The sequence below is a fragment of the Onychomys torridus genome, chromosome 19, assembly GCF_903995425.1.
Source record: "Onychomys torridus chromosome 19, mOncTor1.1, whole genome shotgun sequence".
Lineage (NCBI taxonomy): Eukaryota > Metazoa > Chordata > Mammalia > Rodentia > Cricetidae > Onychomys > Onychomys torridus.
Window position 1 is genome coordinate 50658792 of NC_050461.1, and position 144179 is coordinate 50802970.

The 144179-nt window shown below is 40.3% G+C and overlaps 1 protein-coding gene across 1 annotated transcript; it reads right to left on the bottom strand.

The window, feature by feature from the left end:
• Nucleotides 1-5058: 5058 nt before the first annotated feature.
• On the bottom strand, nt 5059-63136 carry Nox3 (NADPH oxidase 3). Its single transcript, XM_036169281.1, has 13 exons — nt 63043-63136; nt 62369-62464; nt 62144-62254; nt 60776-60860; nt 52485-52630; nt 49898-50079; nt 47550-47679; nt 42181-42273; nt 39855-40108; nt 33672-33834; nt 19647-19793; nt 16200-16324; nt 5059-5185 (listed from the first exon to the last, which is right to left on the bottom strand). Exons 1-13 carry the CDS (start codon nt 63088-63090, stop codon nt 5059-5061), a joined length of 1707 nt encoding a protein of 568 aa, XP_036025174.1. The 5' UTR covers nt 63091-63136.
• Between the last annotated feature and the right edge of the window lie 81043 nt (nt 63137-144179).

Sequence of the window (144179 nt, forward strand, 5' to 3'; positions counted from 1 at the left end):
CCCATTGTCATAAACCAAGGCTGAAAGTGACATCTTTATAAACTGATGTTAACATCTGCCAACTGTAAAGACAAGATGGGTATCACTGAAGGATGAATTACAAGTCCAAATCTGAAATTCCCAAATGTAAGAAACGATGAAAACAGAGGTTATGTTTGTCAGTTTATTTTCTTTTTGTGGCATAGTGTGTCCTGAACAGAGAGGAGCTTATTTATAATTTTTGTTTATTCAACTGAACTTGGTTACTAAGACTTATGGTTTTCATTGAAAAAACAAAAACAAAAACAAAAAACCAGCTTTGAATACTGCCCAAATTCTACTGGTAATGTTATATAGCCCACCATATATTTATTTGTTGTTTTCTAAAACAGGAACCAGTTTGAGTTCCAACAGTAATAATTTGGGCCAGTAAAAATTTGGAGGCAGTGATGTAAATAAAAGATACAAAGAGATTATAACCATTAGAATAATTAACAGAATGGAAAAGGATCCATTATTAAAATAATTGATGGTTCTAAAAGGAGGAAACAAAGGATATACAAATACATTCAAAGATTTAATATAAGAGAACGTCCTCAAGGTGAAGGAACTCCCCCCCCAAAAACACACACACACACACACACACACACACAGCATAGTATAGCAAAAAACAATTATGTGAAATGTCTCAAAGATAAAAGAATTATTTAACCATCCAGGTCAAAAAATAAAATAGTAACTTATAAAGTGGAGAGAAAGGAGTTAGCTCCATACTTCACCATAGCAGTCTGATGACAGAAAATGCCAGAGTGATGTCTACAGCAACCTGATGGGGACTGACTATGGTCCAAGGACAGTTGAGCCTGTGAAGGTCAGTTGAGTGGAAATGGAACAGACTGACAGTTTCACATGCAAATTAAATCAGAGACACAACTCACCTGAAAGCAGCCTCATACATTGCGGTTGATATATTGTGCACCCCAATAAACTTATCTGGGGGTCGGAGAACAGAACAGCCACTATATTAAACATAGAGGTTAGGCAGTGGTAGCACATGCCTTTAATCCTAGCACTCCAGAGGCAGAGATCTGTTTGGATCTCTGTGAGTTCAAAGCCACACTGGAAACAGCCAGGCATGGTAACAAGAGCCTTTAAGCCCAGGAAGTGATGGCAGAAAGCAGAAAGGTATATGAGGCGTGAAAACCAGGAACTAGAGACTGTTTAAGCTTTCAGGCTTTTGAGCAGCAGTTCAGCTGAGATCCATTTGGATGAAGACACAGAAGCTTCCAGTCTGAGGAAACAGGATCAGCTGAGGAACTGGTGAGGTGAGGAAGCTGTGGCTTGTTCTCTAATTTTCCAGCATTCACCCCAATACCTGGCTCTATATTTGTTTTTTAAGATTTGTCCTACATCTGGTGAATTTGTTTTTATTAATAAGAACTTTTAAAATTCGCCCTACAACACTTTTCTTGATCATCCCAGAAATTAATTAAAAGCTTAGGTTCAACCAAAACTCACAGATAGAGCCACTGTCGTGTGTGCAATGGGCCATTTCAGGTCACCTCGTCTACTTATAGAACTTAACAAAGGCTACACACAGTAGTTCTGCCTTTCCAAACAATGAAAAGACCATGGAATGCTGGATTCCAGTGTCGTCCTACCTTACAAGTGGATGATATCTAGTATTTCACATTTATATTTTAAAAATATTCTTTCAGGGGTTGGGGAGATGGCTCAGCCAGTAAACAGCTTGCTGTTAATTGGATTCCTTTGGCATCCACATGAGAAAGCTAGGCATTGGGGTGTGTGATTTTAACTCCAATCCTAGGGAAGGAAGGACAGAGAGGACCCCCAAAGCTTGCCAGGCAGCCAGCCTGGCTGAATTACCAGTTTCAGGCTCAGTCTCAAAAAATATGATGGGGAGCTTCCACACATCTCTTCCCTACCCTACTCCCACACAATGATTCATGACTAATCTTTTATTGTACTTGGCAGTCACTATGTAGAGATTTTATATATATATATATTAGTTTTTCCTTGGCTCATCTTTGCACATTGTGTCTTGGTATATTGAACTTCCTCCCTCCTGAAGTTAAGCACATCCTTAGGCAGTTACTCTAGAGAGGGGAGGGCATGTCCTATTTGGTTCTGTTTGGAAAGTCTGTATTGTGCTTTCATTTTGGGAAGTTAATTTCATGGGGCCCACAGTATCAGTACCTTAATACATTTAAAACAGGTTTTTCTTCTTCTTCTCCTTCTTCTCCTTCTTCTTCTGTAGTGGATAGCCATCCCAGCATTGGCCGGGAAGTTCCAACCCCCATTGAGGCTTCTGTAATGGTCACGCCCACAAGGCAGGGCAGGGAAGGAAACGGAAGACGGAGGATGGAGAGGAGGTTGCACACTTGGTTCTGGGACCCTGGATGCTGGAGGGAGACGGAGCAGAGTTCTCCAGAGAACACCGCAGGACTGCACTATACCTTTGCCAGACCCTGCAACCTACCCCTTCATTTGTAAGTTACCCCACAAAATAAACCTCCCTTTTAACTATGTGGAGTGGCCTAAATAATTTCACCAATATTCTTCTTCTTCTCCTTCTTCTTCTTCCTCTTCTTCGTTTTGGTTTTTCGAGACAAGGTTTCTCTGTGTGGCTTTGAGCCTTTCCTGGAACTCACTTTGGAGACCAGGCTGGCCTCGAACTCACAGAGATCCGCCTGCCTGTGCCTCCCCAGTGCTGGGATTAAAGGCATGCGCCACCACTGCCTGGCTAAAACAGGATTTTCTTAGTGTGGGGTCTTGGGGGAAGTTGTTGAGGAGGCTCTGCCCACACTTTGTTGTTCACCTGAAGGTAACGCCAATTTCCTCTTTGGGTGCTTTAGGGGATTCCCCTTTCAGGATGATTTCTTCTATACACCGGAAGTTTCTTCCCTTCCCCTTCTCTTGTCTGCTCTCCCCCTCCTGTAACTTCCCCTCCCCCTCCTCCCCTCCCTCTGTCTTGTCCTCTCTCTCTTTCCTTATCCTTTCCAGTTTTCGTCTTTCTTCCCCACACCAGCCTTTTGCTTTTCTATTTTCCTATACGGCCCTAAATGAACTTTAGAGTATATACTATTTAAAATCAAAATCAAGGAAATTTTAATTTAATTAGAGTTTCATTTAGCATAGAAATTAATTTTGAGTAAATTGATATCTTTAGAATGTTTAATATTCAAATTCAGTTAATACTACTTGTACCCATTTGCACATGTCTTCCCATTTATGTTTATTGATGTACCTAATTTACCTTAAATAATTTTTCTGGAATGTTTCTATTTTGAATAAATTATTTCCCTTTTAATTTCGTTATTGCAACATTACAAAAATCATATTTTTATATTTTTCTGTTTGGATAGGTGAGAATATCTCTTTATATATATATGTATTAAAAAATGAACAGTATCTACAGAAATAATAAGCAATTGGATTTCTTACATTCTACTAGAAAAAGTTTTATTTTATTAGACATAATTGCATGACCAAACAGTACATTTTATTTTTAAAGTAGTAACTGAATATGAGTAAGAGAAAAAAATTAATGTATTTAATTTTCTGCCTAAAAGCTAGATTTGACTATAGAAATTTCTTGCAATAATTATTGAATCAAGTTTAAATGGAAAAATAATTGCATAGTATTCCTCAATGTGTTCAATTAGATTTCAAATGATTATCTATCTATCTATCTATCTATCCATCCATCCATCCATCCATCCATCAATCCATCTATCTGATACTTTCAGATACTGAAAACTTTCCAAGCAGAGGAAGTAGAAATCATGTATGAGATATTATCAAATATACCCAATTGTATGAGTACACTCAAACTAATGTGAGTGAAATCATACTCAAAATAAAAAAAATAATAATTTGATAATAGAAAGTAAACAATTTGTATTTTAGAAATACATGAAAACGCTTAAGAACTTGCTAGGTTTTGTAAAATCAAAGCATATCAGACCAATTTACTTCTTTTATGATAGTGCACAATGATAAGAAACATTTGAAAAGCACAGTCTATTCTAATTTCAGCAAATGCTTTTGTTTTATTGCATATAATGTATTATCTATAAGGTAAGAAAATATGGTGTTGTATACAGTTCCCAATGGCTGCTTATTAAACATTTTCAGCTGGACACTTATATTAACAGGCATAGGAATATCAAAGGAGTATTCTGAAGTCAATACATTGATATAAAGCCTGAATAAAAGATTTATTATGCCACTAATGCACCTACTTGCTGCTGTCTGGGGCTCAATAATTTTCAAATCAGTCTTGATATACTTGATGAAATGATTATAAAACATTAACACTGGTGGAGAAGACTGTAAGATGTGAGTAACACTTTGCAACCAGCAACAGGGCATGGAAAGACCAAATTGGTGACATTTAAAAAACATTCCCAGCTGTTTTATGGGATGGACAGTGAGTTGAGCTATAACTATTTGTTAAAAGAGAGGGGGAAGGAAGGAAGGAAGGAAGGAAGGAAGGAAGGAAGGAAGGAAGGAAGGGAGGAAGGAAGGGAGGAAGGAGAGAGGAAAGGCAAACACGAAATTTAGTTCTTATGTATACGTCATGCAAGGTAGAAAAATGTCAGTGGTTCTACCCAGTTCTAACCATGTTGTCGATTAACATCATATCAACATTTCACAGGATAAATCTGGCCCTCGTCCTAAGTTTAAATACCCATGATTTCTACATTTTAGTTAAGTGTTCAACCATTCACCTATATGCCCAACCCCGACTTTTACATTTTTAAATGATCAAAAATACAGATTTCATGACAGAAGAGATTGTATGAGATTCACCTTCAGTGGCCATAATCAGTTCTTAGGATAACAGAGACCCAGCTAGCCCGTTTCGATGTCTTCTCATTTGTGGCTACTTCAACATCTTAGAACCACAGTGTTTGAGTCGATTAGGCTAAAACCATACTATTCATGAAGTCTAAAAGGATTGCTGTTTGGCCCTTTTGGGGGAAAAAAATTTCCTGACTCTTGACCTCTCTGATTGCAGCCACTTACACAGTACATTCAGTTTACCTCCAGCATCTAGAAGTTTTCCTTGTTGTAATAGAAATGAACACCCCTGGGGTCCGCTGATGAGTACAAACGGCACATCTTTTGCAGAGTCTTTGACATGGCTTTGGGTCCACAGAAGAACACACCAATGCTGCTGCTGCAGGGGCGGTAAGTAAAGGAGAGAGTGTTACTTGGGCAAGGATAGCAGGAAGCCATGACAGGCCTAGGCAATTAGGAAGCAGCATGTTGGCAAGGTTATTTATTTATTTTCTTGTCTGTGCCCACTTCCTTTTTTCTTGACATCCTTCCTGCTTCCAGTACATTGCCCACACCAAGATTTCCAGAGCCTCCTGGTTCCCAGAATCACAGGAGCCCACTCAAGAAGCCAGAGGCTGAAGGGGGCTGTGAGAAAAGTACAGGAGTTTGTGATACAGTGGGTTTTGGTCAGGTGAGCTTGATCAACATCTTCTTGGATCTGTGGATAGAATATACATTCCAGGATCAGGACTTTTGACCAGTGTCCTTATCCTAGGACCTGGCTTAAGTAGACAAAGACTATACCTTTGCTGAAGGAATGAATAAATGGTCATGTTGATTATTGCCTGCATGGTCTTGGGCAGGGCTGGAGGCCTTGTATAGATAATCTAAAGAGAACAATTATATTGTGTGTTTTAATGAAAGCAAAAAAAGACAGTGTATTCAAAACGTTTTTAAAAGGGCTTGTTATGACTAACGTCTTGCTCAACCTTGTCATTTTTATAGATAATAAAATTTATATTAAAGCCATAACAACTTAATTTATTTATCCTACTAAAATTCAATTTGCAAAGAAGGCTTAAGCGAAGAGAATGGAAGGGACAGAGCATTGCTGAAGATGCAGTTTCCCAGACGTTGTCATCTCTGACCTTTGCACTTCAGAAAATAGTAGAGAGGACATAGCTTTGCATCACATCATAAGAGTGCTCCTGTCCCTTGGGACTCTGCTCCTGTGTCAACAGGGCACTGATTCAGGGGTTCATATTGTCTCCTGAAGTCAGGACACACCGACCTCTATTGGAAAGTACAAAGGCCACAGCTCTCCCCTTGTATTCAATATTATTGTGCCCTGTGGCATCTTCTCTTCCTAGTCTCCAGTATATGCTGAAGTAGTTACTCAAGTCCAGATCAGAAGTACCTGTATTACTGTGTATAAAATTGTTAGGCAGACTGTTAAATTGCAGATTCTTTGGCTGGGATCCATGAAGAGTATGTTTGGTGTGAAGCCAGGTAATATGGAGGCAGATGGCTCTGTAAGCTGTACTGCCTCAGAGAAATTCTTCAGATCCAGGGCCAGCCCACACTACTGCCTCTGTTCCTTCCACCTGGCTTTTGTTAGTGTTTGTATAGGCCTGCTCCACTTCGATTATACAGTGGCATGATTCTCTACCATATATCTGAGCCCTGTTTTAACAACATGGTTCAGGAACCATGACACCCATGGTAGAAGGGGATGGTTTAATCACATTTCAAGTTATCCTTAAAGGAATTCACCAAATGGTTTCATTTACAAATAAGAATATTTCCAAAATGTCTAAGTGCCACTTTCAAAGATATCCTTTCCATGACTTAATTTGTGAAAATGTTTTTTTTTTTTTTCAAAAGATGTTTTGTACCAAATAATTTGACTTGAGGCAATTTTCAGGTGTTTATGGAACTAGAAGGTGAATGGTTTAAGGAGGTTGATGCTGTGGGATGTCTTTCTGTATGCTGTGATTATGTGTTATTCCCACTGGCTAATAAATAAAGCTGCATTGGCCTGTGGCAGAGCAGGATGGAGGCAGGGGGGAATATCCAAGAAAGACAGGGAAAGGAAAAAGGAGAATGGGGAGAGACACCACCCTGCCACCCAAGGGGCAACAAGATGCCAGCAGACTGGTAATGCCATGGCCATGTGGCAACATATAGATTAATAGAAATGGGTTAAGTTATAAGAGCTAGCAAGAAGCCTGAGGTCATACAGTTTATAAGTCATATAAGCCTCTGTGTGTTTACTGGGACCAAATGGCTGCAGGATGTGGGTGGGAGAGACTTGTCCTCCCTGAGGGCCAGCAGGACCAGAGAAACTTCCGGCTACAGGTTGATGTCTCCATCATTTGGTTACTGCAAGTGCTAGGTACACTGATTATCTCCCCAAAGCCCTGTTGCTTCATGTATATAATCAGGAGCATTTGAGACCTTTCCTCTCAGGATCTCCTCTGCACCTCAGCTTCTCTCTGAGGATGAAAGGAGGCATGTCAAGCCTGCCTTGGCCCTGTTCTTGGTCCATGGTGGTCTCTGTGGCTGTTAGTTCTCAGATATCAGTATCACGTATGTCCACAGGGCTTCTTCTGCTCTGCAGAGTTGAACAGAAGATGGAAAGTGGGGTGTGAATGAAGGGGATTGGTCTTTTGAGCTCTGGACAGAAACATCTGAGTGAAAAAGGTCAGGCAAGGCCCTTCCTGATGAGGAGTCATAGCTTTGCTTTGGGCGTGATGTGCAGAGGTATCCTTGCATTCATTTTCAAAGGTGCTGTTATGGGTGGTGATATTTTTCCCATTAGCGTGAATGTCACCAAAGAGGTTGCCACTGGCCTGTTCCCAATGGGTTGTGACTGCCCTTTCATTTGTAGCCACGGTCACTGTTTGAGAAGCTGGTGGTGTGCTTTGATACCCTGCCTTTAAGACCCCATTTCAAAGCATCCCAATTGTGGGCTGCCAGGTGTACCACTGGTATCTCCAGTGCCTCACAGCTCTCCTGACTCTTTGAAGCTGTGGTTATTGCACTGCACAGCTAAGTACAAATGTTTCTGTCCTCAGGGTCCATAGCTGTCATGGTTATGCAATCACCAGAAAGTTCCACAAAGGCCATTCATTATCCGCCCTTGACTGTGACCTAGAGGTCAGCCCTTCTCCATCTCTCCTCACATTGCTGTCTCCAGGTAAGGCATAGTTCTCACCTGGATTTTTACCAACCAAACCTCTGGGGTTTCCTGGTCATGAATGCATCCCATAAACCACAATGCTGAGAGAATCTGCACAAAATGGTGAAGGCACAGATGTGGTAGTTCCCCCCACCCCCCTTTTATGAGGCAATGGACAAGAACAGCAGAGCCTTAATGGGATTGCTAAAGAAAAAAAATTCTTCTATAAAAATTTAATTATCCACAATTGCTTAGAGTTAAAAAAGAAGATTCTGTGCAAAAGAAATAAAAAACACTAGACACTTTATCCTCTGGTTTACAGCCTGCAAGCCGCAGAGCTTGTACACGCACATGGGGCTGGATCAAGGAGAACGTTAACGGCAATGGCCAGTCTGAGGGGCTGACTTTGATGAGAAAAGGACAGATTTCACAGAGGCTAAAAAAATGGTTAACGTTCAAGTAATTATTCTTTGCTCTGATAAACAGCAAAGAAGGTTTTTTTTTTTTTTTTTTTTTTCCTGGCTACCTGCCCCTTGTACTTGTTAAATAACCACTATGCTCTTCTCTGTGGGATTTATGTGGTTTTTTTTTTTTTTTTCTCTCAAAACAGTTGAGTAACGCCATGCATGAAAGGCATCCAAAATATCACCCACCAGGAGATTGTAGCCTAGCAGATAGATAGGAGTGTGGGTGTGTGCCTGGGAGTAATCCCACCACCTCCCCAGATTCGTGCATTCTGCTGGCATGAGCCCTTTTCTCTTTAAATTGTATGTTTGTTTTTATGTGTTGGCTTTTATGCTTGGTAAGTTATAACCCTGTTGGGGCAGACCCTAAACCCTGTTTTAAAAAAAATCAAATTACTTTATACCCTGAGTGTGTTCTGCAAATAAAATCGATAAACAGAAGCTTCCTCCGGATTTATGAAGGCTTAGGACGCGGGCACTGAGAGCTGCAAACTGTTTCAGACAGTGGACACACAAGTTCTGGTTAATCTTTCCCAGTGAATGTTTTTCATTAGAAATGCCTCCAAATGATTTATCACATAATTACACTTTATACAACACCATCTTTTTCATAACTACAGATGATAGTCCTGCCGGCCAGCTCTCTCCCTTTGTAACCCATGTCTCAGTCAATGCCCAGCAGCAACTGCACTGATTCTCTCTGAGTGTACAGTGGTCAATCTTGACTGTCAACTTGATTTAGAATCCCACCCTAGGGGGACGTCTAAGGGTATTTTCAGAGAAAGTTAGCTGAGGAGGAGGGAAGACTCCCTGAAGGGGCCTGGCTTTCACTCTGAACACAAAGGAGGAAGCTAGCTGAGCAGAGACAACCATCTTCTGCTTTCTGACCATGGCTGCAATGTGAGCAACCACCTCCTGCTTCTGCCACCATGATGAACCGCTTCTGCGGCCATGATGAACTGCATCCGCAAACTACCAACCCCAATAAACCCTCTCTCTCTGAGTCGCTTCCTGCCAGGTGTTTATTTGGTCCTGGCAATAAGAAAAGTGACTAATGCAGTGTTCCCATGACTGAGTTGTTGTTCATTTGGATCTGCAGATACCGCTAACAAAACGCCTGTGTACCTCTTCTCTGTCCCACTTTCCAACAACTGTCTCTTGACACACAGGGCTGTGTCCTTAGGATTCTTGACCCTTTTTCCTTTGCCTCATCATCCTTTGCTTGTTCATGCTTACCAGTAGATATGAGAGAATAAAGCTGCTTCCCTTAGTGGGGTGGGGATGGGAAGGAAGTAGAAGAGAAGGAGAGGGGTAGTTGAGTCATAGTATTGGATTCCAGAGAATGGGGGAACCATTTTGCTTTGTTTTGTCTTTTCCTTTACCCTCCTGTTCCACTAAGACATGTAAAGTTATAAACAACCAAAAAATATGTTTCCATAACTGTTAGTTTGCTGGAATAAAGTCATCAAAGTAAGTTTGCAGAGTAATAAATCTATCCACTATTTACTTATATCCTTAGTCTCCCTACAACAAACAATTCTAGTAATTTTCATTGAGTTTTTACTAGGATGTAACCAGTGAGCTAGATGCCCTCTGGTGGAAAAGGTACCATTTAGATATGAGGCAATTTTCCCTCATCCATGATGGTGGCTTTATTTTTCTTACAAAGCTATAATTTATTGTGTGCTAGATTTACATTTAAATTTATTTCTTTGAGTGTTCTGAACATTTTAGTCATATAATGAATGTTTAGGATACCCTGTTAGATAAAGGATCTTGTATGCTATAATCAGAATGCTAATTTCCTAAAAATATCACTTAACAACATTTTTGCACATATGCATGTACAAATGAGAATTGAAGGGTGTGCACACAAGCAAATGTGATTCCAGATGGACACATTTACTCAATTTAGTAAAAAGGTATTTTTTTTACACTTCTGAAAACAATGGGTGTCTAAAATACATGTCAGATGGATTAGAAGCCCCCACTCATTGACACCACCATGTCTGGGTTGGGTTCCTCTGTCCTAATAAGTGATGACATTCTTCTTTGTTTTTTTTTTCCCCCCTTCATTATTAAAGAAACACTCCTATTGAAGTTTTGAAAACTGGGAAAATCTTGGAAGTTTTTGTGGTAATTAATTACATAAAGTTCACACCTATAAGGCATGGTGAAGATATTAACAGATAAGTCAAAAGCAGCAAACTATAAATATTTTCCCAAGTATAAGATCAAAAACTGAAGCCCCATGGAAAAAAACCTCTTAGTCAATTAACTAACAACAGCTGAGCCACAAGGGTGAGTAGATGTACAATGTGTGTTTGTCAAAAAATAGCTAAATATGACAAAGCTATATTTATTTTCACTCTGCCTGTCTTCTTGAAAATGATTTCCTGATTTCTGAACACTTGTGTAAAGGTTGGCAGCATATTGAGAATGCTTACCGAAAATGAAACACAGCTTCCATTTCTGCACAAAACACATTTCTATAGATTAGTAAGTCCCAGGTGTCAATGCATGCATTAATTAGCTCACTGTACTTTAATGGGAGGGTGACTTGCCTTGTGTGCTTGGAATACTTTTCTGCACTTGTATAATTGAAGTCATTGGCAATTGTCACATGTCTGAGAGTTTGGTCACAGCCAGAAATGACCTCTTTAAATATGTGCTCATTTGCTAGTTGTTGATTGTCTTTAGAACTATACTCATGTTTTTGTAAATCAACTGGTATAATTACCAAAATTAATTACAGATAAAAACAGCAGAACATACTTTCCTGTTTGCTTCTTGCAGCCTTTGATCTATTTAAAAATTGTCTTTCCTGTTCCTCATTTGTATTCATTTTGATACCATCAATTTGTTTCTCTATTACTGTTATTTTTGCAATTTTCTGGCTCCCTTAGAACTTGCTCAATCCGCTTTGATCTGCTTCCCTTCAAGCTTTATTTTTGGTGCTGTTTTTCATGTTCTGTAACTTTTTTTTGTGCACTCCTCTCCCCTCAGCTCCTTTTATTCAACTCTTTCTTAGGATGGGGAACAAACTCCAGCTTTGAGCGAACAGGTAAATGTGATTACAGGGGTTTGCGCTAAGAATGCCTAGCTTTGTGCCGGTGGTGAATAGCAATGGCTGAGAGCCTACTTCAAAGGCTCTCGAGAACAAAGAATCTTTTCTGAGGCCACTAACAAATCCAGCAATTCTTCCTGACCCATCTTTGCCAAGAGATACCAGCTAATGGCAGGACAAGCCTGTCTTGTGAGAGTAGCCAAGTGGGATTGGGAACAAACATCTCCATGACTTACTTACTAAGGGGAGAACATACTGTTTATCTCTCTAATAACCATCCTGAAGAAAATTAATGTTACTTTGTCCTTTGTGCAGAGCGGTGATTGGATTGTGTGTTTCATTTCTATCTGGACAAAGGCCAGCGTATTGCAATACTTCTCAATATTAGATTTTCTTGTTTAAAAATTAGATTTTATTGGCATTCTCCTTCTGTGATTTCTTCATTAAAAGCTTCATTAAGCATAAATCTCCTTTTACACAGAAGAAAAACAAAAAATTATTTTAAAGAGGTCATTTTAAAAGTCTCCCAGAAGGGCGATGCTAAGCTTCACACTGGAGATCTGCCGTGTTCCAGGGACCTGGCATTCCAGAGATGAAATAATGATTGATTTTGCATGGATTTATCTAATATTAATTATATTGATGCTTGAAGCTATTTAATAAGCTGATGTGTTCCAGAGTCTCAAGCTTTACAAATCTGATATTAAATCTTTTTTTTTTTCCAGGTAGGAAGTAGGCAGTAATGTCTTGGTTCTGAAGTGACTTAACTCTAGGGGTCTCTTCTCCCCTGACAGATATGAAGTCATGCACCTGAGTAAGAGAGTTTATACAGCTGCCATGCTGAGAAATGCAACTAGCCAGTAAGGACAACTGTGTCCTCTGATGGTGGGTTCTGGTACGGGGTGAACTTGTCCCCGACAACAGTGACAGGGAAAAGCAACACAGTTTTCCCAACTTAGAACTGTCCTCGACTCGCAGGGTCTATAGAACAGCGTTATCTGAGCCGGGGATTGCACAAGGCTGCTTTTGCCTTTGACTTCCTGACATTCTGTGTTTCTGGCTCGCACCCTCCAAGTGAAGAGAGGTAATTAAATGATCTGATTTGAAAGGCCTTCTCTATGGGGCTGCAAACTTTATAGTGTGACAAAGATAAACAACTCAGTATCAATGCAGGACAATCGTACTAAAGACTGAGCTATCGACATGGATTTAAAGATGTACGTTTCAAAAGCTTGCAATTTGAGGTGAGGCTAGGGAGCTATCTCATTGACAAATGCTTGCTAGAGCCCAAAAGAAAAAAGTCAGGCTTGGTGGCATGTGCTTGTTATCCCAGTTGCTGGGAAAGTGAAGACAGATGAATCTTTGAAGCCCACTGACCAGCTAGCCAGCCTAATGTACTTGGAAAATGCAGTTTTAGTAAGGAGAGACCCTGTTCAAAAAACTAGGGGTGTGAGCCTAAGGAATGTCACCCATGGTTGTCCTCTGGCCTCCACACATATGTGTGCATGTCATTCCCCCTCATTTCTCTCTCACACACATGGGGCCAGGAAGTGGAAAATTCATTTTGTGATCAATGAAAATTAAAGGTACAGATTTGTCCAAAGCTATACTTTTCTCCAAAATGAGAAAATAGGAACAAAACCACCTAGGCTTTCTGTATGAGCATATAACATGATAATTTCTACATTTAAGCTTTTTAAGGGAATTGCATATGAAATTATTCCATTTTCTCTGGACAAGACCAGATAGGTAGGTGTCAGGTGAGGGGGTACTTCTCTCAGGCCTTAGAGAGGCTTTGAGAGGTTGAGACCCAGCAGCCATGGTTGAGTGTGGGCTGAGAGGACCTGAGTTCTGAGATTCCTGGGGGCAGGTTGTTGGGATAGAGGCATGTGTTTGGAGACAAAGTGGGGCTCCAGAATTCCAAGCAGGGTACCAACAAGAGCCAACACAAGAAGCACAGTAAACAAGTGAGGTGCCAGGATGTGATGGCAGGAAAGAGTTTCCAAGGCCATCTGCCCTGGGTTGGCGACTCTGACAAGGCACCTGAAGCTGAGTCCATGGAGGAGAAGCTCCATCGTGCAATGGATCCCTCCACCTCCCCTTGACTTTTCAGTTAGAAGTTAAACTGTCACTGACTTTCTTGTTAGAAATCTGCCCCTCTTAGATGGATGCAAGTTTCTGCTCACTTCTCCCCTCCACTATATGCTCAGTAGTCTTGAACCACTCACAGAACATCCTTGTATTGGGTGCAAGGCTTCTCCGGCAGGCCAAGAGCATAAGCTGTACTCTGGGTTTGCTGAGGTCTGTCTCACAGCACATGGGGCAGTGGAAGCAAGGGGACTTCACATACTGTGATGGATGCTCATGAACCTTGACAGCTACCTGATGACTCCTTCCTCACTTCCCCTCCTCACCCAACACCTGTCAGAATAGCTGGCTCTATAAAGCTAGACAGACACTGAGGCAGCCAATAAAAAGAGAATGGCATAGTTCTGGTACAAAGAAAATATAGGGAAAAATGTGAAGAGGAGCTGAATTGACCAAAAGATGGATTTATACTTACCATAAAAGAATTCTAAGAATAAGGCACTAGGAAACTATAAAGAGCTTGAAGAAGCATGGCTTCTATGAAGGAAGACCAGTGAGAAAATGTACGGACAGTCATGAAGAACGGAGACATGGTCAGAAACACAGGAGTAGATTTTTAATTTACACATAAAGGGAAGAGATAAAAACACAGAACCCCTAAGTGGCATGATTGCTAAGGTAGATAAGAGTAATGCATATTAAACTTTGTAATGTACACAGAGAGATTATGGTTCCTCACTCCCTGGATATAATGTATCTTGGGACCCTTGCCATTCTCTTCTGATCATTTATTCTATGAAGTTCAGAGTCCAATTTTTATTTACTTTTATTTTATGTACATTGGTGTTTTGCTATGGGTGTCAAGTCCTCTGGAACTGGAGTCACAGACAGCTGTGAGCTGCCATGTGGATGCTGGGAATTGAACCTGGATCCTCTGGAATAGCAGTCAGTGTTCTTAACCAATGAGCCATCTCTCTAGCCCCTGATCACTTATTCTAATATTGTGCTTCCACACACAGTTTACATGTTGATACCTTCAACTGAAGTTCTCACCTGAAGTCCTGCTTCATGTATCTCTTACTGGACATTTTAATGTTTAAGAAGTCTCTTACATGAAACGTCAAAAATGAAGCTTCCCCTATCCCTTGTCTACTGCACAGCAATTCTCACGGTCATGTCCATGTTAATAATTCTAACTTGGGCCATGCCTCAGTCCATCATCAAGTCATGCCTTCAGAAAACGTTCAGAATCAAACTGCTCCAGTGCCCCCTGCCTACCAAACTGCCACCACTGCCTGCTCCTCACTGACCTCCCTACCTCCATCCCAGGCCCAATACAGTTTGTTTCCTTATAGCAACAAGGGTGATCCCATGTCAGTCTTGGACTTATACCTCTAAGTGGTTCTTCTCTGGGAATCCTATCCAAAGTCTTATGATGACTTGCAGAAGTCCCCTGACACCTGACCTAAATGCCATCTCTTGGGATTCTTCCTCTTATCTCCTCTGTTCCACTCACTGCCCCCCTCCCCGCCCCAGTCATGACAGGAACCATGTCCCTGGCCTCAGGACCCTGGATCTCGCTTGATTCTAGTTGCCCACACGGCACATTTCTTTCCCTCTCTGTAGTCTTTTCTCAAATATGAAGCCAGTGTCAGTGCATGGTTATAGACGATGAAGGTCAGGACAAAGGATGACCTAGGAGTGAGGATGGATAACTCTCTGTCTCAGTGACTTACACTTTACTAAGCTCTTCCACACTGCCTGTGTGTTAACTTATGAAAACAACCCTGAGCTTGAATTTATCACCCAAGCCTTACATTTTTGCTAGAAAGAAAGATAAATTAGGCTTCCTTGTCCAAGGTCATGTAGATAGAAGCTTCTAGAATCAGGAGTCACGGGTTGTACTGCAGTCTTCTGGCCCCAAGGCAAGGCCCTCCATGCATTACAGTTTGTTCTAGAGTTATGAGAACAGTAGTAGCAGTTGAAGTCACAAAAACAGCAGCAGCTGCAGCAGCAGCAGCAGCAGCAGGGAAAGGTTCCTCTCATTTGTTTTTGTGGAAGCCTGGGAGGCAAGCACTTTTATTGACAGTTTTTAGAGGAGGAGACGGAATTAGCACAGGGTAGTTAGAGGACCCGGCTCTACCAGCAGGAATGGTAGAGCCAGGACAGGCACTTAAATAGCCCAGCTCTAGATCTGGGTCCTTTAGCACCCTGCAGAATCCCCGCTTTGTCTGAGAAAACTTTTGCTTTTTGCTTTTCTGCTAGACGTGCTAGACACGCTGTAGCGCTGGATAGAATTGAATTCTCTAGTTGGGTAATTAGAGACTAACTGTGCTCCAAAGATTTTTTTGAAGGCATATGCTGTTTAAGAAATACCATCTTTAAATTGAGGTTAAGTGTGAAGATTTTCAATGTAATCGATAATCGTCTGAGTCTGTCAGGCAGTTAAACAGAGGTTTGTGGTTCAGACAGCCATGGCCATATTTTCTAAGGTAGATATTTTATCTCAGATTCTCAATTCTGACTGCAGACGAACTTTTCTTCCCAGTGACAGCTTGTCTAGACTTCAGGGGGGATCCTGGCAGGCTAGGGGAAGGGAGCGGGCCTTGCTCACCTGGGGTGATTGTAGGCAATCTGCTTGAATTCATCATTCCAGTTGGGTCTCCCATAGAAGGTCTTCTGCTTTAAGCCTGTAATCACATCCAGGCTTTCATCCCAGTGTAAAGCTATGTGAATAGCCTAAGTTAAAAATTGTAGTATCAGTTGATATTAAAGAACAACCATAAGAACCATCTATAAATAAAAGATGAACTCACTATCATCATTTGTATATTTAAAATATTTTTTAACAGGGCTCGAAATGGTTTATTAGCAGATGCCTCCAATGTACTTTAGGGCAAGTATCATGTCTCATCTGTCTTTGTATTTATTCTTGTTGGCACAAAATGCTTCCCTGCATATAGTAAATATGCAAAGACATAGCCTGGAAAGGATGGTTTTCTTTGAAAGGATGAGAGTGATACTGTAAATGTGGTTAAGGGAAAACACTGAACAAGTTAGTTTTCTTTCTGCCAAACTTCTCAAAAATCCATCTCTCCCTGCTGTCCCCATTCGTTTAATATTAAATCTAGGGGACTTGAGAGGGGCATTTCCAGATTAAAGTGCCATGAAATGCTCAGGAGGAAGCTAGGTCTTACTATGGGATTTGCCTACTGAGTTGACATGGTTGATGGACAGTCATTCCCAGATATTAGGACTGCCCCCTCCCCCAGATACCAAAGTCTGTAGAGGCTCAAGAGTATTTGTGTGTAACCTACCCACATCCTTTCATATATTTTAAATCATCTTTCTGATCTATAAAGCCTTACTACCATACAACTATTCGGTAAAGAGTTGTTGTCCCATATTGTTTAGGGAATAATGTGAAGAAATTAAGAAGGATTTATATTTTCAGTGCAGATATATTTTTAAAGATATTTTCAGTCCTTGGTTTGTTGAATTTACATATGGAACTCAAAGATATGGTGATCCAACTGTATATTATTAGGTTTCAACTTGATGAAGGTGTGATAGGACACTGGAGCTCTGTGAGTGACTGACTTCAAATCCAGTGAATTCACCCAGCCCTTGTATAATTAGGGGCCTGTAAATAAGATCCTGGGGAATAATAATCCTTATAACCACATACTAAAATAGGACCATTGGCTTCAGCCCCTGTGGATTCTAGAAGCTACCTTGTTCTTCCCAATTTGGGTATATGTACCTTGCACCACCCTGAGAACCATCCCCAACCCAGGAGCTCACACACCAATTTTCACCTCACCCTCTAACTCTTGATAGTTCTAGCAGTTTGAATGACAACCCTCAACTTCTGCAGCGGCTTCCTTCTTTGAAGGTGACTTGCCTGAATGGTTCTTTTCCTCGTCAAAGAAGGCAGCCACTGCCAGAGGTTCATATCCATGTCACAGTGGCTGTCCACACACCAGTGGACAGAGGCAGACTGGCCTTTGGAATGCCAGGCTCCAGGGAATTGCTGTCCAGCCAGTCTGACCTTAGGTAACAGTGCTCATATTGCCAGAGTTTGGAAACAGGACTCCATGCAGCGTGAAGATGGGGAAATGGAAGAGGATGTGGACCGGCATATTAGAGAGAGGAACCACTAGGAGCAAAAGACTTGAAAGCCTGAACGCACACAGCAGGATGCACCAGCATCCATCAGTCGACAGCTCTGGGGCAATAGGAAAATAGTGAGGCTCTTCTAGAAAGAGGTCAGGCTAAGGAGGTCCCCAAAGTACTTGTTAAGACATTACAATTTTATCTCATGGGGGAAGAAAGGCCTTCCATACTTATGTCTGTGGGCATGCCCAATCTCTGGTGTTCAAACATTTGGAATTCTATTTGTTCCATATTTCTCAGCCCACTGTTCAATTAGTCTCAAACTCTTTTGAGTTGCCCTTCATAGTACCTCTCCCATCTGTCCCCTCTGTTCTTGTCAAGTTGCCACTTCGGACGTTGTTGGATTCAGCTTCAGGACCGGCTATTTCTAAAACAGCCTCTCAGTGCCTGAGTTACTGACAGAAAGCACCAACGATTTCTTTTCCTTAAATGTTGAGATTAGTGATTTCCTGCTCGAAATCTGGAAATGTGAAGAATTTCTGACATGCCATGGGAAAACTTAAGAAGCTACCAACTTTAATTTACTTTCATTTAGGAAAAAAAAAAAGTATATTTTATATCTTAGTCTTGAAAGGGGCAAAGATAGGGCAGGGCAGGGTTCTGTTGTCATACAATCCACTTAGGAGTTCTGTTTAGAGAATCTGAGTCTCATAAATCCCAAACAACAGGGAGTGGCTAAGTGGATGCTTGGGACCAATGTGCCTTAGAAGTGGTAGAGCCACCCATGGGCTGGGAAGTTAAAGACAAAAACCGTGGCTGTGTTCACCAAAGGGATCATCAGTCAACAATCCCATTGGGATAGGGAAAATGTTTGTTTGGAAAGCATAATTAACACTATATAATTCATTAAGGTCTATCAAGCCTAGTTCCCAAGAAACCTGCAATTCAAATTATCCCAGAGGGTTAAATATCTAAGGAGGACTAGAATTTTACACTTTACACTTTAGAATTTCCACCAGGGTCTTCTCATTTACAGAAGCACAGAGCCAAGGTACAATGAAGTTGAGGGGGGCGGGCATTCACAAAATAGCTAGAGCAATCATTTGTAAATTTGGTGATTGGTGCAAAGCTCTTTGGCTTAAACATATTTCCCTTAAAAGTATATCAATGATACCATCTATGTATTCTCTACAGAAAACACTGTTTAAAACACAAATTTTATAACCTAGTATAATGGCTTTGTTAACTCCCATGTTTGTGGAGTCCAATTGGATTCTGATACACTAGTCATCATTGACATACTGACCGTGATAGTTTTTTTTTTCTTAAATCAGTATTAGAATAGTGAGTTGATACATAATTTTTGCCAGACTCAATCTTTATACTCCATGACTATAGTGGCTTGCAGAACACCTTCCCAAGCAGAAGGTCATCTCAGCTTCAGATGAGAAGATACACTGAACCCGCTTTCTGTGAACCCCCTAAGAGAGAGAACTCTCTATGCAAGTCCTGTGTCCATACTAATTTTCTGGGCCACATGCTTTTCAATATGAAAGGCCGGATAAAAGCCACAGGGAATCTTCTCTGTTTTACTCTGAGCAGCATAGAATCAGAACCAATTAGGAATTCAACAGATGACACAGCCAATTAGTGACAGTCACCCATGCCACTCTTGAAAACGACAAATTCAAACTTTAAGATTCCTAATATCTGGGTTGTTGTTTATTACCCAACATGTTTATCTTTCTTATTCCACAGTAAGATAGAGAGAGGTCTTTTTACTGCTATATCTTAACTAGTTGTTTCCAGTCTAGTTTGGTTCTGTTCTTCTCTCCCTTTTTAAGAATTTTAGAATAATTATTCAGTGTTGCCTGATAAGCCCATTATCAAAATGTGTTCTTTTAAGAAGGGATGCAGCATTAGAGATCCTGGGTTTTACAGGTACCTGGTTTTCATCCCAGCCAGTGAGAAATAGATGGTAACTCAGCAAGTGAGCCTTCCCTTGCTCACTCATCCGTGTTTCCAGTGAAAGTAACAGATCGGCAAACCACTCAAATGCCCTGGCATCTCGGCAGATCCAGTAGAAGTATACCTGTCAGGAGAGAAGGTGGGAGGCTTATCAGTCCTTCTTTCCACAGTGTGCTGATAATCACAGGCTACTTTATGTCCATTAAATAATTTGAGCCCAAATGGGCAGTTCTGTAAAACCACACGTTTTTCTCTACCAGTGAACCTTTAAAGCATCATAACATGATTCTCCCCCCACACCCCCACACATGGTTTCTCTGTGTAGCTTTGCGTATTTCCTGGAACTCACTTGGTAGCTCAGGCTGGCCTCAAACTCACAGAGATCTACCTGGCTCTGCCTCCCAAGTGCTGGGATTAAAAGGCGTGTGCCACCACCGCCCAGCATACTGTGATTTTTTTTTTGAAAAGAGAGAGAGAGAGAGAGAGAGAGAGAGAGAGAGAGAGAGAGAGAAGAGAAAAATCCCATTGTGTTTGAAAAGGCCCAGCCTGAATTCAAGGAGTCAGGGTTTCCGTGGGCTGTGCCAGCCTCTTTGGATGAGGATCAACTTTCCACATTTCTGGTCGGCCTTCTTCTGAACAAGATTAATAATCATAACTCACGGTGCCTTTTATTGCTCCCCAAAGGGGATACGCTGCTAGACCAGCCCCCTTCATCTTTACTTATGACCTATGCTCAAGATTTCAACTCTCTTCTCCAGAGACCCCTCCCCCGCAAAGGGTCGGGCACCAATCCACTTCACCAGCCACAGCCTCTGGAGAATGGAGATTATGGTACTTGCAGAACGAAGTCTCACAAGACAGAAATTTCCTTTCAGTGAGACATATCAGTGTCCTCGAAAGCCAGTGAGTGGAGGCTGTGCCTGTGTGTGGACTGATGTAATAAAACTGTTTCTGGGAAGGGTCCTGTTTTCATTTACTTTTTTTTTGAAACATTTCTCTCCCGGTTGAGCAAATGGCAGGTGACAAGAAGCAATTTGGGTTTGCTAAATGAAAGGCTTAGCTTTGTGCTTTGAGTTTCAAATAATTGTATCTAGAAAAAAAAAAATACAGGAGACAAATTTGTTCATTCTCTGGATTCCACTCCCATGTGTCTACTACCCCTGATGTCTATCCAAAGGGACACCTGTGGGGCTCAACAGTGTCTGTGGGGCCTTGTCCCCACTCCAGGCACTGTCTGGTGTGTTACCACCTGACACATGCCCTCCAATGGCCTGTGTTTGCTTCTCCCTCTCTCCTACTCTCTTCCCCTCCCCCCATCAGCTTGCAGGCTCACCGTCATACAATCAGATTTATAAATGAGATTTAATTAGTATCACAAGGAAAAGAAAAATTGCAGAACGTATTTCATGGCTGAATATCCTGCCTGTTCCCAAATTTATTCAGGTCTTTGCAAAGTCAGCAGTCAGGAAGAGCAGGAGGTGAGAACCTAAGACCTCCTTCTCAAAATCAGAGGTTGCATATTTTTCTGGATGGCTTCTGCTCAGGTGAAACTCAAAGTATTAATCCATGGAGACATGATCCCTTAGATGAGTGGGTCTCAACTTGTGGGTTGTGATCCCTTTGTGTGTGTGTGTGTGTGTGTGTGTGTGTGTGTGTATGGTTGCATATCACATATCCTGCCTATCAGATATTTATAATTCATAACAGTAGCACAATTACAGTTATGAAGTAGCGTTTTAACCACAACATGAGGAACTGTATTAAAAGGGTTGCAGCATTAGGAAGGTTGAGAACCTCTGCCTTACACCTTAGACACAATTACCACCTCTAAAAGACTTCTCTCATCTTCCTAGCTGTCATCATTCCCTGGAGTGTATAGTCCACAGTCCCTCCAGGTAGCTTCAAAGAGTCCTCATGAACAGAAGGCAGTGCCTATCTACTCACTCACTGGTTCACAAATGCTTATGCAATAATTACTATGGGTAGTGACTAGTTTACATTCTGGAATTATGACAGTGAACAAGACAGACAGGCAGACAGATAGCCATATGTGTAAAATGCCCATTCTCGGAATTGTTGTCTTGGAGAAGGAGGGTGATGTGTACATACTTCCAGTATAGAATATGTCAGATGGTAATCAGTGCAGTATAGAGACAAAGCAATCTGAGAAAGGTCATGATGATGACTCCAATGGCAAAGGGACCTCACTGAGGAGACACTTGAGCACAGCCATGGAGGCGAAGAAGGTGTCGGATGGTGTTCTAGATTCCTTCTGTTGCTGTGATAAAAAACACTTGAATCAAAAGAAACATGATGAAGAAAAGGTTTATCTGGCTTCAGGTCACGGTCTCTCATTGATGTAAGTCAAGACCGTAACTCATGGAGGATCGTGGAGCAGAAACCATGGAGGAATACTACTGGCTGGCTTGCTCTCTGGCTCTCTTACTGGCTCATGCTTACGTAGCCATTTTTATAAAGTCCAGGACCATCTGCCCATGGTGGCCTGGGCCATCTTGCATCAATTAATCATCAAGATAATTCCTCACAGATACAGTCACAGACCAGCCTGATCTAGGCAGTTCCTCAATTGAGGCTTCTCTCATCTGACTTAGGCTGTGTCGAGTTGACAGTTAAGCCTAACCAAGACACTATGCCCCTTGTGGACACAAACATATCACTGTTAAACCATAACCTTTTCTTTATTATCCCAAAGATCTCATGTTAATATCATAATGTAAAACACGGTCTGCAGTTAAAAGTTCCATAGGATTTAAAAATTCCAGTGCTTTAAAAGTTTAATGTCTCCTTAAAAGTCTAAAATCTCTTAATGGTGGGCTTTTATAAAAATATAAACAAATTATATATGCTGTTATTGAAAGGGGGAAGAACTGGGAATAAAAATAACCAGATCAGTATATGGAACAAGAGGAACATTCATTCATTGCTGGTGGGACTGTAAACTTGTATAGCCACTATGGAAATCAGTGTGGAGGTTTCCTAGGAAGATGGGAATTCATCTACCTCAAGATCCATCTAGACCACTCTTGGACATATACTCAAAGGATCCTATATCCTACCACAAGACACTCACTCAACCATGTTCCTTGCTGCTTTATTAATAATATCCAGAAATTAGAAACAACCTAGATGTCCCTCAACAGAAGAATGGATAAAGAAAATGTGGTACATTTATACAATGTAGTATGACTCAGCCATTAAAAAAATGAAGTCATTTATTTGCAGGCAAATAGATGGAACTAGGAAAAACTTATCCTGAGTGAGGCATCTCAGCCTCAGAAAGATAAATATGGTATGTATTCATTTATATGTGCATATTAGCTGTTAAGTCAATGATAATCAAACTACATTCCATAGAACCAAAGAAGGCAGGCCTAGAGTAAGGAACTGGAGGGTACAGATAGATTTCATTAGGAAAGAGAGATAGAATACATAATTATGGATTGATGAGTGACTGGAGATGGAGGATCAAGTGGAGAAGGGGATGAGGAGGAGATTGATGGAGGGAACATACAGAGACAGCTAAAATTAAGGGCCATTTGAAGGACAGTATGGAAACATAATGCAGTAGAAAGTTCCTAAAATATACACAAAGACTCAAAGCCAGACAACACTCACATACGCACACACACATAAACATACACTTCATGACTCCTCAATCTTGCACCTCTTAGGCCTTCAAAATCAGTACTAGGGTACTAGGTGGGTGATCCTTTTACACTGCCATGTTCAGCTGCTATCTTTGGATGCAACCTTGACCCTCTGAACCACAGCTAGTATGGGCTGACCCTGAGGAAACACTTCCCAGAAGATTTCAAGAATGATACGGACTTCTTATTAGTTGTAGCCAACTCTTTAGCCCCTGATGATCAGTATCCACTGTCCTAGTGAAGCCCAGAGTTGACCTCAGTGGAATCACACCTTTTTACAATCACAGCTGCTGCTTCTTCAACTCCACATGACCAGCAATCACAATTCTTAGCCAAAATACAACACGAATGGCCCATAGTCCAGTTATTAATTACATCCTTGCTATCTTCTGAAACCTCATGTGCAACACCTCCACAACCCACATCTCCCTCTGCGTTAGCTTCCAAGATCCCATAAGAGTTCATTAAGCTCTGAGTACTCAATGGCTCTTCTAGACAAGTGCTCCAAAAATAATTAAAAAAAATCAAACCAAAGTGGACAATAAAAAATTCCAGTTTCAGAGCCTGATCCAACCTTTCTTACCTGAAAAAAAAAATGCCCACATCTTAGCTTTCTCCACACTCTAATCTTGGTCTTTTCAAATAGGAATTGTCAGTGTCCCCGCTTCCTCATGGTATAGCAGTGTGCCAGTGTGCTTAGAGCTGGAGAGCCTTTCATGCTTCTCCTCCCTTGCTATTGCCTTGTGAGTTTTCCCCTCCGTAATTGACTTATGGGGACACTGGCCTTTTTGGTGTAAGAGACAATGGAAGGAGAGTGCATTGGCCTTGTAGACGTGCTTCAGGCAGACAAAAGAAAGAGGAGACTTTGAACAGAAGAAAGGGGGTATTTACTTTGAGTCCCTTTCATGTTTCTAATGGTGGGGACACTTACTGTGAAGAGACATCAGAGTTCCACCCCTGCATTTGGCCCAGGAGAAAGGACGTGGTCAGTGGAAGAACAAGTGTCCTAAACAATGGATGGCGGCTCTGTGATCTGTGCCTTCCCTTCCTTAGTCTCCAAAAATAAAACAAACCTGAAATCAGCTCCCTGTGCAAAGCATGGCTTTGAGAATTCCACAGTGGATACTAGAGGTCTAAAATACCCGAGGTTAAAGGATTCTATTAAGCAGAAAGTCAGTAAAATAACGTTCTGAACTTTCATGGCAACAAAAGCTACCCTACATTCTCGTAGAGACACTGTAGGCTCAGGCGTTTTAGGAATTCATTTTGGGATCATGAGATTCTCTGTGCACATGGTCTGATACAGGCTTTCACTGTCCCATCCTTTGGGGGCACTAGAGGCCTGACCTAACTCAGCTATGTCCATCATGGAAGTCTAGGTCTGAGCTATATCCATAATAGTGTACTTTGTCATATCTCAACACATTTTCATGTTCCAAAGCCCAGCTCCTCTGTAAAGGTCAGTAGCTCATGTGTAATGGATCAGAATGATCTATGGTCAGTAGGAGACAGAGGTTTGCAACAATTTTATATGAGCAATTCCTGAAAATAAAAAAGCTAGAGCTGCTAATTAATTTTTTTACTTGCCCTCTTGGATTCTCCAAGCAGAGAGTACTGTTTTCAGGCTATACCACCTCAGAAGTCCACACAATGGCTCTGTTACATATATAACATGCGAGGCCAAAATTTGTTTCCCAAGAATGAATGGAAAAAGCATTTATTTCTAGCCCACTGCAAAGAAGGGAATTTTCCAGGCAGACACAGATGTAGAAATGAGAAGAACACAGCCACTAAATACAATGGACCCATGGGTTCTGTGACCTGCCCTAAAATCCTGACTTTTCCATGGAGGCACTATGGAATTGGGGCAGGTTATTTAGTTCAAGCTCCTCTTACCATGTGGATAAAACATCCATACACACAGCGCCACTCATGAGGTTTCTGTGAGAATAAGAAATACGCCGCTTTGACGTGGCTGGTCGATGTCTGAGGGATACATACCATAGTGCTAAGATGCTTGCTACCATTTGGAGTCATGAGCAGAATGGGTACAACGTACTTACACCACAGAGCAAACAGGGACACTGGCCTCCCTTGGTCTTTTTCTCACTGTCTACTGAAGAATTTTAGAGACGGCCATTGAGAAGACGTAAAGCCTTGATTTTGAGGACCGGTCTTAAAGTTGAAACTTCAGTATGGATCAAATGACCTAGTTTTACAAGATGATTCCCTTCACTGTGGGAAGTACACCCCAGGCTCTGTATGGGCTTAACCCGTGTAGCAGCAGTCTACGGTTGTCTGTGGGCAGAGGGGGTGGGGGTGGGCTTGATCTTGCTACCTTGACATTGCCGCTACCCAAGCAGCAGGGCAGAGGGTAGCAGTGTGATGTGCTGCTTCTATCCAAGCAGCACACCCCTGTCTCCACACTGTACAGTAGACACAGTAAAGGGAAGCTCCATGCCAGCTCTGGGATGGAGACTCTGCATAGTGACAATTGTGAAAAATAGGAATGCTTATCCCTGGTGAATGCCACTTAGAAAATGTACTATCTCCCCAGGAAATAGCCGCTATTATTTCCCAGGTTCTATTTTGCTGTTGTTATTTTCGAAGTAATCCTGAATGAATATAACAGTGTAGAAGAGACCAAAAAAAAAAAAAAAAAAAAAAAGTAAAAGAATGAGTCTCTTCTTCCATATGGAACTCTCCAATATTTAAAATGTACAGCTTCAAAGCAATACAATTATAAAATTATTTTTCTGGAATACTATTAATAAGACTAGATCAGCCATTGTAAAATGCTTTTCATCTATAAGATTCTTTTTCTTAAAGCCATTATTCTGCCTGTTAACTACCTCAGGACTTTATTACTATTCTGTCATCTGGTCCATGACGGGACATCTTTGTGACTGCTCTAATTATAGTCAGAAATCCTTACTGACACATTCTACCAGTGGCAGAGTGATTATCTGGATGGTAGTCTAGGGACTACTCAAAGGCATCCAAATCAAATGAGAAACAGCCGGGTGTGCTGACACACACCTTTAATCCCGGCCCTTGGCAGGCAGAGGCAGGTTGATCTCTGGAAGTGTGAGGCCAGCCTGGTCTACAGAGTGAAACCCTGTCTCAAAGCAAAAATAAAAACAAAAACAAAAACAAAATGAACTAGAGTATTAGATAGTGACACCCCCAGAGCTTCAAACCATATTCCAATGGAGGCTCACACCAAAACAACGGTACAGCTCCCTCTGTCTCCTTGGTCCACACGTGTACATTAGGTAAAAACAGCCACTCCATCCATGTACAAGTCAACTATGTAAAGACATTGAAAAATCAATGCAATGAGGCATGCATTATGAAGACTCCTTGGGGACTTACAGGTCTATGTCTAATTTCAGAAGTGGTATCAATAACGGGAGATTTTTTAATTATATATTTTATTGAAATCTCTTCTTATACGAGGAGAGTCATCACCAAAGCTTGTGTGGTTAATCCATCAAGGCACTGCAAGCCCTAGGGTTACCACCTTCCCGTAGGGCAAGGGTAAGGCCTAATGGGGTACTGGCGTCTTCTGAGGCCACCTAATGAAAGTGGGGCGCCTATGTGTGCTTGGGAGAGGTGACTGTGGCCTGAGCCACCCTGCACAATTGATTGCTGATTTCTGGGCCTGGGAGAGGTGATCGATTCCAGGAGTAGCCAGAGCTCCAGCGTGAGGAGAAGTGCAAGTAAATAATTTCTCAAAGTAAACGGATTAAATTAAATGCATTTTTCATTCATTAGGAAAGGGAGCAGGCCCCTCTTTGTTTTATTAATATCTTTAAGTAGAGTATGGATTTTTGTCTTTCTTGGCCTCTTTCCCTTGTTCCCACTGGCCTGCACTGTCTTTTTATTTGAATTATCTGTTTATTATATTAGGTTAGGAACCCAAAGGCCATTTTTTATGGGACACACTATAAATACCCATTATCACTGTTATCTATTATTGAGCTGATGAAGAGAGACAATTATGAAGGAATTAGATTATCTCAGCTTTTCTATAATCTATTTTATTGTATCCTGAAGATTACATATGCAGTTAAGAAAATGAACCAAATCTCCCAGTTGGCTCTTCCCTGGGAGCCGTCTCCACGGCTGTGATATTAAGGAGAACTAAAATGTGTAAGCCAATATATTTATGTCAGCAGTCTTCCCCCTCCTTCCCCATTCACACACACCCATTTCATTCATCATTTTGACAGTTTGCACAAGCAAACTGTCCCAACTTTTTCCAAGAGTTCTTTTCACAAATTGAGTGTGATGTAGAATTAATCATCGCTGTTAGGCAGGAGTTAGAGGACTTTTATCACCACGGGGCATTTACACTCTCAGCACATGGCTTCCTTATTTTGCACCAGAGACTTGTCCCCCACCCTCCATCTCTTCCCTCACCCATGGGTCCCTGCTCTCATCTCCATTCATCTTAGTGACATTTGCACTTACTTCTGTGCAGAAAAATCTCTCTTTCAGGCAACACAACTTTTACTTCCACTTTCTTCAATCAATCTAGCCTTATGCGTGGGGTTAATTTTCCTCCTTGGGTAATCTTTCCCTCCCCCTTTTCCCCTCCATGTATTTTATTTTAAATAATTATTATTGTGAATGATGTGCATGTGCACATGTGTATGAAGGTGCACGTGTGTGTGTGTGTGTGTGTGTGTGTGTGTGTGTGTGTGTGTGCTTGAATTCAGATCCATGGGTATGTGTGTGCTTGAGTGCAGATCCATGGGTGTGTGTGGAGTTCAGAGAATGACCTTAGGTCTGTGTCTTCACCTTCCACTTTTTTGGACATCAGGGCCTCTTATTTGTCACTACATATACCAGGCTAGCTGGCCCTCGAAGTTCCAAGGATTCTCCCATCTCTGCCTCCCACCTCACAGCAGGAACAATGAGGCCACAGACACGCATTTCCAGGCTTGGATTTCTGGGGCTTCTGGGGACTCAGACTCAAGTCCTCACATTTGTGTGGCAAGCGCTTTATCCACTGAATCATCTCCCCAACCCGCTTTACATCTTTAAACATAAAGACAGAAACAAAGACTTTTTAAAATGGATGCTTCAAATAGACAGCACTCCTTTATCCTGCCAAGAACCAACATGTACCTTACTGGCTATGGGAGTGCCGTACAATTACATGGCACAGAATTCCGTGGCAAAGGGGAAGGGCGAAGAAGCTACCATGTAGCTCGACGTAGCGACCTACGCCTGTAGTCTTTGTGTGTTAGAGAAAGAAGCAAGAGGATTGCTAAGTGTTTGAGGCCAGCCTGGGTCATATAGTTCCAGGCCAACCTGGACTACAGTGAAAAGCCCTTTCTCAAAAAGCCAATGGAAGAAGGGCGAGAAGGAGGAACAGGAAGATGAGGATATAGAGAAGGAACGGCAGGAGGAGAGCTTGTGTACAATGGTAACAATGGAGGAAAGTTGCAGCAATTTCTTTTTGCTATGGAGTTACAACTCGAGGCTTGAACACAGAAATGTGTACCTTTATGCCAAGGGGTATTTTGCATCTAGATGAGAAAAAAAATCCTACCTAATTGCAGTTAACAGTTTACACTGAAAACTTCAGCTCTGCATTTCCAATGCTCCAGTTACAAAAGAGAACATTCTGAAAGCTGTAGTCTGAACCTGAAATTGTGAAGATGCTGTTAGATAAATGCACACCACTTTGCTCCGCTGCACTTTCAAAATTACATAGATGCTGACAGTTCAGTGGAAGAAGTAGTATTTATATCTCAAAAGCATGTAGGCGGCTCTGACAAATATTAGTTACATAAGCCTGGTGATAGCACACACACACACACACACACACACACACACACACACACCCCACAAACACACACCTGCTTCAAAGGACAGAAACTTCCTAATCCTGTGACTAGGCAGGCTAACTCTTAGGAGTCAGGTCATAAGCATAATTTTCAGCCTAAACTTTGAATAGCCTGGGAATGCTGCCTCTTCTAACAGGTAGCCATGACGTGGACACTAGAATCACACAGTCTGGTGCTGACTCAGTGGCTCACCACTGTATACACATTCTACATATTCACTAATGAAGAGAAAAGAACAGGATTAAGGAGCTCACAGTGTGTTCAGACCAATGAGATGCTTTAAGAATGTCAATATAAGGAAGGGAGCAGGGTAATACAGTAGGCTAGCAGAGAGGCAAGGGAGGTGGAAAGAAGAGAGGTTGTTTAAAGTCAGATGTGAGCTGGGTCCCTATGGCAGATTTGAGAGACTTGCATGTCAGTACGAGAGTCTGACTTATAGTAGGTGCTGAGTATACGTTGCTTGAGTGAGCAAGTGAAGGAGAGATTCACAGGCTCTACCTTCTCTGTGTGAAGCATCATGTGACTCAGGTGTCATGGGAATTGTGAAGCAACAAGCCACCTATACCAGTGGGTTTTACTTGGTAGACTGCAGGATGAAGATGAAGAAGGCCTCACTCACTCTGAGATCCAAACCTACAGAATAGTTGCTGTTTTGCTTGCTTTGCTAAACTGACTGTGAAGGAAAGACAGTTTTGGGGCCATCATGATGGTTCAATGGGTAAGAGTGCTTGGGGTGTGAGCCTGATTATCTGTGTCTTATCCCTGGGATCTGTGGTGGATACAGATAACCAACTCTCTACAGTTGTCCTCTGACTTCCACAGGCATGGTGTGGCACCCACCCCCAACATATATCCTATAATAATAAATGACAATTTAAAAAGAAACTGGGTTGTTTGGGTACCAGAAGGACCTAAAGGACCTAAATTCGAATCCTAGTTTTACTGTTCATTTCTTCTCCATGCTTTGTGTCCTTCATCGGTAAAGTGAGGGTATTAGTTATTTTAATTAAGTCACTACAATAAGACAATTGTATCATTCTTTCTTTGCTTTGGCATTGGTGTGTGTTTTCTCTTCCGTAAAATGGAAATAAATAGCAATTACTTACAAGAGATTGTGTGATATCAAATATGTAAAATGCACAACTCTGTACTGGCTGGGTAGAAAATGCTTGATAAATCTAGGTTGGTTCTGGTAGCACTAGCAATCTGTTTATATCATTGTGGATGCAATTCATATTTATATTGTTTTATGCACATGTGCACAGTAGTTCTGTATTTCACATTATTTGCCTTTTAAAAATACTCCGTTTGATAAGAATTTTGTTTCTTCATTGGATGGAATAGGAATCCTAGTCCAAAGATATGAAAAGAAGCACTGTAGGTCATGTTTCTTTAGTGATAGCTGAATCAGGCAGAGCCTGGAGAGCAGGGTTCAGGTACAGAGATTCCCTGATCAGAAACAGTGGAGATGAAGAGATGGCTTTGTTAGTCAAGTGCTTGCCTTGCAGGTATGAGAACCTGAGGCCAGATACCCAGAATCCACGTAAAAACCCAGTCATGACAGTGTGCACCTGTGATCCCAGTAAGACAAACAGATCCCTAGAAGCTCCCAGGCCAACAGCCTGCTAAGAAGCAATCCTGTCTCAAACAAAAGGTACAGATGCCTGAGGACTGGTATTTGGGTCTTTATTCTGACTCTGGTACACATGTTGTGTACACAGGTATCTGTGCTTGAAACTTGAATCTACAGGTGCACTTACATGTGTGTGTGTGTGCACGCATGCATGCACTCACAGAGAGACAGAGAGAGAGAGATATAGATAGATAGATAGATAGATAGATAGATAGACAGATAGATAGATGGACAGACAGACATACAGACAGAGATCCTGTAGTAGTGTGCATGTGGATTGCAGAGACATGTCTACTATGAGTTGACTGTGTCATAGGAAGAACTGGATGGACCTGGATCTGGATTCTCCCTTTGATTGTCTGTGCATTGTTTCGCAAGGTCACTTTACATCTAAACATCAATTTCTGTATCCTGGAAAAGGAACTTAAACTGTTCTACTGTGCTACTGTTCTTGAGTGTGAAATGTTACTCACAGGATCATGCATTCAAACACTTGATGCCCAGCTGTAAGATCCAATGAAAAACATACATCCAGCCCCTGTCACTTTGGACCTCATGAATCAGCCAATTTTACTCTTCTTTCTTAGTGGGGAAAGACACCAATTTTCAAGCTTTTCAATCACATTTTCCTCAGCGTATCACAGAACACAATTCCCGAGTAGGCAGCAGATGAAGGGAGTTCTGTGGCTAAATGGGGTTTGGAAGAATGGGTGGAACAAGACTTCCTGAGATTCTTTTCTGCAGACCCTGTCTGAAAGGGTAGCAGATAATGTGAATCTTCTAGAATGGGATGGTGAAGAAGCATCTCTTAGGGTTTATATGGCCACAAAATTCTTTTCAGCAGATCATGCTTACAACTAAGGTTCCATAGAACACCTACTGTGCTGCAATGTGAGTGTAAAATGCTCACCACATGCTCATGTACTTGAACACTTGGTCCTTAGCTGTTTTAAGAGGTTGTGTCATCTTTTGGAGGTGGGACCTACTTATAGGAATTGGATTGGGGGGAGGAGCTTAAGGTTTATTGCCGTGTCCTGCTTCCTGTACAGTCTGGGCTTCTTGGCCCGTTAGATAGGAGCAAACGGCTCTTGCATGCTCCTGCTGCCACAGAGCTCTCCACGACTATAGCTTCCTTACCACAATGGGCTAAATACTCAAATCATGATCCCAAACAAGTCCCCATCCCTGGTTTCTTGTCAGGTATTTGATCAGAGCAATAAGAAAAGACAATGACTTGATGCTGGGGTTCACTTAATGACTTCAGTTTCTTCCTTTGGTCCAGTGGGAAACCATTACCAAAGGCTTCCCAGAGCAGACATGGGCAGGACGGGGTCAGGTCTAAACTTGCCAAATGTCCTCCTCTCTCATGTATTTCAGTACCTCGTGTTAACACGGTGTGCTGGCTAGTTTTATGTCAATGCGCGATGCAAGCTAGGGTTAATTTAGAAGAAGACATCTCAATTGAGAAAGTGTTCCAACTAGACTGGCCCATGGGCCAGTTTGTTGTATATTGTCTTAATTAGTGATAGACATGGGAGAACCCAGTGCAGGTGGTCCTGGGTGTATAAAACAGCAGGTAGAGCAAGCCAGTAAGCAGCACTGCATGACTTCTGCTTCAGTTCCTGACTCCAGGTTCCCTTGAGTCCCTGCCCTGGCTTCCTTATATGATGGACTATGATGTGGAACTGTAAGATGAAACAAACCTTTTCCCCCAAGTTGTCAGTTGAAGCATTTTATCACAGCAACAGAAACCCCAGCTAAGACACATGGCCATCTTTCCACTGCTTTTGTAGGACCTGATGCTGGTCCCAAGAGGGCTTGGGCTCAGACAATGAAAGTCTAGAGTGTGACACATTAGCATGATGAGTTCTATGAGCTGAGGAGAACCAAGGTCTCCCCGACCTTCATCAACTGTCTCACTTTTTCCCTCCTAAGGGGAGGGAAGGGTCTGTCTCTGTAACTCCCCTGTGGACCTAGAGGCTGGATTCTCCAAAACACAGTCTCATGGAGAACACCAAGTGGACACCATAGGCAGAGCACGGGTGAGTTTTGTTCCAACTAATTGTTGTTCAGGCTCCTTCACCTCCCCTAAAAATAATTTACTATAAAATTGCCTGTAGCCCACAACAAAAAGGCTACTGATGCTTCAACCATCTGGCCTCTCTTTGAGCATTGTACTTTGTGAGTCCCATCATGTTACATACCAATAAATTTGTGTATCTTTTCTCCTGTTCATCTGTCTGCTGTTGTTTGCCTAATAAACTCCATTATCAAACCTTCAGGGAATGTCCAAGAAGGCTCCTTTTACCTTGACAGGGCCAAAACATGAGATGATGTCTCATACTAGATAGGACAAAAGAAGGAAGAAACATTGTCTAAGAAGCCACAAAGGGAGATTTGGTGCTGGGTAGCAAGACCATTATGGAAGGACTGACAGGACCTACTAACAGAGGCCATCTAAGGAATATGGAATTAGATATTTGCAACCAGAGTGGATCTAAAGAGATGAGGGGAAGCCTGCCTGTTAATATGACTAACTGCATCCCAGTCACATAGCCATTTGCAGCCTGTCCACATTTTATTGAGATGAGCAATTACATGTCCTGTAATGGCAATGAAGCAATAAAATTTATGTCTTGTCATCTTTAACAAGATTAGACATAACCCTGCTCATAAATGTAATCCTGAATGGAGATTTTTAAGAACATAAGTATAGTTAAGGATCCTTAAGTTTATCCCTCATAGTTAATTAAAATCCTCCCCAGGAATCGGCCGATGATAGATAGAAGGGCGTTGAACCTTTCACTCCATGGAAGGGTGAACTAATGATTTTTCCATACCTTGCTCAGCTCAGGCAGGCTCTGTGTCTCACAACACTTATACCATATGGACTTCAGAAGAGAGGCGAAGGGTGTGACTCCAATTCCTGTAGCAATGCACACACTCACAGGGTAGTGAAACACATCTGTCAGGGAGCCTCCAAAGGGCCCATCCACCGCCAGCCTGGAATCATAGAATGCAGTTTGTTTGACCTTTAGAATGTCTTGACTTAAATGCAAAGCCATCCCAAGCTGGTGTTTTTTGTAGGATGGGTCATCAAATGCAGGCTGAAAGGTTGGTGGGGTGTATCAGGATTCTCTATTTGGGGAGGGGAGATGGATAAATTGGTTGGATCAGTGCTTGCTACATGAACATGAAGACCTCAGTTTATTCAATTCCCAGGACTTATATAAAAAGCTGAGTGTGGTAGCAAGTTTGTAGTCCCAGTGTTGGGGAAGCAGGGACGGGCAGGTCCTTGGAGCTCCCTGGCCAGTTAGTCTATCCTAATGGCAACTTTCAGATAAATTAAACTGTCTAAAAAAGCCGGGCAGTGGTGGCGCATGCCTTTAATCGCAGCACTTGGGAGGCAGAGCCAGGCGGATCTTTGTGAGTTCGAGGCCAGCATGGGCTACCAAGTGAATTCCAGGAAAGGTGCAAAGCTACACAGGGAAACCCTGTCTCAAAAAACAAAACAAAACAAGACTATCTAAAAAAAATACGGAAGAGAAGCAAAAGTCAGAGAAGCAGCCTGACATTGATTTCTAGTTTTCCCATGAGCATGCACACTCATGGACACATGCACATTCACACATGAGTGCACACACACACACACACACACACACACACACACACACACACACACACACACTGCTCTATTTGGAGAGCTTGGAATAAGCTTTAGAACTTGGGAACCCACTCTACTGGAAGAACACTACCTGGACATCCTGGCTAGGTGCTATTCATGGAAGGCAAAGCGTGCCTTCCCCTGCTGTGGCTCACCTCATCAATGTGGCTTGCTCTTTTTAGAGTTCTGACACCTTTGTTAGCTGCCTCCCTGACTTTCTTCCTTCAGCTGCCATCTGAAAGCAAAGGAGACACTCCACAGCGGCTTAGAAGATTTGCGTTTCCTTTTCAGGGTTAAATCCCGTATTTTTATCTGTTTGGTCATATTTTCATACATTTATATCATTTTAGTCACATAGAGGTGATTTTCTTGGAATAAATATAATTTTGAAATGATTTGTCAGTTATGTACAGCTTGTAAAACTCACTATTTTAGATTATATTTGCTAAAATACAGTCTTATAGTTTCTTTATGATCATCACCCCAGGGCCAGTAAAAATGTCTTGCCTTTGCTTAGCATTTTTCTTTATAATGGTAAAATGTATTCTTTGAATAAATAAGACATTTTTACATGGAGAGGCCATAGGATTCTTCCTTCCTCATGTCTCCATGTTGGCATTTCTTCTGTTTCCTAAATGCATAGTGGTATTGTCTTCTGCCGTATAGCATATCTCATGGACATCTCAGAGCTGCGTTTATTCTCTCTCTTCACTTGCTTAAATGGTACCCTTCCTATAGGGCCTGTCTAAACACTGTCTCTCTAGGGAAGTCCTTCTGGACCCCTTTGGCTGGGTGAAATCCCCTCAACTCTCCTTCCTCCTTGTTGTTTTAATATTACCATCTGTAGCAGGAATCTTAAAAGGTCTTATTAGTAAAAACAAACCTGAGGCCAGGTATTGGGGTGAACACTAAAAGATCAGAGAGACAGAACAAGCCACAGCTAACCTCACCTTGCCAATTCCTTAGCTGATCCTGTTTCCGCAGACTGGAAGCTTCTGAGTCCTCATTCAAAATGAGTCTCAGCTGAACTGCTGCTCAAAAGCCTGAAAGCTTAACCAACCTAGTTCTTGGTCCTCACGCCTTATATACCTTTCTGCTTTCTGCCCTCACTTCCTGGGATTAAAGGTGTGAGTCACCATTCCTGGCTATTTCCAGTGTGGCTTTGAACTCACAGAGATCCATCTGGATCTCTGCCTTCCAAGAGATAGGACTAAAGGCGTGTGTGCCACCATTTTCTGGTCTCTATATCTAGTGGCTGTTCTGTTCTCTCACCCCAGATAACTTTATTAGGGTGCACAATATTTTGGGGAACACAATATCACCACAACCATTTATACTGTGTGTGTGCTCATGATTTAGTTATGTCCATCTTGACCCATAAGCTTCTACATCTACGGATGTGGGAAGCAGGTCTGTCTTTACTCATTGCTTATCTGATGTCTTGCTGACTACCCAGCCTGGAGTTGTTTAATAACAATTTGTTGAATCAATTGTAAAGGGAATATTTAGAGCATTTCAGTACGCAGAATGTTTTAAATTACTCCAACTATTCCAAAAGTACACATTTACATATGAACAAAGATATGCTAATTAAAAGGTTTCTAAGTCATTCATAACCATTCCCCGAGGAGAGCCTGTCACCTACATGGTGGGGATGGGGGTTAACCCATTTGGGCTTTAAATATGTGTTCATGAAAGTTCAAATGGATTTATTTAAAAATATTCTACATCCCAGACTTCCTAATAATTCAAATGAACTTTCCTTGAGTTAATCTTAATTACTAAGGCTTAATTACATATTGATATATGGAAATAGAAGAATAAAAATAAAAGGCCATTAACCAGAAAGTGCTAGTATCTTATCCCACTGTAAGTTATTTTATAAATAATTAGATAGATGATATGTAGATAGATAGATAATAGATAGATGATAGATAAATGTAGAGAGATATATGATAGGTTGATATAAAGATAATAGACAGATGATAGATAGATGATAGATAAATGATAGAGAGATAGATAGATGATAGATAGATAGATGATAGGTAGATAGATAAATAGATGATAGATAGATAGAGACCTTACCCAAGGATTGAGATGTCATATTGTTGATTATTTTTATAATTAGTGATCAGTGATTCATTTGACACTAATATAAAAAAGATATCAATTAAATTCAGAGGACATCTGTGTCCCAAGGCCCACAGAAATGCATACATACATATATATGTATATACACACATATATAGAAATATGTGTGTGTGTGTATGTGTGTGTGCATGTGTATATGTGTGTGTGTGTGTGTGTGTGTGTGTGTGTGTGTGTGTGTGTGTGTGTCTTTCTAATTCTTTAGAATTGGGAGCCCTTACTTGTCCTGTCTGAGAACTGACCATACTCTGACATCAACCTGCAAGTTTGATATACTGGGGACAGGTCTAAGTTTGAGATAATTCCTTTTCATGTCTTACTGAAATCTGTAAGGCTCTCACCTTTTGCCTGCTTTAGAGTATATTTCCTGTCTTTCTCCTTTCCTATATATTAAGTCTTGATGACTTAATATTTGTTTTTTTTGGGTGGGGTGGGGTGGGTGGGCTACATTTCTCTATCCCTTACAATTAGAATAGGTATCATTTGGACACTTTTTCTTTCTTTCTCTCTTTCTTTTTACTCTTCTTCTTTCTTCCCTTTGTTTCTTTTTGTGTGTGCGTGTTCCTGTAATTATGTGTCTGCATGTGCATTGGTATGTGTGCCTGTGTCTGCATACATATGTGTTTGTGCATGCATGTAGAGGACCGCACTTCATGCCAAGTGTCTTCCTTGATCACTCTCCATCTTATATATCCATGTAGGATCTTTGATTTGAACTAACAGCTCACTGATTTTGCTAGTCTGGCTAGCAAGCTGACTCCAGGATCATGCGTCTTGACTCCAGGAGCACTGGGATTACAAACGGGCTGCCATGCCAACTCAAGATTTTCGTGGGTCCTGGGAATGGAGACTTGGGTTGTCACACTTCTACAGTGAGTGCTCTATCTGCAGAGCCATCTCCTGAGCCCTGGATAAATTCTGACTTCTGTGTTATTCACCTGTCATCCCTTTGATCTGGATTTGGTGTTTCAATGTAAAGTAGGAAGTTATTCCTCTCACAGCAGCTGAGTCTTGCTTGTTCCTTGATGCTTCGCACCACCCTCCTCCTTCCTCAGTTTTCTGAGCTGAGGGCCATTGGTAACGAACATAAATACTGGTATAATCTAGGGTACTTAGCCTTTCTGACTTTGCAGCCAATTGTGGTTAAGCCTTTCTGGGAACTCACACATTATGCCAAGGCCGTTATGGAACCCAATCCTACATCAAATATTAAGATAACTGTGATCTCACTCTTAAGTGTAATATAAAAATGTAGTTCTCATAGAATTGGACTGTAGGATGATGGTTAGTTGGAGAGGGTTGGGAATGGGGAAAGGGGAGTGGGAGATGTCCATGAAAAGAGATCTAATCACAGACATATAGGAAGGACACTGGAGACATCACACAGCTTAGCAAGGTTACTGTAATCAGTGATGATCTATGATAATCTTGAAAAATGCAAAGGGAGTGCATGTTAAGTGTTCTCATTGTGGAAATGCTAACTGTGCAAACAACTGCTCCCTAAATTTAACATGAAGTACATATAGAAACATAACATGCATATAAAAATGCAGTGCATGTGTACTTCAACAACCAGCACATGTAATTTCATCTGTCAGTTACCAAAAACTAAGAAGTCTAGGAGGGTTATATCCATGAAGGACAAAGGGGTGGAGCAGATGTACCCAGAGAGGCCCCAGAGATCAAATCATGTTGTACCTCCCAGGGACACTCCATAGATAAGCAGCAGCATGCAGTGTTTTCTTTGGGTTGATGGAAAGCTAGTTGGGTGGTGAAGGGAAGAATGCTTGGCAGACTAAGTAACTGGATACACACAGAGCCGAAGCAAGGATAACAAAGAAGTTGAAGGTATAAAACTTAACAAAGGAGAGGAAGGGCAGGGACGAGGTAAGCAAGCAGACATGGTAATTGTGTTATATTGTTTGTGTGTGTGTGGGGGGGGAGTTACTTCCGTCTACATTTGTCCCTAATTTTAGGCATTTCACTTCATTTTTCATCTTAGAATCCATTTCATTGCTTATTCTTTATTTGACAGGAAGGCATGCATCCATTTCACCCACTTGACAAAACCAGTGTGGCATCCTTATATGGTTCCACCTTCCCTGGAGAGCAGGAAAGGTGGCAAAAGGCTCACTTCATTTCATGCCTTATACTCGTAATGGTGCTTACTTAGTCATCAATAAATATTTGCCATAAGTGAGCTAACGAATATACATTAGGCTGAGGGTATTACTGCTTTCTGCTATGTTATCTTTATGTGTCTGACACTGTTCTTGACCCTGGAGAAGCTGAAGGAGGGATGACATCTCACCTGCAGGAACTTCCATGTGAGCCTGCACCATGGTGTCTTACAAATAACATCAACATGTGGTGGCCACTGTCCCCTGATGGTACAAGTAGACTTTGTTTCTTAATGCTTCATTAAAATATTCAGTTTTAAAATGGTTTTTCTCATCTTTTCTGCAGTCTCATTTTTGTTTTTTGTTTGTTTGTTTTTTTTTTTTTTTGGCACTATCCATGGACTTCATGTACTATTGGGTGATTTTTATAGGAATGGGAATTGACCTTCTTGTTCACTTAAAGGAGCCAAGGCATGACCATGCATACAGGGTCTTGGGTCAAATGCCTGGGCTGCTCTGAATAGAGTAGCAGTGTGGGCAGAAACATGATTAATATGAGAAGAAGCCCTGACTCCAGTGTCTTATACTATGTATTTGAAAATAGGGTTGCAGAGATGAGTAGTCTCTATATATGTCTCCTATGCATTACCATGTGGTCATGTAGGAACAGTATAGGTCAAGTCCAACGATGACCAGAATAGAGCACCCTTCTTCAAGAGACCAGCCTTTGCAAATACAGTCTGAAACCCCAGTCTGTGGTGGGAGAGAGCTCATGACTCATGGCAGGCTGTACATAATTAGACAAGAGCTGCTTTTAGATCTGGAAAGGAAACTGTTCTTCCTGGATCATCGCCTACTTTTGTTGAACATTTATTTATTTTTACAGAAATGTACTTGCTTCTCTTAAATTATACATTTTATGAAGACTTTCCTTTTTTTTTTTTTTTTTAAAGAAAAAAAACAAAACCAAACCCAAGCTGGAAGCCTGGTATAAAGCAATCTCTGAAACTGTCAATTTATGGATGCATTTAGATATCTTCCTGTTTGAAGTATTGTGACTTGAATGGAACAGTGACTTGGGGGTGTCTCACCTTGGCATATTACAGTGCTCCCTGGGGGCCTGTCCCTCTGCCCCAAAGGCTTTCAATAATGCCTCTGTCCAGTCACCAGATGCACGGATATGCACACTGAAGAAGTCCTCCTGGGGAGCGGAGGTGAGCGTGAAGGGGTGCCATTCCAGAGGGGAGATGGATGGGCACTGGATGAAGATGTACTGTCCAGGTGCCATCTTGAAATCTCGCTTCTTCATGTGGAGTTCCAGGACTGCAGACGGGTGGCTCACCACCTACAACAGAGCAAGATAGCTGTGGGGATCCTCTCTCAGGTAAAACCACAAGAGCACAGTCTTCACTCCATCAAAGGCTTGCAAAATTGTTAACGGCCTTTTTTTTTTAGGTTTAATTTCCTTAGACCATTGATATTTGTCCCCGCTTTCATGCCTGGTCTTGCAACTTGAGCGGTAATAGAGTTCATTGTGTTCTTGACTTTTAATAACTTCAAGTGGGTGGGGGAGGCAACATGGCAGCACATGGCTCCAAGCCCCATGTGACTCCATACCCCATGTGACCTCACACCCCACATGACCAAACTTCCCTGAGCCCAAATAACCATTTCTAATTGAGTATAAGCTGGCATGAATGCAGAGCCCATAAAGTTACTCAAGCTTATTAAAATAATTGCCACACCATCTTTACTTTAAAAAACAAAACAAAACAACAACCACACACACACACACACAAAACAAAACAAAAACAAAAACAAAAATAAAAACAAAAAAACCCAGTAATTTGTTATGTTTGGCAATTAACTGCATGTTTTCTCAATTTCTTGAGAATTAACCCTGGAATTTTCTACATAGTGAAGGAAAAATTACCAGCTTTCCACTTTTCCCCAAAATGTTTTATTTGTTGCGTTTTTACTAAGTACTGTCTGGGTTCTAAGTTTTGGGTTGAGGGAAGCCCTGTAAAGCTTCTTCAAGGATTTTATGCTGATGGCTCATCTGAGAACAGAAGCAGTTGCCCTCCGTAGATATCCATTGTTTCCTGAAAACTCTCTGCATACCTCTATGTCTTTTATCATAAACACATACAAGCACACCATCCAGTATGTGAATGCTGGGATGACACTTTTTCATGTGAGGAGCTCCTTCCAGCATGTGATATCTTTAGTTCTTGGCTTCTGTTCTCCCTTCTGACCTTGCCTCAGATGGAGCTGCAAAATGGTCTTTCTAGTGACAGGTGTAGTTGTTCCAGTCTGGGTTGACATCCCGTGGTAATAAGCTGAACTCAGCAAGACAGAAACACACTAGAGCATTTCCTTGTTCATCTTCTTTCAAGAGACAGTGAAGGGTTGTAGTGTTCTGTTAAAAGTGTACTAGCTAACACTTGGGAGTGGAGAGATGTACTGGCTGGTTTTGTGTGTCAACTGGACACAAGCTAGAGTCATCAGAGAGGAAGGAGCCTCAATCGAGGAAATGCCTCCATGAGACCCATCTGTAAGGCATCTTCTCAATTAGTGATGAACGGGAGAGGGCCCAGCCCATGGTAGGTGGTGCTATCCATGGTCAGGTGGTCCTGGGTTCTATAAGAAAACAGGCTGAGGAAGCCATGGAGGACATGCTAGTAACAGCACTCCTCCATGGCCTCTGCATCAGCTTTTTGGTCATGGTGTTTCATCACAGCAATAATAACCCCAACTAGGACAAGAGAGTACTTTGTATTTCTGTCAATCTGGGGGGAATGCTTTTTCTGCCTGTCTGTTCCTATATTCCTCCAGCATGAAGCAAAAACTAAAGAGCCATAGGGATGAATAGCAAGACAGGAAAGTCCCACCATGGTGCACACCACTAAACAGCACTGTGTATATCCCCACCCTCTCCATCTTAAACTTCCAGCACCCTTCATATCCTGAACCTGTGGCTTCATCTCAAGCCTGTGCTCAGTACTCCTAGGTAAGACTGTGCATGCTTGAAGCTGTGCAAGTGATACTGGTATGCTCGCACAATTTCACCTTTAGATGGTATCTGAAGTTGCTATGGCCAGCATAAAGCATTCTTAGTAGTTTCCTTGTCTTTTCCTCACTAGAGAGAAACCATAGTAAAGAGAAATGTAGCTAACTCCAGTGCCATGCCATAAGCTTCGATCAGAATTCCGTGGGCCAGCATGGAGCCTTGATCCCTGTCTCCAGTAAAATTGGTTGCACTGAAAGATGCCCCGATACAAGCAATTATTAGAACAGAAGATGAGCCTCTAAATTACAGGCCATTCTGCAATAAAAATGGCAAATTAAAAACTTGGGCTAATAAAAAATTTTCATCTACACTCAGGCTTTTATTCGGACATAAAGCTATAAGCATACCTTGGTAATGACAACTTCTTGTTGAAATCTCCAGGACCTAATTATTCTTTCACATGCGTACAAGACCACAGGGCCCAAAGCCCATTTCCAGGCCTGGAGAAAGAGGGGGAGAGAGATGAAAATCCAAAAATTTCTAATTTGCACGGTATCAATTTATAGTATGATAACTATAAGGGACTAAGATACTTCCCTTAAGATTGGTGCAGCTATCAATAACCAAGATGTCTCTGTGTACTAAATACGATAACATTTAATTATTCCTTAAAGTCTACAATCTTATTTAGGAGATTAAATTCTCCTCTATGGGTTTTTATGCTTACTTGATCAATGATGCCTTTATGTAATTAGAAATAATTGAATTTTCAAAGAAATAAGAAAGGCAGATTGGTGTTTATGTTATGTATGATAGGGTTGTAAATGCTCCCAAACCCAGCCAAAGTCAAGGGCTTACAAAAGAGCATTTTTCAGCCAACATAAGGAGTTTCAAATAGTAGTGTTGGGAGCAAATAGTGCCTCACAACTAGGAGATCTGTCTGAATACAGACACCCACTCTCTCCCTGCCCCCATACACACAATGTTATTTGGAATGAAAAAAAAACTCAAGCTAGCTTCTTGAACACCTTGAGTCTCAGAGGATCAGAACAAAGACATCAACAATTGTTTGGAGAGCTATGATAATGAAAATTTTCATGCTTAAAATTACTATTACTAAGTTATTAATTATTATGTTATATTTTGAGTATAATCTCATTATAGATGACCCACTATTTGGCAGCCTATTCTTGTCTCAGGTGCTGTGTAAACATAAGGGGTGTTTCTCCAGTAGATGGGAAGGAATGGGAACTTGTAATTTTTGTAGTTCAATATTAAACAATCTTTACATTATATATGCATCAGGTATTGATATATGATATAGCCTCTTCATTTCATAGAAGAAACGGAGGCTCAGTCTGATCAAGCTATACCTTTGACATGATATGGTATCTGGTGAAGATATGGGTGTGGGTGGACCCAGCACACAGATTCTGTTTTTACAGAATCTCAGCTGCCTCCCTTGAGTACTAACTATACTGCAGGAATGGAGTCCCACTACTTCCTGACTAACACCAGAATAGATCCCGAAGCTTGCTTTATTAAACAACAGCGATTCCTGAGCTTATTGAATTTTAGATGTCAAGGGTTTTTTTTTTTTTTTTTCCTGAAATCTTGCCTTAATCTTATAGAAAAAACAAAACATAAACGAACTCTGATTTTCTGGGAATGGGTTTGAATTGCTGATGGAAGCTTGGCTGGATATCAGAGAGCCTCATTGGACCTCAAGGCTTGGAAAATGTTCTTGAATTTCCTTCTTGCCATTCTGAATCTACCATGATCTAAGTTCTTCAATAAGATCTTAGGAGCAGGGAAGGCACATGCTTCTTTTGAGTTGGTGTGTTCTTTAAACGCTTTCTACTCATTATGTCCTTATTGGCTCCATCTCCAAGACCATAGCTTTTTGATACAATTTTTATTTCTTTTAAATTATCTTTCTTATTTTTAACCCCTCCCTCCCTCTCTCTCTCCCTCCCTTCCTTTTTTTTTTTTTTGGTTAGTCCTGGCTTTGTTTGCATGGTACTTGTCCTCGCCTATCAGCCTGTCTGCTTCTTTCCTGGGGGCCTCTTGCTTGCTTGATCAACACGAGGACATATTCAGGCAACACAAAGCAATTTGACCCACTTTTTCTGCCTCAGTGGAATTCAGCAGGGAGGATAAACCCTTTTGTCCACTCGTGCTATGGTGAGACAGGACCAGAGGAGGAAAACAGAGGAAGTGGTCGAAGGATGGAGCCGGACCAAGTCAGTGAAGCCGTAGCTTCCTCATGCTTGAGCAGGCCAGAGAGTATTTTAAGCTGTGGTTTGGGTATTAAGAGATATGACAGCAACAATTCTTTCTACATGAGAGAAAGATTTGCAAAGACATTCATGTAGTCTGTGTGTGTTTTCACAAATAATCTTCCATAGCCATTTGAAAACACACGTTTTAGACATCACAACGTTCATTTTGGTGGTGTCAAATCAGCCGTGGCCTCTGATTTTTTTCCACATCGATGAAATGGAATGAGTTATTTTTCTTTCCATGGTTAGTCAGGAAGGAGAATGTAAGCCATTAATCCTTTGCTCTAGCTCTATTCTACTATATAAATTGCTCCAGGAGAAGATAGGGAAGCTTATTATATGGTGATACTCCCAGAGTCCCTTAGAAGTTCAGGAGTGAGGTGAGGTACAACCAGTGATATTAGGAAAGTGGTCCAGCTGTGGGAATCAGCATAGATGGAGAGATCATGCTCCTGCCTGTATTTTCAGATACTTCATGAAGTGTATGTGTGTGTGTGTGTGTGTGTGTGGTGTGTGTGTGTGTGTGTGTGTGTGTGTGTGTGTGTGTGTGTGTGTGTGTGTGCCTGCTGGCATGCCTGCCTGCCTGCCAAGGTCAACTTCGGGTATTGTTCCTCAGGAGCCTTCCACATTGTTTTTTGGAATAGGATCCCTCACTGAGACCAGGTTCACTGATTAGGCTGAGGTGATTGATTGGTCAGTGAGCCCCAGGGAGCTGCCTATCTCCACCTGCCTGTGTTCAGATTACAAGCACACTTTGCTATGCCAGGCTTTTGTGTAGGTGCTGGGGACTGAACTTAAGTCCTCACATCTGCATGCAAAGCTCTTTACTGGCTGAGCCATCTCCCCAGCTCACATCTTGGGCTTTTGTATATTTGAATTTTGCAGGAAAATGATTGGAGAATATTCTTATTTAAGTTGCTGCCAAGCTCTTGAATGTTTTGGGTTTATTCACAGAGATAAAAATGATGCTGGGAACATGGAAAGGAAGTCTTGGAAGAAGGTCAGAGATTTGGAAGGGATGTCATAGGATGTGGGAAAAAACTGCCACAGGCTGCCACAAAGTCAGGAGTTTTTTTGTTTTTTTGTTTTGTTTTGTTTTGTTTTTTTTTTGTTTGTTTGTTGTTTTTTTCCCTTCATGTGGCTTTGCTTGGAATGAATGGCCTTTGTACCAGAGGCAATGCTTTGGAACACCTTCAACCTCACTGTCTCCATCTCTTAAAGGGTCTGAAATGTTTAATGTGTCAGCTTCTTTAGTACTGAAAACATATATGAATTCTTAGCTTTCCTGTTTCCTACTCCCAAACTGTTCAGAAAATCACAATACAGTGAGTGCATTATAACAGAAGTGAAAACACATTGATTTAACAGCACCAACAGTGAAACTTGATACCTCCATTTTTATTCCTACCAGAATATAAGGGCAGGCTGGCTTTGATTTTATTTTATGTGTGTGGTTATGGATAAACTATTTTTATAGACAATAACCTCTCCTTGGGTAAGACTCTTATGCCCAAGTCCTGTGTTTTTCTACTGATGTGCAAGCAGGGTGACATACCACTTGATGGATGTTTACTGATTGACTCTACCTGGGCCCAAACTTTCCCTCTTACCATTAACATTATGCCTAGAAAGTGAAAAAAGCAGAGCTGTATGATTACAATCTGCAGGAAAAATGAACCAATCCCTTGGTTAAGGAGGACCAAGCTAGACTGAATGCATGAGCAATACTCAAATCTGCAGGCATGTATGCCTGTGAGCCAAGGGAGAAAAGAGGGCAGGGGATTCCTTTGGACAGTTTATACAAGGTGATGGACAAAAAATTCTCTGATTCAACATTGCATCACTGATGAATATTCTACAGACAAAATTTTCATAAAAATGCCAGGAAAGAGAGGCAAAGAGGACTAAATTGAGTCTTGTTAAGCGGTATTAGGCCCGGCGCAGTGAAGCACAGGACCCCTCAGTGTCCTTGGAATGCCTTTCTGGTTCAGCATCTATAAGACATCAGAGGGAATATTGTACAGCCCAGCCAAGCGGTAATTGCACAGCCCACACACGCTTTGGATCAGGATCCATTAAAAATAATGGGAAAGACTGACGCTGTGAGTTTGGGTGTGCAAAGAGGTATAATGGGGGAGTCAGCAAGCGATGGGGAAGTTCCCCCTCTTAATCATAATTAATGCCAACATACACTGCTGGAAGCGGGCCCTGGTCTGTATTCATGAGGTGTGGGAGAATATTGATTTTTTTTTTTAATGGAGATGCTGTGGCAGAAAATTTTAGAGAGGTATTCATGTTCTTCATTAATATGCAGGCCAGACAGTGACTACCAAGAGTTGAGTTTAAGACAGAGACAATCTATACCAGCCATTAAAAGAACCACAGTCTAATAGGCACGTCTCTCAGTTTTAAACACTTCTCCCAGCAGTTTCACCCTTAAAATATGACAGTGAATTTACTGTATTTGAGAACTTAAAAAAAATGATTATTGATATTCTTCGGATGGTAATGTTTAATTTCCCAAATCCTCACAATTTATATGCTATTATATTCTATTATCCTATTTTAAATGACACACATTTTGGGCGCTTGCTGCCTCCTCATTTCCATTTTCCATTTTTTGTTTGTTTTGAAACAAGGTCTCTTATCTTCCGAGATGGTTAAGCTTTGGGGAGACCTCCTCTGTAGCTGATGATTCTCCTGCTCCCACACTTGGAGTGCTATGGTTACAGACATGTGTTTCCCTGACTGCTGGGGTGCTGGGGTTTAAACTCCGGGCTTGGTGTGCACTAGGCAAGCACTCTACCAGCTACAGCCTCCACTTCCTTCTCCTCCTTTTAATGTAGGTACTCCATGTACTTCCTGCCATGTGTCAATCATCCAGGAAAACCAAAGGTTTGCACTTTCCTAATATATTGGAGACCCAACAGGAGTATTGTTCCTGTTCACTGATGTTACTGACTGCAATGCCTGCTGCATACCCAGGAAACATCACTTTCAAAATCACTAAATTAATATTCAAATTAATTAAATCTATTTTTGGCTAACATTGAGTTTCATTAGAACAAAAGTAATTGGACACCCCTAATTCTTTGGATTGCAAAAAGTTGTAGAAAGAAAGAAAGTAAGCTTATGAAGAGGCTTGGTTCTCTCAGTTACTCAGGAGTCAGGCAGAGGGCTCCTGAGGGGGCAGAGGGTAGTGATCCACTAGGCTAGCTCCCTCAGAGCCATAACTCTGCTGTTATGAAGTCCTGCAATATCAGACATCCATATTTAAGCCTGAGTAGAACACATTTCAAAGCCGAATAAAGTGCTTTTGGCAGTAAATCTCTTTTAAAATTATCCATAACTCGATTTCTCCATTAGCCCACTTAATAAAAAGTTGGCTTCATCTAGTGGTGACATGGGCGGTTCTTTTTTCATGTCTATAAAAGCTCTCGTTATTTTAACTGTGGGGACAGTTATTTTTAAAAAGCTCCTGGGTTCACGCTTACCGAAGGTTCTTTGCCAGAAAATTGAGGTACTGGGCACAAAGCAGCTGCCTCCCATTCGGCATAGCGCTCTCTGCAGAAGGTGACATTGTGGAGCCGGAGACTCTCTGGAGTTTGGCCTCGAACAATCCGACTTAGAAGAACACACACATACACCACACCAAAACAAATAGCACAAAAATGTCAAGCTGATTTTGTGCGATGCCATTACACAGATTTATACTCTGCAGTGGGTTCCAGAAACACACTCCCATCTCTTGAAATTTGGGCTGCCACTCACTTCCCTTGGCATCTTTAAAAATAGGCATTTAAAAAGCTTTGGATAACTTTGAAGATCCCAGAAAAGAAGTGCCCCTCTGTGGTCTCCTGTGTCACATTGAAAGTGTCTATATTAGAGAATTCATAATGAAGGAAATTGTTTGAACACATCCTTTTGTAGACTGTTGAATTTAATTAGGTTTCATCTTGCTCTGATTGCTGATTTGGGCTAATTGGCTAACTTTGTACGATTGGTTCCTTTTGCAGATTGATTTAACTTCTACCCTTCTTAGCTTGTTTCTGAGTGCTTAGAAGTTTCAAGTGAATAAGTCAAAAGAAGTGCCCAGAATAATGGTATTTTTCTCCCCAGTGACCACTAGTGGGCTTAGTATTTGACAAGGTCAAAATAGGTCACTTTGAAAGGTGTCTTTGAGGCTGTATTGATACATTTAAAAGTAGAAAGAGAATCCTGAATGAATGGAGCACTGGATAAAGAGTCCTGTAATCCTACTGTATTGCATTTGTTACAGATGCATGACTAACTGACCTTTGCAAATTGCTTTGGCATCAACTCGCAGGATGACATTACATCACTGAGGTAATAGAATCTGGGAGCTGCTCAATTCCTAGGTGCTTTTTGAAGATGGATTGGTTTATTTTGAAAAACTAGGTTCTCATAGACAGAGAAACATCAGCATCCCAGAGACACATGTCTTGGCTGTGGAGTAGTAGTCTCCTTTGGTATTACAGGACATGGTGTGTGTGTGTGTGTGTGTGTGTGTGTGTGTGTGTGTGTGTGTGTGTGTGTATGTGTGTGTGTAGGTGGGAGGTAGGGAAGTAACAATAACGCTCTTGGGAATAGTGTGATGTCATGGAAATGACACATTAGCCTCTGACTCTGTTCCTTGTAAGTTACTCAAACTTGATAACATTTCTTTGAGTTAGGTGAGCAAGACTATTTGTGAATCCATAGGGCATAAATGATGGTCACCAAAGGTGGGTAAATGATAAATGGGAGGCATATTGTAGACACCATGCATTTCGGTACCTACATCCTTAGACGTTAGGCAACCATCCTCATGCTTTCTACAGGAGGTTCTAGATCATTCTGTATGCATGTTATTTAAGAAAATAAAAAGTTTAAAATTTCTCTGTTTATACCATTGCGTAATAGGTAGATTAGTGAGCTTTAATGCCTTCCAGCAATCCTACATCTACTTGGCATTTTGTATAGTCCAATTGGTAAGAGAGAGGAGGGATTATATGAGCAAGAGATATCAAGACCATGATTGGAAAAAGCACAGGGACAAATAGCCAAACTAGTGGAAACACATGAACTGTGGACCAATAGCTGTGGAGCTCCCATGGAACTGGATCAGGTCCTCTGGATAAGTGAGACAGTTGATGAGCTTGAACTATTTGGGAGGCCCCCAGGCATTGGGACTGGGACCTGTCTTTGGTGCATGAGATGGCTTTTTGGAACCTAGGGCCTATGCTGAGACACTTTGCTCAGGCTTGGTGAAGGGAGGAGGAGACTGTACTTGCCTCAACTGAATTTACCAGGCTGGGCTGACTACCTAGGGGAGACCTTGCCTTGGAAGAGGTGGGAATTGGGGGGGGGGGGGATAGGGAGTGGGAGGAGGGAAGACAGGGGAATCCGTGGCTGATATATAAAATTAAATTAATTATAAAATAAAAATATTTTTAAAAAATATCTCAAAGTGTTTAGCATCCTTAGCAATTAGAGCAATGCAAATTAAAAGTACTCTGAGATTTCATCTTGAGCCTGTCAAAATGGCTAAGATTGAGAAAACATCTGACAAGAAATGCTGGTGAGGATATGCAGGGGCAAGGGGACCTTCATTCACTGTTGGTGTGCTAGGAAACTGGTGCAGCAATTATGGAACTCAGTGTGGAGCATTCTCAAAGAACTGAAAGTAGATCAGCCATACCACCCAGCTATACCACTCAAAGGACTTGACAAACACTTGTTCAACCATGTTCAATGATGCTCTGTTCACAATTTCACAATAGTCAGGCAATGTGTATACATGGAGACACAGATCTGCGCACCCTGAGTATAACGGACTTACCCTCCTCCATGGATGGCCAGACTGATGAAGAAGAAGATGAAAATGTGGTGTGTATACCAGAAGAGCTCATAAGAAGTCTGTCTGATGAACTCAGTTGAAGAGGTCATAATCAAGATCAAAGCCAGAGAGATCACCAGGCCAGTAATCCCTGAGATAGTCATTAGTAGCTCAGTGGTTGTGCTCTAGGAGATACAAGTACCACCAAATTAATATTTTGGATTTTTGCACTTGGATCAGGATCAGTACTAGGGGACCCAAGCAAAGAGCAATTTAGAGCGTTTTGCTCCAGTGCACAGGACCTCAACAAGGTCCAGGTACACTTCAAGAAACCAGCTCTGCAAATTTTTCTTTCTTCCCCTGTCTTACCCTGGGTATTTACTTTACTCAAATTTTATAAAATACCATGCCATTAAGTACATATTTTTCCATTTGCATGAATTAATTTTATTGTCAAAGCTACTATTTTGTACTAGAAGACATTTGAAGAACAGTGCTGCAGAATAAGCTCAAATTTCAGGTTTTAAATTTTTTAAGATTAAAAACGTGGTTCGCCATGCTTAATTGCATCTTAACATTAATAAACACTTTTGGGGGGAGAGTTTCCTTAGGGGCACTCCTAATAAAGTAGTCGCATGCTCTGTTCCCCTGGTGGTTATGCCTTGCTCTAGCTTTTTAATTGGAAGGACCATGACTTGCATTTCCTTCACATTATCTCAGGGGGCCTTGGAATAAGGCTTGGTAAATCCTCTGTGATCAATAAGAGTACAGCTATTCTTATCTGGTGGGTACTCCCCAAAGGGCAGGATTCTGACCCATGAGTATGAGGGGCAGTTAAATAGCCTTTAAGAATATTAATTGCAAAGCATTTTGTTTTTATTGTGAGTTCCCATATTCTTGCTTTGCCATTAGTATTCATACCCCGTGTTCCCATCACTGAGCCAACTACCAGCTCAATAAACTCACACTATATCTTTTGTCAGTAAAACCTCATTAATTTAGGCTGCTTTGAGATTTGGAAGTAATTTGGACAGGGACCTCTCCATTGTTTACTTTCTTCTTTTCACAGAATAGAAAAGTGGAATAAAGCTGAAAGAGGGTATATGGAAAACATTTTAAAGATTTTTTTTTATAAGTACACTCAGAACTTTAGAAGTCAATTTACAGCATTTGATGTGCTAATTTAAAAATCTTTTTTTTTTAAACTGTTAAAGCGATTTCTCCTTGTTTCCATGTGATACATTTATGGACTGGTCTGAGTTGCTATGAATAGTTTAAGGCAATCCCAGTGCATTGCCTATGAATTGCTTCAATGTATGTTTTGAGCTATTGATAATCATCTCTTCAAATACCCAAATTAGAGGGGCTTCAGAGCTTAATTAGTACTTACATAGTATATTGCTTCTAAAATTTTGAAACAACTGTGTTTGAAGTAGCTTAATTAGCTTGTTAAATTGCTTTAAAGGTTATTTATAATAAATACTATTTATTGCATAGTCTCTTCAAGATGTTGAGATTTGTTCTTGAGTCTCTGGTGAGCAGTAAATTTTGTAAAGCCTTAGTAGGGGAAAATGTAGACCCAAACAGGTGGCCAGATAAATTCTGAGATTCAACAAAATGGCATTAAAGGCATTTTTGCATGCTTAGGGCATCTGTAGTTTTGATTTGTAGCTATGAAATTTGTGCTTCTAATTGCTGTCAGTTAAGAAAAGGGAATTCAGTTTATTAATGGCCTGATGTTGTAAGCCTTCACGAGAGAATCAAGAATTTGATTTGGAAGAATCTCCTCCTAACTAGAATCTGAATTTTCCATCTCAAAGGAACATGAGCAAATTCACCGCTTATAGATAGGGCCCAGGTAATAACAGTCAGGCAGACCCCTATGGACTTAAGACTTAGAAAACAGATTATTTTTTTCTAGACAAAAAAAAATTGGTCTTTGTTCCAATATGGCAGTCCATAGAAAAATGTTTGGATAAACCAGTAAGAGAAGATGTAAGGGTGAGCTGAGGGAGAGAAAGTCTTTGCCTCTACTACTCTATGCCTTTAGATATTAGCACTAATGGAGTCACTGGCCATGTGGTTGTCATTCTGAAATGACCTTCTTTGATCAGTATTTGGTTTGGCAAACCAGCTGTTCACACATGTGCCAGAATAGGAGGTGCAGAGAACAGACCCAGAAAATGATTTTCAGGTTGAAAATGAAGCATCCAATTTATCATTTCTGGATTTAGATGCTACATGCTTTATGAATCTAATATCAGTGAAGGAAATATGATCAGGAGCCACTTTTAAAATTCATAGTATTAGGGCTTTAAGAGGTTTTGCATTTCTAAAATACCATGTATATACCTTTACTATAAATTAATTAAGCAGAGTATGTTTTCTCCTTGCTCATATCCTTCCAGCCACATTAATGGTTGGAAAACTAGCTTTTCAAAAAGAAAGGTGATATGGATATTAGCATTTGGCAGGAACCTCTTTTATCTAGCTCTTTTATGTAAAGCTTTTGAAATCTATTGCTCTTGGTTCAGGGACTGGAAGAGAGGGATTCTGCAGAAGCGAGGCTGGTTAGCATGCATGAACTCACTGTTGATAAGGTGCGGACTGGATTGAGGTAGCTCTCATTTGGTGCATTGCCAAGTTTGGAAAGTGCAGCCAGCAATCCCTCAGCATCCTTGGCCTGACCCAGGTGGTAACGCTCCATGTTGAACAAATGTGCCACAATGTGGATCACTGAGGAGGATGAAGAAACATCAGACATAGGCTGTACCAAACTCATCCCTTTGAATTCTTTCAAAACATCATGCTGCTTCCTTAAGTTTCTCAGTTATGGTTTTGGCAAGTGCCAAGGATAAATGACTTATTTGTGCATTTTTCCTAGTGTCTTGAATGGAGTGGGACATATGGTGTATGGTTTGCCACATGCATTTTAATTATATTAAGAAATAAAGTAACCTCAATTTGCCATGATTTAATTTCAAATATATAATCATTTTAGAAGTGGTGTAAGTCATGATATCAGGACACGGTTATTGTGCTGGTTAGTTTTATGTCAACTTGACACAAACTAGAGTCACCTAAGAGGAGGAATCTCAATTGAGAAACTGCCTCCATTGGAAGCTGTGAGCCAGTCTACAGGGCATTGTCTTAATTGGTGATTGATGTGATAGGGCCTACTCCATTGTTGAGTGGAGCCATCCCTAGGCTGGTGGTCCTGGGTTCTATAAGAAAACAGGCTAAGCAAGCCATGGGGAGCAAGGTAGTAAGCAGCACCCCTCCATGGCCTCTGCATCAGCTCCTGTGTATAGGAGCTAGGCACAGCAGTGCAGGTTTATAACCTCAATGCTGGGTGGGGCAGAGGTGGGGGAAAGAGGTAGATACTTGGAATTGCTGGCCAGGCAGTCAAGCCAAGAAATATGGTGAGCTCCAGGCTTACGGAGAGACTCTGTCTCAAAAAAAAAAAAAAAAAAAAAAAGTAGAAAACAACTGAGGAAGATACCCAGTGCCAACTCTAGGCCTCCATAGACACAAGTGTGCAGGTGTGAATGCACACACACGAGACTTCTCAGAACACTGCTGCTGTCCTGGTGCCTGTGGTCCTAGCTGCACACTTATTTAGACATGCCATCTTCTATTTAGCAGAATTTTCTTTTTTTTTTACCTGAGCTCCTTCTATCAAAATTAGTTCCTTTTCTGAATAGTAAAGCTCTGCTCATGCTTTAAGACTCCATTCAAAAGTTGTTTTGTATACACACTCTTTAGTCACACACACACACACACACACACACACACACACACACACACACACGATAATTTGATTACAGCTTCTCAGATTTATTTGTGCTTGCATGTCTCCAAAGGACTTTGACTCGTCGACACTTGTCCCTCCTTGAAACCTGAGCTGAACACACCTGCTTAGCGTTGGTAAATAAATAGGGTGGTAAATAAAAAATTCATAATGATTTGCTAAATGACATTGAGATTACAGAAAGACAGAGGGATTAAAAAGACGGCTAAGAAATCAATTGATTGTGCTCTGATTGGAGGTGTCTATTAATTGTTGTATATTTCTGGTGTGATTTTTTTTTTCAGCTTTAAGTTGAAAGTTAAGTCGGGCATACTTCTGAAGCTCCCCAAACAAAGTAAAGCTTGTGAGAGTATCTCTATAGCTGTCATCTTTATTGCCTTCTTATGAGTTCAGTGAGGTTTTCATCCAATAAATAGTGTATTTTCTCCTTAGGAACTGTCATGGTTTGTATGTAGCTTGTCCCTGCTAAGGTTCACATAGTAACACGGATTTGGCAATGTTGAGGAGTGATGAGACCTTGAAGAGGTGGTCCTGAAGGGAGGTCATTACTAGCCCTTCCTATGCTCCAGCTTCAGGTGTCACACTGATCTTTCCCTCTCTGTATGGTCCAGACACAATGCTATCTGCCCTGATGCAGCACAGCTTGGGGCCTCTTGAAAGAACTTGGGCCATTGTTTAGTATTCTCACTTCATAAGCAAATCTATTTTCTTTATAAAATGCCCAGCATCAGGCATTTCCACAGAGGAATGAAAACGGACAATACTCAAACTCCATCACTGTATGTGGCCGTTCTTGCTCAGCCCAGGAATCCGAGGAGAGAAAGGCTCACTTGCCATCAACCTTCTCGTGTAGGTAAAATGGGAACTGCTTGCTAAATTCAACACAGACATCATATCCTAAATTTCTGATAATTGACCTAATTTTTAAAATCTTTTTTATTTTAATAAAAATAAAAAAAATATTTTTTAAAATGAGTTGTATTTCTCATAACTAACCTATACAGAATGCTTACTGTATACTGGATGCTGTCAACAATGTAGGTGTATCTACCTGATTTGGTTTGCAGGCACTAAGCCCCATTTTACAGACCAGTATTCAAGAGGACAATGGTGAAGGATGGATGAAAACCTGCTTATGTGACCTCAAGGCCAATCTTTGGACATATGGGCTATATACTTTATTTTGACTGACTTTGATGTTTATTCTGAATAGTTCTTCCTGTGAACTTAGATCAAACTCAGATTGTCTTACTTGGGTCTTTTGGTGTGGCACCACCCTGTCTCTAAGGCTAAGGCTCTACCCTGGTGTTTGAGGTCATCACCACAGTTATCCTAAGAGTTTGTTTCCATTTTACCCCTTTCCCCACTCACTTCTTTGCCCTTTGCCCTTTTTCATTCTCTGTCCATGGAGACAGGTACTGAGAGCATGCCCATTTCACAGGATTAGAAACTGATTTTCCTATTATATTGTGGGACTGGTTTACCAATGTGCCATTGATGGCCAACTGTCAGGAAGAAACCATTTTTCTAGGACTGCTTTCCCTTGTAATAAGCTGTTGATCACAATCTGTTTCCTATTAGGTTGATTTCCACATGAGAATCTAACAGTGTCCCTAAAGTATGTGGAATAGATGAATCAGGACGTGGAGCAGCTGAATCACTTCGATAACCATGTGTCTTCTGTTTGAGCTGCAGGCGCTAATGAAGTGGAGAAGGAAACCCAAGAGACCCCTTAAGAGGTGACCTCTAAGGGACTATGCTAGAACCAGGTTACTCATATTTTTCATGTACTTTGAAGTTTATATGTTAAATTTCTTTTGCTTCTGCCTTCTCCACCTGGGTTTGGTTTGACAAAGTGGAGTAAATGTGTAATATCTTAGTTCGATCGCAGGGATGTCATGGGTAGAAACCACCTGAGCCTGTTTGACTGTGTCAACACTTTATTCTCCTCTTGGATTGCAGTGATGCTGAGGACTAGATTGGCAGCTCTGAGCTGTTGAACTCAGGACTGCTGGGGCCTGAAGGAAACCGGAAAGGCATTGCTTTGGATCATTTCAGACACTGTATTTTCTCTCTTTCTTAAAACAGTACAGAGCCAGGCGGCGGTGGTGGCACACGCCTTTAATCCCAGGAGGCAGAGGCAGGAGGATCTTTGTGAGTTTGAGGCTAGCCTGGTCTACAGAGCGAGATCCTGGAAAGGCTCCAAAGCTGCACAGAGAAACCCTGTCTTGAAAAACCAAAAAAACAAAAAACAAAACAAACAAACAAAACCCACAAAAAACAAAAACAACAACAAAAGCAAAAAAAGGTACATCTTATTCTTTTTAATATAAACAATCAAACCGTTGTGGTATGACCGTAGCTATTTCTGAAATGGGTTTAAGATACTGGTGTGGTTGGTTTCTATCCTTCACAGTCACTGAGATACTTTCATCATATTAGATGGGGTGTTAGTGTCTAGCAGAAAGAACACCAAAGTGGATGCTTTTCAATTACCTAATTTATTTCTGCCTCTATTTTCTCATCTGTCAAATGGGTAGATTGGGCAAAAAAAAAATACCCATACCCCCACATGGCATCTTAGCTCTCTTCCATCATGTGATGCCCGTGCATTTCTCTGAAGCTCACTGAAAACACTTTTCATTCAAAAAGTATCTACAGATGTGAAATTCATATGCTAATTTGTTTCCAAAACTCCATACTGAGTGGTTTCAATGGAAGATCTTCAGTTTTGCACTGAATCCAGTGCCACTGGCTGAAAATGAGCTTCTCATGTGCCCCTGTGGACTTTCCATGGTGTACACTGTTGTGTGCTGGCAAGAGCTCAAGGTACCTCTTCCCATAACCCACCTGAATGCACCAGGCTGTCAGCCAGTCTTCCTACAATTCTATTTTCTCACCCAAGTACTTCTCAAGAGACCAGCTATCATAGCAATGCTGTGCATGTGCATTTACTTGGTCTGTGAACTTCTGAGTTCAAATGAGGAAGATTTATTGAGGAGCAGACAAAAAAAAAATCATAAAGGCTACAATTAGAGCCGGTTGCCCTGAGAAAGTGCCTTTTGCATCTTTCTTTGCATTCTTAGCCTGCCCCGCCCCCCTCCTCCCCGCCCCCGGAGATCAAAGGAGATATAATTGAGGGGAATCTTGGAAAGGGGTCAGTTCTAGTACCCTTCTGCCTGCTTGTCAGATAGAACAGTGGGTCTGGACTTAGCCACTTCTTAATTAAAGCAGGCATAGAAACGGAGACCCAGGAGAGAATCTTCCCCATGCTTCTGAAGCCAGAATCTGACTGACATTCCAGTGCCGGGTATGGTAGGGAACCGATCCATTCTGGCACACTGTGAGCCATGTGTTTGTAAATCCCATTAAAGCCTATGAGGCAGAACTCCGGGTGGAGCCTTGTTGGCTCTCTGAGTACCTCCAGTGGAACTGGTGACTGGTCCCTAACAATTTGTTAGCGATCAGATCCGGAGGAGCTTGTGCCTTTGGGGCTGCCTCTACTTCGGGAGCTCCAAATTATTATTTTCTCAGTACCTTTATTCTGTAGCCTCTTTTCTCAACCTGCCCCTGTTCTGTTTATTGATGTTTGTGAGCTAATTTTAGCAACTCATCAAGAGTTGCACTCAGGGTAATTTTACACCCCTGGAACCTGGCAGACACAAGCTGCAGAATTTGCGGAAAGAGCTGTGTGGGTCACAATTTACAACCTCCGTTGGTGGAAGCCCAGGCTCCAAGTACTGCTTTTCAATTGGAGGGGTCTTCAAGGTCTGCCATGGACCAGGGAATCCAGAAAAACCCACATTAATAAGAACGTAAAGGTTGTGAAACTACGATTTTTATACCAGTGGGCTTACAGGTCCCTGAACACGATTTATTCGTGGTTGGAGGGGGCTCCTGCTTATCACAGGCAGGCAAGCAGGAAGGCAGGAAGAAACTGCTCTTGTCACTGCCTTTTCGGTGATGCCCTTGATTAGAGATAGCATTGTTTTGCCTCTTCCCTCCCCTCCCTAGCCTACATCCACCAGTCTCTAATTACATCCTTTAATGATCCGACCAATTAGAGCCTGCAGTTCAACTTCTAGGGGAACGGATGAGAAATTAGAGGTTGGCATGCGAACTTCTCCGCGATGCATTTCTTCCAAGGTTACACACCTCTATTAAGCCAGTTGGCTATTTGAAAAGCAGCATAATGGGCGAGGCTAATAAAATCAGTCCAGGGACACAGCGGCTGCTCCCCCATGAATACACAGAAGGACAAACGAAAGAGGCAAGGTATAGCTATGAAACCGGGACTTAGTGTCACCCCCACCCCCACTAAAAGCACAGTGGCTAGCCACATTTCTTAGTTAATGTGAAATGCAGTAATTGCTTTGTCAAGGATTGGATGAGGGGGGGAATTTCCTTTCCACCATCCTGCCTTTGTTGGGCTGGAAACCACAGCAGTGGGGCTGGTTGCCATGGAAGACCAGATGAGGGTACTTTGCTCCGAGATACAGCTCTGACCCTGCCAGGGTGAGCCCCAGGAGATATTCAGGAACAGAGCAGAGCAGCAAAGTTCAAGAGAAGTGGGTTGGAAAGAATACTAATGCCCTTTGGAGATTTTTGAGGGGAAGAGGGAGAAAGTACATCCTGGTTTTTCTCCTTGCCGCGCAGAATGTGAATTTATAATCTTGAATGATTAGTATGGTTTTGAGTCCATTCATCCCTCAAACTCTATATCATCCACCCAGAGCTCGGGCATTTGTGCCTTGTGCCTTTCCTATCAATTTCTCCAGCCTCTCTTGCATGTAGCTAGATATCACTCACCAGGGTTTGATCAAATTGGTTACAGTGTTATGTTAGTGACCAGGGCTGCTAAGATTCAAGAGATTCCCCATGCCTCCAAGGCTCTCAGAAACAGGATCATTACTCTTGTTTAGGGAGTGTGGCACGTAGGTAAAGTATGGGGCCTAAGACAAGTGGGTTCTCCTCGGTATGGTAGTGTCTTACTCCGGGAGGACCAGGAAGAAGAGGGAATTTCAGCAAAGGGGACATCTGAGCAAAGGCATCCAAGACTCTGGAGAATACCCAAGGGAAAAAGTCAACGAGGGTGTGGTGAGTTAGCTGTGGAGTCCATCTGCCATGCTCTGGGGCTTGGACTTGACCTTATTTGCAATTACAGCAAGTGAGCAAATGACGTTGTATTCTTCAGATTCCCAAGCAGATTTAGTCTACATATCTCACAGAAGTGAGAAACTATATGCTATCATGCTCTTTTAATTCCACAGAGTGCTGAGGAGACCTACTCTGAGCTCATACAGCTAGCAATAGTGGAACTAAAAAAGAAGCTGGTCACATGATCCTAGGAAAATACTGCTCACATTAAATTTCTCACCACCCTGTAATAGCACCGATCACAGGGGATTCAAAAGGTAATAGGTCTTATCAGGGTACCCTGCTCATAGGAGGCATTCAATGTATATTACCTATGCATTCATACTATTGACATATGAGCACATATAAAGAATATATACTTAGAGGTTTAAGAAGAAAGCCTTTCCAACTCATGTTTTCATGTAGCCTTTATGTTCCTTTCTAATGTATTTTGATGCCCCCCCCTTTTTTATGTCCTTACAACTTTCTTATAGAGTTCAAGTCTGCCTGTAAGCTATGTATAGTAAGAAGATCCTTCTTGACTCTTTACTGTGTTCAGTCTCTATTGTTAATGCAAAAATAAGGAATTTTGAAGATTTTAATGCAAGCCCAGAGATTCCTAGAATTCCTTCTCATTTCCTGGCCTATGCCTGGAAGCCACCCGTTGCTGGGAGCTCAGTGCCCTCAGGGGGAAACTAATGCTGATGTTTGATAGCTTCAAAGTGTGGAAGGCTTCCATTTCCAAGCTGATGTCTATTTACTGACATTGCCCCTCATTTGCAAGCACACGGGTGTATTCTGCAGTGTTCTAGGCCCTGAGACATGCAGCTAGACCAGCCTTGTCCAAACCTTAACCCTCCATCCACCAGCTGTTTCATCTAGGACTTGATATTATTTTTTTACACTAATTTCCTCACAAACCACAAAGACCTTCTGTAACGCACATCTTGAGTTGGTTTGATCTGGCGTTTAAGACAATCAATGGGGAGAATCTTCTCCACATGTCTCACTGCACACCCAAAGTTGTGTTAATTGGCACTCGGGCACCGTCTGTCATGTCTTGTTGCTTAATTAAATTCACATTTGTTTTGAGTGTTCCTTTTACTCTGCTATTTTTTATGCATGAGAGAATAAAAACAAATGAGGAAAACATTTTATAGTTAAATTAGTTTGAGAGGAAGAGTCCTGAATCATAACTCTTTATCGTTCTGGTGGCCTTTTATTTCAATGTCTTTGTTTCCCAGCAAAACCACAAGTCAGCTGATTGATACCTCTCTTTTCATTCTTTTCTTCCTGGTGAGTGTCTTACCTTGCATATAGATACTAATTCCTCCTTAAGTGACAAGTGTAACAGTAACAATAGCTGTTCATATGATGATACAATCTGTGGTTTTCATGACCCTTTTGTGTCTACCAACTCAACACTATTCAGAACCCAGTTCACATGACCATTCTTTTTTTTTTTTTTATCATTTTCCTGCCTTTGATGTCAGAGTTAAGAGTAAGGTATCTTCACCACACAAAGGAGAACACTATCCTATCTGTGTCTAACATTCATTAAATGGCAATAAACCATTTTCCTATTATATGATTGAGACTTTGGCTCTAAGTCGATTTTTGTTCTGGATTATACGAATAGCAAAATGCTCATTTAAATAGCATTAAATAGTATCTGTCACTGTACAGCAAACAAGTCACTTATTCACAAACAAAAGGAAATCTCTCTTCCTTTGACAATTGAGGCATTATTATGGAAAAATTCATTTAAGTATAGATTAGAAATTGAAAAAAATGTGAATACAAGGTTTCTTGTGGTCAGATAATGGGTGAAAGTTTCTTTCCTCTAGAGGCGAGACTGGGAGAGATTCAAACAAAACTGTGAAGTTAGACATTGAGACAGTTCCAAGCCCATTACATGATTAGTAAGCTCTTACCTGCATTAACAGCTATTCCATAGGCAATGAGTTTGTGGAACTTGAGGTTTCTGTCTAGGTGCCTTCCCCATGGTCCTCTGCAGCACTGAGGTATTAAAATAAAAGAATAAATGTGTTAGGGGAGTGGGCACAGATCTAACATGCCACGAGATCTAAGAGGTTAAGACGGAGGCTTGATGGACATCTACATTGCTTCAAGTGGGGATTTAAGACTTAAAACCTAGTGGCAGCCGATCACAGGGAAACAAAAGATTTTTAGCTGTTTTGCTGACATTTCAGCTCAGTCCAAATGTTGGAATTCTTAGCTCTCTGGCCATAACTCAAAGCTCTTAAATAAACCTTACAGTCATGTCTCAGTCAGCATGTTAGTATAGAACAAGGGAGTAATAACTGCCACCCACGCCCATGTGTTTTAAGTGACCTGTACACTATTTCTTATTATGCAAAGAAAGCCACTCGAAATCTGTGACTAATATTCATTAAGCTGTGATGATTCCACAATGAGGTATTTCTCCTGATAAAGGTGACTGGCAACCTTCTTTTTCTGTACGTTGTTTTCATTAACAGAGGAAAGCAGGTAATGAGCATGAGGAATAAATAGAATTAGTAAAGGTGTTACCACTGGTCAGTTAAAATGACCAGATTCTATCTGGGTCCTGTAAGTGTGCTTGTGGTAGGAACTCAGATGTTTCCTAAGTGGTGCCTGTCTCAATATTTTGTTTATCTCCCTACAGTCAGAAATACTTGCTCAAACCATCATAATCCTTTCATCTCCATGTGGGAAAAGATGGAGTGATGGAGTCCAGTGTCGATGGCAAAAACCAAAGTCAAATTGGATGTACTGACTTTCAGTTTTAACTAGTTTAAATGCAAACTACTGGGAGTTTCATAGGAAAATACATGTTTTCCAATTACACTTGTAAAAACAGTGTGTGTGTGTGTGTGTGTGTGTGTGTGTGTGTGTGTGTGTATGACTGTGAGCATGGGGTAGTTGTATGGAATGTAGGTGCATGTGTGTATGTATGTGCATGTGTATACCCATATACACAGTCCAAAGCCAGAGAACACCAGGCAGCCTACTCTACCACTCTCTGCCCTATTTTCTTGAGATAAGGGCCCTTATTGAGTTTGGAGTTGGGCTGGTGGCCAGTTATTCCTGGTGATCCTCCTGCCTCTGACTTACAACTGTGCTGGTGTTACAGAAACATACAAATACACTTGGATTTTTATATGGCTTCTGGGGATTTGAGCTCAGATCCTAAGGCTTTCATGGAAAGCACTCATACCTGATGGGCCATCTTTCTGGCCTTCAGTTGCACTATGTTAGGAAGGAACAACTGAGCTTACTTAAAACATTTTAGTACGTACCATACTCGTTCCCCTCACCAGTGAAAGGAAATTACGACTGACGGGTAACAGAATTAGCAGGCAGTTCAAGTTCAGGCACACTGCAGATGCTCGGGCCCATGCCAGTGTAGACTGTCCATAAGTCAGAAACATAAAAAGGAGGGATGGTGAAAACACGGAAGCCTGGAAACATAGAATGCACTTTCTTTTCTGAAACAATAACAGATTGTCATTAAATCTACTTACACCCAGAATAACTCGTGTATAAAAGAAAGCCTCCTCTTCGGCATACCAACAGAATGTGTCAATAAATAGATAGAAATTTACTGCCAGCCATGAGAGCTAGGATATAACAAAAGGAGACATGATCAATGCAATTGTCCACCATTCCCCCACTCAGGATCACTTGGGGCTCTTCAGTCTTTTCAGATGAAATGGAGAGCTTGTCAGTATTCATCAGAACCACTCCATACACTTATTTCTTACAGATTAGAGCTTAGCAGTGATGACAGATAAGAATAAATGACTGATTTTGTTAAAGTTGTTTTAAATACGTGATCAACTGACAAGCATAGGCTCTTCTAAGGCAACAGGGATTGACATAGTGAGAAGAGGTAGAACATCTTTAAAGCACTCTAAAAAATGACAACTCCACAGTTAATTCAAAAAACTCATTTGATAGAGAGATACACTTCTACATCATGCAATACAACCTACTTGACTTTAATACTTCAGAATGGACTGAACTAGAAAACAACTTTGCATGATTCTATAAGGGTAAATTAAATATGTTCAATGGATGTCTGCTAACAAGTTTTTAGTCTCATATCTAATGTCGCATTTCCAGACTTTAACTGTTTTAGAAATGTCACCCCAAGAATAAGTGACTCTTAGATACCACTAACAGGAGTGATACTCACAACCACCACCTTGGACACGCTCTCGTTCAAAATCCAGCACACTGTCATGACACTTCTCTTACTACCGACACGTTATTCCTTCCAGTTCATCTGAGCCTGTGTGTTCTGTGCTTAGAGAGGGGTCCCCTTCTAGATTATTTCATCCTTTTGTCTTGGAGCACCTGTTGGAAGCAGCTCTCAAGGAATTTCTAATTAAGGACTTAGTGCCAAGAGCACATCACCAAGCTGACATGCTTCATAACCTGGGTAAATACAAGTTTCTGTCTAATGATTCTCTTCTTCAAAGGATTCAAAGGAGAAGAAACTCATTTCATTAAATTGTCTTCATGCCCATGCCCCATTCATCTTCTCCATGATTGCAGTCAGGATGATAATAAGTCTGTGTGCAAATTTGAGAGATAATCTAATTTCTGAAGGCTGCTGGGCATAGCAAAGAATCTCCACCCAGTGTTCCCCACATTACTCAAGTCTTTCCTCCTCTGCCTCTCTTTCAAAAACCTCTCAATAGAAGGCAGAGAGCAAGAGCTAAGTAAATAGGGACTGAGCCACTTTTCATAATATTGTGAAAAAGTTTCTAAAATTTCCAGACAGGAAAACTCTTGTAAGCTTAAGGAATGTGATGATAGCCAGGGAGAGGTGGCACACGCCTTTAATCCCAGTACTCAAGAGGCAGAGCCAGGCAGATCTCTGTGAGTTTGAGGCCAGCCTCGTCTACAGAGTAAGTTCCAGGATAGACTCCAAAGCTACACAGAGAAACCCTGTCTTGAAAAACCAAAAGAAAAAAAAAAAAGAGTTGATAAAAGCATAATGTACACTTCTTTGTGTGTGTGTGTGACAGTGTGAGTGTGTGAGTGTGCATGTGTATAAGTGTGCATGTGTATTTGGCACCAATGAGCTAAAAGCCCCACCCCCACTTGGAGCACACATGCTTTGGTGTTCCCAGTAAGGCTGGTGATTCTCTGATTTTTGTATAAGTCTTAGTTATTAATTATAGTGACTGTGATTCTGAGACAAAGCTTTTGCGAGTGACATAATGTTCTGGCTAGTTCTGGCCCAGACATTTTTATTAAAAAGTTTTTAGATGGGGAGCTGGAGAGACGGTCTAGCAGTAAAGAGCAGCTGCTGCTCTTCCAAAGGACTCAGGTTCAATTCCCAGTACCCACATGGTATCTATAACTCCAATTCCAGGGCATCAGATACCCTCTTCTGGGTTTTACAGGACCAGGCACACAAGTGGTACACAGACATACACTCAGACAAAACACCCATACAGATAAATTAAGATTAAATAAAAAAAAATCTTTTAAATAATTAAAAATCATTTGGAGAATTGCATGGCATTTGCGTTTTTATAGGGTTGATTTGTTCAGTTGTGCTTAAAGAATGTCTAAAAATTAAAAACCCACTAAGAGTAATAGCTGTGGACTTCTGTTGACTTTTACCTGGACACTTAGTTAAGAATGTTTGAGTATTTATTGTCCAATTAACTTACACATTAACTCTAAGAGAATTTCCTAAGTATTGCCACACAACTGTGGGGAGAGGATCAAATGAAGTAAGTTGGTGAAGGAATGATTCAGACTCAACTCTGGTTCTGATTTTTGCGCTTTTATTTTCAACCATCACCATATGAAACATTAATATATAGATTGCTGTATCAAAATCTACTATAGAGATACAAACAGCATTCCTACAAATTGGACATGTTTAAGTTGGAGGAATTCATTTATTTTAACTTACCAATTACAAACAAATAAGTTGTTATGTGTGATTAGGTATGCGGTTTCTTCAATATGCTAGTGAATAATTGAAAACTGAATAAATACTTCTGCTGTGTTAAGCACCCTTCTTTTATGTTGTAAATTTTGTGATGCTTTGATAGAACGAGGCTTGCTCTGGTTTCAGTGGGTCCCTCATACTCTTTGGAAATCTGATTTTCAGTGACATGGAGTTGAAAGGAAAGACCCACATGAAGGGAGTGACCAAGTCAGTGATATGAGTGTATAAATGCCATAAGTCAGCATCATGTTCCTAAAAAGACAAATTCAGCCCCATTTCATGCTTTCACTCCCTCTATTGTCCTGCTGTGGACTGATGAGGCAAGACCCTAACCTCTAAAACAGTGAGGGAATACATTTCTGTAGCATAAACATAGGTCTTATAGGCTTGTGGTGAGGGGAGGGACCTCTCATGTTAGAGTAGTTAGCTAATTCCTAATAGTTAGAGCTAGCAACTTCCTAGGGATAATTAACAGCTTGCTTTGTGGTATTTCTTTATGCATAAACCCAGCCATCCTCTCCATTAATCTCTCATATACCCAAACAACGTCTCTGTACTAAATCAGCCCAGGGCCAGGTATACAGCCAGAACCATTCCATGGCCAGGGCCTGAAGAAACTGTTCAAACCATCAGACCTTAGGCTGGCTAAACTGTTCATGGGGACTTGCCCTGTGTGAAATCTGCAATAAAGGCCCCAGTCTATATTTTATGCCTTGCTCCTTTTTGCCTTCTGAACATGTACTTTGTCACCCTACATGGCCCCAAGTGACTAGGCAAACAAAAATCTATCTCTTTCTCTCTCAGATGTGGCAGTAAAATAATTATCAAATTCACTTCTTCCTAGTAAAAGATACAATTTTAAAAGAATTCTTCTGTGTGTGGGATATGTACAGACGTTGGTGTTTAGGCGCAGTATTTGCTTGAGATCAGCATGTAAGTTAGGATCTTCAGTTGCTCTTCAATGATGAACAATATAAAGACGTCACATTTTGGAGATGGAGACATGGCTCAGTGGTTAAGGGCACTTGCTGTTCTTGTTAAAGGGCCCAGGTTCAGTTCCCAGCACCTACACAGTGACTCACAACCACCTGTAACTCTAGTTTCAGGGGATCTGAAACATCTTCTGGTCTCTTTAGGTTCCTTCATGGACATGGTGCACAGAAACTCACACAGGCAAACACACATACAAACAACAACAACAACAACAACAACAACAATAACAACAATGACAACAACCTTTAAAAGCCTTTAAAAAACTTAAAAACCTATAAAATCTTCATATTCATTTTTAAGCCAATAATCTTCATGATTAAATGATTTGTTATTTTTGAAATGTTTAGGATTTACATATTTTAGAGACCATATTCAGTTAGACTATGAATGCTAATTCAGAAGGAATACACACAGGGTTTTATATTATCTTCAGTTTCAGATTCAGTGAGTACAAGAGTTGGAGAGTTTCAGCCTTCTGTGTTCTTTATATAATATTACAATTAAGATACATAATAACATTGATGGTAGGAACACAGCTGTTTTTCATATTTACATATAGCTTGTCATATATGCTTAGGATCTCAAATGCTCCCTAAAGGCTAGGTGAAAGGCTTGGGTGCCTATGGCACTACCAGGGGGTGAGACAATCTTCAGGATATGGGTCTTAGAAATTCACTCACTGAAGGCATCCCATGAAATGGGTATAGGGACCCTAGCCTCTCCATTTTGCCTAATGGCTGCTGTGAGGTGAACTGACTACTTCTGTCCTGTGCTTCCATCATGATAATCCACCTTAGCTCAGGCTTGAGGCAAATGGTCATGGATTGAATCATTTGACACTGTGATCTCAAAAATTTCCTTATATGTGATGGACTTTGTGTTAACATATAGCTATGATCCCTTAAGGCATAAAAAAAATGGTTAATGTTCATATTATAAAGGTTTTCATGGTTTAACTTAAGGATTATCTTCATAATCCTTTTTTTTGTAGAATTTATGATGATTTTAGTTTCACTTAGAGCAAAGACTAAATTATATTATATTTATATTTAATTCTAAATTATATTCAAATTCATTCAGAATTTAACAGTTTTGTGGAATTGATGGAAATACATTTTCAAAATTTTCATATTTAAAAATAAGCTGATTACACCAATGAAATAGAATTAAAACTTATACAGCATCAGACATGGTGTCTTATATCACACATCAAAGTCCAAGTTGGTGCAACCTATGAAGACTTCCACAGAAACAGTTTTTTTTTGTTGTTGTTGTTGTTGAATGAGACATGAGGGTAAAATTATTATTTCCCAATTAGCCTTCTAAAAACATGAGGATGAATATATGTCTTGGATTTTACTTCCAATAAGACATTTGTATAAGACACAGTTCAAATCAAGACTGACTCATTTTCAAATAATGTGGGACAAAATTAACAGGAAGTAATATGCTCAGAATCTAGAGCTACAGTGTATATGCTAAGAACTGTATCTACTTAAATGACTGTTTCCATTGCTAAAAGATTGCACCATCCTGTTTCTCACAAGTGTGTTAAAGCAGAGAAGGTAGAATCAGATTTTGATTAGTTAGTTCTAAGCTCTTCCTAATGCAGCACTCACACTGATTTGCCCTTTTTGTCCATCACAAAAATGACATGTTATTGGAGTATTGCTCTTTTGGAAAGCTCACCAATAACAGCTCTTCCTTGATATATACAAATGACTTTAGAGACAGGGTCTCATGTTACACAAACTGGCCTTGAACTCATGATCATCCTGCCTCCAACTCCTATGTCCTGAGATGATGAATATGTGATATTCATGATCACAGTTCATGCTGTATGAGGGTTTGAACCAGGGCCTTGTGCATACCAGGCAAGCATTCTACCCACCAGGCTGTATCGCCAGCCCTAACAATTCTTCTAAAATGGAAAAAGCATGAATAAGAACAATGTTTACAACGGTAGCTTAATTGTTTTCATATCTGAATGCAAACTCTGTATTAACCATGCTATGCTCCTGGGATTAACTTAATCCATTGTATGTTAGTTTTTTTTCAGTCATTTAGCTCATCAGTTAACACAACAAAGAAATACTTTGATCCTCAAGGGCGGGATTGATCACCTAGTATTAGGGATTGATCACCTAGTATTACGCTACTGCATGCTAAAATCCAGGTTCCCTGCAGATATGGCCTAAAAATAGTATTGCCAGGATATCTTCTAAGAATTAAACATCTTCTAAAGGCACATGTCAGCATCTAAATACTGAGGTGAAAAGAGATGGAAAACCAAAGGGGGAAAAAAAAAAGCAAACAACACATTTCATCCCCAATCCTTACACAATTATTTCAAGGAGCATTTATTGTTGTAATCATGTAATTATTTTTCATCAATCATGTTTTGGATAAATTCTACTTTTAAAGGGAGAGTAGAATAGAAGAAAATGTTTAAAAGGATATATATCAACATATAACTGTTTTTAAAATAAAATGTAATCGACTCACAATAACCCAACTTTTGCTGAATTGAGTATAGTGCATTTTAATTTCAGGAAATATAAAATTCTCTTGCTATCATTTTTAAGTGGCTCCAGTCACCAGTTTAGTTCATGATTCTCAGTTACAGGTCCCTTCCCTGATCTGTGTCATAACTCTTTCCTTCATTTCAGGTCATAATTCCAAATGGAAAAGTGTGCTGAGGTCATGGCACACTGGCTTTTTTGCCACATAGATGGGGAGGTGGCAGGTACCTGTTCAAGAACTGAAGATCCAAGTTGAAGCATCCTGGGTGGCCAAAGATCAACCTGGGGCCTTCAGACAAACTCTCAGTCTGGTTTTCTGGGTCCAGAACATCTCAGCTTTAGTGGAGTCCCTCTTTCTCATCTTCCCACATTTGCAGTCAGTTTGATCTCTAAAGCCATTCTTGAAGTTGCTTGGGAGAGTCCTGATGTTAGGTTTCCTGAAGTTCCACACACACAGGACTACAGAGTGACTAATTTATCATTTCTTGCTCTAAACAAAGTGTCCCTGTTTGAACCGCTTGGCTTAGAAATCTGGATAAGGATAGGACTCACCTCTTTAATCTTACCATGCCCAGCATACATCAGACACCACTTAATGTTAAATAATACATACAGGACCACATTTGTTTCTCTTCTTCTTAGCACATGAGAGGGTTCTGTACAAATCCCCACACAGGCACAGTGACAGGGAGTTTCTGGCAGCCAGTGGCTTTCATTAAAGTTTTGAAATGAAAGGGAAAGTCTGCCTTTCTAGGCAGTGAATTATTTGACTTCTGAGTTCGGGAAAATGTAAAGTTGAAGAAGGCTAGTCTAGAAATCCCTCCTTTGCACACCCAAGCTGTTCATCTTTCAAAAGTCAAAGTGGATGCCAGAATTCCATAGATTTCATTTTTTCAAGATGAACATTCATATTTGAACATATTTCAAGCCAGATGGTTTACAGTTCATGTATTTGTTGGCGTTTTCCTGCCACAACAACTAAATATTGAAGACACATATTTGTGATGAGGAAGGCACTTCCAACCATCCCATCCTGCTGCTGCTCTTTCGTGCTGTGTGCTCACGCATCCCCCAGCCTCCTCCACAGTGTGCTGCCACTGGGGAAGCTCCTTTGGGTCCAACAGTAAATTACATCCCTTTGATTTAATAGATGGAGAAAAAGAAATGTAACACAAAATAGCTCCCCCTCCCCGTGCCAAGACATATTTCTTATAACAGCCATGAATTTTCTGGTAGCAAATAAAAAAAGCCAATGAACATCTATTGAAATATTCTGTTTGCACCATTCATTTAGACAAGCTAGAAAGTTTCCTTCTAATCTTAGTGCTTTATAAATGAGTTTGCCAAACTGCCAGGCTGTTTGATCAGGGTTGAGAAGAGCACAGGGGATTCAAACAAAGGTTATTTAAAAAAAAAACATCATCAAGGATGAAAATACCAGCTGCAGAAAGCATTGTGCATTTTGTACTTCAGGATGCCGGTGTCAGTCACCAGGCTGGCGAGGACCTGTCTTCCAGGATGAATGTATTCATTTCTCCTTTGTCATCACGCGGACAATTTGTTATTATTCTGCCTGACTCTCAATATTTGTATCACTAGAATTTAAAGGCTCCTTCTGTTGACAAAGGTCCATTATGAGACTGAATGAAAGTAATATACTTTTTAAAAAGAGGAGAAAAAGCATACAACTATCATTAGAACTGTCATCCACAACATGGGACATGTATACAGAAAAATACACATTAGTGTAGTTTTTTAATTGATGGTATACAGAGCACATAGTTTGAATGAAAATGGTCTAGAATCATCATTTGGAAGAAACCAAGGGAAGTCTCAGGGATTATATAGTGCCAGGGAAGTCAAGGTACTAAGCTAAGTTTGTCTTGCTGATTAGTGAAACAGGACTAGAAACAGTATTCCACTGTCTTTTTTTTTCCATTGTATTATTCCCAACACCTGTTTTCATATCTTTTCAGTCTAGAGTGTACAGGGATGAGACAATGGGCAAAATCCATGATCCTCGTCCCAGGCAATGGAGTCTGAGAAGTACTCATAGGAAAGATGGTGCTATTTTCCAAAATCCTGGAGAAGAAATATTTTGGAAGATCTTTTAGGTACTAAGTATTTCAGATCTGTGACAGTGAAAATAGGTCACAGCTGGGTTGTGTGCCCATGGTGCCCGACCCCTCGTCCCAGGTGTCCTGCGAGGCTGTGCTGTCTTAAAGACATGCACAGGAGCCTGATGACAACCACCTGATGATACCTTGCATACTTTCTGCTTTGACTGGCATGCCAAGATCTGATGATGTCCTGGCTGATGAACTTAAACCAATAAAGAGAAGATGTATTCAGAATGACATCAGCTGTGTGTGTTCCAGTCCCCTGGAAAGACAGGATCAGTCTCAGGTGATCTTGGTCTCTGACAGCATAGCCTTCAGAGAGATTGTAAGTTTATTGTCAAATTTTGAAGAGTTCTATCTAAAATGTGAATTTTCCCAAGGGAGGAATAGGATTTTGTAGGACAATTGACCTGAAGAAATGCTGTCTCCCTGATAGATAATTTAAAACGAAATTTTATTTTTCCCACCTCTGTATTTTTAACAATTCTTTTGGCCATGAGTGAAAGGTATCGACATTGTGCAAGACCAAGTTACAGTGCATTTTAAGAATGAGCTTTTGGTTGGGACAATGGACTCCTATAAGTATGTTGACACCTGGGTGTGGTAGAGTCACTTCTGGTTTCTGGTCCTATTCCTGCATTTTCCCCAGGTGTCTCAACCATCCCAGGCAATTTACTCATCACTGGAGCACAGGAGCTACAACACCTAACACGAAGAGCTCCAGCCTTCCGTTTTTCGCTCCCGAGTCCCTTTCAGGAAGTGAGACAGGTAGAGCTTTGTGCACACGATTTAATTCATTCATACTTATTGTAATCGCAAGAAATTCGGAAGTCATAAGACATTCTAGAAAGTCGGATAAGAGAATTAGCCTCTCCCAGGGGTGAGCCTCCTTATTGTTTGTCCAATACAGAGTGGATTGGTCATCCTTGAAACCGTATATGTACTACCAACAAAAATGGTTTCAGCAGATTGTGTTTATATATTTGTGCTTACACACACACACACACACACACACACACACGTATGTAGCAATAATATTTTTAAAAAAGAGGCTATCAATTTGAGAGTGAGGGACCATTGGAGGGAAGAGTGATGGGGAGAGACAGGATGCAGGAAAGGATGGAGAGAGACTGATGAGACTGTATTTCAATTAAAACCATATTTAAAAAGTAAGCTCAGCAAAAAAGAGCGGGGATGACAACCACCACCACCACCACCACCACCACCACCACAACAGAGTACAGTCTTGACTTCAAATTCCCCTGGGCAGCACACTGGAGGCTCCGTCAGGGGTTGCTAGGTTGCAGAATCCAGGAGGTCTCCTCCTACCTGGAAGACCTCAGTTTTGTTCCTGAGGCTTTCAACCGATTACGGGAGACCAACCACTTTATAGAGGGCAGCCTGCTTCTGTCAAGGTTGTTTGATGTAGAGGGCGGTCATCTCAAAATACTGCTGTTAGGGCAACACGTGATGCCGGTGGACCGAACAACTGGGCATCCTAGCATAGTCAAACCGGCCTGTGTTACCGACGCTTCATAACCTTATTAAGCCCATTCACGGATCTGTCTAAACATAAACTCTTCCGTGAGATTCCTACCCCGGAACTGCTTTCAGCCCACACTGAAAGGTGCTAAAATAGGCTGCTGCAGTTGCTCCAGGGATATAGCAGGTGCCATAGAGGGCGGCAGTGAGGGATGAGGAGGGTTCCACCATTCAACACTCATTTGAATTAAATCAGAGAGAAGCAATGTGAAAGGGTCTCCCAGGCCTGGGAGCAGCAGGAGTGTGGAACTGTTACAAACACAGGCAAGGTGATAACAGGGGGTGTGGGAGAAGACACTGGAGAGGTGGCTGGGGGCCTGGCCATGGAGTTCTCTTAGGAGTTTTCTTGGGATCCCCTAACAAATTATCACAAAGGTGGCAGCTTCAAACAAAAGGGTTTTGTTGTTGTGTTCTTTTTTCTTTGTGTGAGTATGTTTGTGCTGAAACCTGTTCTGGAGATTTGAAGTCCAACATGAAGGCGTCAGCAGGCTCCGTTCTGTCTCCGGGCTCTTCTTAGTGTCTCTGGGAGCTTTTGTTGGTGTTCCCTTGTGTGTTAGCTAGCTTTGTGTTGCTGTGACAAAGCCTCCCAAAAAAGTCCAATTCCACAGAGCAACCGTTTATTTATTATGGCCGTTTGGCCAGGCCATTTTGGGCTTGGTATATTAATTACATTATCGTGGCAGTGAGAACATGGGGTAGAGAGGCCCATCATTGCTGCTGAGAAAGAGTGAGAGAGAAAGGCTCGCAGATAGACAACGCACAGACAAACACACAGGGGAGAAGAGAGGAGCCAGGATTTTGTTATCCCTTCCAAGAGCACATGCTCATTGACCTAACTTGCTTCTACTAAGGCTCCACCTTCTGAAGCGTCTACCTGCTTCCATCTGTGTCCCAGGCTGATGACTAAACTATTAGTATCTGGACCTTTGGGGGACATTTGCATTCCACACCATAACATTTGTTTTGTTTTGGCCTGTGGGATTCCAACCTATCTCTTGCTACGGTCCACATCTTTGTCTGTGTATCTGTGTCTTCTGTTTTGTCTTTTTTTTGGGGGGGTGTTGTTCATCGTATTGAAGGTTTCCTTAGCCCAGGGTGATCTTATATTGAGATCTTTCATTGTATCAGTATAAATCCTCTTCCCAAATAGGATCGTCTCTGGATGTTCTGGTTGGACATACCTTTGGGGACACCACAACCCACCCTAGTCTTGTAGGAGAGGAACAAGCAAACATTAGTGTTGTATCTGGGTCTGTATTCAGGGACCACAGACCAAGACCCCCAAATCCATGTCACTCAGCTAGGAGATGAAGGCACCTGTTGCCTGCTGAACAACTGTATCTGCAGGGACATCCCCTGCTCAGTTCCAGGAGTGAGGAACAACCTCATGCTCCCTTTTAATTCTTGAAAGTCGGAGGCCTAGAATTTGATACCTAATCACCTGATTGTTCAGTGTGGGGAAAATATTAAATGAAAACACGGACAAGATCGATATCACAACCTGAGCCCAAGAAACGTATCTATTAGCTAGAAATGACTCATGGACCTCCAGATTTGGACAGCCACCATATTAAGACCTGTGCAAACATGAAACATTGGCTATAGAGTACTATAGCTAACGACTGTCTGGGGACCAGGGTGGAAGATAAGGTGAAATGAGTGAGCTCAGACGCTAGAGATAACGTAGGAAGTTACTGTAATGGGCCAGGAAAGAATCTATGAAAGTTAACTCTAGGAGTGGCAGTCTCTAAGACACTGCTGAGCCCATGTCAATGTTTGCTTGATGAAAATATGAATTATGGGACATGTAAAAAACTATAAGGTGAGATAATAAAATTTACGTGTACGAATTTTTTTTTCTTATGGAACTATTTGAAACATCAAAGACTTATTTTTTTTCTTTCAAGAACCAGATCTAAAAACTCCCACTCTGCATTCATTTTCAAATGAAAAATATAACCCTATACATAACTAATTAAATTAATATAGCTTATTATGACAAAAATAATTTCTTTTAACTTTGCAGACAGCACCACATTTTATATTAAGCTGTTAATACTCATAACCATATGATTTCAAAATCAGCCAAGCTTGAAAAATTATTGTCTCTGACACTCCCAGTGATCAAAGCAACCTCAATTATAATATTATATTAACTAAGCTAAAAAATAGTATTAAAATTTCTAACCTTTCTGCACTGTAATTAGTCATCTAACTATGTATCCAAATTTATTTGATATATTTGCATAGTTAATTAATTATAATTTATTTAAAAGTCTTCCATTTATAAAACTTTGCTCTCCTCAGCCTATGAGTATAATTGCCAAGGTATGAACTTAATTTTTAAGTGTCTTCTTTAAACTGTGGCAAGATTTATATATAAGTCATAGAAAAACTGTTTAAAAAATATAATTTTTTTTCTGTTTTTTAAAAATTTATACTTTTAAGAGAGGATAAGGGTTTGGTTTGGGGAACCAGATAACTTAAATACAAAGGCAAATAAGAAGCCTTGATGCCACTTTCAAAACAAATGACCAAATAATAAACTGGTGAGGTCACACCTGCTTCAGAGTTGTTAAGATACTGTGCAAACCTGATAGTCTGAATCTGGTCCAAAGTTGTTCTCTGGCCTCTAGCACCCCACTTACATACCCACCCACCCATCCATCCACACTCACTTACACACCCACCCACTTATCCATACCATCCACACATACCTATAATTAAATAAAACATCTAAAGCATGATTTCTGAACCCTAGATGAACCTTTTCAAACCTATGGGATTAAAAACTTTAAAGGTTCCACTCTGCATCACATGAAGTCACATTATCTGGACTTCAGTAGCCATTGGGTTGATGAAAGTTTAAGTATTATGCTCAAGGTCAAAACATAACAGAACAGAAATTATACATCCTTTGAAATGACTACCAGAAATTGAATTGGATGAACCCAAGTGGTTTAGAAAAACTGCATGAATTCAGGCTTCTGGGTAGGGAATAGGATCAGTTGTTCAGATATTTGTAATCACAGGAATTTTACAGCTTCTTCTATTAGTCAGTGTTATGCTTTAGATGTAGCTTCAGATTATCCAACAAGGCTTGTGAAATGTAACACCAATTGTGATGTACAAGAGAGCAAAGATATCCAGCAGATCATTCAGATTTTCTCCTCCAGTCTTTCTTCCCATTCATTCTGTTACCTCAACCACAATGCCAGCTAAAGACAAAGAAAGAGAATTACAGACCAGTTTCCTTATAAACTCAATAAAATACTTGGAAAATGAATCAAAGAATGCATCAAAAATATCATTCACCATCCCAGAGATGTAGAGATGTTTTAACATACTTAAATCAGTAAATGTAACCCACCATATAAACAAACTGACAGACACAGACTGAAAGATCATCTCTCTCATAGATGTAGAAAAGGAGTCTGACAAAATCCAACACCCCTGCATGATAAACATCCTGGAGAGAGTAAAGATACAAAGGACATACCTCAACATAAGAATTCCTGCTGTATTTATTTATCTATTTACTTATCTATTTATCTATCTATCTATTTATTTATTCCTGTGGAATAATCCTTTTGTACACTGTGAAGATATGTTACTCTTATTGGTTTAATAAAGAGACAACTGCTAATAGCTAGGCAGGAAGAGGTTAGTCAGGAAAGCTAGACTGAGAGAATGCTGGGAAGAAGAAGGGCAGAGTCACCAGGATGTGGAGAGAAGCAAGATGAGCTTGCCTTGCTGAAAAAAGGTACTGCCATGTGGGAGAACATAGATAAGAAATATGGGTTAATTTAAGTTGTAAGAGATAGTCAGTAACAAGCCTAAGCTGTTGGCCAAGCATTTATAATTAACAAGAAGTCTCCATGTGGTTATTTGGGAGTTGGCTGGCAGGATACAAAGTTCTGCCTACAATTTATATTTATTTATTTTGTGTGGTGTGTACATGAGTTTATGCCTATTCTCAGGTGTGTGGGCATATGTGTGTGGAGTTGAATGTTCATATGCATTTGGAGGCATTTGGAGTGGTCAACCTTGCATATCTTCTAAAATCTCTCTTCAACTTATATACTGAGGCAGAGTCCTTACTTAAACTATAAACTTGCTGATTTGGCAAGCTAGCTTCCTCTAGGGTACCCTGGCACTGTGTTCTGAATGAGTGTTGTGATTACAGTTTGGGCAGGATCACCACACACTGCATAAGTGCTGGGAGTATGAACTTTGGTCCTTATGCTTCAGTGGCAAAGGTTTTATCCCCTGAGGCATCTCCCAAATTCCCTGTCCCTACTCACAGCTCTTTTTCTTAACAGGAAAAGAAAAATCTTTGCTTGTTGTTATGAGGTCCACGGGGAACTGTGAAGTGTTGAGAAAGAGAACTCAGTACAGCTGGAGCTGGTCAGTCAGACTGTATCAAAGCTTCTAGAAAGCCTGATACCATGGTTTAATTCTCTTACACACTTAAACACAGCCAAACTTTGTGGGAGGGGGAGTTTCCACATGACAATTCTCATAATAAAATTTCAGGGATGGTGACATAGAAATTCCCTTGCAGAGTAGCAAAACACGTGTGACCTTTACAATGAGAATGAGTTTTGTTGGCTGATAAACACTGCTCAGGGCTAGGACCTCAAGGAAGAGTTTGTAATGGACATAAGGATGGATGCTATTAATGGAGGATGCAAAGTATGTGGGGCCTCCTTCATAAGGATGAGTTCTAGTCCCCTAGAGACAAATCCCAGGATCAGAGCTAAACAAGTCTCAGGATTTGGGGGAAATTCAGGTGGAGGCTGGCTCCTAATAGAATAGCAAAGCATCACCAGGTTGTCTGACCACTTTCATGCCATCATTTCGGTGACCAGGTATCATTCATTTCCTTCCATTGAAGAAAATAGGCCTGCATGATTGACAGTCCTGGTTTCTCCAGTGCGTACTCTAAGCTGTGCTTCCTACTGCTTGTAAATCTGGAAAGAATGGCTCATTGCTTTTTGAGGAAAGAAACAGAACCATTTGCAGATTGGGACTGTAAATTTATACTGGAAATTGATAAGACATGGAGCTACAAATTAATGTAAAATTGGCATAGAAATCATGAAATTTCCTAGGCACTAGTAAACATCTCAAATAGAGAAAGTCTCCACTACTGGGTTTCCATTAAGATTGTAGGATGAACCTTGATATAAAATTTTGGTAAGTAGGTTTTGAACACATCAAGATAGTCTGTCGACAATGAATTGGCAATTTATTTTCAATGATTAGGAATGATGGAGCAATAACTACACAGATAGAAATGACTTATCCCCAATTATTTTAAGCTTTTTAGTAGTGTGTGTGTGTGTGTGTGTGTGTGTGTGTGTGTGTGTGTACTTGCATATACATGTGCGCCACAGCATACTTGCAGAGGTCGGACAATAACTTGCTGGGATCAGTTTTCTACCATGCGGTTCTGAGAGTCAAGGTCAACCACATCAGGCCTGGTGGTAAGTGCTCTTTCCTGCTGTGTCATTTTGCAGGTCCTCCCAATTTTTTTTAAAAGTAATTTATTTACATTAGATATATTTCTATAGGGCAAAGAGAAGTAAAACAATTTTAGTGGTAATTGTATTCTAAGTGTTGCATGTTGAAGGATAAAGAAAATGAATATTTGTATTACTGTCATTGAACACAAAGGTTTTCAGTGTTGGGAGAAAGGATAAAAGTGTGAGATTAATGAGGCTTAGCAGAAACTCTGTAATTATGGATTTAATTAGAATTATCAGTAAAGAGCTGGCATATTTTATCTAAGAGGTTATTTTCTAGTTATATTCGTGGAAAAGTTGTAAAAAATATGACACCCAAGTGTATATGGGTCATGAGCTTCCCTTGGCTAAGTCTGTGTTACTAGATGTCATTCATCTATAAACACCATGAGTCTATGGAGGAGGGGTTGAGTCTAGGTTTGGAGCAGGTGATTCATAATTAATTTAAACAGCTATAAATGTGTTTATAATTTAAAATTAAAATAATGAATACTTTCTGGTCACATCAGAAATTAAGATTACCATTATAGACTAGAAGTTTCATGTGAAGGGCACTTAGGACCAGAATAGGAAGGTTGTCACTAGTCAGAGGTGACAATCTGAGGCTTGAATATAACCATAACAGATATGTGAAAGTGCACTGATCCATAAAGTTACTAAAAATGAACACTTTGGTTAGAAAGTTTCAAAGCTATTGAGGTACCAACTCATCCTTTTATAAATGAATAAGTAAGAGAAAAGTGCATATATTTGGACTTTCAGCCCTATCTTTTCCGGCTGTTTCTAAGGGGATCACATAATTGATCCTATAATCACACTTTCTTTTTGGAGCAATGTGTTCAAGCTTGAGCTTCAAAGCAACAATGAAAGCTAAGACAATTTCTCACATCTAAACCCAACCCTAATGCAAAACATAAATGTAGGTGGCTTATCACCACTGGTTTCTAACATTACACACAAAATTCTGACTAAACAGTTCACGTATTTTTAGACTACTTAGCATCATGGAATATTTTTTTTCTAAACAAAATATAGAAACTTCATTTAATCAGGCTAATAAATCTAACCAATAATTTTCAAGAAACATTGTGTATAGATGAATATTTGTATTGTCATAGAAAAAGGGGGTTGTAACTGTTAGGGAAAAGGGTGTGGGTATGAAATTAATGAGGTTAAGCAGGAACTCTGTAATTACAGATTTAAAGTAGAATTATTAAAAAAAGGCATAACAATTTTTATCTAAGGGATTTTTTCTAAAATTATGCTACATGGTGCACTTGGAACAAATGATTCTCTGAATGGCTGCCTACTTAACTCAAACAACAAATAAAAAAATTGGAGAACAGTGATGGTTGAACAAAGACTTAGGGCTTAGACAGTTGTACTGTATGGACCTTAATAAAAACCCAATAAAATATAATACTTCAAAATATTTTGAGATAGTAAGGAAAATTCAACACTATATGGATATAGTTACATTAAGAATTTGCAGATGACATGATAGTATACATTAGTGACCCCAAAAATTCAACCAAGGAACTGATATAGCTAATAAACACCTTCAGCAACATAGCAGGATACAAGATCAACTCAAAAAATCAGTAGCCCTCCTATATACAATAGTCAAATGGGCTGAGAAGGAAATCAGAGATACATCATCCTTTACAACAGCCACAAATGATATAAAATACCTTGGGGTTACTCTAACTGAGCATGTGAAGGACCTATATGACAAGAACTTTAAGTCCCTAAAAAAAGAAATTAAAGAAGACGTCAGAAAATGGAAAGACCTCCCCTGCTCATGGATAGGCAGGATTAACATAGTAAAAATGGCAATCTTACCAAAAGTAATCTACAGATTCAACACAATCCCCATCAATCAAATTACCAACACAATCCTTCACGGATCTGGAAAGAATAATACTCAACTTCATATGGAAAAACAAAAAACCCAGGATAGCCAAAAGAATCCTGTACAATAAAACAACCTCTGGAGGCATCACAATCCCCAACCTCAAGTTCTATTATAGAGCTACCATAATAGAAACAGCTTGGTACTAGCATAAAAACTGACATGTGGACCAATGGAGTTGAATTGAAGACCCTGGCATTAAACCACACACCTAGGAACATATAATTTTTGACAAAGAAGCCAAAAATGTACAATGGAAATAAAGAAAGCATCTTCAACAAATGATGCTGGCATAACTGGATATCAATGTGTAGAAGGCTGCAATTAGACCCATATCTGTCACTGTGCACAAAACTTAAGTCCAAGTGGATCAACGACCTCAACATAAATCCAGTTACTCTGAACCTGATAGAAGAGAAAGTAGGAAGTACTCTTGAACGCATTGGCACCAGAGATCACTTTCTAAATATAACACCAGTAGCACAGACACTGAGAGAAACAATCAATCAATGGGACCTGTTGAAACGGAGAAGCTTTTGTAGAGTAAAAGACACGGTCAACAAGACAAAGCAACAACCTACAGAATGGGAAAAGGTCTTCACCAACCCCACATCTGACAGAGGGCTGATATCCAGAATATATAAAGAACTCAAGAAATTAGACATTAAAATGCCCAATAGTCCAATTAAGAAATGGGTTATAGAACTAAACAGAGAATTCTCCACAGAGGAAGTCCAAATGGCTGAAAGACATTTAAGGAATTGCTCAACATCCCTAATTATCCAGGAAATGCAAATCAAAAGGACTCTGAGATACAACCTTACACCTGTCAGAGTGGCTAAGATCAAAAACACAGAAGACAGCTTATGCTGGAGAGGATGTGGAGCAAGGGGAACTCTCCTCCACTGCTGGTGGGAATGCAAGCTTGTACAGCCACTTTGGAAATCAGTATGGCACTTCCTTAGAAAATTGGGAATCCATCTCCCCCAAGACCCAGCTGTAGCATTCTTGGGCATATACCCAAGGAATGCTCAATCATACCACAAGGGCATTTGCTCAGCTATGTTTACATCAGCATTGTTTGTAATAGCCAGAACCTGGAAACAACCTAGATGCCCTTCAACTAAAGAATGGATAAAGAAAATATGGTACAAATACACAATGGAGTACTACTCAGCAGAGAAAAACAATGACATCATGAGGTTTGCAGGCAAATGGATGGGTCTAGAAAAAATCATCCTGAGTGAGGTAAGCCAGACTCAGAAGGACAAACATGGTATGTACTCACTCATAGGAGGTTACTAGATGTAAAACAAAGATGACTAGACTGCTACACAACTCCAGGGAAGCTATCTAGAAATGGGACCCTAGGAAAGACACATGGATCACCCAATGACTGAGAAATGGATGAAATCTACATGAACAACCTGGACGACAGTGGGAGTAATGAAGGGCAAGATTTGAGGGAAAGAAAGCTTAGGGGAGCAGGAGATCCCAGCTGGATCAAGAACAGAAAGGGAGAACAAGGAATAACAGACCATGATAAATGATGACCACATGAGAACAGGAATAGGCGGAGTGCTCGAGAGGTCCCCTGAAATCCACAGTGATACATCCTCTGTAGACTGATGGCAATGGTTGAGAGAAAGCCTGATCTGACCTATTCTGGTGATCAGATGGCCAAACACCCTAACAGTTGTGGTGGAACTCTCATCCAATAACTGGTGGAAGTGGATGCAGAGATCCTCAGCCAGACCCCAGGTGGAGCTCCAGGTGTCCAATAGTTGAGAAAGAGGAGGGACTGTAAGAGCGTGAATTGTTGACACCAAGATTGGAAAAAGCACAGGGACAAATAGCCAAACAAATGGAAGCACATGAATTATGAACCAAAGGCTGTGGAGCTCCCAGCTGGAGCAGGCCCTCTGGATAAGTGAGACAATTGAATAGCTTGAACTGTTTGGGAAGCATCCAGGCTGTGAGACCAGGATCTGTCCTTAGTGCATGAGCTGGCTGTTTGGAACCTTGGGCTTACACAGGGACACTTGGCTCAGCCTGGAAGGAGGGGACTGGACCTGCCTGTACTGAATCCACCAAGTTTAAATGAATCCCCAGGGGAGTCTTGGCCCTGGAGGAGATGGGAATGGAGGGGAGGGCCTGGGGGGAAGGTGGGTTTGTGGGCGGGAGAGGGGAGGACAAGGGAACCCATGGCTGATGTGTAAAATTAAAACACAAACATAATAATAAATAAAAAAGATTTGAAAAATTAAAAAAAATTATATCTTTAGGTATGACAATATAAATGTGTTTCTATTTTTAAGGTAATTAATATTTTATACCAAAGCACATATGTGTACATTACATAATATCTGATTCTAATTAAAAATGATGATTGGCTTGGGGCTTATTACTTTTTAAACCAGGATGGTTACACTGATATTCATAATGTTATAGATACTATCCTTTACTATAAATATTTTCCACAAATGTATATATTCTACATCAAATTATATAATATTTTCCACAATTGAAAATTACAATAGAATAAATGATAGATGTGAAAGGGAATTTTAAGTAATTATATTTAAAATAGTCAAGAGTTGTGAGAGGAAGGTGGCCAATAAATAGAAAGATAAAATGATAAAAGTACAAAGAGCAAAATAATAAAGATGAAACCAAAGTTGCTAACAATCTAAATGATACATATTTTTAAGCGTCAAGACAAATTGTCAGCAAGCATTTTGAAATTTTTAAAATTTTTAAATAAAAGATGTAATATATGATTTTCAAGAAACAATTGGACAGACTGTAATGTGCTCAAGGAAAATGAGAAGACCTGGGTAGAACTGTGATGGTTAAAGAAGTGAGTTCATAGCCAAGGCTATCTTCTCCTTTCCAGATCTACTGTTCAGACAATAGTTCAGGCATAATTTGTAAGGAAGGTGTGTGTGGAGAATGTGGAAAGTCCTGTTTTACAAACACTACCCAATGATAGCATAATCATGAGAACCAAATAGAAAAAACAACGTAAGCAAAGAGATTCACAGACTTGTCTGTTTTCAAACTTTATATAAAATTTCTAAGAAAAATATTAACTAAATGTAGGCTGTGTAGAAAGTTTTGTATAGTTTTGCAAAGAAATGTAGACTATAAATTGTAATCTGTGTGTGGGTATATGCATGTGAGTATATGTGCCACTGAGCCCAGAAGAGGGCCTCAGGTTTCCTGGGACTGTAGTTATAGGCATCAAAGTGGGTACTGGGAACCAAATTCAAGTCCTCCAGGAGAGTAGTGTTCACCCTTAACCACTGGGCCACCTTTCCAGCCCTGGGCATTTTTATTAAAGTAATAATTTTATAATCCAAAATACATTTTCTTATTTAGCTATCAGTTTGGTTGTCCAGTTATTAATTATGTTACTTAAAATGGAACTCACATTATAAGCTATTCCACAAAAATTAAAGGCTTGTACTTTAAAATTTATTTCCCAGGGTCTATAAAACATTTTCTTTTTATGTTTTCTACTTAAAAACAAGTAATCTAGAGCTAACATTGTTTCTAGACCTGGCATTTTCTCAGTGCAGCAGGTTTAAAGGTTTCCTTTGTATGTGTTTCCATTTATCTGGAATATTTAAATTTTTTGATGATTAGGTATTTTTCTTCAGCGAAGCACCAGTTTCTTTTCATGGTCCCTGATCAATGTGAAACAGATGGAACATTAGTGGCACTGTTAATTGCTTTCTGGGCAACTCTTCAGCTTGATGAGCTTGCAGTTTCGTTTCCTGTTTAGCTGCAGCTGTATGGCTGTTGTCCTGTATGGGTTTATAGGCCAAGCATCTTCTATATCAGGTAAATAGAAGAAAATTCTAGAAATCCACAGAATACTTTAGAAAACCTGACCAACGAAACTAGACAACTCTAAGAAGAAGCAACCTTGTTGCTCAGGGATCAAAGGAAATTAACTGAATCAACCAGGAGAAAAGTCCAAGTTGAAGGGGGAAAAGTCCGCCCCCAGCCTTTCATTCTGTTGTCAGGCTTAAAATAGCGACTGTTGTAGTAGCTCATCACTTTCCAGGGGACGGCCATTTGTTATTACCACTTTGGAATTCCAGTAGTGTGTAGTTTGTTGGGATTACAAGCACACCCTAAAGCCTAGCAATTCTGATGGGTACCTACCATAAAGAAACTGCAATACATGCACCCAAGGAGCTATGTATAAGTGTATTGTTGTTCATAAGAAAGTAAGAGATTTTAAACCACTTTGCATTCCACGCCTAGAAGCATACCCCAAAAGTCCTTTACTCGGGTCTCTGTTCATTGTCTTCATTATTTGTGGTTATGTTCTGACTTGTTACCAAATTCTTTGCTTGACCTTTGTTTTGTTTTTGATGTGGTGGACCACATGATGTAGTGGACCAACTGATGTGGTGGACCAACTGATGTGGTGGACCAACTGATGTGGTGGACCAACTGATGTGGTGGACCAACTGATGTGGTGGACCAAATGGTGTGGTGGATCAAATGATGTGGTGGATCAAATGATGTGGTGGACCAAATGATGTGGTGGACCAAATGGTGTGGTGGACCAAATGGTGTGGTTGGACCAAATGATGTAGTGGACCAGCTGATGTGGTGGAACAAATGATGCATCCTCCCAGCAGCTTCAGTGGTTTTTGATAACAGGATTTTGATATTGTGTTGGTCAATTTTCTGTTATAATGATTGGATTCTTGAGAAAATCAACTTAAAGGACACCACAGCATTTATTTCCAATCATAGTTTCAGAGGTTTGGGACACAATCACATCTTGCTCCATATTTCTTTTATTTCTTTTAGGGAATTTTTCATTTTCCTTAATTTCTTTAAGGGATTTTTTCATTTCCTCTTTAAAGACCTCTATCTTTTCATAAAGTTATTTTTAAGGTCTCTTTCTTCTGCTTCTTCTACGTTGTGATGTTCAGGTCTTGCTGTTGTAGAGCCACTAGATTCTGGTGGTGCCATATTGGTCTTTATGTTGTTGTATGTATTTTTGCACTGGCATCTATCCATCTCTTCTCCAATAGGTGCAAGAGGTGTCTGTGTCTGAGGGAGCTGCTCTTGTTCCAATCTGTGCTTGCTGTGTCTGTGTCTCAGGAAGGCACTGAGGTTGCAGGGGGATGGGTGGGTTTGTGGTAGGGAGTAGGTCTTGTAGATTGCAGGGCCCGATGGGGGTGCGTCTTTATTTCTGCACCAATGGGGGGAAAACATAATGGAAAGGAGAGATAGAAATATATTTTATATTTCTGTCTCTGTTATTGGGACACATCCCTAATGATCTCCTTCCTTTGAGTAAGTCCTACTTTTTGAAATTTCTACCACTCCCAATGGCCATTGAGCTAGAAATTTGTAAGTGGATTTATGAGATTACAATATCAGAACCCTCATGATCCAGTTTTTCTCAAAATCCACACTCAGCACTGCTGTTCCAAGGACCAAGCTTTGAAAACATGAGCGTTTATGGAAGATTTGTGATCTAAACTGTAACAAGTATGTTCTTATGATTGCTTAAATAGTAGAAAAGACAATCAGAACTTCCAGGGAATAGAGCTTTTCTTTTTGACAATAACTTCCCTACTAACTCCAAGCTCCATAGAAAGGAGAGACATGTGGGGCAGATTGAGAATGTAAAAGGGAGAGGTTGGCATGGAGACATGTGAGGAGCACTCTCGCCTCTCCATCTCAAAGTAGAAACTGGGAAACTTCAGGGCGGATGAACTGGTTTGGCAACCAGAGGCAACAGTCTTGTAATACTCAATTCTTTGCCACGTTTTTGGTTTTCTATTTAAAATAGAAGAAAGATTGGGGAAATTTTTTTTGTAAGATGCTATAACCATTAAAATATTTATAAAGCATACATCTCTTTTTAGATAGAGTTCTGTTGTTGGCTTTTGGGTACGAATGCTATGAGACTGTTTTCTTCTTTTATGATTGCATGTTAATTAAGTGTTCTGATTACATTACATTGTGATTACATCTTCCCTCACTTGCTTCAGTCTCTCCAAAGCAGTGTTTTAGATGATCATGAAGTAGTCGTTCATAAATGATCACTTAATAAAAGAAAAGAAGCGTAGCCAATTATAATTAAGTGTTCAAGAGCTAACTGTTATTATATTTTTTTCTTTACAAAAATAAATTCTGGGAAATTTGTGCAGCCTTGTATTCTGAGAGTCAAAAACAACAACAACAACAACAAAAAAAACCCCCTTCAGCCACTGAAAAGCGACATTGTTAAATAAATGAGGTGCAAAATTTGATTTACCTTAATATTGTTACAGTCTGGTGGGGAAAATCTACAATATTCTTCATCTTGTCACTTACAAATTAAAAAAGTATCCATTTGTTTATTTTCATCCTCTCCCGCTGTGACCATCAGTGCACCCTCCAATGCTGTGATGGATCTCAGCCCTTCAACGCTATGGTGTCTGTGAGCATTTGTTGTGTACATGCACATGCATGGTGACATATGTTCTACTCCTTAAGGACAAGCATTATGTATGTGTGTGTGAGCATACATGTGTGTGCACATGCGTGTATGGTTGGGAGCGTTTCATGCATGCAAGTGTCTATGTAACTGAATTTGAGTGACGATGAGTCACAATTCACTGCATTGGATGATGTTCTATGGCTCACCTGTCTTGAATAATTAATAAACTTTCACGTATCTGCAAATTTAAAACTCTTTATTGTGGAGCCAATTTAGAAGAAAAATGTAAACTTCTGGTAATTGCCCTACTAAATCATTATTTGGGTTTATGTCATCGTATCTATTCAGTTTGGGGTCACTGAGGAAGGTAGGACAGAAGTGCCACTCAGGTTCAGGGTTAGCTTAAGCAAAATTAATTATCTGTCAGAGGCTTTATCTGGATTATGCTGAATCTGGGAATTAAAACTTTTCAGTGCTTAGTTATCCAAATCAATGATGTACAGGCAATTTGGAAGTTCACAGAGCAGTGCCCATGACTGGTCTCTATCATACCCTTGGAAGTATATTACAGTTTCTTATTTACTTTCTGTGACACAGAGTCTTGGGATCTCAGTGTGTAACCCGGGCTCACTCTGAGCTCATGATCTCAGTGCTTTGGCGTCTCTAGTGTTGGGCTTGCACTGGTGTGCACAGCCATTGTTTACTCCTAAATTTTGTTTATGAATTTCCCCTTTTGTTTTTAGAACCATGGGGATTAGTCAGTATTTCCAGCCATGGCACTTCTGTGGTGTGAGTGGTTGGGAGACAGCTGAAGATGGCAACTGAGTTGGGTACGCAGTCAATGATGCCAATAGCTCAAGCTCTCATGAAGATTGGCCCTACCCTTACCTGCTGGCTAATACTGGCTAACCTAACTTTTACTTGACCAAAGCATTCGTCTTATAAAGGTTCCCAGGGCCTTATGAGAGGTTAAGTCTAATGCTTACCTTATTGGGCTGATTGTATTAAGATCATTCACATCAATTCCAGGGCAAGTGGAGCTCATGCACCAACGCCTATGTCATTATTTATAAAAATCTCTGTGTTGTTCCTTTTTCCCTTTGTCCCTCTCAAGAGTGTCAACAGTTAGTCAAGGAGACAACTTGAACTTTTTTTTTTTTTTTTAAAGCTTATTCTTCCCTCATATATTATATCCGGACCACTGTTTTCCCTCCCTCCTTTTCTCCCAGTCTCTCCCCCCACCCCCAGATCCATTTCTCCCCATTGCCCTTCAGGAAAGGGCAAGCCTTCCAGGGATGTCAACCAAACATGGCATATCAAGTTACAACAAGACTAGGCACATCCCCTCATACTAAGACTGGACGAGCCAACCCAGCAGGAGGAAAAGGGTTCCAAAAGCAGGCAAAAGAGTCAGAGACAGCCCCTTCCTCTGTTAGTGTTCCATAAGAACACTAAGTTCCATAAGAACACTAAGCTACACAACTGTAAAACATAGGCAGAGGACCTAGGTCAGACTCATGCAGGCTCCCTGGTTGTCAGTTCTGTCTCTGTGAGCCCCTGTGAGCCCACGTTAGTTGATTCTGTGGGTTTTCTTGTACTCTCCTTGACCCCTCTGGTTCCTACAATCCTCCCTTCCCCAAGGAGCAGATGCAGAGACCCACATCCAAACAGCTTTAACTTCTAACTTGAAGATGGCACCCAAGAAATCTGCATAGCAAACTCTAGAATCTAGCTTCATCAACTGATATATTTTTCTTTATCTATGTGCTTTCCCACAATTGGCTGGTCTCTGAATCTCAAACCAATTTTTCTCTGTCCTGTCATTCCTGTGCAATTATATTGCTCTTACTATTCCCTTTTAAAAACCCGTGTGACAGCTCCAAGAAGCTAGAAAACAAGAAGGACCCTAAGAGGAATATGTGGATCACCTTGGGAAGGGGAAACAGAGAAGATCCCCATGAGCAAACTGGGGATGAGGGAAGGCAATAGAGGGGAGGGGATGGGGGATGAGAACATGAGGGAACAGTATGGTCCAGCTGGGGGAGGGATGGAGTAGGAGAGCAATGAAAGACATATCTTGATAGAGGGAGACATTATGGGGTAAAAGAGAAACCTGGAGCTAGGGAAATTCCCAGGAACCCACAAGGACGACCCCAGACTAGACTACTAGCAATAGTGGTGAGGGTGCCTGAACTGGCCTGCCCTGGTAATCAGATTGGTGACTATCCTAGGTGTTGTCATAGAGCCTTCCTCCAGTAACTGATGGAAGCAGAGGCCGAGATCCACAACCAAGCACCAGGCTGATCCCCGGGAGTCCAGGGGGTCAAGATTATGATGGGGAAATCTACAGAGTCAATTGACCCAAGCTCAAAGAAACTCACGAACTTTAGACCGACAGCTGTGGAACCTGCGTGGGGCCAGTCTAGACCCTCTCTATACAGCACAGTTGTGTAGCTGCGTCTGTCTGAGGATTCCCTGGCAGTGGGGTCAGGATCTAACCTGGTGCATGAGCCGGCTTTGTGGGTCCTATTACCTATGGTTGGACACTTTGCTCACCCTTGATGCAGTGGGGAGGGGCTTGGCCCTGCCTCAACAGAAAATACCAGGCTTAACTGTCCCTCCATGGGAGAATTTACCCTATTGGAGGACGGGATGAGGGGTGGGTTGGGAAAGGAAGGGAAGAGCAGGAGGAGGGATGAGAGGGGAATCTATAGTTGGTATGTAAAATGAATTAAAAAAAATAAAATAACCACATTTTCCCACACACATATCTCTATATCTATCTATCTATCTATCTATCTATCTATCTATCTATCTAATCTATGTGAGTGTGTTCAGGAACATAAATGCACACATGCACAGGCACACAAGTGAAGGTCAGAGGACAACCTTGGACATCGATATCATCTATCTTGTTTGGGGGCAGGGTCTCTGCTGTTTTCCTGCTACATATTTTATGCTGACTGGCTCAGGGCTTTCTGGAGCCTGTCCTGACTGACACCTAGCTTCCCGTGGAAGCTTTAGGATTACAGATAAGAGCTACTGTGCTAGGGTTTAAGTGGGTTCTGGGGATTTGAACTTAGGTCCTTACACTTGCATGGCGAGCACTTTACTCACTTAAGTCACCTCCCTCACTCATGCATTGTTTTTTGTTGAAAATGCTCCACAAACCAGAGTTTTTTTTTATATATAAATATTTTTTTAAGATTTATTATGTATACAGAAGAGGGTGCCAAATCTCATTACAGATGGTTGTGAGCCACCATGTGGTTGCTGGGAATTGAACTCAGGACCTCTGACCCATCTCTCCATCCCCAAACCAGAGTTTTTAAACCATGCTTTTGAGTTTCTTATTTTCTGAGTTTCCCTCAGGTATGTATGAAATTTACATGTTAATAAAGGTTGTTTGTTTTTCTCTTGTTAATCTCTCTCTTTGTCAGAGGACAGCAGCTGAGAATTTAGAGGGAGAGATTTTTTTCTTTCTCCCTTTGGGTGTTGATTGGGAGGGAATCCATGTCTATGAGACAGACAGAAGGACTCCTTAATCTCCCTTCTACAGCCATGGACAGGTCCTTAAGCATGGCTGCAAGCCTGAATCATGTTTGAAATTACAAGCAACAACAGCAAAATCCCCAGATGTCAATCGAATCTCAAAATCATTTGGATCAGAGGTTTTTTTTTTTTTTTTTTTTTTTTTTTTTTTTCTGATCTACTTGTAATTTTCTCTGGCCATAACTATCTCTTCAAACATGTTAAAGTAACTCTAAAAGCGGTCATGGTTGAAAAAAAAACTCTCACAAAGAAACTTTTTACGTAAAAGACATCCCATCTCTTGAGTGCATTGGGTTTATACCCATGCCACAGCACACATTGGCACTAAGGCACACAAATCTCTGACATGTTGACCGCTCCTTTGCTTCTTTGTTCCTGGTTGAATTACAGCTCCCTTTGAGTCCATTTAACTTCCCTTGCTTGTCTCCCCAGGTGCCTTCATGTATTCTTTTGTCTATTCCTCAAATCCTGGGGCCGCAAGGACCTGAGGACCTGTGATCCTTTATCTTTGAATGCTTCATGCTCTCTTCTGGCATTCTCAACCACACCTATGGGTTCCTGAAAATGCTGGGGACTGCGGTGCTCTATCTGGGTTCCACAACTTCATCTGAGAACCCTAGATTTTGAGTCATCCATATTGTTGTTGCCCCCATTATAAATCTAGATTAGTTCCTGACACACAGAGGAGGCTTTCCTTATTTTTCGAATAGAATGAATCTACTAATGGGCAAACGATGGTATTCAGACAAGGTGGTTTGGATCTCATTCTTCAGGCAAAGAGACCATTGAGAAACATGGAGGCTGCAGAACTAAATAGTCAGGGTGTATTTGGTAAATGACCATTAGCTTTAGCTTAGCAGATGGATAACAGAGGAGACAGATCATAAAGGGATAGATATGAGTAAGGCAAAGCAAACATTCAGTTTGAAGGGGACTAGATGCTGTTTCCAAATTTGCTACATTGGCGTACAGCTTATTTTGAGCTGAAGGAAATTGAGAATGTAGCTATAGAAAAATTATAAAAATATAGATACATATGACATTAAGTGTCTCTTTTCTTCACCAGTTAATCTATGAAATGCCACTTTAATTTACAGGGCCCACACACTTAACCCAGGGAGACAGAAGAGAAATGTTCCTCTTCTCCTGCAAGTCCATCTTACTTCCCAGGTCCCCAGGTAGCTATTTCCCATGGATTGTGTCATTTATGCTCACAGTAGCCTATTCGAACTGTTTGATTACCATGCTTCCTTTGTTGCTTAGGAACACTGAAGTTTGGAGAGAGAGCTATGAATTTGCATGAGGTGACAAGCAAGCAGAACCTGAGGTACTAATCCCAGGAAGAAATTGTAAGGCCTTAAATTGAGGTTTGAATAGTAGAGGTGTGTGTGTGGTGTGGTGTGGTGTGGTGTGGTGTGGTGTGTGTGTGTGTGTGTGTGTGTGTGTGTGTGTGTGTGGTAGTAGGGCAGGAACTTAATATCATCAAGTAAGTGCGGTGGAAGAGGAAGGAGTTGGCATGGTTGGTTATGAGCTACAGGTTGCCATTCTTGTCCTATCCATTAGTCTTCTCTGATTTGTTGAGCAGAGGTTTCAGTTTTATTAAATTTTCTGATCCCAGACAGAACTTGGCATTTTGTGAGATGTCTCATTGATGTTTTAAGAAGTCTCTGTTTCTACTTTAATATTATTTCTTTCATCTATTCAAATCATGAAGATCAGGTCAACCTTCAAAGGTCTAGATTATTCTCTCTGTTGTAAAATTTCTCTTATAATTTTAGGGGGTATGGGGTTCTTCTTCTTATTTTTTTCTTTGAGAATGTATTGTTTACCTCTAAAAATTTAGGCAGGTAACCAGAAATATTGGAGCATGGGCTTACCTACATGGACTTCAGAGCTATGAAGATCATTGGCTGGAGGCATCAGCTGATGACTTGGGCGATGTTTTGGTCTGAATGGTTATGCCCCCCTCTTGAATTCTTATGTTGTAATTTTGTCCCCCAAGTGATGGTATTAGAAGGTAGGCCCTTTGAGGACTGATCAGCTCAAGGAAGTGGAGCTTCCATGAATGGGATTAGGGCCTTTTAAGAGTCACCTGGAGAGCTCCCTTGGGCCTGTCATCATGTGAAGTTAGAGAGAAGACAATCCATACAAAGAAGGCTCTCACTAAACATTCAGTCTGTTGGGGCTTGTTTTTTTATGTTCTAGTCTCCAGAACAGTAAGAAATGTATTGCCATTGCCTGTAAACTCCTGGGCCATGATCTTTTGTTCTAGCAGTGTGAGTGAATGAAGACAGTTTGCTAATTAACTATTTTGAGCTAAGATTTTTTTTCAGCTATAATGTGGCAGCTCAGTAAGTATAGAGTAGTGAACATTAACTAAAACAATATGAGTACAATGCTTAGTACCTTGCCTGGCTGCTAGGAAGCACTTATCAGATGTTGGGTAACATTACATTGGTTAGAAAATGTCTCTATTTATCTCCTATTCTCATAGTGTTTCTCATACTTGCATGCTTTGGTTTTGCAGAAACAATGTCATTATCTCAAGGACAGGGAAAGCATTTAGCACATCTGGCAAATTACTAAATCCCCAATAAATGCCGAGTGAATGGATGGTTGTGAGCTTCTTTTGCGTTTCTTTCAGTGGGTAGCATATTATCAGATACACACCAGGCACTTCATAAACATTACTTCAGTGTTTTGAAATTATTAAAAAATGATGTGTATGGTCTCATGCTTAATTAACTTAATTGAATGGAACTCCAAATATATTGTAACCAGAGAGAGTTTTTCTAAATTTCATAGCAGCAGGACACTGTATTGGCATCTTTTCTTGATACGGTTACTTTCTGACTGAACATAGGTATCTAGATGTTGCCATTTCCTTCACAGGTAAACCACTGCTAGTACTACAAGGATTGTCAGGGTCCAACCCTGACCTGTCAAAGGGTTCTTGGAGAGAGGAGTGAGGAATTGAGAAATAATAGGAAGAAATATAGACGTAGATGGAGGAAAGACAGAGACACAGGATAGCTTCAGGAGGGTCCTGGGTTAATACCCTGTTGCCCTAAGTTTATTCATGATGAGGTTTTTAAACATCATCAAGGGGAGGGGCAAAAGAACTCCCCCTTCTAAGGTTGAAGTATAAAGTACCAACAAGTGTGGACCTTTCAAGACACCTGGTAACCATATCTTCCTATTATGCAGCCCTGCTGGGCAAGGCAAGCTCAGACTTTCTGACCTTGAGTAAAGCCTTACTAGGTAGCTTTTGTGGGCCCCCACAAAGGATAAAGCGGCACAGCTTGTCAAGAGGTTGTGGGGACTGGAGAGTTGACTTAAGAAGGTACACTGCTTTGGGAGAAGGTCTGAATTTTGTTTCTAGAGAGCTAAGAACTACTTGCAACTCTAGCTCCAAGGGGATCTAATTCCCTCTTTTGGACTCTGCAGACACTGGACTTGTATATGCATGCACATACACCAGTGTTTCTCAACCCATGGGTTGAGACCCCTTTGAGGAAGGTCGAACAACTCTCTCACAGGGGTTACCTAAGACCATCAGAAAACACAGATTTTACAATACAATTCATAACAGTAGCAAAATTACAGTTAGGAAGGAGCAATGAAAATATTTTTAAGGTCACCATAACATGAAGAACTGTAACAAAGGGTCCCAACATCAGGAAGGTTGAGAACCACTGTACACAAATACACACATATATACATAATTAAAGAATAATAAAAATAAATGGTTAAAAATTTAAAAAGGGGTGGCAGGGAAGAATCCCTATTGTCTTCCTTCTTAATTTATTCCTTCTTTCTACTCTGGATATGTCCTCCTAATGTGACCCTTAATCCACAAGTGCATATCACATGCCTACTGTGTGCAAAGTACTGTGTCCAGTTGGAACTCTAAATAAGAAGCTGAAGGAATCAATCATAAGCAGTAAGTCACCATCAGGGTCTCAAGCTGCTCATTATAGAGGAGGGTTCAGGCCAGTAAACAGACAATTGCAGAGTAGTTTGATGGGAGGAAAACCCACTGTGTTATAGGGCCAACGTGAAGACCACTAACCAGATTTATTACAGTTTTCTGTCACTCAACATATATTCAAGATATAATTCTCTGAGTGTACTGTTAATGTGAAGAACACATCATGGTGACCTTCAGTCTAGGAGATGTAGGGCAAATTGGTTGGAGGCATCTTTTCTTCTTCTGACATTAAACATCTGATTTCATGGAAATATAGTACACAATTACTTCAAATGAGTGCCTATAAAAGTCTATAAAACCAAGTGACCTTTGAAGAGATAGCAAAGGTGAAAGGTTACTGTCATCATTCTCCACGGATCACCTCATTATCAATACGTCAGGCCATGCTGTGAAGTATTGGAAACTTCACTTAAAGCAGTGGCATTGCATAGTTAAGCCACTTTGGGGCACGTCAAACTGTTGTGTAGCATTTCCAGATGCCCACATACTTACCACTTTTGGACTTGCCATTCTTGCTTTTATACCAAGGGATTTCTTCTACATGAGGAGGAGGAACTCTGTTCACAGTGTAGACCAAGGTGTCATTTGTCATTTGACAAAACCAGGGCATGACTGCACGATAATGGAGGTAGCGAAGGCAAGAATTGCCAATCGTCTAAGAACATTTTGTTTACCTGGATGCAGTATTTCATTGTCTACCATATTTACTCCTTACTTAATGTTTTAATGTGTGCTGTTATAAGTAAACGTTCCCCAGCATTCATAAATACAGGCTGTATTGTTATTACTGGAGGACACCCATTACTGTATTTGACTTATTAAAAGTGAACAGCTACATGTGTACTTGGTGCTGCCACCCGTATGACGAACTGTAAGCTTGGTGTCATTACAGTAGCTGCTTATGGGAAGTGGGATAATTATAATGCTGGTTTAAATTACAAGGAGTGTTCTCATTGGGACCATAGACTGCTAATAAGGGTTGCATTCATTAAGGATTTATCAGGTTTCCCTCTCTGCTGTGAGTTGGCATTTAGATATCTGTAGATTCATTTACATAAGACATTGGAATCAATTGATTCCGGGTATTCGAACAAGACCTTTTAAATCTCAGAGTTGTTCCATGCATAGTTGAAACAGAACAACTCTAAATCAAGTTTAGCAAAGCATTCACACTTTTTACCTTACGAGAAAACAACAGACAAGCTTCCAAAAACAGCAATTTCAAAAAGATAATTTTGAGGAAAGGGAAGCTGTAAGAGTAAGTCCCATGAATGAGCCCCCCCCCTCCCAAAAAGAAGCAAGGAAAAGAAAATGGCTAATATTTTCATTACAACAAGGCAATTTGAGTTTCAGTTGGTTGGTTTCATTGAAAAAAAAAATGTTCAAGGAGAATTTTATTATGATGCTCATGGAATCATTCAAGTCATCACAGAAGGATATAAAATAATTCACATCCAACAGTCTTCCCCACATGGCTTTGCTTTTTGATGTTTCAATTACCTGCAGTCAATGGTAGTACAAAAATACTAAATAGAGATTTCAAAAGATAGACAGTTTATAACTATCAAACTGTACACTGTTCTGTATATCATAATGGAAACACTGTCCTACTTTGTCCTATCCAATATATACATAAGTCCTTTGGCCAGCATATCTACACTGTTTATCATATCCATCTGCCTAACACTTACTTACCATGTTGACTGTCCTGCAATCACTGTGCATGTGTTCAAGTGACCCATGCTTCATATGCATGGTCCCAATGTATAAGAGATGTAATGCAAAAGGAGGCACCAGATTGTAAAACATTGAAGATATTAAATCTACTACCATACAAAAAAACTATAGGATACAGAGGAAAACAACATATTGCATTGTAATCAGAAAGTTTCTTGAGTCCCGCCTGGTCCTGCATGGCCCCCTGTGGTCCTACAGCCTGCTTATAAAATAATCACTCAGAAGCATATATTAATTATAACTGCTTGGCCATTAGCTCAGGCTTATTACTGATTAGCTCTTACACTTAATTTATGTTTATGTTTAGTCACGTGGCTTAGTACCTTTTCTCAGTTCTGCCTTGTCATCTAGCTCCCTCTGTGTTTGGCTGGCAACTCCTGACTTTGCCCTTCCTCTTTCCAGCATTCTCCTGGTCTGCTCATCCTGCCTATACTTCCTGCCTGGAAACTGGCCAATCAGTGTTTTATGAAACCAGTATACAAAAGCATTATCCCACAGCATTGCATATATAGGATTTGATACTGTCTGTGGTTTCAAGCTAAACAGAGCTTTGTAGAATACACTGACAGATGTAAGGTGCTACTGTGCATACTGTTTCTTTGGTTTCTTGATCATGCAGATATGATGCGGCATGGGAAAAAAAGCATTGTAGCAGAAATCAAAAGTTTTGCATTCTGCCTCAGTCTTTTCCTCACTTATCCATTCAAATTGTCCCATGTGAAATACATGTGCTGGGCTTTATTATGTCTTAGGTCCCCTCTATCTCCCATGTTCTATAAGTAGGGAAATTGCTAGAATGTCAACACAGATATTTGAAAATGCAAAACCTCAAAGCTCTTGTGTGCTGGATCTTTTTTCTATAGTGTCATGATGTCTGGCATGGATGAGCTTATGTTCATACACTGGCAGCATAGCTTTTTGCAGTGGGGTTAAGAAAAGCTGTCATACTAGAAATATTCAAGACTGCAGTCTATTTAAAACAATTAAATAATAGGTCTGTGTTGTGCTCTTGTGTTTGCATTTAGAATAAAATAGCTATTTAATCTGCGTAGCAATTGGAAGCTAATGATGGTTAAATCACCTAATACTGCCTGATACCCAGGCATATTAATCTGAAATTTAACTCCATTTATAGGAAGCTTAGTGTCTCTAGGCACTTGCATTACATCTCTTCTAGAAAATGATTAAAAACATTCTGACATCAAATTCTTCTTGACTTTGGAGTCTGAGTTTCAAAGTGCAGGAAAATTTCATATTGGGTCATAAATCTTTTGCATAGGAACTTCTGTTTCTTAGATTCTAGAGCTTGGTTTATGCTTCCAAAAAACAATTATACTAATAAAAATGTCTAAACAGAAGATAAGCAGAAGGAGCAAGGACATTATAAGCCAAAACAGGATTTTTTTTTTTCCTGAGTGGAATAGATACTTCTTTGGCATTCACCATTGTAAAACACAAGATTAATGCAGTCCTCAGTGAGAAGGCTAAGTGCATAAAATAAATGTGCACAACTATTATCCATCTCAATGGATATGCCTCCAACCTGCAAATTCCAACAATCCATAAAAAATACATGATGTTATTAGGTGGCAGAGGCTCGCAATATATTGTCCATAACTTATTTATATAAACTGCCCTGAGACGCAGTGTTTAACTGCTGGCTAGGCAGACAGGAGATGGGGCTTGAGTGGTTGTTTACAAAGTCTGAGGGTAATCCACAGACAAGTGCAAGGGCTTCCCCCAAAGATAAGAAACTTGGGACACTTTAACCTCTCTGTCATTAACTGCCAGATCTGTTCTCAGTTTTCCCCCAAGTTTATGCTGGCCTCACCACACAAGGACTGTTGGTATCTTTTGGTCTAGCCTCTGAGTTTGATTGTTTACTCCATTGGTGGATCTATTAATGGTGGTTTAAATGAGAATGGCCCCTATAGGATCATATATTTGAATACTTGGTTCCTGATTGTTGGAACTGTTTTGGAAGGATTAGAAGGTGTGGCTTTGTTGAAGGAGGTGTGTTACCGGGGCTGGTCTTTGAGGTTTCTGAAACCCACCCATTCTCAGTTTTCTCTGCCTTGTGGTGGTGTCTTAAGATGTAAATTCCAAGCTAGTGCTCTAGTTCCATGACTGTGTGCTTGTGACTGTGCTCCCTGCCATGATGGTCGTGGATGCCAACCCTCTGGAACTGTGAGTCCCACATTAAATGCTTTCTTGTATAAGTTGCCAAGTTGCCTTTGTAATTAAGTCAATTTGGTAAATGTCACCAAAATTGGAAACTGGAAGTGCTAGTTAACAAGTGATTTGAAAGAGCTACTGCTGTTAACTGATGTACTGGAGTCACATGACATGATGCACTGGCTTTGAGGAGGAGGTATGATTGGGATGTAGTCTCTAGAGAGCGGAGCTGCCACGTTATCTGGGTATGTCTATTAGCATTGATAAGAAATAAGTTCAGCTACTGTGTCTTGAATCTTGAGATTCGGTGCCTGTGGGTTCCTAACAGAGAGAGCCTGTGAATCTCAAAAGGCAGATTCATTGGTCAGTTGTGACGATCCCCATGTACACCTTAGGGAGATTTTGTTTGTATGATTAACTCTAAAGTTTTGTTTGTGTACAAACTACTTTTACTTTTACGGAAAAAAGAAGTGCACTGTTTTTTTTTTTTTTTTTTTTTTAAATCAAGATTGCAATTTAACAATTACTCCAATTTTTATTCAAGTAGTCAAAACAAAGAATAAGCCCCAAAGAAAGCTTATAAAAACCACTATATATTTGTGTAGAGACCTGGTTCTCAGTATTCATTTCTTCAACTGCACTTCACAATAGAGATTCAAAGGTTCCCATTAGGACATAACAGGCCATCACTGAACTTGGAACAGGGAATTGGTCTCCAGTGTGTTTGATAGGGATAACACACAATTTTTTTTTTCAGATCACCAATTTATAGGCAAGTTAGATCATCTTTTATCCTGGTACACCATGCAATTGATTTCTCAAAGGTCACCAATGAACTCCTTTCAAGTGAATTGAATTTAAAATTTACTTTAGCCTGAAGGGCACTGGGGTTCAAGGGTCTAAATCAGGGATTAACAATTAAAGTTCCCAACTCTGATATTTTTTTTTTTTCTTAGCAGATGTTGACGTGAGGCAGTGTATGGACACCCAGTGTTAGCCAGGGTTACAAACTCCTACTTTTGCAGAGATTCAGGTATATTTTCCTTGCATTTGGTACAAAATGTTTTGTTCCTTTTTAAATCATATGAATATGCCTTGAAGATTTAAAATGATCACTTTATAACTGTAGGCTCCAATCTTGTATGCTATTTAGGACACCTCCCTTGCCAAATCCAGTAGTATAAGGACAGTCATTAAATTTTAACTTTAATCACTAGTATTGTATTATTTTCACAATTACACATATGTTCACCTTGCATACTGATCACTCTCACCTACCATGCCACTACTGTTCCTACCCACCTTTCCCTCTCTCTACAAATCTCTTTCACATTCATATTCATCTCTATTAGTTTTGCTTTGTGATTTGCCAAGATTAACCAAAACCCTGTGTGATCATGGGTTTGGAGCGATCTGCTTGAGCCTGCTGGGCTCAGAAGAAAGATTGCAACTAGAGGCAATGATTCCCCTCTCCCCCAGAATGTATCAGTAGAGGACATGGTAGTCTTAACTCATAGTACAACTCCCATCAGAATAATCTGTTTATGCATAGAGAGGGGCAGACTTTAGTCAGGGATATTCTCACTTGATAGGCCAGGGCTAAGACCTTGCACACTGTGTTTTGTAAAAGAAGCAAACAAAAGAACACATGAATATGTAAACATATGTGTATATATCGGTTTTTACTTAAGAGCACACCATGGGAATTTCAAAGCATTAAAGCATGTGAGCTTATTTCTCTGATGGCTGCTCTGACTCATTAACTTGAAGAACATTTTATTTAAGACCTATCCTCCTCTTCTCTGGGCCTTACTTTTTTTTTTTTTATTCTTCTAAGTGTGGATAATAACCTCACTGTGATTGTTGTGAGGATTAAGTGTGTTAATATATGCAAAGAGCTTAGTAATGTGTTTGGAAGGTAACAGGCATTATAAAGGAGGTTGAATGATTATCATTGTTATGATTTTGAACACAATCCAAAACAGTCCTTCTGAGGTACATTAAAGAATGCATTCAGACTGTCTGGTATTTTTGGATCCTGATGACTGTGAGGATCAGATCTTTTTTTTTTTTTTTTTTTTTTTTTTTTTTTTTGAGACCTTTAGCATTTTACCACATAAGTGGACAGGAAAGTGGATGAGGTTGAGTCTAGAAAAATCCCCTAGAATGTGGGAGATGCTCTGACTTTCTGAGGCCATGGGGAAATGTGACTTTGAATAGGTTGTATAAATACTTTGAAACCTAGGTTTTCCAAATCTACAGTGAAGGTGTAGAGAAATGTTGTCTCTAAGAGTTCAACAGCGTCCATGGTAATTTGGTACCACGGACACTAGAAGAATGGGCACACAAGGCTGTTTCCCTCAGTGTGCAAGCACTCTTTGAGAAGGGTCATGATGCCTTCCTCAGAGTTAAGTCACACTGCCCACAGTGATGCAGAAAGAAGAGTGGATAACAAGTCCAGCACTGGCCCCTGGCCGTCACTGGTCCCAGTCTTTATTCTGTAGCTGGTCATCTGACTTCTGTACCAAAAGCCTCTTTAGGAATCCAACCAAGATGCCTGGTTGCCTTTGAACCTCAGAAACAATGTTAGATAGATTTAAACTTACTGTTCAGCATGTCAGCATGTATCTATTTCTGTTGCAATATTGTAATACTCTTATTGAATTTGTTAACAGTTTTCAAATATTCTACTTAGGATGATTTGAAAACTAAAAGGATGAGATAGCTATATACACCTGTACTGCCAGCACCCAGAAGTCAGAGCAGGCGGGGGGGGGGGGGTAGATTTTGGGTTCAAAGATAATCTGAGCTACACTGTGAAAGCCTGATTAAAAAAAACAAACAAAAAACCCTCCACCCATCAATCAGCCCTTCTTCTCTAGATCCCAATCAGCAACAATTACAACAGCAATAAAAACGAAATATATAAGGTGCAAGACAAAATTCCTTATGCTCGGTGTGTACTATGGGAATGTTTGTGGACAGGCTAACTCTTGAGGAGACATATTAAAATAGAAGGACTGGTTGTGATGTTTACTGGGTCGGTCCTTTTCTTGTTGATGAGTGAGGTGGACTTCTGCAGAGTGGTGTGATTTGATGCATTTACCATATGCTTGATAACATTAGCATTTGTTGTATCTTTGGAAAAGAGATAGAGATGTTGGAAGATGGAAGTGTGGACCCTTTGAGTCTGTTTGCCCTACTTTCCACTTTCTACTTTCCAATTGGAGGCTTGTACTTCCGGAGATTCTGAGGGATATTTCATGTACTGGATCTCAGAGACCTCTATAACAGAATTAGTTTTTCCATGATGGAGTATGGATTTTTAAAATGCCAAGTTCTGTTTAATTACACAAGAAAATGAAGCCACATTTCTTCATCAGAAATATTGTGTGTATGTGTGTGTGGAGGGGGTATGGAGTTATAATAAGTAGCAGCAAGTGAGTTTTAATATGAGACTCATGGAGAGATGCAACAAGCCAAGCAATCTATGAACCTCTGGAGGGTAACAAGACAGTAAACTTGACATTGTACAGTATCTGACATCCTGTGGTATTTGACATCCAGTGAATCATTATTTACATTTTATCCAAAAACATTTACCTGAGAAAAGGTCATGACGTTAAATTTGGAGACATTTACAGCAATTGCCAAATGTTTACTATCTACATGAATGTCATGCTTCTCAGTCAAAGGCAGGTTGATGCGCTAAATGTCAATTACTTCAACTTGTTTGACGGTAGCACAGATTGCCAAGCAACATAAAAAGAAGTTTAATAAATATTATATACACTGCTAACCATTAATCTTGGCTAGTGGAGGCTCAAGTTTTACATATAGAGGATTTATGGCAAGCAATGGATCAGGACTTTAAAACTCAATTATTGCCATCCTGGAGGGTGACCCTATCATTAGTTTCTGTAAGCTCACCTTACCTCTTCTGCTGTGGCTCTTACTGTTGTGAGGGCATTGGAGGGGTGGGATTATTTCAAGAAATAGCATGTTGATGTTTCCTTGCAATTTTTTTCTGGCCCTTTCATAGAATTAGCAAGCAAAGGAGGGTCACCTAGCATTATCTTTGTTGGAATTGAATTGTTCCATTTTTTCTCACCAGCTATAAAGCATAATGACAGCTTTTCAGCAATCTCCAAACCATTAAGAGGACAGGAGAGAAATATAAGAGGAACGAATGCAAAGCCACCAATGGAGGAGGCCATGACAGATGTGAAGCAGTGTCTGGAATGGCTTCTCAGCTCAGAAGCACAATGACAGCAAGTTATGAATTCTTTTCTTTTCCTTCTCATAGCAAAATGTGTGTGTAATGAAAGATGCAGTCATATCACCACAGAAATCTCTGGATCAAGCACCTACCCAGAGCCAATATTCTAAAAAGCTTATACATCTATCTATCTATAGATATGGTATATATTATGCATATATATGTATGTATATGTGTGTCTATAATATATGTTTATATACTATATGTATATATGCAAACACATACATAAATATGACATCCATATATATATATATATATATATATATATATATATATATATATTACATGCATATTGATTGCCTTTCTCTTGGAATTTAAATTCCTCCATAACCTCCCATTACTGGCTGTGTTGTCTGTTATGAGATAACATTTACTGAGCATTGCGTGGTTCAAGGTCTAGATCTAGTCTATTGTGTAAGGTATAACAAATAGGTCAGGTGAATTGATATATCCATTACCTCAAGAATTTCTTGGTTCTTATGTTGGGAACATTCAAAATCCTCTCAACTAGCCATTTTGAAATGTATAATCAATTGTTGTCACAATAATTACCCTACTGTACTATAGAATATTCAAAGTTGTTCATCTTATCCCACTGGACTCCTCTATCTTTCAACCATCCTTTCTCTGTCTCCCATGCCCAATACTTTATCCAGGCACTTAAACTAGTTGCTCACCCCATACTTAATGAATGCTTTTACTTCCTGACATCAGCTGGTCTTAGGGATCCTTGATGACCTTCGAAATTGTTCTCAACATTTGATTGGAAGTGTCTGCTACAGGCAGCTTTCCATTTGACCTTCAGGGCATAGAAAAAGAGTTGGAAGTCACATTTCTTTTCTCCACAGAAGCACAAACAAACAAACAAACAAAAACCCCCAAATAATAAGAAAATAGATTTTGCTCTTCAAATGAAAAGGGTTGAGTCTCTTGAAGGCTGAGGGACCATTTGGAGCCCTGTCTATGGGTCTCCTGGGTAGATAAGATTTGGATATCACTTGTGTGGCATGATTAAAGTGACTTTTAAAAATACCCCCTAACTTTGAGATCTTTACACAGAAGAATTCTGGCTACGATAAAGAGATCACATTAAGGATTTGAGCCTGAAGAAAGAGGCTGAAATAACTCAATATGCTGTATATGTCTTAGCTAAGTGATGAATCGGAGAGGTACAATAACTCCTGACTGCCATCCGAAGGGTAAGAAGAAGGGTAAGGATATATATTTTGCCAAGAGGAAATATAATGAGAAGTAATGCCATGGAATTTAGTCAAGGAAACTGTGGGATCTGAATTAGAAACATTTTTTCAATTCAGAGCTTCAGAACCTAATGTGTTTTGGCATTCTCTCCCAAGGGCAGCTGGAGAAGGGCCTTTGAAGAGCTTTGCACAGTCTTGGATGGAATGATTTAAGCAACATGCCCTTTAGGAAATAAAAGGCCTTTCTAGAGGACAGCAGGGGAAGGATTGGACAATTTCTTTTCAACACAAAATATTTTGATGGGAGGATTTTTTCTTAAGCTTTATCCCCTACAGACCATTGTGTCTATAAACAGGCTGTAGGCAGATCAAGCTTACTGGTGTCTGTCACACAAAGGCAGTATATTTAGAAAAGCCTACTAGCATGTCTGAAATGGATCTCAAAGCCTGCTTCCTGTGGGGGTAACTGCAGACATGTCTTGGGATCATCTCCAGTCTTCTTTCCGATTTGAACTGCTTTTGGGGGAAGAGTGGGTACCTCTTTATTGTTTCCATCACCTTTTCCTATAAGTTGGTACTTTGAATTTTTGTCCGGTGTTTATTAAATCAGTAGAGGTAAGAATAGGCAGGGTATCTTAGGGTTTCTTTTCCTGTGAAGAGACACCATGACCATGGCAACTCTTATAAAGGAAAACATTTAATGGGGTACCTTGCTTACAGTTCAGAATTTTAGTTCATTATCATCAGGGTGAGGCATGGCATCATGCAGGCAGACGTGGTGCTGGAGCTAAGAGTCCTCGATCTTGACCAGTAGGCAATAGGAATTATTCCGAGGCACTGGGTGCGGCTTGAGCATATATGAGCCCTCAAAGCCTGCCTACATAGTGACACATTTCCTCCAACAAAGCCATATCTACTCCAAGAAGGCCACACCTCCTAATGCTATTCTCTATGAACTTATGGGGGCCAATTACATTCAAACCACCACACAGGGAAACCTGGCCTTTCTCAGTTCTATTCGTGTTTAGTTCTTCCTGTGTATTCATCCCACTGGCCTTATCTTCTCTCCATTATCCTTGGATCAGATCTGCTTTTCATACCTTGGGGAAGTTACCTTTTGGACCTAAAATGGTCTTGTTCCAGCTCTTGGTTCCTAGATAGTGGAGCTATTTTGAGAGTTTGGGGGAATCCTTTGGAGGCAGTTCCTAGACAGAGGAGAGTCAGTTGGGTTTTCTTTGAAGGTGGTATCTGGACTTCAGTCTCTCTCTCACCCTCTGGTTCTGACTCCAGAAGGCAGCCATCTTCTTTTCCAACAGTCCTGTGATATTCAGCTTTGCACCAGGTCCAAGGTCATGGGAGCCAAAAGCCTCCTCCTGAGATGTTTGAAACCATGAACTGAAATGATATTTCATACTGTTTAAATAAAAATTTAAAACAAGGAGGCAGCAGCTAGAACTTTCTGAACAATACCTGGGACCAACCATATCTTGGTCAATCAGAGCACTGGCTATTTGAGTTGAGAAGCCTAGCTGTAGGTAAATCCATGAAACTTTCTGAAGCTCAGATTTTGTGTTTAATTTAAAGATTTTCCTCACCCATAGTGGCAAAGCAATGGTGTAGTATATGTGTATGTGTACATGTGTGTGTATGTGGATTTCTTGGTTGTAAAGTTCCATGTAAATGTTAGCTTCTATTACTAAGAAAATACACAACTCTTTCTTTGGCCCATCATCTACACGATGACATCTCTGAGAGTAACTATGTCTTTCTGGACAAGATCTAGGTTCTGAAAAAGGGAAGGGATATTTTCTGTTATCTTGTTTTTAATTTATAATTTAAATCTTTATCACCATAAAGAAATTTTTTTGAGAAAGGTAGACATAAGGTAACAACAACATTAGCATAAATGATAATTTGGAGAAAAATGAAAACATGTATTAATTGTGGTTCTTGTAGTTACAGAACTTACAGAATAAATTTCTTCCTCTATCTCTGTCTCTGTCTCTGTCTCTGTCTGTCTCTGTCTGTCTCTGTCTGTCTCTCTCTGTCTCTGTCTCTGTCTGTCTCTCTGTCTCTCTGTCTCTCTGTCTCTCTCTCTCTCTCTCTCTCTCTATATATATATATGTATATTTGAATTTATTGGAATGACTTACAGGCTGCATGCAGTACAGCTAATCTAATGGCTATTTGCGAACAGAATGTCTAAGGATCTAGTAGTTGCTCAGTCCCACAAAGCTGTGTGTTTCATCTTGTCTTCTGTCTATGCTAGAATCCTGAAGAAGTAGACTTCAGTGCCAGTGAAGGAAATGGATGTCCTGACAAGGTGAGAGCAAGCAGGCAAAGAACAAACATAACTCTTATTTTCTCCTTTTCTTTCTAGCAGAAGGCGTGGCCCAGATTAAAGGTGTGTCATCCAGCCCCAAGATCCTGAAAAAAGGCATGTCGTCTTCTTGCTTCAAGAGATCCAGATCACATGTGAGCCCTCCATTTCTGGATTATGGTTCATTCCACATATAGTCAAGTTAACAACTAAGAAGAGCCACCACACGTTATTTATCTATAAAATTTGTACTTGAAAACATAGTAAAAAATCATGCCTAAAGATGAATGTTGTGTGCAGATATTGATTCCCTGCTGATGAAACAAGGGGATTGTGAGTTTGTGGCCAACCTGGACTATGTGAGGAATTTCAGGTCAGCCTGTATGACAAAGAGAGTTCAGATCAGCTTATGGAACTCAGAGAGACCTTGTGCCAAATAAAATTTTAAAACAGTTTGTGGATACAGTGTTGAAATTGGTTGTAATGTATATGTCGTATATGGCTCGGGGTGTGTGTCATCTGTTGGCTTTTCATGGATGATAACAGGATAAGTCATTGTATGAGAGCCATTTGGAGATGTTACAACCTGTATAGTCTTGCCCTTTTGTTTATTAGGTCCCTTGTCATGTTTATTGAGAGTTTCCTCCAAGGCTTGTAAATGAGCATCTAGGGTTTGTTCTAGGGAGTAAACCTCCTCTCTTGTAAGGGATTCCAGATTTTTTATGGAATCATGGAAGTTTTTATGTTCTTTTGAAACATATGATTTCATGGACCTTATCTTATCAAGTAATGATAATTTTTCTTCCTTACATAGTGTCTGAGTAGCTACAACTTCACTCTGGAGAGTTAGTGTTCTATCCATTAAATACTCATATTTATTATCAATAAAAGCAATTTTGGGTACAAGCTTGTTTTGTAAGTCCTGGCCAGCAGATTCCAGAGAGAGAATCTTTTTCTGTAAGCCTTCATTGCTATCTTTTAAAGCCTGTATCAGTCCCAATAATGACTCATCTTTGTTCTTATTATTAAACCAGTGTTTGAACACTATGTGAATTATTATAATGAATGTCAAAATGGTACAGGCCAGATTTGTCTTAGGGAGGTCGTATATTTCCAGGAGAATGTCATTCATCATTCATCATACAGGCAAAAAGGTTTTTAAATCCTTGTGAGGTAATGTTGTCAGCCATATTACAAGAATTACTCAAAATTTGTTAGTCAGTTTTAAGGTGTAAAATTATCAAGTACTTTTACTAAAATAAGCTTACCTTTCTGTGGTTTTGGGGGGTGCAGTAGCACTTTTCAGCCAGCAGGAGGCATTGGTATAGCTCCAAAGCAGGGCCTGCTGGCGACCTTGGCTGGCGGCAGCTGAAGGCAGGAGCCAAGATGGCGGGGAACCGGCACTCGGAGGAGTGGGAAGGCCTCACTTACAGTGGGGTTTCGCTGGTCTAGGGGCTAAGCTAACTTTGCAGGTGGGTTTAGGTACCCGCCAGCCAGGGAGGAGGCTGAGGGAGGGAGCCGCCTAGGCCTTTGGGATTTGCTCCACGTTGGACGCCAGATATTGGTGAAATTATTTAGGCCACTCCACGTAGTTAAAAGGGAGGTTTATTTTGTGGGGTAACTTACAATGAAGGGGTAGGTTGCAGGGTCTGGCAAAGGTATAAAGCAGTCCGGCAGTGTTCTCTGGAGAACTCTGCTAGGTCTACCTCCAACGTCCAGGGTCCCGGAACCAAGTGCGTGACCTCCCGTCTTCTGTTTCCTTCTCCGCCCTGCCTTGTGGGCGTGACCATTACCGAAGCCTCAATGTGGGTTGGAACTTCCAGGCCAATGCTGGGATGGCTATCCACTACAATACAGTGTAAAGAAAGTATGGGAAGACATGACCAATGTACTCTATGAATATGTGGAATTCTTATAGTGATTTCTATTTGTTTGCACACCAAAGAGGTCTTAATTATAATAAGGGTGTGGCACTTTGAAAGAAAATGGCTCCCAAAGAGAGTAGCACTTTTGGAGGCTTGGCTTTGTTGGACTGAGTACAACGTTGTTAGAGGAAATGTGTTACTGTGCAGGTGGGTTTTGAGGTTTCCTATGCTCTGGATAACAACTAGTGTCTCAGTTGACTTCCTATTGCCTGCAAGATGTAGGCCTCTTAGGTACTAGTCCAGCACCATACCTGGCTGCATTCTTGCCATGATGATAACGGACTGAACCTCTGAAACTGTAAGCCAGCCCCAATTAAATGCTTTCCTTTATAAGAGTTGCCAAGTTGGTCATGATATCTCTTCACAGCAATAAAAACCCTAATTAAGACAAAAGATTATGTAACGCTGGTAATGTTTATCAGAAAAAGACAAACTGAAAGGAAACATATTATCTCAGGACCGAAAGACAAATTTCTCAGACAAAGTTCTCAGCACAAAGGAGATTTATTTTCCCCAGAGGGAGAGAGGGCAGCAATAAGGAAAGACAGGAGATAGAGGATGAGGGAAAAGGGGAAGGGAACTAGGGAAAGGGGGAAGGGATATTTGTCCTGGAGGAAGAGGACTGCCTCCCAATATAAAGAGGACACAGATGTGGCACATAGGAAAACGGTAGTTTATAAAGATACAAGAGGAAACCCTTGAGGTGGTTAATTTTTTCATTATTATTATTATTATTATTATTATTATTATTATACTTGTGTTATAATTTTACACATCAGCCATGGGTTCCCTTGTCCTCCCCCCTCCTGCTCCCATACCCATCTTTCCCCCATCCCCTCCCCTCCATTCCCATCTCCTCCAGGGCCAAGACTACCCTGGGGATTCATTTAAACCTGGTGCATTCAGTACAGGCAGGTCAAGTCCCCTCCTTCCAGGCTGAGCAAAGTGTCCTTGTGTAAGCCCAAGGTTCCAAACAGCCAGCTCATGCACTAAGGACAGATCCTGGTCTCACAGCCCGGGTGCCTCCCAAACAGATCAAGCTATTCAACTGTCTCACTTATCCAGAGGGCCTGTTCCAGCTGGGGGCTCCACAGCCTTTGGTTCATAATTCATGTGCTTCCATTTGTTTGGCTATTTGTCCCTGTGCTTTTTCCAATCTTGGTGCCAACAATTCACACTCTTACAGTCCCTCCTTTTCCTCAACTATTAGATACCTGGAGCTCCACTTGGGGCCTGGCTGAGGATCTCTGCATCCACTTCCATCAGTTATTGGATGAGAGTTCCAGCTCGACTGTTAGGGTGTTTGGCCATCTGATCACCAGACCAGGTCAGATCAGGCTTTCTCTCAACCATTGCCAGCAGTCTACAGAGGATGTATCATTGTGGATTTCTGGGGACCTCTCCAGCACTCTGCCTATTCCTATTCTCATGTGGTCATCATTTATCATGGTCTGTTATTCCTTGTTCTCCCTTTCTGTTCTTGATCCAGCTGGGATTACCTGCTCCCCTAAACTTTCTTTCCCTCAAATCTTGCCCTTCATTACTCCCACTGTCGTCCAGGTTGTTCATGTAGATTTCATCCATTTCTCAGTCATTGGGTGATCCATGTGTCTTTCCTAGTGTCCCATTTCTAGATAGCTTCCCTGGAGTGGTGTAGCAGTCTAGTCATCTTTGTTTTACATCTAGTATCCTCCTATGAGTGAGTACATACCATGTTTGTCCTTCTGAGTCTGGGTTACCTCACTCAGGATGATTTTTTCTAGATCCATCCATTTGCCTGCAAACCTCATGATGTCATTGTTTTTCTCTGCTGAGTAGTACTCCATTGTGTATTTGTACCATATTTTCTTTATCCATTCTTCAGTTGAAGGGCATCTAGGTTGTTTCCAGGTTCTGGCTATTACAAACAATGCTGATATGAACATAGCTGAGCAAATGCCCTTGTGGTATGATTGAGCATTCCTTGGGTATATGCCCAAGAGTGCTATACCTGGGTCTTGGGGGAGATGGATTCCCAATTTTCTAAGGAAGTGCCATATTGATTTCCAAAGTGGCTGTACAAGCTTGCTCCACATCCTCTCCAGCATAAGCTGTCTTCTGTGTTTTTGATTTTAGCCACTCTGACAGGTGTAAGGTGGTATCTCAGAGTCCTTTTGATTTGCATTTCCTGGATAATTAGGGATGTTGAGCAATTCCTTAAATGTCTTTCAGCCATTTGGACTTCCTCTGTGGAGAATTCTCTGTTTAGTTCTATAACCCATTTCTTAATTGGACTATTGGGCATTTTGATGTCTAATTTCTTGAGTTCTTTATATATTCTGGATATCAGCCCTCTGTCAGATGTGGGGTTGGTGAAGAACTTTTCCCATTCTGTAGGCTGTCGCTTTGTCTTGTTGACCGTGTCCTTTCCTCTACAAAAGCTTCTCAGTTTCAACAGGTCTCAGTGGTTGATTGTTTCTCTCAGTGCCTGTGCTACTGGTGTTATATTTAGAAAGTGCTCTGTGGTGCCAATGCATTCAAGAGTACTTCCTACTTTCTCTTCTATCAGGTTCAGAGTAACTGGATTTATGTTGAGGTCTTTGATTCACTTGGACTTAAGTTTTGTGCATGGTGACAGATATGGATCTATTTGCAGCCTTCTACACATTGACATCCAGTTATGCCAGCACCATTTGTTGAAGATGCTTTTTTGTTCCATTGTACATTTTTGGCTTCTTTGTCAAAATTATATGTTCATAGGTGTGCGGGTTAATGTCAGGGTCTTCAATTCAATTTCATTGGTCCACATGTTGGTTTTTATGCCAGTACCAAGCTGTTTTTATTATGGTAGCTCTATAGTAGAACTTGAGGTTGGGGATTGTGATGCCTCATGAGATGTTTTACAGTACAGGATTCTTTTGGCTATCCTGGGTTTTTTGTTTTTCCATATGAAGTTGAGTATTTTTCTTTCCAGATCTGTGAAGAATTGTGTTGATAATTTGATGGGGATTGCCTTGAATCTGCAGATTGCTTTTGGTAAGATAGCCATTTTTACTATGTTAATCCTGCCTATCCATGAGCATGGGAGGTCTTTCTATTTTCTGATGTCTTCTTCAATTTCTTTTTTCAGGGACTTAAAGTTCTTGTCATTGTAGGTCCTTCACATGCTTAGTTAGAGTAACCCCAAGGTATTTTATATCATTTGTGGCTATTGTAAAGGGTGATGTATCTCTGATTTCCTTCTCAGCCTGTTTGTCTATTGTATATAGGAGGGCTACTGATTTTTTTGAGTTGATCTTGTATCCTGCTATGTTGCTGAAGGTGTTAATTAGCTGTATCAGTTCCTTGGTTGAATTTTTGAGGTCATTCACATATACTATCATGTCATCTGCAAATAGAGAAAGCTTGACTTCTTCCTTTCCAATTTGTATTCCCTTAATCTCCTTATGTTGTCTTATAGCTCTGGCTAGAACTTCAAGTACTATATTGAATAAGTATGGGGAGAGGGGACAGACTTGTGTTGTTCCTGATTTTAGTGGTATTGCTTTGAGTTTCTCTCCATTTAATTTGATGTTGTCTGTTGGCTTGCTGTAGATTGCCTTCATTATGTTTAGGTATGTTCCCTGTATTCCTGATCGCTCCAAGACCTTTATCATGAAGGGGTGTTGGATTTTGTCAAATGCCTTTTCTGTGTCTAGTGAGATGATCATGTGGTTTTTTTTCCTTTGAGTTTGTTTATATGGTATATTACATTGATGGACTTTCATATGTTGAACCACCCTTGCATCCCTGGGATGAAGCCTACTTGGTCATGGTGGATAATTGTTTTGATGTGTTCTTGGAGTCTGTTTGCCAGTATTTTATTGAGTATTTTTGCATCAATGTTCATGAGGAAGATCCGTCTGTAGTTCTCTTTCTTTGTTGCATCTTTGTTTGGTTTAGGAATCAGGGTAATTGTAGCCTCATAGAAGGAGTTTGGTAATATTCCTTCTGCTTCTATTGTGTGGAACAATTTAAAGAGTATTGGCATTAAGTCTTCTTTGAAGATCTGGTAGAATTCTGCAGTGAAACCATCTGGTCCTGGGCTTTATTTGGTTGGGAGACGTTTAATGACTGATTGTACTTCCTTAGGGCTAATTGGACTATTTAAATGGTTTATCTGATCTTGATTTAACTTAGGTATGTGGTACCTATCCAGAAAATTATCCATTTCTTTTAGATTTTCCAGTTTTGTGGAGTAGAAGTTTTTGAAGTATAACCTGATGATTCTCTGGATTTCCTCATTGTCTGTTGTTATGTCCCCCTTTTCATTTCTGATTTTGTTAATTTGGATGCTCTCTCTCTGTCTTTTGGTTAGTTTTGATAAGGGGCTGTGTATCTTGTTGATCTTCTCAAAGAACCAACTCTTTGTTTCATTAATCCTTTGTATTTTTCTCTTTATTTCTATTTTATTGATTTCAGCTCTCAATTTGATAATTTCCTGGCGTCTGTTCCTCCTGGGAGACTTTGCTTCTTCCTCTTCAAGGGCTTTCAGGTGTGCTGTCAAGTCACTAATGTGAGATTTCTCTAGCTTCTTTATGTGGGCATTTAGTGCTATGAATTTCCCTCTTAGCACTGCTTTCATATGTCCCATAAGTTTGGGTATGTGGTGTATTCATTTTCATTGATTTCTAGGAAGTCTTTAATTTCTTTCTTAACCCACAGGTGATTCAGTTGAGCATTATTCAATTTCCATGAGATTGTAGGATTTCTGTAGTTTTTTTTTTTTTTTTTTTTTACTTTAAACCATGGTGGTCCTATAGAACACAGGAGGTTATTCCAATTGTTTTGTATCTGTTGAGATTTGATTTGTGGCCAAGTATGTGGTCGATTTTAGAAAAGGTTCTATTGGGTGCTAAGAAGGTATATTCTTTTTTATTGGGGTAGAATGTTCTGTAGATATCGATTAAGTCCATTTGAGCCATAACATCAGTTAAGACCATTATGTCTTTGTTAAGTTTCAATTTGGCTGATCTGTCCAGAGGTGAAAGTGGGGTGTTGAAGTCTCCCACTATTAATGTGTGGGGTTTTATGTGTGATTTAAATTTTAGTAATGTTTCTTTTACATATGTGGGTGCCCTTGTGTTTGGGGCATAAATGTTCAGAATTGATACTTCATCTTGGTGGATCTTTCCTGAGATGAGTATGTAATGTCCTTCATCATCTCTTTTGATTGATTTTAGTTTGAAGTCTATTTTGCTGGATATTAAGATGGCTACACCAGCTTGCTTCTTAAGACCATTTGATTGGAAAGTCTTTTCCCAGCCTTTTATTCTTAGGAGGTGTGTGTCTTTGAATTTGAGGTGTGTTTCTTGTATGCAGCAGAAAGATGGGTCCTGTTTTCGTATCCATTCTGTTAGTCTGTGTCTTTTTATAGGTGAATTAAGTCCATTGATATTAAGGGATATTAATGACCAGTGATTGTTCGTTCCTGTTGTTATTTTTATTTTTTGGTGGTAGTGTGTGTGTACTTCTCTTTTTTGGGGTTTACTGCTGTAGTGTTATCTATTGCCTGTGTTTTCATGGGTGTATCTGCCTTCCTTAGGTTGGAATTTTCCTTCTAGTGCTTTCTGTAGGGCTGGATTTGTGGATACGTATTGTTTAAATCTGGTTTTGTCTCAGAAGGTCTTGTTCACTCCATCTATGATGATTGAAAGTTTTGCTGGGTGTATTCATCTAGGCTGGCATCCATGGTCTCTTAGTGTCTGCATTATATCTGTCCAGGAACTTCTGGCTTTCAAAGTCTCAATTGAGAAATCGGGTGTTATTCTAATGGGTTTGCCTTTATAAGTCACTTGGCCTTTTTCCTTTGCTGCCCTTAATATTCTTTCTTTATTCTGTACGTTTAGTTGTTTAATTATTATGTGGCGAGGGGAATTTTTTGGGGGGTCTAGTCTGTTTGGTGTTCTATTGGCTTCTTGTATCTTTATAGGCATTTTGTTCTTTAAGTTGGGAAAGTTTTCTTCTATGATCTTGTTAAATATATTTTCTGTGCCTTTGAGTTGGTATTCTTCTCCTTCCTCTATCCCTATTATTCATAGGTTTGGTCTTTTCATGATGTCCCAAATTTCTTGGACATTTTGGGTGATGACTTTGTTGGTTTTAGTGTTTTCTTTGACTGATGAATCTATTTCATCTAATGTATCTTCAACACCAGAGATTCTCTCTTCCATCTCTTGCATTCTGTTGGTTATACTTGCATCTGAAGTTCCTGTTTGTTTACTCAGATTTTCTGTTTCCAACATTTCTTCTGCTAGTGTCTTCTTCATTTTTTCTGCTTCCCTCTTCAGGTCTTGGACTGTTTCCCTTGCTTTTTCATGATTTTCTTTCAGGGACTCATTGTTTTCTTCTGCTTTAATTGTCCTTTCCTCTAGTATTTTTATAGCGTTCTTCCCATTTTTTGTTTGTCAGTTCCTCCACTTTATTTTTGATTTCTTTAATATAAGGCTCTAGCCTCTTCTGATGTTTCTTATAAGGTTGTTGTTTTCTTCTTCTTCCATTCTGTGATGTTCAGGTCTAGCTGTTGGAGAAGGGCTATGTTCTGGTGTTGCTGTATTGCTCTTTATTTTGTTGTATGTACTTCTGCCTTGGTGTCTGCCCATCTCCTTGTGGATTCGTTCTTGGTCTTATCAGTGTACTTGGTCCAGACAGAGCTGACAGATTTAGGGAGCCTCTCTCTTGTCCAGATGGAAGCTCTGGGCCAGATGGGAACTCTGGTCCAGATGAGAGTGCTGGCCGGATAGCAGCTGGGGGGCTGGACCCTGAGTCTCAGGAAGTCCCTGGGGTCTCCTTATTTTGTCCAGATGGGATTTCCTCTTGTCCAGATGGGAGTTCCGGGACAGGATGGAAGCTCTGTTCCAGATGGGATTTCTGGGGCTGATGGGAGCTGGGGGCTCTCTGGCCAGATGGGAGTTCTGGGGCAGGATGGAATGCTGGACACTGGTCTCTAAGTCTCTGGAAGTGGCTGGGGTCTCCAGCAGATGGATGTGGGGGCAAGGCATTGAGGTTGTAGTGTCCACTGGAGGGTTTCTCTGGTCCAGATGGGAGTTCTGGGGTGGATGGGAGCTGGGGGCTGGTCTCTGAGTCTCAGGAAGTGGCTGGGGTCTTGGGCAAATGGGTGTGGGGGCAGGGTGTGGAGACTGCAGGGTCTGCCTGCAGTCTTGGAAAAGGGGAGCCTTCCCACAGGGCCCACAGTTTGGCCAGAAACTGGGGCCAAGTTGGGCAGGTCCTCCCAGGATGATGCCCAAGGGTGGGACCCAGGGGCGGTTGCCTCTCTGACTATAACCCCAGGTACTCACCTCTGGTCCAGATGGGAGTTCCGGGGTGGATCTCTGTTATCTTTTAAACCTGCAAATGCCATGCTTTTTGTGATGGAGGAATAAGGGGAAAGCTGGGGGTTTTACCAGTTTTTGGTGAACTTTAATGGAGAAAGGACTGGATAGTTAAGCTTAGGGGGACTGGTTATAAAGGAGGCTTTAGGGGTCAGTTTTAGAATGAGTTTTGTGGGGTTCCTTCTGAGAGAAGCTATTAGGGACTATATTGTGTCCTCTCTCTCAAATGTGCACATTGTAGTCCCACCATATGAGATTTCATTTGGAGTCTTTAAAGACACAGTTAAAGTCAGGTGAGCTATAACTCAGTATGACTGATATCCTTGCTTGTAAGAAATAGAAACAGACCCAGAGAAGTACAAAGAAAATTCCCTATAAAGATGTCGGAGAAGAGATCACTCACAAGCCAAGAAGAGAGGTATTGGCAATAGGTTCATATTCTCCCTGTAGACCACATAACCATAAGAAAACAAACTTCTGTTGTTTAAGCCACTTCATCTGTGATGTTTTGTCTGCAAGTGGAGCAGACTAGTGTAGATGTCTTGGGTTGTTGTGGCTGCTAACTCTGGCTGTGAAAATCCTGCTCTTCTCCGGTGATTCCCCTCCTCCAAAATGAGTTGCTGCTAAATAATTGGAAGGTCCCACCATTTTTTAGATTGACTTAATGTCTGGAGATGTATTTGAGACTCTAGCTTATAATATGCAGGAGTCTAGTCTTGGAAACATCCTGCTCATGGTGTTTATATCCACGTGTCCATAAGGGCAGCATTGTGTTCTAGATACAATATTGTAGAACTGAGATAATTAACTACTGTGAGCTCGTAATCTATATGCTCACCTGATTCATGAGCAAAGTCTTTAAAGACATAAACATGTTTTTTCATATTGACCTCTATCCCAGAAAGCATAGAATTTACAGGCTTGAAAGACAGATATTGTGTCTTTAAAGACCTGAAAGACACAACAGAGTCATTATAGGTTGATACTACCATGCTCCAGTAGCTGTAATAGAAGCCAGCTGAATGGTAAAGTGCTTGATACAGTTGTTTTCAGAAGAAAAATCACATATAAAAAGAAATATTCTGAAAACAGGCATTGCTTTGAGTTGCATGGGACATGTACAGTTTCCATTTTCTGGGGTCTTTTTCAAATAAACTTTCTTTTTATATCTGTTTGAGGTAAATTTGCTGTTGTCTTTCTTGCAAATAGAAAGAAAGAGTCCATGACATTTAGCCTTAAAGCTCCACTCTGAGTTTGCCCTTTATGAGCACTGGGTGCAATTTAAGAAACAAACACTGAGCTCAGTAAGAAAAAACTTCTTCTCCCTGAAATTTCCTTGGTGTCCCTTCAGCGGCATCCAGAGGTTGTACCTCTGATACAACATTATTTGTTTATTTTTTAGACCTCGTTTTTATGCATTATGATTGTGTGTGCCCCATTGTGTGTATGGGGGCTGGAGGGGAACGGCATAGTTTTTTGTCATCTCTTTCTACCATTGCACGGGTTCCTAAGATCCAATTCAGGCTGTCAGAACCATAGGCCGGTGCTTTTCCCCATTGGGCCATCTTGCCAGCCCTAGACAAGTTCTTAGAGAGTTTCTAGTACATTTTTTCTGTCCTGGTTTTGCTATTGTTGCTGATGACAACCAGGCTGTAAAAATGTTGAATCTGGAGAATCTTTGGCTCCTGAGATAGAGACATTTGGCATAGTGCAATCTGTAACCTCTAACCAGCCACTGTACAGTTATATTAAGAGAGAAAGGTCATAAGACATTGTATGAAAAGCTATTCTCCCATAATGACCTTAGAGTGAGAGTGTTCACCAAAGCTGTCTTATAGATGTGGTCATTCTATATCACTCACTGTATCCCACAGGGTGTCTTCTCCTAAGTTCCTGTTTCTTTATTAACATTTTTAGAGTTTGCTCAAATTCTTTCTGTGATTATAGAATAGTCATTTATATTATTATATTACCACTTTTCCAAAGCATGAGTTACAATTCTCAAATCTTAAGTTTAGACTAGTCAATGTGTTTTATTCTCAAAGAGAAGTTAACTTCAATCACTCTAAGAAGAAAGATCCTTTCAGAGGGATTAGGTCATTTGCTGGGCAAGATGCAAATATTAACCTATTCAATCTGCTAACCCATGGTGGCCTCCTATTCAGTGACTGAAGATTAATCCAAAAGAAGTCTTCTCATCCTTGCCAGTTGTCATAGCCTTGACATTGTGGTCACAGTTTAAGAGTTAAGTAAATTCACAAGAGAATATTTATTTAAACTCTGTGACAATGAACCTCTCATTATCCTTTGTCATTGAATAATTGAAAAAGGTATCAGATAGCAAAGTTTCAATAGTTTATCAAGTTATTTTATTTACTTGGCTAATGTCTGTAGGCAAATAACTGACACCTGAATTTATAACTGGCAACATTTCCTTAGCTTTATTATTGGGTCATCTCTGATGAAACCCTCAAATATAAAAGTAGTCATACAAATTATCCCCCTGTGCTTACAGAGGGAATACGGGATCTCTGTTAATTTTCTATTTCTTCTATGACAAATAGTCATGCTGTTATTACTTAAAACAATGCCAGTATTTAGAGTCATGTAGTTCTGTGCGTCACAAGTCCAGGGATACTTGAAGACAAGCTGGATATACTGTCTAGAGTTTCCTGGGGTGACCCTTTCTGGAGACCCTAGAAATGCATTTACCACCTTAGCTCACACATATTGCTCCATGTAGTTGTGGGACTGGGATTTCCCTTTCCTTGCTGACTGTGACCTGGGAGCCAATCTTTGCTCTTACAGGTTGTGTGTTGTGGACCACATGAGGGCCTCCAGCAAAGGCGGGTGATGTCCTTCTCTTGCTGCCATGGATCAGGGGTAGGGGGTTGCCTCCCTCTCCTGCTACAAATCTTTCTACCTTCCCTGATGATGTGTCTCTGTCCCAATTTAAGAGTTCCTGTATTTAGATGAGTTTCACCAAGATAATCCAGGATAATCACCCCCGTTTTAAGGGCTATAACCTTAGTTAAATCTGTAAGGTCTTATTTTTATTTTGTTACCTTGTTTCCATCATCTTTCAGTTATTGAGAATTAAAACATGGCCATTTTATGGGGCTATTATCCTGCCTATGACAATAGTAAATAATAAGGCAGAGCTGTGGTGACATTTTATTTGTGCTCCAAAGAATAAAGCTTGCCTGGAGATCATAATGCAGAGCTGGCCACTAGAGGCCAGGCATGGTGGCACGCACCTTTAATCTCAGCACTTGGAATCTCATGCCTTTGATCCTAGTCCTTGGGAAGCACACACCTTTAATCCCAGCACTTGGGAGGAGGAAACAGGAAGTGATATGGCTGGACCGAGAGAGAAAGTGATAAGGTGGGTGGAGACAGGAGCTCAGCCCTTTCAGTCTGAGGATTCCTAGAGGTTGGAAGTCTTTCTAGTGGCTGGCTGCTCTGCTTCTCCAGTCTTCAGCTTCCACCCTGATATCTGAGTCTGAGTTTTTATTATTCGGACCAATTGAAATTTGCACTACACAGAACTTGTTTTTGTTTGTTTGTTTGTTTGTTTCTCTTTTAAGGAACAAATGACGTCGTGCATGTATTTCTCCAATTTTATAAGAACTTATTTTTTTCAGAATTTTGTGCTTTGCAATTTGTTCCTGTAAAGTACCCTTCTAGTCCCCCATTTCATTCTAGAATCATGGGTATGTTACAGGCACTTAGATTATTTTAAGGTATCTCAAATAAAGATACAGAATAGTTTACACATAGAGCTACTTAACTTCTGAACACTGTCCCTCCTTCCCTTCCTCCATCCCTCCCCCACTTTTCCCTTTTTCTTTTTTTTTGTTCTTTGTTTACCCAGGTCTGGAGAATAGACTCATACCAACTCTCCCAGTTACTTCCTGCCAACTTCTTTTAAGACCTGTAGTCATTAGGGTAAGAGGATACATACAGCATGACCGTAAAGTCAAAATACTGTGTTCTGAAATTCTACCTCTCTCACATTCTTTTGACATTTCTGTCATACCCTACATGGGCAGCCCCTGGGAACCCATACTAAGTGTTTGGTTATGTGAGCAAGGGCCAAGTCTCCTTACAATCTCCATTTTGTGTCATTCAATCCTCCACTGACATCTTCAAACCTTTCTTGCTACATGGGAAGATATTTACCTGGAAATGTCATCTCAGTGTAAATGTTACAGCTGTCAAGGAAATATGAGGGGCCTGAGATTTTATCCTGTTTGCAAGCTAATAAGAATGTGTGTTAGAGTTTTATGAATGCCTTCAGAAAGATACAAGACTCCTGGGTCATAGACAAAGGACATCATTACTCATAGTCTAGTAGGAAGCATCTGTGTATACAATGTTCCTCAATCACCCTGAGAACCATGAGTGTGACATGCCATATGCAGTAGGGTTATGAATTGGGAATGTTCCATACTTGCTCATGTTTTGTGTGTGTTCCCAAGCTGGTGGCATTGTTCTGGAATGCTGTGAATCCTTTCAGAGATAAAATATAGATGGTCCAGGAAGGTCACTGAGAGTGGGTCTTTGAAGGTGATATCTGACCTCTGGTTTTTCTTTACTCTCTGATTCCTGGTGTTTTCCATAATGTCAACAAACTCTTCCATATGCTGCAGTGACATGATCTGCTCCACCAGACCTACCCCAGTGTGGTGGGCAGAAACCACAAGCCAAAAGAAATGTTGCCTGCTTTCATTTTTTTTTCTTGTTAAACAATAGAGCCCATTGGGTTGGGGATTTAGCTCAGTGGTAGAGTGCTTGCCTAGCAAGCACAAGGCCCTGGGTGCGATCCTCAGCTCAAACAAACAAACAAACAAACAAACAAAATAATAGAGAACACAACAATGCCAAATTTATTAATACAAGTGGGTTAAGGTCAAGCTGAGGTAGCCTTGGCATTTTAGGGTTTAATCCATATTTATTATGTTTGTATGTGTGTACAGATGCTCAAAGAAGCCAGAGACATCAGCTCTCCTTGGAGCTGAGTTATGGGTAGTTAGTTGTGAGCTGCCTGATGTGGGCACTGGGAACTGAACTCAGGTCCTCTCAAGAGCAGTATGTACTCTTACCCTCTACATCTCTCCAGCCCAACCTTGATGTTTTAAAGTGTCCATGAACCATTCTTTCAAGTGGAGCTGCTAGCAAATCAGCCCTACTTTCACCTTAAAAAAAGCAGTATCTTTGTACTGGACCAATTTTCCTAAGTTTAAAGAATAAATTTTAGTCATTTAAGATAAGGTAAATTATATGTACATATTTTATAATTACTTATGGAAAACAAATTACATATATATGCAATGGGAGCAATGTAAGATTCCTGGGAGCAGGTCCTATTGGGAGGGTCTCTTTTCCATGTCCACTTCCTGTCCTGCTCTGTGCACCTGTATTTTCCAAGAAACTATTAGAAAACAAACAAGAAAATAAGTGCTTCTAACATTTATGAAGTAGAATAAATGAGATGAGGTACCTGCTCAAAGGTTGAGACACAGCTTGGAGAGCTGTGCTCACATATTTAGGAAAAGGATTCTGAGGGGAAATAAATTATGCTTCAAGCCATATAATCCAGGGCTTGTTTCTCAAATACAACTGCTGATTGCTGACTTGTGATAAAATATGTCATTGACTAATAATTTGGGGACACTGTATTTAACATGTACCTCTCTCTGATGAGCATCACAACGTAGGTCTACACATGAAAGATTCTGAAAAATCCTGACAGGGGAAAGCACTTTTACTTGGTTTAATTCAATACTGTCCTAATTGATTTGATAATGAAATGTGTGTGTGTGTGTGTGTGTGTGTGTGTGTGTGTGTGTGTGTACGCGTGCATATGTGTGTGTCTCCCTGTGCCTTTATGCCCAATATTTAAACCTGTAGAACACACACACACACACACACACACACACACACACACACACACAGGCGACTTCAAGGTGATTGAGATCTGGACTTGCTGGTGTACCCCTCTTATCCAGCACAGCCCCTTTACAGCCTTGGAATGGACCTTTCACATTGATTCATTCTGAACATCACACATTTAAATTGTGCATTTTTACAGGGCTTGATTACCTGAAAGTGTCGTTAACTGGTTCTCAGCATCCTTCTGCTCCTCTGGTCTATTTATAAGGTCATTCCCTGAAGTTTAATTTTCATATTGACGAGGAAATGTGCTCAATGTTACCAAGATAGATTACAACACGTTTGGAAGCAGAGCTGGGAAAATCTATTCCAATCAATGAATTTGTTTTTCAAATTTTGACAAATCAGTTTAGAAGTGAAACTTCAAAAGGGTAAACATCATATTATCCCAATGCTGCTTTCATTATGATTTATAGAAAATGAATGACACTGATTAAAAAATTAGAATGCTATGAATGAAATTATAATTCAGAAAAGGTACTAAAGTAATAGACCCTGCCATTTCTGGGTGCATACCAAACTACTAATTCCACAGTGGAGCCACAGTTATGTGTATTCTTTGCATTCTAAAATATAACCATTGGTTAAAAACTTAATCAGGTATTGTATAGCTATGCTTGATGTTACATGCATACTTGTATTCCCAACTCCAGGGGACCAGATAGTGGTGGATCTGGAGTTCTAGGTCACCCTCAGCTACATTTGCAAAGTTGCAAAACTTACAATGTGTAGTGATAGGAAGCAAGAGACATTTCTTTTTAATGCTCATGTTTTAATAAGTAATGATAATTTCATTTAATTATATTTATTTGACTTTCTGTTTTAAGAAGTAAATTTCAGGGGAATAGAGAGATGGTTCACAGGTTAAGAGCACTTACTGTTCTTGCAGAGGAGCCAAGTTTGGTGCTCAGCATGTACACATTGGGTGACTCACAACTGCCTATAACTCTCGCTCCTGGGGACTCTAATGCCCTCTTCTAGCCTATGTGGGTGCCTGCACTCCCCCACCCCCACAGATGTATACCACATACATAGAAATTTTTAAATGTAATATTTAAATAAATAAGTAATACATTTCATTGAGGTTTATTATGCATAGAGAAGGCGTATAAGGTCATTGGGACTAGAGCCTTTCAGGGAGAGGATCGATTATTCGTGCAATGGATGGATAATGGCTTTTCTAAATACAATAAAATGAATCCATTTAAGTCTTTAATTCGGTTGGTTTTGACAAAATTTTAAAGCTATGCAACCACCATCACAAACTAAACACAAAATGTTTTATTATCAACCCCAAAGGCTTTCCCATAGTCCTTTGCATGGGAAAGGCTGTCCCTTTGCCCTGGATTCTTGTAGCTACTGATATATTTGTTATATTTGCCTTTATTACCTCTGTATGTGAAGCACTGTGAATCTGCTTCCTTTCCTGTGTGATATTCACGTAATATCAGTTACACTCTTGGGGCTGTTAGTGGGGTATTTCCTTTTGTGTCTGAGTGACATCCCTTCCAATGTCAAGACTCTGTGTCTTGACATTCTCATTGTTATGATAAAAACCTGAGAGGAACAAGGAGGACAAATGTGTTTGGCTCATGAGTTTAGTAGGGCAGCCCATCATGCTGAGGACGGCAGGTTGAAGGAGCATTTGGCAGCTGGGGCCTTGCTAGCACTGAGAGGCTAGGGACATTATGTCAGCAGCCGAGAAGCAGAGGGGCTTGCCCCAAATTGGGGCTGGGCTGTTTTCATTTTTTTAATTGTGCTTTTTGTTTTCTAGGAAACCTCCGTCTAGCCTGAGGCCACAAAAGTTTTCCCTTGTGAGTTCTTCCAAAACTGTGTGTTGGTGTAGGCTTTCTTTTTGAGAAAAGCCAGAGGCTTTATTCAAAGGGTTTCACTTTTGCATATGGGTCTCTAGTTATTCTAACATCATTTATTGAGGGGTAAGTTATTTTCCTGTTGAATTATCTTGGTGTTTGTGCCGAAAGTCAGCCAATTATTTGTGGGCTATACTTTTGGATTTAACTTATTTCTTGGTTATGTATGCCTGACATTCAAGACTCATTTAATGATTACTATAATTTTCTAAAAAGTTTTAAATGTAGTGAGGGACTTTGTTTTGTTTTGTTTTTGTTTTCTTTTCTCAATGCTAGAGACTGACCTGAGTAATGCCAACCATGCATGTATGTAGTCTACCATTGAGCTACATCTCTGTCCTGAAATTAATTAGTAAGTTCTTTATTAGTTTCTAGTTCTTTCTAAAAATACATTTGAATAAGTCTGACTTTTTCAGTTTCATAGAGTCAATTTGTCATTATTACCCAAAAGCCCATTGAGATTTTAATGGTTTGTTTTGTTTTGTGCTTTTAGTCAAAGAAGACAATTTTATTAGAGTTTAAAAGGATAATTCCAGAGCAGGCAGGCAGGCAGGCAGGCCGTGAATCTCAGTAGCTGCCCTGTAAAGAAGAATGGAGGAGAAAAGGGAGGTGGTGAGGGAGGGAGAGAGGGAAGGAAGAAAAGAGAGAGGGAGGGAGAGAAAGAGACACACAGAGAGAGAGAGAGAGAGAGAGAGAGAGAGAGAGAGAGAGAGAGAGAGACCTTGGAACATCCAACCCTAAATGGATGTCTCCATCAAATCCCTCCCCTCAGGTCTCAGGGCACCCCTTGGAAAGGAGGCATTAAGAGTATAAGAGCCAGAGGGAATGGAGGACACAGAACAAGGCTCTCTACATCGACATAAGCAAAGCTGAAGCAGCCTGCACAAGGTCTGCACAGGTCTGCACCAGGTCCTCTACATCTATATATAATGGATTCCAGTTTAGTGTCTTTATGGGATTCCTGAGTGTGTGAACGAGTGGGTCTCTGATTCTTGTGCCTTCTCTTGGGCTCTTTTCCTTCTGTTGGTTTGTCTTGTCCTACTTCGATGTGATCGTTTTTGTTTAATTTTATTTTGCTTTATTGTATTTTATTGTTTTTATTTTATTATATCTTACTTTGCTATATTTTTAAAAAATAAATTAGTGAAACCTAGCCACTCGGGTAAAGGTTAACAACTAACTGTCACTTATACCTGCAGGAGAGGGAAAATCAGTTTTTTCTGCAATGGAGTGATATTGGGTATACCAGCTACTCCAGGACAGACCTCGTGTTCAGTAGCTGACCAATTTATAATGGACTCCACGGGTTTTGTTTGTTTGTTTGCTTGTTTTTTGTTTTTTGTTTTTTTTTGTGTGTGTGTGCTTTTATGTAGTTGCAGATTTTTTTCTCTTTCTTTTTGGGGGCTTTACTTTGCTTTCTTGGTTTTGGGGGCTTTTGTTTGTTTGTTAGTTTTTTTGAGAAAGAACTTGAAGTTGATGGGCAGCAAGGGAGAGAGGATCTGGAAGGACTTGGGTGAAAGAAGAATTATTCAAAATACAATTAAATTTAAAAGTTGCTTAAAGTAACAAAAATATAATAAGAAATAAGACATGCAACAACTCTTATATTGACGTGTGTTGGAGTGAACATACAGCACAGTTTTATTTTTATAAATATATCTCTAATTCTGTCTCCTTGCTGGACTCCAGACATGATCAAGCCTTTGACATTGTGACACGACATTGTCATCTACAATGTTCATACTGGAGGACCATGCAACATATATAAAAACATAGCAACAAATATAATGTTTTAGATAACTTTAGGAATTTGTGTTGAATCTCGTTACAGTGATCCCGGTCCATGGGCAGCTCCACAGGCTGTGAGTTGGTTACAGCTGGCACATGGACCATTGATAATAATTTCAGTTGTCCATATGTTTTGGTTTAAGTATGCACATCTTGTTAGCTGTCATCTGTTTGTGTCATCTTTTTGTCCCCTGCATTTTCTTCATTAAGTTTTCACCACACTGCTTGCTACTTTGCCCTGGCATTCTGGAATCTTACCTCTCATATATGTAGAACAGTATTCTGGCAGTGCTTTGAATGGATACTTCCGTAGGTTGCTGTAGTTGTAGTTGGCTCTTTGAGCAGTATCCCATCTCCAGTATTCTCTTGTGTAGAGTCTGGAGCTCGGATCTTTCCAAACAACAACACTCGGAGGTCTCCAGCCTCTTTGCCTTTTGTTTCACTGCTTTGGACCTTAAAACAGCTTCTAGGCAGTAAGTGGGGGAGTGTCTCACCTCCTCCTTCCTCTCGGAATCATTAGCCAAAACTTGTTCCCCACTACTGGAACAGTCATTTCATGTGCCTTGTTAATTTTATGTTTGTTTATAGCAGGTAGCAATTCCTGGATCAGAAAGTCCTTCATGGGAGACAGCTTTGCCAATTCCTTTTTTATATCTATAGCAGTAGAATCTGTTCATATAAAATTCTTGTGGGATTTTAGGTGTGATTGGATGGTGTTCATCTGAGAAGCTTGTCCCCACTGTATGGAGGCCCACAAAGGTTTCCTACTGAGATCTGAGCTTGCTTTACCCAGCAGGGTTGCATAAGGGGATTGCTTGACCACATGTGTGTGGTTACCAGGTGACTGGAAGGGTCTGCACTTGGCTGTGCTAGGGGAGGTCTTTTACTCCACCCTTGGCATTCCTATAAAAGGCCCTTTAGAAGAGAAAGGGGAAGCCGGCGGATAGTGATCCAGGCCCTCCTGAGGCTATCCTGTGTTTCTATCTGTTTCTCTCACCTCTATCTATCAGCCTAAATATTTCTCACTCCTCCTTCCATGAGAATACCTTGGGGAAAAAGTGGGAGAGGGCCTTGCATAGAGAAATGACTTCCCTCCCCTCCTTAAACATCACTCTCCAGTTCTTACTTATTTACAGTAAAGAACTGTCAGACTCAATGACTTTCATAGGCTATAGATTTTTCCTCAAGACAGAGATATTTAAAGTAGACAAAGATTTTCTAGAATCATTAATTTGTTCTTAGTTAGGTTAATTTTTAATTACACAGAGGACTTTCTGCTGTTGTTTCTGACAGCTGCAGAGGAAGATTTAGAACCAATTGTTTTCTCATTTACAAAACAATTTAAGGAATAAAAAATACTCTTTGGGAGATTTTTTAAAGATATTATTATTATTATTATTATTATTATTATTATTATTAATGCGCATGTGTGCACACACACTTACAGAGGCCAGAATCACCTGTAGCTTCAGTTACAGGTGGTTGTGAGCTACCCAACATAGGTGCTAGGAATCACACTCAGGTTGTCTGCAAGAACAGTATGTGCTCTTAACCACTGAGTCATCTCTACAGCCATCTTTGGGGGAATTTTTACAGAAACTAGTAAAACATGTAAAATAGGATGCATGTGTGAAGTGGGCAAAAAAAAAAAAAAAAAATACCCAGTCATCCAAACCACCTTTTGAAGTAAACAGCATGCTTGTCTCTTTGGCCTGGGGAATGGGTCTTAGATGTTCGTTAGGAAGAAATTGAAGGATGGTACAAGCCAAATGAGAAGGTACAGGAAGTCATTGCTACATAAATAGAGAAGGCTGAGTCCACCCTCACCTGTGTGGAAGACAAAGCAGGGATAAAGCTTTTGGGTGCATTGCCCCAGGAGGACAGGAGAGTGACAGCCAGGTACTGCTATCACAATAGCCACTGGGAAAGCCATATGACAACAGCCTCCTCACGCTGTCGCATCCCAGCCCGTCTGCAATGAGCTCCACCACCTTCTGGATCACTCTTCTCTGGAACAGGCAGAAGGATGGCTAAAGAGAATAGCATTATTTCCCCTTTACACCCAGCATGGGGGAGTGGGAGGGGAGGGAGGGGGGAGGTGTTCCTGTGCAAGCATCAAGCCCAACACGCTGGAGAAGGTAGCTCTTTTTCCAGAGACACAGCCAGATGACATTGTCAGTTGCTGCCTTGAAGAGTCCAAAGAGCCTCCTCAATGGCACTTCCACCACAACATAGACTTTATAAATCAAAAAGTTGTAGTTTTGCTTGAGGGAGCGAGCTGCTTAAACAGGCCGTTTTAGAAAAGCGTTTTCTGAGAACTCTCTTTTTTCACTCAATCATTTCAAGTATGAAGCCCAATGATTTGGGCAACCAGGGTATTTATTCAATTTCTTTTCACACTGTACTGTAAGAAATGAAAGCATTTGCGCTCATTTCCCCCTGTTTTACTAGGTGATAAACTATTCCCATTTCCACAGCTCACAGTGATGCACTTTGATTGCCTGTGGGCATGGCTGGGTGGAACTACACTCCCCTTCTACACAAACCTCCCATTTTGGATCCTTTTTTATTTTGTACGCAGACAATCTTAGAAGCTCCCACCAAACATTGGTTATATTTCCTGGGGCCTCAGATGAGGTAAAAAAATGGGGGGAAGGATGAACTATTGGAAACAGCAGCTTAGTCAAATGTCTGGTGGCTTCATTATTCTGCCTACCTAGTGAGCAAATGCCATGTGGCCTTCTATGTGAGACACATGGTTATGTGAATGAGGAAATGAAGACCTGCTATGTATTTCTGCTCTCGAGAGGCTTGTCATCTGGTCACAGGGGACCCTGATGAGATTATTGGGGTATGTGCCATGCCAGGAGTTGAAGGACCTGTCAGAGGAAGTCGATACCCCAGACAGCTGCAAAGCACCCTTGGAAACAATTCTTGACATCACTGGAAGCTATAAAAAACAGGAATGGGACATTTAACCTATTTCTGCAGCCCTCCAGTGTAGGGATTGAGGCATATATTGAAGGCATGCAGCCATAGTGTAGCTGTCACAGTGTCACTGCCAAGGAGCAAGCAATTGTCAGCTTCACAGAAGTGTCTGAGGGACATCATATCCAGGTACATAAAAATTGAGCCTTTAGAAATAGTTCTATTCTGATAACTCATATTCATCTGTGAAAGTTCTGAGACTTGCATTTGATTGTAGTATGACATACTGGAACTTCCCCCTTGATTTTGTATGAAGCATTTCCGACAATTCTGCTCTTCTGAATCCCATTGCAACTCACTGAATCAACCATTGGGGACTGACAACTCTCTTCTGATAAGAGTGCATATACGGTTTTGCGCGAGAATAAATTTGGATTGGCACATTGTCGAGGGACCCCCATTTGAGATGTGGGACCTGCGGCACTTATCATTTTTCTAAAGGGCACTCTGCATCTCATATATTATAAGACCACCTTGCAGAGAAAACCAGCCCCTAGGAAGTGAGTCCAGTTGGCCGTGTGTTGCTAGCTTCATCTGTCAGCTTGACATTGCTCAGAGTCACCTGAGAAAAGAGTAGAAGCTGAAGGATTTCCCAGTTAAGATTATCCTGTGGGCATGTCTGACGGGGATTGTCTTGATGGTTGATGTATGCAGGAGGGTCTGGCTCACTGTGGGTAAAACCATTCCCTGGGTTTTGGTGGTCTGTGGCTGTACAGGAAAACTAGCTAAACTTGAACTTGGGAGTCAGTCAACCAGCAGGGTTCCTCTATGACTTCTGATTCAAGTTCCTGCTTGTGTTCCTGTCCTGACAGGATGGACTTGTGACTTGTGTGTTGTAATAAACCACCAGTCCTCATAAATTGCTCTTGGGCATGCTGTTTTTACTCACAGGATGAATGGAACTAGAACACCACCTCCCCACAAATGTGATTTTCTCTGTTTCCAGTAATAATTGAGTCACCTTTCTCTGAAAGGATCCCAGAAATCACTGGGCTCTGTTTCATGCTCATAGGCAAAAGCCCTGTGTATTTCTCTGTGGATACGCAAAGCTTTTGGGATCTTTCCCTTTCAGAATATCAATAAACTTAGGACATTTTAATTTCTTAGCAGTAGGTACATGGAGTATTATTTTTGTATTTTTTATTTAGAGTTTGATTTTTCACACTTGAAGAACTTCTGAAGGGGGTCTATATAACAATCTTCCTTTGGGAAGTGGTTCTCAGAATAATCAAATCACAAAACAACAGCTTTAAAGAGCTTTCCACCAGGGCAAATAAACTGCTAACCTGGGTGTTTCTTCTTTAAACTCTTTTTGTTCTTGTTGCCTCAGTAAGACATCTACTAGCTCTTAGACTATAGAACAGGGCTTCTTTGTATCATTTGGAAAATAATGTTGTACAGTAAGAAGATGCAAAGGAGGGGATGGTTGTTTGAGTAGATTTGGAATTAGTTTTTCCATAGAAGATGTTCTCCTAGCTTAAATGCTTGCAAATCTGGCTGAAAACAACTAGCTCCTCTGGGTGGGTGTTGACATTCCTATGGATCCAAGGCTACTTTGCAATGTGGCATTGTGGACATCTACTGAAGGCTGCTGTCACCTGCATCTACCCAAAGCCAATAGCTTTGGTAAGAGCTGTTGTGCTGCTGGAGATGGGCTTAAGTTATGGGATGGGACTCTACACATGCAAGTCTCATCTACCTTGCAGTTAAGGTTATAGCTGCAAGATGGTACCGCCTGGATGGCTATGCTAAATTCCTTGCCTAGGGGGTATTCCAGCTCTACTCTAAATAAAGCAATCAATCAATATTTCTTCTCTGCTTACACTCCAATCTTTGGAACTGCTTGTTACGCTAGCTAGATGGATTTACTTACAGCAGTGAAAGACATTCAGCAAGTCCATCCAATTTCTTGATTTATTTGCTATTGATGCATAAAATAAGCTTGTCTGTGAAATAGCCAGGTTGAAATTGCTGTTCTCATGCATTTTCATTGTTATTATTTGGCTAGACTGACTCTTGAGGGTCAAATTAAAACCCATTCATCCAGAGCTATATGAGTGACAATAGACAGCTTCTTCAGTTAAAATCAGAACCAGTACTGTGTATGGGGGGGGGGGGCAAGTGAAGATGGGTCATACAGAATAATCTGGTCCTACCGGATTTTCTGAAATCAAGGTAGTAGCATCTGCATGGATTCTTCATCCCGGAAACCTATTTGAATTGAACATTTTTGTTTTATTCTCACTAGAAATAAAGAATTTTAAGTAGTAAGTGTGAGAATGTCATGCTGGTATATGTGGAATTTTCTGGTACTAACAATAATGGGATATCTACAATTTATGTTGCCTTGCAGTAAACAAAAACTACCCATAGGGATTGTGCATTCTGATGTGTTTTAAAATAAGCTCAAGGTATTTTTAAAATGTGTGATTGTCAGGCTGTCTGAAGAGTGAATAATTTAAAAAATTCTTAGAAATAGTCATAGTTCTTATCTGCCTTTTGTACTTTTAATAATGCAAAATTCTTCAGAGGAAAAAAAATAGATGTTTTTGTAAAATACCAAATATAAAAAATAATTTCAAAAGGAAGTGGTATTTATTCAAATTTTTTACCATTTCCAAAACACATATATGTATATAAGTATACATATACATCATACATATTTATGTGTGTTTTATTTCCAGTGTGTAAAAGGCATATTCTCTTTTACATAGAGTAAGAACGCCCTTGTATGGATGGGTAAATTAAGACATACAGAGTGTAATCACTTTCCTAAGGTCATTCACTTGGCTTTAGCTAACATTGTAACTTACTTGCTTTTTCAACACTAAATTGCCTTCAAATTATTGTCTCTGATCTCAAAGTGTGATTCTTTTTTTTTTTTAAATTGAAAATAGATTCTTTTATACAATATAGCCTACCCATAGTTTTCCTTCCCTTCACCCCCGCTCCCTGGTCTCCGATCCTCTCCTTTTCTGTTTCCCATCAGAAAAGAGCAGGTCTCTAAGAGACAATAACCAAACACAATAAAACAAAATACCGCAACACAAGACAAAGCCCTTACACTTGTAGCTGGACAAGGCAACCTGATAAGAGGTAAAGAGTCCCAAGAGCAGGCAAAAGAATTGGAGACACACCCACTCCCACAGTTACGAGTCCCATGGAAACACCAAGTTAACAGCTGTAACATATACGCAGAGGACCTGGTACAGACCCACACAGACCTCATACTTACCGCTTCAGTCACTGGGAACCCATATGTGCCCTGTGTAGTTGATTCAGTGGGTTGTGTCCTCTTGGTGTCCACCATCACTTCTGACTCTTACAATCCTTTTGCCTCCTAATTCCTGGAACTCTGAGTGGAGGAACTCATGAAATCCTTCCACTTAGACTCTTTCTCCACATCATGTCTGGCTTGCAGGTTTCTGTACCCGCTCCCTTCTGCTGCCAGAGGAAGCCTCTCTGATGACGACTGGACAGAGAGGCACCAGTCTGTGAGCATAACAGAGTGTCATTTTGTTGATTACTTTTTTCAGACCAGTTGTGTTTGGTTATACCCTTAGGTCTATGGTCTATCCAGTCTCTGGTTCCTGGCCACCAAGCAGTGTTGGGCAAGGGCTCTCTCTCCTGGAGTGAGTTTAAAGTAAATCAGACATGGGTTGGCCATTACTACAAGTTCTGTGCCACCATTGCTGCAGCACATCTTGTAGGAAGGACAAATTGTTGGTCAAAGGTTTTGAGGCTGGGTTGGTGTCCAGAGTACCTTCCTGCACCAAAAAGTAGGGGTGAAGGCTCCATGCAGGCACCAGCTTGATCTCTCCATGTTCAATGAGCTGTGTGGATGTTTTCCTCTGCAATGGGGCTCCACTGTCAGTCTTTAGAGAGCAATTCTCTGTCCTAGCATCAACCTGGGTTGTTTGTGGATCTCTGTGGGACTCCCTCAGCCAAAAACTCAACTAAATGAACCCAGTCCCACACTGGAAGCCTTGCCAAGTTACAAGAGATGGCTAGTGCAGATTCCCTATCTCACATTACAAGGAGTCCTCACTGGGGACACTTTCATAGATTCCAGGAAGTTTCCATTGCACTAGGTTTCCAACCCATCTCCCCACAGTCCCCAAGTTCCAGCCATCTCTCTCTGAACTCTCTCCTTCCATCCCATCTCCCCATCCCACCTGATCCATCTAGCTCCTGTCCCCACTCATGCCCTATAGTTCACCTGTAAAATCTATTCTATTTACCCTTTTCATGGAGATACCTTTCCCCCCTCCACAGACCCCTCAACTTCATCTAACCTCTCTGGGTCTACAGATACTGTGTAGCTTGGTTATCATTTACTTAATGGCTAATATCCACTTCTAAGTGAATATATACCATATATGTTCATACCATATGTGAAATACATACCATGTCTTGCCTTAATCAGGATGATTTTTTTTTAGTTCTACCCATTTCCCTGAGAATTTCATGATGTCTTTTTTAAAACAGATGAGTAGTACTCCATTGTGCAAATGTACCACACTTGTTAATCTATTCTTCAGCTGAGGAACTTCTAAGTTATTTCCTGTTTCTGGTTATTATGAATAAAGATGTAATGAACATAGTTGAGTGGTGTCCTTGTGGTAGAATAGTGTTCTTTGGTGTATATACCCAAGAGTGGTGTTGCTGGGTCTTGAGGTAGACCAATTCCCAATTTTCTGAGGAATCACAATATTGGTTTCCATAGAGGCTGTACAAATTTGCATTCCATCAACAACGGAGGAGTGTCCATCCCCCTTGTTCCAATGTCCTCACCAACATAAGCTGTCACTTGTGTTATTGACCTTAGTCATTCTGACAGGTATAAAATGAAATCTCAAAGTAGTTTTGACTTGTATTTCCTGATAGCTAAGGATGTTAAATATTTCTTTAAATGTTTCTCAGCCATTTGAGATTCCTCTATTGAGAGTTACCTGTTTATCCCTGTACCCCCTTTTTAAATTGAATTATTTAGTTTGATATCTGACTTCTTGAGTTCTTTATATACTTTGGATATTTCTCCTCTATCAGTTGTGGAGTTGTAAAAATCTTTTCCCATTCTGTAGGCTGCCATTTTGTCTGGTTGACAGTGTCCTTTGCCTTAAACTTTTCAAGTTTCATGAGGTCCCATTTATTAATTGTTGATCTTAGTACCTACACTATTAGTGTTCTGTTCAGAAAATAATCTTTTGTGCCAATGATATTCCCCACTTTCTCCACTATCAGGTTTAGTGTATTGGGTTTTATGATGAGGTCTTTGATCCACTTGGACTTGAGTTTTGTATAGAGCAATAAATATGGATCTATTTGCATTCTTCTACATGCTGACATCCAGAACCATTTGTTAAAGATGCTTTCTTTTTTTCAGTGTATATTTCTGACTTCTTTATCAAAAATCCAGTGCCTGCTGGATAATAGTGACGCACACCTTTAATTCCAGCCTTTAGGAAACAGAGACAGGTTAATCTCTAAATTCAAGGCCAACCTAGTCTACAGAGTGAGTTCCAGGATAGCTGGGATCACACAGAGAAACACTGTCTCAAAAAACTAAAAGAAGAAGAAAAAAAGAAAAAGAAAAAAAAAGAGAGGAAAAAAAAAACCCCACCAGTGGCCATAGGTATGTGGATTTATGTCTGGGTCTACAATTCATTTCTATGGATCAATGTATATTTTCATGCCAATACCATGCAGTTTTTATTGCTATAGTTTTGTGGTAAAACTTGAAATAAGGGATGGTGATACCTCCAGTATTTCTTTTATTATTTAGGATTGTTTTAGCTATCCTGGGTTTTTGGTTTTTCCATATGAAGTTGAGAATTGCACTTTCAAGATCTGTAAAGAATTTATTGGAATTTTGGTAGAGGTTGCATTGAATCTGTGGATTACTTTTGGTAGGAAGGCCATTTTTACTATGTTAATCCTACCAATCCATGAGCATGGAGATCCTTCCATCTTCTGATATTTTTTTTTCAATTTCTTTCTTAAAAGAATTGAAGGTTTTTGTTTTTGTTATTTTTTTGTTTTTTTAAATTATACAAGTATTGCTTGGTTAGAGTTACCTCAAGATATTTTGTATTATTTTGGCTATTGTAAAGAGCGTTTCCCTGATTTCTCTCTTAGTCTGTTAGTTGTTGTGTGAATATAGGGGGGCTACTGAGTTTTTTTATTTAATCTTTTATTCAGTCACTTGCTAAGGTGTAGGAGTTCCCTGCTGGAATTTTTAGGGTCACTTATATATACTATCAAATCATCTGCAAACAATGATACTTCAACTTCTTCCTTTCCAATTTGTATCCATTTGATCTTCAGTTACCTTATTTCTCTAACAAAATCTTCAAGTGCTATATTGAATAGATATGAAGAGAGTAGACAACTTTGTCTCATTCCTGAGTTTAGGGGATTTGCTTTGAGTTTCTCTCCATTTAATTTGATGTTGGCTATAGGCTTGCTTTAAGTTGCCTTCATTATGTCCCTTTTATCCCTAATCTCTCCAGGACTTTTGTCATGAAGGGGTGTTAAATTTTGTCAAAAGCCTTTTCTGCATCTAATGAGATGATCACACTGTTTTTTTTTTCCAGTTTGTTTATGAGGTGGATTACATTTACTGGTTTTCATGTATTGAACCATTCCTGCATCTCTGGGATAAAGCCTACTTGATCATGGTGGATGTCTTAGTTAGGGTTTCTATTGCTGTGAAGAGACACCATGACTGCAGCAACTCTTAAAAAGAAAAACATTTAATTGGGGGTGGCTTACAGTTTGAAGTTTAGTCCATTATCATCATGGTGGGAAGCATTGCAGTGTGCAGGCAGACATGGTGCTGGAGAAAGAACTGAGAGCTCTACATCTTCATCTGCCAGGCAACAGGAAATAAACTATATACACATTGGGCATAGCTTGAGTATGTGAGACCTCAAAGTCTGCCCCCACAGTGACACACTTTCTCCACCAAGGTCATACCTCCTAATAGTGCCACTCCCTAAGGGCCAAGCATTCAAATGGGGGCCATTCCTATTTAAACCATCACAGTGGATGATCTTTTCTATGCGTTCTTGGTGGTTTGCAAGTATCTTAGCATTTATGTTCATAAGGGAAATTGATCTATAATTCTCTTTCTTTGTTGGGTCTTTATGTGCTTTGTGTACTAGGGTAACTGTGGCCTCACAAAATTAATTAGTTAATGTGTTGACTGGTTTTGTCTGTCAATTTGACACATGTTAGAGTCATCAGAGAAGAAGGAGCCTAAGTTGAGGAAATGACTCCATGAGATCCAGCTGTAAGGCATTTTCTCAATTAGTGATCAATGGGGGATGGCCCAGCCCATGGTGGGTGGTGCCATCCCTGGGCTGGTGGTCCTGGATTCTATAAGAAAGCAGGCTGAGCAAGCCATTTGAAGTAAGTAGCACCTTTCCATGGCCTCTGAATTGGCTCTTGCTTCAAGGAGTGTGCTCTGTTTGAGTTTCTGTCCTGACTTCCTTCAGCGACGAACAACAATGTGGAAGTGTAAGCCAAATAAATCCTTTCCTCTCAAACTCACCTTTTGGCCATGGTCTCTCATTGCAGTGATAGAAACATTAAGACAGGCAATGTTCCTTCTGTTTCTATTTTGTGGAATAATTTAAGAAGTATTGGTGTTAAATCTTCTTTGAAAATCTGATAGAATTATGCTCTGAAACCATCTGACCCTGGGCTTTTTTGGTTGTGACACATTTAATGACTGCTTCTATTTCACTAGGGGCTATAGGTCTATTAAAATTGCTTATCTGATCTTGATTTAACTTTGGTAAATGATACCTATTGAAAAAATGATTGATTTCTTTTAGATTTTCCAATTTGGTGGAGTACAGGTTTTTTTGTTTTGTTTTGTTTTGTTTTTAAATTTATTATATTTGTGTTTTAATTTTACACATCAGCCATGGGTTCCCCTGTCCTCCCCCTTCGGCCCCCACCCCCACCTTCCCCCCAGCACCTCCCCTCCATTCCCATCTCCTCTAGGGCCAAAGCTCCCCTGGGGATTCATTTCAACCTGGTCGCTTCAGTACAGGCAGGTCCAATCCCCTCCTTCCAGGCTGAGCAAAGTGTCCCTGTGTAAGCCCAAGGTTCCAAGCAGCTAGCTCATGCACTAAGGACAGGTCCAGCTCCCACTGCCTGGGTGCCTCCCAAACAATTCAAGCTATTCAATTGTCTCACTTATCCAGAGGGCCTGCTCCAGCTGGGGGCTCCACAGCCTTTGGTTCATAATTCATGTGCTTCCATTTGTTTGGCTATTTGTCCCTGTGCTTTTCCAATTTTGGTCTCAACAATTCACACTCTTACAGTCCCTCCTTTTCCTCAACTATTAGATTCCTGGAGCTCCACTTGGGGCCTGGCTGAGGATCTCTGCATCCACTTCCATCAGTTATTGGATGAGAGTTCCAGCTCGACTGTTAGGGTGTTGATCACCAGACTAGGTCAGATCAGGCTTTCTCTCGACCATTGCCAGCAGTCTACAGAGGATGTATCATTGTGGATTTCTGGGGACCTCTCCAGCACTCTACTTATTCCTGTTCTCATGTGGTCATTATTTATCATGGTCTGTTATTCCTTGTTCTCCCTTTCTGTTCTTGATCCAGGTGGGATCTCCTGCTCCCCTAAGCTTTCTTTCTCTTGAAACTTGCCCTTCATTACTCCCACTGTCGTCCAGGTTGTTCATGTAGAAGGCTGCAAATAGATCCATATCTGTCACTGTGCACAAAACTTAAGTCCAAGTGGATCAAAGATCTCAACATAAATCCAGTTACTTTGAACCTGATAGTAGAGAAAGTAGGAAGTAGTCTTGAATGCATTGGCACCACAGAGCACTTTCTATATATAGCACCAGTAGCACAGACACTGAGAGAAACAATCAATGGGACCTGTTGAAACTGAGAAGCTTTTGTAGAGGAAAGGACACGGTCAACAAGACAAAGAGACAGCCTACAGAATGGGAAAAGGTGTTCACTAACCCCACATCTGACAGAGGGCTGATATCCAGAATATATGAAGAACTTAAGAAATTAGACATCAAAATGCCCAATAGTCCAATTAAGAAATGGGCTATAGAACTAAACAGAGAATTCTCCACAGAGGAAGTTCAAATGGCTGAAAGACATTTAAGGAATTGCTCAACATCCCTAATTATCCAGGAAATGCAAATCAAAAGGACTCTGAGATACAACCTTACACCTGTCAGAGTGGCTAAGATCAAAAACACAGAAGACAGCTTATGCTGGAGAGGATGTGGAGCAAGGGGAACTCTCCTCCACTGCTGGTGGGAATGCAAGCTTGTACAGCCACTTTGGAAATCAATATGGCACTTCCTTAGAAAATTGGGAATCCATCTCCCCCAAGACCCAGCTGTAGCACTCTTGGGCATATACCCAAGGAATACTCAATCATACCACAAGGGCATTTGCTCAGCTATGTTCACATCAGCATTGTTTGTAATAGCCAGAACCTGGAAACAACCTAGATGCCCTTCAACTGAAGAATGGATAAAGAAAATATGGTACAAATACACAATGGAGTACTACTCAGCAGAGAAAAACAATGACATCCATTGCAGGCAAATGGATGGATCTAGAAAAAAATCATCCTGAGTGAGGTAAGCCAGACTCAGAAGGACGAATATGGTATGTACTCACTCATAGGAGGATACTAGATGTAAAACAAAGATGACTAGACTGCTACACCACTCCAGGCAGGGAGTACAGGTTTTTTGAGTATGCCCTAATGGCTCTCTGGATTTCCTTGGTGTCTGTTTTTATGTCCCCCTTTATGTTTCTTACTTTGTACTTTGGATGTTCTCTCTCTGTCTTTTAGTTAGTTTGGATAAGGATTTATTTATTTTGTTGATTTTCTCAAAGAACCAACTCTTTGTTTCTTTGATTCTTTGTACTGTTCTCTTTGTTTTCCTTTTATTGATTTCAGCCCCCCACCTTTGACCATTTCTTGCCTTCTGCTCCCCCTGGGTGTGCTTCCTTCTCTGTGTCTTAGAGTTTTCAGGTGTGCTGTTAAGTTCCCAGTATGAGAACTCTCCATTTTTAAAATGTAGACATTTAGTGCTATGAACTGCCCTTTTAGCACCACTTTTATTGTGTCCCATAAGTTTGGGTATGCTGTGTAATCATTTTCATTCAGTTCTAGAAAATCCTTAATTTCTTAATTTCTGCCTTGACCCATTTTTTATTCAGTAGAGAGTTGTTCAGTTTCCATGAGTTTGTAAGTTTTCTATTGTTTCTGTTATTGTTAATATCCTGCTTAATATGTTATGGTCTGGATGCAGGGGATTATTTGAATTTTCTTCTTATCTATAGAGACTTGATTAGTGTCAAAATATGTGGTCAGTTTTGGAAAAGTTCCATGAGGTACTGAAAAGACAATATATTCTTTTGTGTTTGGGTGAAATGTTCTGTAAACATCTTTTAGGTCCATATCATTTATAATAGCTCCAGTATTTCTCTCTTTAGAAATTTTTGTCTGGATGACCTGTCCATTGGTAAGAATTAGGTATGGAAGCATCTGCCTATCATGGTGTGAGGGTCATTATGTGATAGAAGCTGTAGTAGTATTTCTTTTATAATATCAGGTGCCCTTGTGTTCAGGGCATGGATGTTAAGAATTAAAATGCTATCTTAGTGAATTTTTCCTTTGAGTATGATGTATCCTTCCCTATCTCTTTTGATTAGTTTTGGTTTCAAGTCTATTTTGTGAGATGTTAAGTGACCATACCAGGTTACTTCTTAGATCCATTTGCTTGGAGTATCTTTTTCCAGCCTTTTACCACCCTGAGATGAGGTCTATTTTTGATGTTGAGGTATGTTTCTTGGGTGCAGCAGGATGTATCCTGTTTTTGCATCCATTTTGTTAGTTTGTTTCTTTTTATTTGGGAATTGAAACTATTGACATCAATGACCAATGATTGTTGATTCCTGCTATCTATCATATTTATCTATCTGTCTGTCTGTCCGTCCGTCCGTCCGTTCATCCATCCATCCATCCATCCATCCATCCATCCATCCATCCATCCATTCATTCATCTATTTTTGTTGCTGCTGCTGCTGTTGTTGTTGTTGTTGTTGGTGGTGGTGGTGGTGGTGGTGTGTGTGTGTGTGTGTGTCCATGTCCCTTCTTTTGGTTCTGCTGGTGTGAGATTATTTCTTGTGTTATCATGGATGTGGCTAACCTCAGGTTGGAGTTTTCCTTCTGTAGGGCTGGATTTGTAGATTAGATGTTGTTTAAATTTGACTTTATCATGGTATATCTTGTTTTCTCCATCTATGGTGATTGAAAGTTTTGCTGGTTATGGTATTCAGGGCTAGAATATGTGTTCTCTTTGCATCTGTAGTGCATCTATCCAGGACTTTCTGGCTTTTAGAGTCTCCACTAAAAAGTTAGGTGTAATTCTAATAGGTCTGGCTTTATATGTTATTTGATCTTTTTCTCTTGCAGCTTTCAATAATCTTTCTTTGTTCTGTATTTTTAGTGTTTTGATTATGTGGCAAGGGAACTTTTTCCTTGGTCCAGTCTATTTGGCTTTCCATATGCTTCTTGAACCTTTATAGGCATCTTCTTCTTTAGGTTAGGGAATTTTTCTTCTCTGATTTTGTTGAAAATGTTTTCTGGGCCTTTAAGCTGGGATTCTTCTTCTTCCTCTACTCCTATTATTCTTAGGTTTGGTGTTTTCCTAGTGTGCCAGATTCCCTGGATGTTTTGTGTCAGGAATGTTTTTAATTTAGATTTTCTTGGACTGATGTATTCATTTCTTCTATTGTATCTGAAATGTCTGAGATCCTGTCTTCTGTCTCTTGTATTCTGTTGGAGAAACTTGCTTCTGTAGTTCCTCTTTGAATTCCCAAATTTCCAGAATTCCATCAGTACATGTTTTCTTTATTGCCTGTATTTCCATTTTTAGCTCTTAGGCTGTTTCATTGATTTCCTTCACCTGTTTGTTTTTTCTTAGTTTTCTTTAAGGGATTTGTTAATTTCCTCCAATGGAATTTATATATATTCAAACTGGTGGACATTTTAGACTACAAATGCTGTTATATTAAATAGGTTCTCATTATGTGCTGTTCCTCTGACACTTTTCAGAGTTGATTCCCTTGGTTTGGCAGTGTCCTTCATTTTTGCCACCTATTATTACAAAGAATACAAAAATGGGGGTATAAAATATTAACTTAAAAAAGACATTTAAAAATTGAAGATATGTGAAGATATGTGTGTTTAGCATATTTTAGTCTTAGATACCTTTTTCTTTAGATTCAAACAGTATGATCTCCATGAGCTGAATATTCCCAACTGAGCCTACATCTGTTTTGTTACAGGGATTTAAATTTAAGGTACCAGTCTGCACCACAATACATTGCTGTATTAGATGGGACTTCTAGGGCCTCTGGTTGAGGGTCAAGTGGAAGATTGTACTCATGGCCTCTCAGGAGCTTGAGGCTGCTGGTCTGTGATCATGCATGCATGATCTACTACTGCCTTCCGCCTGGCTGTTAGATACACGTAGCTATATGTCCGTTGTCTAGTATGAACTCAGCATCTGACAGCTAAGTTTGTCCTCTGATTACATAGAAAAGCTCCTCTCCATCCATCTCAGCACATGGACTTAGGCACTTTAAAGAGCTATGGAAACAAAATTAATGTAGTAATTAGACAGAGCTCCTAAGTTGTGGTCACCATAGCAATTTTTTTTCATGATGGGGTTGCTTTCAAGGCTGTTCCACAGGGCACACAGGTACCCAGTACGGTCCACACACACCAGCTCCTCTTGGAGATTTTGTCTAGCTGTTTCTTCCATTTAATTTAAATATATTTTCTGTATGTCCACAAACCACATACCATTTTTTTGCTACATTATCTTCTTTCACTATTACGTTTTTTTTCCCCTTGGTAAAATGCATTTTTATTTAAATATTTGAAACACTTTTTTTTTCTTTAAACTTAGGGAAGAAAAAGTCCTTTTATTTGAGAGTTTGGATCAGGAAGTTAAAACATTTTGTATTTTCTGTTACCCCTGGCAATAACATTAAGTCTGAAGTGAAGGAACAGAGTAACCTATAGCATATCCATTTATCAATGTACCGTCCTGAGTAGCACACTTTAAACTTTTAAGCATATACATTTTTAAAAGATTTCCCTATAAATAGCTAATGGGGATGAATCCTAATGTATGAGAGGCCCAAGTCATCTGTCTCACTCAGTGCTACTGTCATGATCTTGGGAACAGAATTTGTCATCAGTGGTTCAGCTCATGGGGCCCTTCCTTTCAAATCTGCAGATGGCTATAACTCTCTGTAAATACCGCTGCAGGACAGGTGACTTAAATAACATATTTGTGAGATGTGATTCTTCGATCATAACAGAAATAAAAATTAATTAAGATAAATAAGCATGCCAGTGGGCATTATGGAACTCTTTGAGAACTGAGATGTATAATTTTTGGCTAAGTCCTTCTATCATGTATTTGTACAAATAGATACAGTAAGGTGAACTGACATAGCACTTGGCATTCAATGCTACTCTTGGACATTAATAAGACATGGGTGACTGCACAGTCCTGTCAGAGTTCAATGTCTTTATCCAGTTTTCTTGACTCTCATGCGTAGGGAGGCTGGGGGCTTGCATTTTTAGGATGCTGTTGGTCTGTCTGGGCATCTCATGAGTTGGTCCTGTTCTTTCTTTGCCTTGTGGCTTGTTTGCATCTTGACCCTCCCTTAGGCACAAAGGAGAAACCTATGTCCCTGTCCTTGATTCTCTTTCCACACTAGAGAGCACCATAAATGCATTGTTGGGGTATCTAACCCAGATGTGTGATTTCCATAATTAAGAGTGCCCGCTAGGGTGCTGACAATACAGTATAAGTTGTGTGGCAGGTAATCTTAGCCTTTTATTGATGAAACTTTTCCCTTCAGGTTTTGTTGTTTTTATAAACTTCAGAAGACCAAATTACTGACTATATTAAATATTTTAAACAACATGGAAATACTTGGAGTAGAAAATATTCTTAACATGATATCCTCAATTATCCTGCTCAGAGAGACACTATTTTTCCACACCTCTCTAAAATATATTTATAAACAAACTTCTGTGTCTGTCACAGCCCTTTGTTTACTCTGAAATAAATGGTATCATATTATACTAAAGTTTTATTTTTTTAAGACAGTGTTTTACTATTCAGCCCTCACTGGCCTGGAACTCATTATGTAGACCAGGATGTCCTGAAACTCATAGAGATCTGTCTGTCTCTGCCTCCTGAGAGCAGAGACTAAAGGCATGTACTACCATGCCTGGCTGTACTTTGCATTTTATGTGACAAATATTTTTAGGTGATTTTATGTTGGCAGCATAGAGCTGATTCAATTTTTGAAGAGTTGCATACCAGTCTGACATCTAAGATGTCCACAATCCATTCAGCAGTCAGCTTAGAAACAGATACTCAGTGTTTCCAGTGAGCTTCTACTTCAATGTGTCTCCATGGGAACACAATTGAAGGCTTATTTTTGAGTTAATAAGTGTGATGTCTAACTATAATAACTTGAGTGGTTTAAGAAACACCTAGGCCATTAATGAAACAAGCTATGGGTGTGTCTCTGAGGCCATTTCTAGAGAGGTGTAACTTAGGAGGAAAGATGCATCATTAGCATGAGCAGCAGCATCCAAGGGATGAATCAAAAGGTAGAAGAGAGGAAGCCTGCTGAATAACCATGATCCTGGCTCTCTTGTTCCTGGTCTGCCTATATACGAGGAGTTCTAGCCTCATGCCTCTGACACCATGGACTCTACCACGTCTTCTTGTCCTAAGGAAACCAAATAAACCCTTCATTTTTAAGTTGTTTTCTTTTAGCTGAGGACCAAACCCAGGGCCTTGCACTTGCTAGGCAAACGCTCTACCACTGAGCTAAATCCCCAACGCCCCCCCCCCACTTTTTTTTAGAGCAACAAAAAAAAAGTAACTCCTACAACATGTATTTAAGTTTTCTGTTTTAGAATCACCTTCTTTCCCTCTACTGCCAAATCCTACTTAGAGTATTGGCATATCATTGACTAATTAGGGGAAATAATGCTTTACATATCATAGCACAGTGGAATTTTAAAACTATGCCTACCTCTGTACACTGACTGTCTTACTATTCTAAAGTTTACATATATATGTTTTCCAATGAAGTCCGTGGTTAATGTTGAGGTCACTTTTATATAAAGTGTGAGTTTTAGTTTTCCTATAAAGAGCCAATTGCCCTAAAACCATTGGTTGAAAAAGTTAGCCTTTCTCTGTTTAATTTATTCTACACCATTGTCAAAAAGCAGAGGGACATATTTGCTATTTCCAGGTCTTCCACTGGTTCTAATCTACTGAGTAATTTTTAGAACTCATGAATGAGTTCTGTTTTATGCAAAATACTTTTTCTGTATAACTAATATCTTATGTTTCTTTAGTCTGATACTATGGTGAATTATATCAACGGATTTTTTTTAAAGACCACTGAACTGTCTTGCAAATATGAAATAAACTGTGAATGGATATAGCATATATTTCTTAGCATAAACTTCAATATTTGTTTTGTTGGGGTTTTTTTTGGAGAATTTTTGAGTCTGGGATTTTGAAAGTTACTAGTTTATGAATTTATTTTTCAGATTTCCTTTGTCTTGGGTAGCAAAATAATAATCTTATTTGGGAACTGTTTTTCTGCTTCTATTTTCTAGTGTTTGGAAGAATTCTCTGGTGAGCTAATCTGACTCTGAATAGATTATCCACTTCATTTAACTGGCTGCTCCTTTATGGCTTTTGAGAAACTGCTCCATGTCTCTGACATTGAGTTCATGGGTGTGACAGTTTTTGAAGTGTTTCTCCACTGCTCCTTTAATAACTATGGGTTCTGTACTGTTTTCTCTGTCATCATTGGCATTTAGTGCCTTTTCTCTCTTGACTGTATTTAGTTGATTAATTTGAAGAAAACACTTCTCATGCTATGGATTCTTTTTATGTTTTCCTTTGTTCAATTTTTATTTGTTGACTTCTTCCCTCTCTCTATGGCTTTGCTGCTTGCATAGAATTTGAGTTTGCTTTCTTCTCTCTTTTTTTTTTTTTTGAGCTGAGGATCGAACCCAGGGCCTTACACTTGCTAGGCAAGTGCTCTACCACTGAGCTAAATCCCCAACCCCTTTTCTTTTTGTTTCTTGAAGTAGAAGAGCACATACTGAATTGAGGCCTTCCCTCTTTCCTAACATGAGTGTTTGATGCTATACAGCTCCAGTCAGCACTGGGTTGGCTTCAGCCATGTGTTTTGATAAGTTATATTTTCGTTTTGATTTAGGTCTCCATGTTTTTTAATTTTTTCACCCTGAGACCTCCTCTTTCATCCATAAATTATTTTCTAAAGTGTGACTTAATTTCCACCTGTTAGTTATATTTCTGTCACCTTTTTTTGTTATTTACATACATTTGATTCCACCTTGGTTAGAGAATAATCTTTGTATATTTTCAATTTTCTGAAAAATTTTATTCTCTAGTTCAGGATGTAGCCGATGCTAGCAAATACTCCACCAGCATATGAAAAGCAATGTGTATCACTGTGTAGGATATTCTAAATAGGCTGATTCAATTGCATTACTTGGATTTCCAAAGCTGGATAAGAGTGTTGGCTATCTAGAATGTCTGTTAGTCACTGAGAGTGGGGATGTTGCCATAACTGTGAATTTTTAAAGTAATTTTTCCATTCCCATCAAGGATGTAAGTGCTTCACCATTCAGTAGGTGCAGATTTGGGATTAGTATGCATTTATACTTTGATCACCTTACAAAGTCTTTCTCTGTCTCCATAATTTTCTTTGCTATTAAGTCCACTGCACATGACATTTATACCTCACTCTTTTTTTTAAAAAAAATTAATGCTTCAGTGGTTTATCTTTTTGAATTTGAAATGACTTTCTTATAAGAATTATGTATTTTAATCATTTTTTACTTTATTAATTTTTGCCAATTCTTTAATTGTTATATTTAAACTATTTACTCTTAAGCTAGTTTTTGACATTCTATTTTTTTAATTTCTGACTGCTTCTTGTTCTTATGTTTCTCTTTACCTATAGATTAGTTCAACATGTTCATTGATATA

What these genes read in the sequence shown, in the direction of transcription:
- Nox3 (XM_036169281.1), bottom strand. Translation starts at nt 63,090, where the DNA reads ATGACAGTGTGCTGGATTTTGAACGAGAGCGTGTCCAAGGTGGTGGTT. An exon ending in TGGTGAGGGGAACGAGTATG is followed by an intron (nt 60,861 to 62,143) that starts GTACGTACTAAA and finishes TTAATACCTCAG; the next exon opens with TGCTGCAGAGGACCATGGGG. An exon ending in CAGTCCGCACCTTATCAACA is followed by an intron (nt 50,080 to 52,484) that starts GTGAGTTCATGC and finishes TGTATCTCCTAG; the next exon opens with AGCACAACCACTGAGCTACT.